The sequence below is a fragment of the Epinephelus fuscoguttatus genome, linkage group LG7, assembly GCF_011397635.1.
Source record: "Epinephelus fuscoguttatus linkage group LG7, E.fuscoguttatus.final_Chr_v1".
In the NCBI taxonomy this organism is placed as follows: Eukaryota; Metazoa; Chordata; class Actinopteri; order Perciformes; family Serranidae; genus Epinephelus; species Epinephelus fuscoguttatus.
In genome coordinates this window covers 30,737,614-30,859,509 of record NC_064758.1, presented here as the reverse complement: position 1 = coordinate 30,859,509, position 121,896 = coordinate 30,737,614, and the positions used below count along the sequence as shown (strand labels likewise).

The 121,896-nt window shown below is 41.8% G+C and overlaps 3 protein-coding genes across 6 annotated transcripts; 2 read left to right on the top strand and 1 right to left on the bottom strand.

The window, feature by feature from the left end:
- Positions 1–1,338: 1,338 nt before the first annotated feature.
- nup210 (nucleoporin 210) lies at positions 1,339–46,863 on the bottom strand. 2 transcript variants are annotated; one of them, XM_049581198.1, is made up of 40 exons: positions 46,258–46,863; positions 42,581–42,720; positions 39,337–39,468; positions 38,590–38,686; positions 36,778–36,928; positions 36,275–36,407; positions 35,913–36,071; positions 34,798–34,866; positions 34,586–34,692; positions 33,757–33,897; positions 33,482–33,619; positions 31,994–32,149; positions 29,895–30,093; positions 27,051–27,196; positions 25,758–25,976; positions 25,374–25,547; positions 25,052–25,244; positions 24,632–24,738; positions 24,114–24,218; positions 21,862–21,963; positions 21,519–21,647; positions 20,446–20,573; positions 20,224–20,359; positions 20,068–20,130; positions 19,405–19,584; positions 19,238–19,318; positions 17,296–17,427; positions 16,840–16,998; positions 16,370–16,461; positions 16,065–16,239; positions 15,209–15,384; positions 13,548–13,768; positions 12,312–12,448; positions 11,413–11,527; positions 10,186–10,332; positions 9,032–9,282; positions 7,671–7,875; positions 6,675–6,797; positions 4,694–4,771; positions 1,339–2,583 (listed from the first exon to the last, which is right to left on the bottom strand). In XM_049581198.1, exons 1-40 carry the CDS (start codon positions 46,416–46,418, stop codon positions 2,480–2,482), a joined length of 5,661 nt encoding a protein of 1,886 aa, XP_049437155.1. In that variant the 5' UTR covers positions 46,419–46,863; the 3' UTR covers positions 1,339–2,479. The 2 variants fall into 2 exon arrangements, with proteins under 2 accessions (XP_049437155.1, XP_049437156.1); XM_049581199.1 differs by having other exon boundaries at positions 6,675–6,794.
- Positions 46,864–56,754: 9,891 nt separating this feature from the next.
- fbln2 (fibulin 2) lies at positions 56,755–90,527 on the top strand. Of its 2 annotated transcripts, none has more exons than XM_049581281.1 (17): positions 56,755–56,879; positions 59,171–60,616; positions 71,132–71,246; positions 71,743–71,872; positions 73,831–74,032; positions 75,670–75,888; positions 76,632–76,742; positions 77,299–77,400; positions 78,213–78,344; positions 82,111–82,248; positions 83,779–83,919; positions 84,286–84,414; positions 85,044–85,169; positions 85,569–85,685; positions 85,794–85,922; positions 86,315–86,438; positions 88,370–90,527. In XM_049581281.1, exons 2-17 carry the CDS (start codon positions 59,284–59,286, stop codon positions 88,725–88,727), a joined length of 3,606 nt encoding a protein of 1,201 aa, XP_049437238.1. In that variant the 5' UTR covers positions 56,755–56,879; positions 59,171–59,283; the 3' UTR covers positions 88,728–90,527. The 2 variants fall into 2 exon arrangements, with proteins under 2 accessions (XP_049437238.1, XP_049437237.1); XM_049581280.1 differs by having other exon boundaries at positions 75,667–75,888.
- Positions 90,528–104,073: 13,546 nt separating this feature from the next.
- LOC125891549 (protein Daple-like) lies at positions 104,074–110,112 on the top strand. 2 transcript variants are annotated; one of them, XM_049580914.1, is made up of 8 exons: positions 104,074–104,430; positions 104,504–104,566; positions 104,699–104,803; positions 107,042–107,146; positions 107,630–107,734; positions 109,401–109,442; positions 109,546–109,665; positions 109,753–110,112. In XM_049580914.1, the coding sequence occupies exons 1-8, from the start codon at positions 104,118–104,120 to the stop codon at positions 110,034–110,036; spliced, it is 1,137 nt and encodes a 378-aa protein (XP_049436871.1). In that variant the 5' UTR covers positions 104,074–104,117; the 3' UTR covers positions 110,037–110,112. The 2 variants fall into 2 exon arrangements, with proteins under 2 accessions (XP_049436871.1, XP_049436872.1); XM_049580915.1 differs by lacking the exon at positions 107,042–107,146.
- Positions 110,113–121,896: the final 11,784 nt, after the last annotated feature.

Genomic DNA, 121,896 nt, shown 5'->3' with positions numbered 1-121,896 from the left:
GTACACTGTGGTCATAAAGGGATGGACACGGTTAGCAACAATACTCAGGTAGGCTGTGGTGTTTAAACCATGCTCAGTTGGTACTAAGGGGCCCAAAGTGTGCCAAGAAAATATCCCCCACACCATTACACCACCACCAGCAGCCTGAACCGTTGATACAAGGCAGGATGGATCCATGCTTTCATGTTGTTTACACCAAATTCTGACCCTGCCATCTGAATGTGGTAGCAGAAATCCAGACTCATCAGACCAGGCAACATTTTTCCAATCTTCTATTGTCCAGTTTTGGTGAGCCTGTGTGAACTGTAGCCTCAGTTTCCTGTTGTTAGCTGACAGGAGTGGCACCTGGTGTGGTCTTCTGCTGCTGTAGCCCATCTGCTTCAAGGTTGGACGTGTTGTTGGTGCAGAGATGGTCTTCTGCAGACCTTGGTTGTAACGAGTGCTTATTTGAGTTGCTGTTGCCTTTCTATCATCTTGAACCAGTCTGGCCATTCTCCTCTGACCTCTGGCATCAAATGCTCACTGGATATTTTCTCTTTTTGGGACCATCCTCTGTAAACCCTAGAGATGGTTGTGTGTGAAAATCCCAGGAGATAAGCAGTTTCTGAAATACTCAGACCAGCCCGTCTGGCACCAACAACCATGCCACTTTCAAAGTCACTTAAATCACCTTTCTTTCTCATTCTGATGCTCGGTCTGAACTTCAGCAGGTCGTCTTGAGCATGTCTACATGCCTGGATGCATTGAGTTGCTGCCACGTGATTGGCTGATTAGTTATTTGCATTAACGAGCACTTGAACAGGTGTACCTAATTAAGTGGACAGTGAATGTATATGCTCTTGTGCTGCAATCAATGAGTTTGTTAAAAATAATTCCCAGTAAAACGCCGGTACTGAGCAGCTACTTAAGTGTTATTTCACACATACACAACAAAAACGGTGAATAACAATGGACTTACTAAACTGTGAAAACCTCTGACCAAACAAATAAATTAGGACAAGATGGATAATATGTCAACAAAAGACAACAAGGAGGAAAACAAACTGTCTGAAAGAGCAGATAAATGAAACAGCACTGATGCAGAAAATGAATTCATTGGGAAGTTAGAGCAGAAACTCGCAGGTTCAGTCTTGCAAGTGGGTGAGAAGCTGCAGTATTTAGTTCAGACTGGATCTATGTGTGTCTATCTAGTCATTCAGCTATCTGTGTTCATCAGTCAAGATTCTCTGTGTGGGAAGATGCTCGTTACTTGTCTGTTAATGTCGTTTTGCAAACCTCTCAAAGCAAGATAGATTCATTAACGTATCTGATGAATGATTACAAGGCCGACGAGAAACATGAAAAGTACAAACTTTAATTAGAAAAAAGGCAAAAGCATATTCACGCGAGCAAACAAACGTGTCTGAAAGCTGTTCAGATATGACTGTAAGGCCTGACTAACACAAAAACAGCGCTGAAACCATTTGATCGTCACACACTCCTGTTACAGTAAAACTCAATTTCACTAGCTAACATAAATACCATTCTTTGCTTTCATATCTTCAAATAGAAAAATACCTCATTTAAAACAAAGTCACACTCTTGTGTCTGCGAGTCAACAGTGCTACATTAATCTCCTCCCGGAAATGTGGTCGGGGGTAAAAACAAAGTGGAACAGAAACATTACATATTCAGAACTGACACCAGGTCACATTTGATTGCCTCTGCGCTGAAGCAACACCGGGATAAAAACTGAATGATGGTTCACATTCCTCGACTGTTTCACATTAATGAATTACACAGGAGCTGCGTGCATAGTGGCTCAAAAAAAAAAAAAAAAAAAAAACAATTCAGTGATGTTGAATAATGAGGAAGTTAAATGCCCAGAACAGAAATACAGAAATAAGCGAACCTTTCCAGAGTCAGGATTATGCACATTTGAAGGGTTCATCATGGATTTCAGTGGACAGCACTTTCACAAAATGTTTTAGCTGCAACAAAGGGCGTTTTCTGCTCATAAAAATAAACATTTTCAAGTTATTGTTTGCTTTCTGGCATACAAGAATGAGGGTTATCCTGAGTTACTAAATTTCACATGTTAAATGTAAGGAGCACATACGTAATGAGCATACAAACAAAAAGCAGTTTTTATAGCGTTTTTCAAAGGATGTCAGTTAATCACGGAGCGGTTTTGTATAAAAGCCATTTCTATGGAAAACCACACACACACAAAAAAAAGACACACATATATAAATCTCTTTCCACACAAAATGTACACACAAAGAAAAATAGCCCTGTTAGCTCCTAACTGATCTGCTATTCGGAAAAAATTAGGTTTCTTTTAAGCATCTGTACCAACAAGTAAATACAAGTGAAAGAAACCGGGATTCTGCAGTCACATCCCACATCATTTGTACTGAGGGACAGAGGCACATTCAATATGCATTAATGGCCTGTGGCGTTCTGCTTTCGAAGAATAGAGACCAGACAGAGAGCTGTATCAGGACTTGTAGTCTGGAGAATAGAGACGCGACCTGGGGCTGCTGTTTGGGTCCGTCCTCGGTATTGTGCGGTTGAAGGAGTTCACGACTGGAGAGTCTAAACCTGAAAAAAAGAGCCACACAGAGCACCGAGTAAATAAAGACACTATTGCTCCTTGGTGACTTGTAAAGCCACAAGGTTTGGGCACTTTGTGTGCATGACAATAAAGACTCAAATCAAATAGACCAGACACTTTGTGGAGAGAAATAAACAAGAAATATATGGAAATCAGTTGCTGGTTGTTAAAGGTAAACTATTAAGGCTTTTCCAAACACACATAAAAATTGATTCACTTAAGTATGGCAATTTTTAAACACTTTTTTATGCCTGAATCAATATGATTCAAATGCTGAGGTGGAAACAAGTTGCTCCTTTTACTCTTGCAGTTTAAGAGTAACATGACGTCAACAAAGCCAAAGCGTGAAAGCAGTAAACAGCGCACAGTCCAAGGACAGACCTTCAGCTGCTTGACTAGCAACTGGAATTCATCCAGCCCAGTGCAAACTCCCCACCAGATCAGCAAACTGTCTCTTGCTGTAGTAACACAGATTAGATCCAGCCTGCTGTGAACTCTGGCTGAGTTTGAGTTGATACAGCCGCTACTGACGGTCCACCGCCAGAGCTTCTGTCCGCTCTCCTCCTGGCAAAGGGTATTCTAGTGGCGGGGAGTGAGTTGGAGAGACCGTGGGGTGCACAAGCTCGCTTATTCATCTTATTTGTGGTTTGTATGTGTTGCCAGCCTCCTTATTCTAACCTTACCGTGTGATCAATCTACTGCTTATCTATTTATTTTGGTTATGTGACAGTAGTTAGTTGCTAGTTCCTAAAATGTTGAGGCAGAGGGTACTTGCTGTAGCTCTGGTTGAGGGTGAGAGGTTGTCAGTGAATAGTTTGTTGGGCACAGGGAAACAGAGATCTGTGTGGGTACATGAGACCCTGGATCACAGGGAGTACCACCAGTTGGTCCAGGAGCTTCGCCTCAATGATGGCCGTTTCCAGGCATATTTTAGGATGACTAGGGTGCAGTTTGACAACCTGCTGTCTATTGTTGGGCTGTGTAGCTCTGGGTATCAAGCGACCACTACCACCAGTATCTCCTCCATTGTTTACCAACTGTAAACTTATTGTTGTGACCACCACAGAAGGCCCGCCTCTCAAATGATCCGATTGGACAATGGGGAAAAAAGATGGCGACAAACCAGATGATGTGGGGTGTTTTTCTGCTTTGAGTTGAAGTTTTTTCAGCTTGAGTTCAGAGCACTCTGGCAAAAACGCCAGGCTCCCAGAGCGCAGAAACGTGAGGCACGTAGCACGTAAAAACCACGAGCAACAGAGACTCTGCCCTCTGCCTGTATTTTTTTGTTTTCTTATTTTGCTATGTTCGGGACGTTTCTGGGCACAGTGTGCAGGTGACGTTGGGATTTTATAAAGAGGTAGCGACCAGATACGAGGCAAGCAACAAGTATCCAAGAGGAAACTACAAAAATTGTGGACACAGTGCTTAAAAAAAACATGCAAAAATCGAGAGGTGAAACACCAAGCTGACAAAGACTCAGGTTGGTTTTCACTTTCACTGGTAATACTGTTGAGAAACAGTGGCTCACATTTCCTGCACAGTGCACCTTTAAGGTTGACAAATACAGCAGAATTTAAAAAGGAAATAAGGAAATACCTCTTGGTTTAAAAGTCACACACGAACAGCCTAATTTGTATTAGAAGCATGTATAGATCTCTCTCAAACATACTGTAGCAGCCAGAGCACAGGCCATAAATTGTGATATCAAACACCGCCTGCGGCAGAGTCGTTCACAATAAATTGGAGACTTGGGGACTGACACAATGCTTTTTTTGCTCGGTTTTACATCCAGATGAGCTTTAATTTACGACGGGTGAGTTGGCATTTCATCAAAAAATCTATTGTGACTGCCAGAAAATTGTCCTGGATGCTGTCAGACACCTCTTCTATCTTTTCTAATTAATTCTCAGTGGAGCTTTACAGCCTCGTGGCGTCACACTGTGTTAGGGGTTGTACAAACTTCTCTTTACTGCTTTAAGAGCAAAGCGAGATGGAGCTCAAGTTCTGACATGTAGCTGTATATCCCTTTGAATATATGCCTAAGTCTTTATTTACTTAATAGCTGTGGTACAAAGTGTCACAGTGGCGGTGTCCTACCTGAGATGGGTGGCGGTGTCCTCTGGATGAAAGCATGGTGATAAGCTTGTTCCCTTGGGCTGAACACAGTGTGGAGGACTGCAGGGGATAAAAACACATTTAAAAACATCACCACAGTGTTTGAAGAGCTCAGTATCAAAAAACCCTCTTGGGAATCACACAATTTCTTCACAACTTCAGGTGCTTGAAATCGTGACCGCCGTTGACGAACACAGATTTGCCGTGTTGTGACAATACTTCAGTTTTGAAGGTTACATTGCTTTTGTTACAGTATGAAAGACGAGCTGACCCTGCGGTGTCCTGCAATGTTGGAGGCGTTCGTTTTCAAATGTTTCACAAGCCATTATTACAACAAGAGTGAAATGCATTAAAAGTATAAATCATAACTGACAAAATTAAAACCCCCACAGCCTCTAACACTCAACTCACATGAACCTGATTCCATTACACAAAGAATTACGAGATGAAACTGAAAACCATTAATGTGAAACTAAATATTTAACCTCAGTATCACATTAAATAATCCAGGAGTTTAAACACTGTATTAGTATCATGGTACCTCCAACTAGATCAGTTTTACACAGGCTACAGATCACAGTGTAAAAGTGAACCACCACATCACTGCTGATCGCCACAGAACACAATGAATATAAAGGGAAACTTTGCTGATATTGAACCAGCTGTGTGGCATCACAGTGTGTGCAGATTGACGGTGTTTGGCTTCACCCCAGTGCTGCTGCCAGCACCTGGATCTCTGCCACCGGAGGGGCAGGGATCTCCAGGGGACACAATGCCATGCCACACAGCTGGTTGAATATCAGCAAAGTTTCCCTGCTTCCCTTCACTGGTTCCTGTACAGCAGGGTCGGTCTTTATTTCACTGTTATAATCATTAAAAAGCAAAAGCAGCATGTGTATACATTCAGTAGGCTATATCTTCAGTAGCTAGCTAGCTAACCCTACACTTGTCAGGGATTGATTTTGGTTCTGGAACAGGGAAGAAACAAATATCTTTTTCCAACCTCTCCAGGTAACGAGTATCATTAATACACGATGTGCCCCAGGCACAACATTTAGCTCCAAATCCACAAAACCAGTCTGAAAATGAAGGAAATCTGAATCAGTGGAGCACAGACCCTGGTTTGAGCCAACCCAATGCATTGTTGTGATTGGCCAGTCTGCGTCTGGGGGCGGGACTCAGCAACGGTTCAATTGCCAAAGGACTGTAGCTAGGTATGGTGCAAAGCAATTAACACCAAACCCAGACAACTTCATCTCTCCCCAAAAGGGAAATAAACTAATCACTGCTACCTGTACTCATATTACTTTCTTTTAGCATATTGAATAACAAAAATTATAATTGTTCCCCCAATATGTTTGTTCTCCTTTATAAATAAGAACCAAAATAAGTTGAGGAAGTTACAATAATTAATTTTCACAGCATTTGTACAACCTTGTTTATTCAGTGTCCATGGAAATCACTAACGCAGCCATAAAGGTTTGGTTTCCTCACACAGTAAAGAGAGTCTGTTTACTTTTCTAATAACTGCTCATCAACCATGTTCAGACAAGTTTAATATTTGGTTATCTGTGATGCTGTGTATAAATATAATTCAAAGATACTGCCGCCTTTTCTGGCACACTAATTTGGTCGTGCAGTAGATGTCTGGATTTGGTAGGAATGTGTGTTCATTTGCACACCATGCTTCCTGCCTTGCTTTTAATGACATCAAACATGTTCTGGTCCCCACTCTCTGACAGAGTGGTAAATATTTTGGCAGCACTGGCTCCCTGCTCCAAAAACACACACTTGTATGATCAATGTATTTTTAGAAATTCTGAATATCATATTCCAAAAAACAGAACAAGGGCAACAGGTGGGAAACACAAATATTTAACCATACTCTTTTTTCTACTTATTCAGATCTAGAAATCAATCAAATTCCAAAAACAGCTTTTCCTACAGACATGAGGTGACCCACCGATGATGACGATGGCGGTACCAGCCAGCAGAGCGAACAGAGTGAAGAACATCATCTGGTAGCAGTTGATGAAGCTGTGCAGGGAGTGGCCCCCCTCGATGTTAACAACTGGAGGAGCAGCTGCTGAGAGAGAGTGGAGGACGAGATAACAGGCTGTCAAAACCTCTTCAAAGTGCTGAGGACATACGACGACACTCTAACAAATATTAGCCGTGGCACTGAGGGATAATGATGCTCGTAACAGTGGCAGTGAAATTTGAAATCAGCGTTAAATTATGGTCTCTGAAAATCTGCCTTGTCTGTGTGCTAATGTCGTACAGATGACGGAAAAATGATTGAACAATACACAGAGATTTCCTTGTTAAATAAACTAAACAGACAAAAATGGCTACATTATGAGGCCATGACAACATACAGGTTCGCTTTTTATATCTCATGACTACTCTTAGGATTAAAACTCTCAGTGTATCAGCACAACAGCCCCTGATTGGTACGCCAGCAGGGATGTTCCTCAAATGCCCAGTGCATTCCTGTTGTCCTCAGTAAATTGGGCTACTGTTGTTATCTCTACTAACCCGAGATAAGGAAAAGCTATGAGCAACGCTGACAGTCATGACAACAAACCATAAGGCAAGTAATGTGAGGCAGAATTTAGAATTTGACACCATAAATGGAAAAATTGTGGACAAAGGCCCAGAGAGGATGTTGTGCTGATGGTGTAAAATGCATCTGCCTTACAGTAACGTAAGCCTGTCACTCAGCGAGGCAGTGGGGGCACCGGGAATTAATGGAGCATTGTTAATTTGACAAAGTATTTTAGGATTAGGCTACATGGATTGCATGGAAATTAATTAGAGGGGGATTATGTGTTGGTTCAGATTTGCTCAAACTTTGATTTTTCTTTTAAAAAGGTGACAGCCCTAATACCTTTCCTCTGACCTTAAACAACATATGCTTAGAAATCACCTTGTCATTTACACTGAGAAGATATCTGACCTTGCTTGGCAGCGTTGGAATCAGCCACGTGAATCAAAGTGACTGGGATGACAATACCACGGCTGCTGGAGGTGCTGCTTATGGAAATGGAAGCGGAGCCTGCTGCCTGTGGGTCCACAGCGCTGACGGTGTACTTTGAGAAACTGGGGAAGCCGTGGTGTACTTCAGTCTCTCGGACAGCGATGTTGGGGGAAGTGGACACTACCTAAAGGTGTGGAAAAGTGTTATATACATACAGTATACTTTGATCTTAAAGCTGGGGTAGGCTTAAATCTGGAAAAGTAAAAAAAAAAAAAAGGGTAGAATTTGAGAAGACACCCTCCTCCTGCAGCTCTCCCCTTGCTGTCCCAAGCCGCTTCCAACAGACAACCACAGGCATATGCAAGCACTTCCTACAGTAACCCCCTGTTTTCCATATATTGATTTATTTACTCTTATTTCATTTTGCAGATGGCCACAGTGCAAATGCTCAGCCCCCGGTTGCTGTGCTCTTTCTCTCTATGTTTATCAGACCACAAATGGACAAGACCTAGCAAGCTAACCACCCCACGGTCCCTCCGCCTTGCTGTCCACCGCTGTGGACTGCTTTGCTAGGAGGAGAGCAGGCAGCAGCTCCAGAGATGATCCTTGGTGGTAGCAGCTTCAATCCAGCCATGGCCGGCAGCAGTGCTGGGTCTAACTGTGTAACGGAAGCATCAGAGTTTGCTGATCCAATGCAGAGAAAGGGTTGAGGTTTGCGTTGGCCGGATTCTGGTTGCTGAAGGGGGGTTAGTTTCTGGAGCTGCTGCCTGCTCTTCTCCCAATGAGGTGGTCTGTGACGGCAGGGAGTGTTGCAGATGTTCGCAACAAACCCAGAGCCTTTAGCTAAAGTTAGCAGAAAGCGAAACTATTAGCAACATTTTTTCGCCGCTATTGAATTTATTTTTCTAAATGGAATTTATTATCAAACTCTTTTCAGATTGTCTTTTTGATAAGCCTTGTGTTGTGGCTGCTTTGCAGCGTAGGCAGTTGTTGCCAATGCTGGAGAAGCAACTTTCTCTGCATCTGCATTTATAGAACAGCCATAAAGAATGGCTTCTTTCTGAAATGACCTGTGATTGGCCAAAGTCTACCGCGGCAAGCTGGATTCTCTAGAGCCTCAAATAGAGCCAGAGGAGGAGCAGAAGTCTAGAGTTCTCTCAGACCTCTTGCATTACAATATGCTATAAGATTATTATGTGAATTTTGACCAGTGATGCCAAAAATAAAACTGCCTACCTCAGCTTAAAAGGAAGTTAATTTTAACAAGGGTCATGCTAAACTGTAAAAAATGATCTGCTATATTTATTAGAGGTTCTACTAGAGGCAGTGTTTTGGCTGACCTCCATGTTGGACAGGGCAGCCGTGGGACCGTAGACGGTGAGTTCAGCTGATGGATGCAGGTTTGAGAGCAGCAGCTCAGTCTGGTCAGAGTAGAGGCCGGGCTCTATTGGCAGCCTGGCGCTGACTTGCTCCCCAGAGAAGGCACTGCCCTCCAGGCCTGCCCTCACCAGCAGGTTGGTCATGGACATGCTGAGCACACGAGTCTGCTGGTCAGTCGCTGGCTGCAAGGTTATGGAACATGTGTAGGAGCCTGGGGCAAGAATTCACAAGAGGGAGAAGTGATGGCTCGAGATAAATTATTGATGTGTGCATTTGGGACAAAAAAAAAAAAAAAAAGGATCTCACAGCGTCAGTGTGGTCTCAGAGAGGTGAAAGATACATAAAAGCAATATATATTCCCACTCAGCTCTAATGTCCGAATTTGTCAGGGTCATTTTGCAATCACATGCTCCCATTAGGACCTCAGTGGGATTCGGCTGAGTGGTTACAACCTTGTACACACACACACACACACACACACACACACAGTGGATCCCCTCAGACAGAGGCCAACAACTGGTGTGAAGTCCCAAACCCCAAACACAATTAGACCAGTGCTTCTAAGCAACAGGGAGTCTCCTTAGTTCAATACATCACCTGGACACCTTTTATAGTCCCTGCTAAACTCATTCCATGGATATTGATTATGCCCTTGTAAAAAGTGTTTCCCCACCAGTCGTGTACAGCATACGCATAAACAGTGTGCCCAGGTTGGGTTTAACAGTAACACTATTTTGGAAAACTGAACGCTTCTAAAAAGGTAGAAGATGATGTGAATGTCAGAACAGTCTATTTCAGCACGGAGAGTTAAGAGATGCTAAAAGGTGGTTTTAACTAATCTGTGATGTGCATGTAAAAGAAAGAAAACAAAATCAAAACTAGAGGATTTAATCCCGCTAAGACGCCCAAATCGACTCATGTTAGTCATCTAAAACAAGGTTACATCAGTGCTGCAGGAGTAAATAAGGCCTAATGCACTGCATCTGAATAAAATAAAATGATTCAGTACTGTCAGATGCTGTGAAAATGCTCACAGCCTATACACAGATATAAAAGACTCGCTGCTCCTTTGACCATGGCTGTGATCTCTGGTGTGAATTCAGATCAGCCTTACCAGTGCTGGAGTCAAAGCTGGTGTGCGTTTTGAAGACATCATTAGCGGGGAAGTCAATAGCATCACTGGTGAAGCTGAGATGGCAGCTGACAGAGGTTTCTGGCTGCAGCTGAGAAATCGCTTTGGTCTGGGCAGAGGAGCAGGTTCCTGCAGAGCAGAGCAGAGCAGAGCAGAGCAGAGCACACTGGCATCAGATACAACACCTCTGTGCTTCATTACACACTTTGTTACTAGGTCAAATATATATATATTTATATATATATATATATGAATATTAATGGCTCTCATTTATTTGTAAGTATTTTAGGTAAGGGCTGTTAGAAATGAGAGCAGAGAATTTTGGGTAATACGCTTACTCACTTTGTGTTTGAGAGTTACATAAAAAGATTGATACCACTCTCATTTAAATATGAAGCTACAGCCAGCAGTCGGTTAGCTTAGCTTAGCACAAAGACTGGGAACAGGTGGAAACAGCTAGCCTAGCTCTGTTTGAGGGCAACATAATCCTCTAAAGCTCACGAATAAATACATGAGATTTTGTTTGTTTAATCCATCCATGAGCAAACAACAATTCGCTGCTTCATGAGGGAATGTGTCAGACTATTTATCCGCTCTGTGCAGTTGCCAGGCAACCAGCGCACACTCTAAAATTGCAGGTCAGCACATATCCATCCTTATAACAGTGAATTGTTGATTGTCACTTGGGTTTTTGTACAGATTCAACAAACGAGACAAAACATTTTAAAAGGTAGGGAAGTGAAAGTAAACCCAAAAGAGATTCTCTCTCATTTTGGAACAAGTTTTGTCCGCTTGCCGATTAACCTCGCTTTTTCTGCGCTGTGTCCGCAATTATCAGAGCTCTTTTGTGGATACGTGCTGCTACTACCTGGCCACTACCTGTGCAAAAAGCCCGACCTCACCTAGGATTACTTTTGTATGAGTCTATACATTTTTAGGGAAAATCCTGCATAGTCCACCCTCAGAAATTAGGCTTTAGAGGTGCTGGAAGGTGAGAGCCAGGCTAGCTGGTTCCCTCTTTTATTCCCCAGTCTTTGTGCAGTGTGCTAAGCTAAGTGAACAGGCTGCTAGCTGTAGCTTCGTATTTACCATACCTTACTAAGAGCGGTATCAATCCTCTGATTTAACTTTTGGCAAGAAAGCCAGTTAAGTGTATTTGATGAACTATTCTTTTCACAAATGCTGACTACAATGGAATCACTTCAGTACCAATCAGGTTGGTTCCTCTCTCTCTGGTGGTGAGTATGACCTTTGACTCCTTGCCAATCCTGACAGGTGTAGCCTGCGCCATAGCAGCTGTCCTTGTAGCTGCTTCGACTACAACCTAAAGAACCAAACAGAGAAAGAAAACAGCCAATAAATCCTTCAAACAGATCCAGGTGTGTGCTTGGAATAATCACATTATAATTTACATCCACAGCTAATTGTTTACATCAATCAGACCTGACAGTGCAACAAAACTAATTTAAACACAGCTGAGTGTTTAATGTAATATCACTGCTACCTCTATTAACGCCTCTTCTCACACTGAAAAAAAAACTTCATCACTTCATTCAGTTTGTTGCGTTCGATTGCGTGTGAGCACCTTTCTGTTGAAGATAAAATACCTGGCAACAAATCACACCAGTTCTTGTTCTGCTAATAGAAAATATTCATATAAGATAGCGTGGTTACATTCAGCTCACGAGCAGGGAGGAGCATGACTGGATGAAGTATGGTGACACACTGAGAGAGAGCCAATTAATCCTGTCCACACTCCATCATGTATGAGAATCTCAACAGCGGTAATGTCAAGCACACACATTAAGCAGAAACAATGTGTTGCTGAAAGGTAATGATGGATATACTATACATCTGCTGTGCCTTTTATGCTCATTATGATATATTGCTGAAGGACTGATACAGTATGATGCACTGCTGGACAGGAACAGAATCTCTGGAGAATAAAGATGTCGAGAGTAGAAATAAAAAAACGGAGAGGTGTGCTGTTTGCATAATTATCGCATAACCTGATAGCTCATTCCTCACAGTCATGACTAAAAGGGACGCGCAGTCTGTCAGTGAAGCATTGCAGCTTAGATAGTCGCCAACGCCTTCAGATAACATACCTCTCTGTATGTTTTCAAAACACCGGGTATCTCATAGTACACAGTCACTGTCCCGGAGTCTCTGGCCACTGCTGCACCACTTTTAGGGTCCACCTGAAGAACGCCATTAGCTGAAGAGCTCCAAGTGCCATGAACACCTGCAGAGAAAAGACGATAATGTCCAGTTCTTAAAAAATACACACACTATGTTAAAACAAACTTAAGGATCTCCTCTGCCAAAAGTTAAAATGTAAATGGACTTAAGATAAATAGCGACTTCATTCTTAAAGAGCATTCAGTAAAATGCAGTATCAGAAATATTCTAATTCCACTTAGTCACAGAGAACAAATGAAATAAATTTTAACAGCATAATGGTGGTGGAGGAGCACAAAAGCAGATAATACATTACGAGGCTGTCATCATTGGAGTGCCAAATCTTTACTATCAACTTAAAAGGAGCTGTACATGACATTAAGAGCATATCTATGATTCATGAGTCTGGGGCGGGATACTCTGCACGTGGTTCCCAACACGGACGGAACTGTGTGTTCACAACAGCAACAGTGCTGGAAGAGCTAACATTGTCACCAAATGGGACCAAGATGGTGACCCGTTTGGAAACTCTTATACTCCAAAAACAGATCATGAAATGTGTTTCCGAAAACATTTTAAGCAAGAAATAAGCCATGTAGTGTAGTTGCTTTATCATTTCAGATCAACAACGATTAATTAAAACGTGTTTCTGGAGGTCCCTGAGGCTGTGAGTCATGCCGGACACCCCTGATTTGCATTAAGTTGCCGAGGTTCAGCTTCATGCAAATGAGAAACAGACCTACCGTCTCTCAAAACACAACACAAGTGCACGCCATGGCCTCTTACGAGCATGGAAATGATGGATCCTGTGAACTTGTAATGTACCTCAAGTGCAGTGCAGAGTGGCGGCGATGAGCTAGCCAGTGGGATAAACACAAAGGGACTCACATGCACTGACATGCATTTGCAGCCTGCACAATACCACAACAATCCAAAAAGAAGCTCAGAATACAACACACAGAAGGAGCAAGACTTCATTCTCTGCTCAGGACGCCATTACTCCGCCATATCTTTACATAGCAAGTGGTGGTTTGCTGCTGTATCAATGCTCTGAATTTTGCACACAGCTCCTTTAAATCTCTTTCATCTGTTCAAAATCATTATTTTCCGACCACTAACATACATTCAAAACAGTCTGCTGCTTTAACGTGTACATGTCTCACCATCTGGGCTGGTGAGCTGGGCAGCGAAGCAGACCACATCCCCCACCACCAGTCTGTGGGCCTCATCGGGGTGGATGGCGTGCTCGACAGGTAGTGGAACGTAGTCCGCCACGCCCATGTTTTCACTGTCCCACACTGCAAGAAGAGTGAGGCCTACGTTGATCGTCCGCACTGTCAGAGTGTGGTTACCGGGCCCGATCCCTACCTGCACCAGGTCGTCTCTGCAGGACAGAACAGAGGTACGGGTTGAATTACATTTGTGTAACTAATCAACTTATCAATAATAAGTTAATTTCAGACACAGGGAAGAGACTACTTGTTATATTTTAAAAATACATGAAACTCACATAAAAAATGACACAAAATGTATTAAAAAATGTATCTTTTAGTAACACAACATACTGAACATCAACACAATAGCACAAAAAACCTGCTAGTATTCCCTGCTTCACCTATTTTCATTTATGGGAGAAGCAGGTGAATCCATCCTCCAACTCAGCTCAGCGTGGAAGTGTTGTCACTTGAGAACTCGGTAAGCTGGGTAAAATTGGGTCAATACTATTAGATATGCTTAAAACACAAGCTATTGAGAACAGTTCTTACCAGCAAAGAATACTTTAGTTTAGCTGAGTGTTTTCTTTCCTTCCCGCTACAATAGTTCTGCTCTATCTATATATTTTCCTCTGAATAAATTTCTTGTTTTGTTTTATTTATCTGTTGTGAACAAACTTCAGATAGCTGTAACATCTGATTGGCTCCTCGGAGACTCAAAAGGATCTAATCACAGGCCAGCCCCTTTTAGTCCCAAGACTACCCGCACTTTACTACTCTGATTTTCTACTTTTCCCCTAAAATTGCCCGTCAGCACCTGGAGAACGAGGTAATAGAATCAATTTATTGTGCAGACAGATGAGGGAGTCCCTCATCGCGAGGGCAGCAATGCTCCTCCCTGCCCGACACGCCTCCCATTAATTTAGCTCACTCACTGAGGTGGAAACAACTCCATCAGAAATGAGGTTGAAGGGACAGCCCAGTAAATTAATGTTGTGAACTCGTGGCGCAGCCTGCCGCTAAACCCTGCCATGACCTCGACTACTCTGGTTGTTCTCTGCAGATATGATCGCACGCAGGCTGAACCAAAGACCAACAGCACGGTGCATCACAGCAAAGACTAGATAAAGATTGTCAGCGCTGGATATATCTTGTGCGAATCGATATCATAAAGACACAACATGTCAAATATGTACAAAAAAAAAAAAAAATCAATATTGTGTCAAGAATCCTTGTTTTTCATTTTAACACTGGCTTAACAATGATGGACAAACACATGCCTGATAAAATGAATTCACCGTTCAGCCGGTAAAGGGTGACTGGTGGGATTTCTCTGGCAGATTTTGAATTGTGAGGAGACATTAGGTCACACGAGGCTGTGCCAGGTTGAATGAACTGATCACTCAAACAGAGACTTTGGTACTCTCTCTGTATGTACATAGCCAAGAACTTTAGGGCAACAAGCAAACTACAAAACATAACCTCCTCCCTCCTCTGCTTGTCAGAGGAGGGAGGAGGTTAAGTCACCCCTTAACTCACAATGTTTATGAATCATGTAAGTAAATGACAGCAACATGGTGAGAAGTGTTAAAGACTGTGTGTTAGCAGACCTGTTTGTGGAAAACGTAAGCTGGGAGTTGGAGCTGTGGAGGGCCTCTCCGGTGCTGGCGTGAAAGTGCACAGTGAAGGTGAGCACTATACCCAGGGGGAAGGCTTTCAGGCCATCTTTGGTGTGTGTGTAGAGCACTGGAGTGGTGCTGAAGCGTACATAGGACACAGGGACAACCTGAGGAATGAAAGGAAGAATGAGTGCCGCGCTCATTAACTGCAGGGACAATGTCAGCTGTCATTTCAAGGGTCAATACTGCTGTTAATGATCACAGAGCGTCCACACACCTCAGCCCAATGAGGATGAGCCTGTAGCTGATGTAACAATATGTGGCTCTGAATGACTGACGACGGAGATGCCACACAAAGATCTATGATATCAGAATATGCCTTGTGTTTTCTTGTTAAGGTAGAATGAATGGGAAAACAGGGCTTTAATGTTCAGCCATTACTGAGGTTTGTTGTTTGTTCTTATAAATAAAAAATGGACAATTGATTTGGGGGTAAAATGCAAACAGAAAATAGAAAAGCAGAATTTTTCTTATAGCCTGTATGCTAGGTTAGTGCCTGAACGAACACTTTTCAAACACCTACACTTCGAAAGGCTCAATTTCCAGCCCTGCAGTGCACTCTGTCATATTTCCTAATAAACTGCCATATCGTAATTTAGTGTTCAACCCATTTTAATTAAACTGGGCAATTTGGATGTGAAACATTAAGTTTCAGCAGACTGACAAGCACGTCTTACATAATAACGGCAGGTAAGAGGTCACTGAAAACAGATTTCGGATAATAACCAGAGGATGTTGCTTTTAAAACCGCAAATGTGAAACACTTTTCATGCAGTGGCTGACTGACCTTCAAAGCGAGGATGAGAGTTTGATTGACACCAAAGGTCTCTTGCGAGGTGATCAGCAGAGAGGAGATGCCAGTAAGAGAGCCAGAGGAGAGAGAGCCCTTATCATCCACTTGAGCGATAACAACCTGGTCAGGGCAATCCAGCATCCGGTAAGACAGTGCACCTACACCATCCCTGTTAGAGAAACACAATCGCATCAGGCTATGTGCACGTTTACATCGTTTTGGAATGATAGCCGGTAGAGAAATCCACACATCCGTCTATACACTAGACAAAAACTACTGTGCAACCACTCGTAACTCACCTGCTAGTTTGGAGTTTGAGGGCTGAGTTGGGAGCCATCAGTAACTCCCCGGCCTCCACTTCGGGATTAAGCATGTGTAGCTTGTCATAGACCTTGATCAAAGCAAATTGTTGAGACTCCAATTATTAGAGGGCTTTAATCATTCTTTGATGTTTCGGGACAAGTGACATGTCATAGTTTAATGCAGTTTGAAGCTGGATGCATTCAGCTCAAACTAATCTGCCTTCTTATCACTTTGCAAAGTTAACAACTGCAGATATTCCGAAGCTCAGCAACTTCAGTGCTCTGCTGCCTCTAATGCCAGCTTTCTCTATTATGAAGAAGCAGCAGGGGTACATGGTTATGATAAGCAAAGTAGTCCATAAAAGAGGTCTTTATAAAATATCTGCATTTACAGTATCTTTAATTCTGGTGCTCAGGACACACAGATACAATGTTTACAGTGCTTTTTTTAGGCCACAGAGCTGTACCTGGATCTGGATCTCATCCCTGAGCTCCTGCAGATCCCCCACCAGCTGCCCGGCCTTGGGGTCTGTAACTCTGAGCACCACCTTCAGCCCTGTCCGCCCTCTTGTCTTCCCAGTCACCCTCATGCCGAAGTTGTGCTCTGACTGAAGCTCCACGTTAGCCTGAAAGAGACAGGCGCCATTAAGAGAATGGCAAAAATAGCAGCAGCAAATCAAATAAAAAGGCAACAGTGATGAGGAAAGCGGGGACAAGACAGAGCCTGACAAGGAAGCGGAGACGAGGCAGATGCTGCTTTTGAGTTCTAATCATACTGTAATGCAGGGACAGCACATCTTAAGTCAATCTGATAAAAGGATCGAAGAGACAACAGGAGCCAAAAATAGGAACAGTTCAGTGGCTGAAACTGCATGTGACATCAAATGCAAGAGAGAAAATACTGCAGGTGCAGTGCAGGATACCTCGGTGTGTCTCGACTGGACATCCAGGATGTCTCTCTTGGTGGTGGACCACATGAAGGTGAGGCCAGGTACAGCGTTACCAAAGGAGAAGGGTGTTTGACTGTTGGTCAGACCCATCACATATACAGGCATCTAGAAAAGGCAAGATGAATGAAGGCAATCAGTGAGTACAATATTGCTTAATATTGCCGACACCAATAACATACTCCATATGATACCTATGTGTAGGTCAGGCATGCTTAAAAAAAATACATTGTGCTTGACTGTACCACACCACAGACTGTATGGGTTGTAGCTGCTGGAGTGTGAGCTCTGCATCGGGGACTGTTAGTGAGAGTCTATCCGGCCACACACACAGCGACAGGGCCACCATTAGCATCCAATGACAAAAATAACTTGACGGTTATTAAGGGATTCAAAGTGAGTCCAGCTGTTTTGGTGTTGGTGTGAGTTTTTTGGGACCTTTAACCTTTCACTGCTGCTATTGTAGCTCGTGCTAACTGTGGAGACGTTGAACTGATTGTCCGATGGGAGAACAGTGGCTCCGGATACAGCAGTAACAGAAAGTTTGCTGATTCAGGGTGGTCTGGGATCAGACCCCAGAAGCAAAACGGACTGAATGCAGGTATCGTTTGATGGGAGACACTATGATTTTACTTGCTAGTGGTATATTTTGGTCGATACCTTAAATGTACAAAATGTAATTTTCTGCCGCTATGGTATCTCTTAATCAAATCACTTAGCAGTTGTTTTTTTCTACCAGGAGCCAAATTATCTGCAGAGGTTTCTTCCCCTCCAAAACAAAAGGACTCAGTGATTTAAGCCAATAAAACACTGAATAAAGCAGTATCACAGTAAGTTCTTTGATGGTTTTCTGCATGGAGGAGCTGGAGCTGAGCTGCCGCTAACATTTGCTCAGCTTATTTCCCTGATAACTTATGATTCTGACATTCAACACTGAAATCCTTCATCCAGTCAAAATATATAAAAACAACCAAGTATCGTAAAAATGTGGCTTTAAACTGGATAAAAAGCAAATTTATGATCACTTCTGGCAGACCCCACCATCCTGATACATGCACAAATGGATATGACACCACTGACAGGAGATAGCAACCAAATGACACGGGCTGTGTCCTTGATGAAAATTACAGATTTCTCTGGTCTTGAATATCTTTGAAATTTGACATTATAAGTACATAATTTAATATAATATATAACATTGATTTGTCATTTTTAGATATTTTAATGTGGAAAAGCTATATATATATACATATATATATATATATATATATATATATATATATATATATATACATACATATATATATATATATATATATATATATATATATATATACATATGTATATATACATACATATATATATATATATATATATATATATACATACATATATATATATATATATATATATATATACATAGATACATACATACATATACATACATACATACATATATATATATATATATATATATATATATACACATACATATATATATATATATATATATATATATATATATATATATATACATATATATATATATATATATATATGTATATATATATATATATATATATATATATATATATATATATATATATATATATATATATATATATATATATATATATATATATATATACATATATATACATATATATACATATACATATATATATATATATATATATATATATATATATACATATATATATATATATATATATATATATATATATACATATATACATATATATATATATATATATTATATTTTTGAAGGCATCCAGCACCAATACCCTGCCCTACACAAAGAGCACTGAATTAACTGTCTTGCTGCAGCGCTACTGTGTGCAGTAATACTTAGATTTGGGGTAATTTTATATTGTAGTTTTTATCTGAATAATCCTACCTGTGTTTTTGTCTTCATTCTTGTGATAGGTGCTCTGATTCGAATGGCTGTCAACTGCACAACCTCTACTTCCACTTGATCCTGTACACAGAAGAGAAAACACTTTTCATTAGAAAAATCTAAATCAGCGATACACCATTCCACATCATCTCTCTCTATATATTTACCTGAGACACAACAACTAGCTTCCCGGTCTCGGCATCAACAGCTTGGACCAGTCCTGTCACGGTGACATTCCCAATGGTAACACCCCTGACATGGCCCATGCCATTAACAGCAGCTATTTCCTCATTGGAAATAGAGAAAAGGATATTGGACTGAGGCTGAGGGCCACCCTCTGATGTGATCTATGAATGACAGCAGAAATGAAAAGGGGACGGGGAGTTTGGAAGAGACAAACAGGAAAAGAGAGAAAAAGTGAACATGAGTGATCTTGACAGCACTGACAGTTCAGTCGATAGCTTTCATCAATCTAAAGTCTGTTAATAATTTGCTGAAAGACATTACCCTATGCGTATTAAGTAGATTAGAAAAATTGATATCCAACACAAATAATGTGCAGTGCATGTGTATTACTGAGTTTAATGTTCGGTAATTAGGAGGCCTCTTGGATAGATCGTAAATGCCTTCTAATTAAAGCACAAGTTGAGGCAAATGAAAGGCGAGCTGGATGTTTAAACCAAGAGCAATTAGGCTAACGTCATCTTCCAGAGGAGTCCTGGCAGAAGGCTCTTTTGGAAGATAAACTGAGGACCAGATGAACTCGGCTGGCAAGACAAACTGAGGCCAGCTGTTTCCAGACAAAGCTCAAGCGTCAGTGTTATACATACCTGCATCATTGCGCCAATTAGCAGAGTCATTTTCCTTGGGATGAGTTTGAACGGTGGAAATACCTGGAGGTGGAAAAAACAAAGTTACAACATGTGCAACACATATGCAGGAGTCAACATTTGAGCTTACATTTTAGAAAACACACAAAGTTATACCTCAATTTGCTGAGGAGCTGATGCAATTTTTCTCCCATTTTTATCCACTACAACAGCTGATAGAGTTGTCTGACCAATAGAAGAACCTTTCACCAGGAAAACAGCTGTATCATACTCCGTGGACTCCGGTACTGGTCTGCAAAAAAAGACAGTTGGGATTTTACATGAAGTCTTGCAAATTCCTGCATCCTCGACCTGAACAACTGGTTTCACGTGACTTACTTCAGAGAGACGATCGAAGAAGCTGCTTTAAGTTTAAGATTCATGAAACGGAAATAGCTGGCTGGGAAAGGCTTCTTATTATCATCCAGGACTCTGACATAAGCTTTCACAGATTTGCCGATCTCCACCTTTAATACAGATGAAAGACATCAATCATGGGGGAAGTTATCATTGTGGTTCACAGGTGGGGCAGAACCAATGATGTTAATTCAAGACAGGCAGACTTTAACGAATGTTGCGGTGGGAAGTGCAAGACGAAGATGACATTATTTAGTGCTTTGGAAGTTGTTGACGCATTTCAGGAATGTGTGGTATAACAGGGATCATCAAGTCAAGCTGTGTCTTGACCCTCCATAATGAGGGCTTCTGGGCAGGGTTCGACATTAACCACTGCCTGATGGCCTGTAGCCACAAAAAGCTACTCTCTGGCCACCAAGTATCCCCTCCACCAAGTTTTATCAGGTCTCTCGAGAGTACCTGTCTTAATAAAAGTAAGGGGAAAAAAAAAAAATCCTGATACTTCAGACCTTCTCCAACACATTATCACAGTTTGACAAGCATCCCTATTCATTTAAGATTTCAATTCAAAGAGTGAATGGTGCTCGACACCAGTGTTTTGGTTTAAGGAATGACTGTGTTAACTGGTGACTTTCAGTCTAATTCATAGTGGTTGCTCTCAGTGATGGCAGCTGGAACACAACATTCTCATTAAAGCTTCTGGTTTTACTTAAATTAATTTCTAAATACATACCCATCTGTTTATTTTCTATGCCAACCTATTATGTAAGTTACTAAGAGCAACCACTGATGCATTTGGCTGAAAGTCACAAGTTAACACATTTTTTTTTCCAGATCTAATAGTGTTTCAATTAAATAATTATACATTGTTTTTCCGTGTATGTCAGACTTTCGTTCATTGAAGTGTCATGGTTAAGTAAGGCTGTGTTAAGTTGAGGATTTTGACATGTGGGCCACCAAAATTGTTCTTTGGCCACCAAATAAAGGGCTTGGTGGCCTGTGGGGGCAGCACTTAAATATATTAGCATCTATTCCTGATGGGGCTGGAAGCTCACCTTGTCAACAACTCTCACATAAACCTCCAGAATGTCAGAGATGTGCACTGTGGCCTTGGCGGGTGCGGGAAAGGCCAGACAAAGGTCATGGACCATCACCTTCACCTCCCCTGGGTGAACAGGAGAAACCTGGACAAACAAAGCAAATCAAAGTGACAGCTGACTGTCAGAATTCCATTTCCATTCAATTGACCCATTTTTGAGTAGCGGTGTACTTTAATCCATAATCCAGGCTGGATTACCTGGATTATGGATTTCCTGGAAATCCACAGTGCGTTGTTCAATACCACAATTGTGTATCCCTCTGAACTAATCCCCTCATAGTCCAGATGTTCCCTCTTACCTGAGCTGTTCCTTGGGCCTCCTGGAACACCACGTCTGCTATCCCTCCAACACTGGTGTTGACAAAAAAGTGCCCTGAACCTTCTTGCAGGGCAAGGTTTGCCTGCAAAACAAAACACAATTGATGCCTTGTGTGACAGAGCTGAAAATGATTATATGACCAACATGATTACATATTACAGAGCAATCCAAAAAAAGTTCACTGTAATTTTTTTTGCTGACAGCCAGCTGGCCTTTCATGTGACACCAAAAAGGACCTCTGACCACACTCACTCTCTATAATCCTCTTACACAGGTCACTAGCTGTAATTTAACCCCTACACCTGCCAAACACTGCTCCTATAGCACACAGGATTAGGAGGGAGAGGCCCGCTGAGAGAAGGTGGATACAAGACTCAACTGTGCCCACAGCATTGATTATTAACATTTGAATTCATTCAGTTGTTACCAGTGCGATGCAATTAATTTCCGTTTCTTGTTCTGTATGGTGAAAAGGCGAAATAATAACCTTTGTTTCGGCAATGCTATGGACCGAACTTGCCTTGCAGCTCCAGGTATGATGTACACAGTTTGACATGCTCTGTGATGCAGTCTAAACAGTTGATAGAGATCTGGCATAGTTTTAATAATAAATAGCCCTAATAGCTTGAAACAAATAAATAAAATGGGTTCGACACAATAAGCTCATAAACTAACACTTAGATGCATCCAAATCTGAATATTATAGTTCTCCCTGGGGTCTACCTGAGCTCTGGCAACCTGCCCTCATATAGGAGAGGTAAAACAGAGAAACATGGGAAAAGAGGGGAGTAGCCACAGGCAAGGCTTCATATTGGATACTAAATTAAATTATATAATAATAAACCCATTTATTAAACCCAAAGCACAAAGAGGTTAATAAACTGATTATCTAAGAGGGAAAAACAGATACAAATGTCTCCATATTCTGAACAAAAACCAAGCAGCAATCTTTGACGCTGAAAAACGAAGCCAATGTGGAAGTGCCTCAAATGGCCTCTTGAGGCTGGCTCCAAAGGTGAGTCAATCCAATAGACTGTACAAATAATGGACATAGCTTCTGTGATGTCACCCAGTGGTTTGTGGACTCTTGTTTTGAAGTCTCAAGTTCGATATTTCAGCCACTGCTGTCCTGTTTTTTTTGGAGCCAGAAGTGACCATATTTGGGCAAGAAGCTGGCGGAGGATATGACTAAGAAGCCAAGGACGCTATCAGCAGACAGCCTGTCACCCAGAGCGGCCCGCACTAAAATATGCATAACTTCGGTAAATGGACTTGCACTTATATAGCTGCTTGTTTGTCTTTCGACTACTAAAAGCACTTTTACACTATGGAGTCACATTCACCCATTCACACACTGGTGGCCGAGGCTATCGTACAAGGTGCTACCTGCTACTTAGTTTAAATACACAGCCATTGGGAGCAATCTGAGGTTCAGTCTCTTGCCCGGGGATACTTGAATTAGTGGGTGAATTAGATAAACATTCCCTCCCCGTACAGTTGTCATGAACGTTGACATTAGCTATAGAGAACTGTCATTTTAACACGGGGGGTCTTGAAGTTGCCGCCTGGTCAGTCCCCATAGATCTCCATGTCAAATTGTCTGTGTGTGGTCCTTTTGAGTGACAGATGGGTGCCGTCCATTGACAAGTTGCTACCACAGGGACAACATTTGTTAGGTAACGTAGCCATGATGTACCCCCAGATTTACAGAGTACAGGCAGTAGCCATAGCTGTCACTATTTTAATGTGTTTTCAGTCGACAAATGTTAACTGTAACATCTTGGTTGCCTAGAAAAGTCTTGTTCAGCATGTGTTTGTACTAAAAGACCTTTAAAGGATTTACATGTTCAGTTTCTTCTGGTAAGCACATTTTGTTTGTGTGGTTTTCAGCCTGTTTTTTGCTCGCGAAAATTAGCATTAGTATTATCACAATTAACCATAACTGTAAATGCACTATGCTAACTAAGCTAGCAGCTAGCATGAGGGTTAGCCTGTCATCCACATATGGTCACTTTGGGCTCCAAGAATCCAAAATGGCTACAGCCAAAATGCCAAAGTCAAGGCTTCAACACAAATAGGTAACATCACAGTGGCTACTTCCATTATTTTATACAGTCTATGAGTAAAAGAAGCCATGAAAAGTGAGTGTGTCTGTCAGGTAACCCTTGTGTGGACAGAGAGATAAGCCAGTGATGTATGTGAGGCCACATCACTGATAGATCAGTCCCTTACCCGCACATCTGGATGGTTGTATATGGTAACTGTGTCAGGGGAAACCTTCACATCTTCAACCAACAGGAGCTCCAGAGTGGCTGACACAGGGGTCAAAGGGTCATACTGTCCAGAAGAAAAGAAAGAATCAGAAAAGAATTAGTGTAATGATTACATTTTAAGTATTACAATGCAAAACAGGGTGTATACATGAAAAAAGGAAGTGAGTTGGAGCTGGAGCGGATCAAAGGAACAAGAGAAAAAGACTGTTTGTCAAATGTAAGTTGCAAGTTTAATGGAAAACAGATTCAATAAAACACTGTAACCTGCACACCGAATGCAAACAACAAATTTATTTAAACAGACATTTCCATTACAGTCGGATCTTCATTCAGTCAAAAACTTCAGCTGACATTGATCTGAAGTGTTTGCAGATAAACAGAACATTATACAGCTATTTTGAATAACTTTCAGCTGCTTCTGCTTTTTAAAGGAAGTGAACAACTTTTATGACATATCTTAGCAGCTGAGTGACTTACTGGACTGGGAACGTTGGCTGCTGCAAGATGTAAAACCTGATAACCCAGAGCTGTCACTGTGATGGCAGCGATGCCCGTCTGATGATGGACAAGGACTGTCTGTCGTCCTGCCATAGATAACAACAGAAACAAAACAGTCATTTAACAAACAACAATCCAAACTATTTGTCATCACTAATCTACAGAAACAGACCGCAAAAACACAACAAAAAAAGTGTATTCCCAGTAATAGGTGAATGGATAATTCCCTGTCTGCCTCCACAGTCTCAGAATTAAATCCTCCCTCCTTCCTTTGCCTCATTACTTTCCAAATGTCTAAACAAAAGAGTTAAGTTAAGCCGACAACCCACCCTTTTCTAAAAGACACAACAAAATACAAACCAACTAGAAAAGGTTTAAGGCAAAGCACAATGCTTTTACCGTGAAGTTTCATCTGTTTGTTGCCATCCTCGAACAGCTGCAGCTCCATGGGCATAGTGGGTTCAATACTGGCCAGCGACACCATGGTCGACTCCCACATGATGCTCAGAGAGCTGAAGTTGTCAAACTTTCTCCCTTGTTGATCGAACGCAGCCAGGTCCAAAATGGGATTACGGTAATTTGAAACAGGCACCTAGAAATGGTAGTGTTGATCAATTCAAAAACATCAATAATCTTATAATGCGCCTATATTTTTTTCAGTAGTAATTTCAGCTCATTAAAAAAAACCTTGTCGACCTTTGTGAAGCGACTTCATACACACCACTTGTTTATTCTGCTGCAGCAGCGGGCAGGTCAGGTCCAGCTGTGGGCTGGTATACACTGGGACCAGGGTGAGGCGAGATGGGGGGGCACACACAAACTTGACCACTGCCGGCTCCACAGCGGGAAAAGGATTGGTCACACTAGCCTTGTTTCCCACCATCACCTCCAGCACCTAGAAAACAACATACTGGCAGCTCAGTTGGAAGCTGATGACAAAATACCACAGTTGTGTTTCTGCTATTGGGAGCCAACACATCAATGAGGACAATCTTGTATACAGAGGGGTAACATGAATAACTATAAGACTTTACTCTCAAGATACAAAAAAAAGCTATGAAATCCAACCACACAATAGAAACACAATAGTTTCAGCAGATCCCACCTGCTCTCCCAGGGCCTTGCAGGTCGCTCTGACCCAGTGCTGGTTATAGTTGTGAGATGAGGGACTGGTCAGGGTAAGGCTCACACCGGCCTCATCCTCAGCGCTCAAGTTGCAGAAGAACTTTGAGGGTTCCAAAACCCAAGGCCGTGGCCCGCCCTCGAACAGCATGTCTTTCGATGATCCCAGAGTGACCACGGCCACAGACACAGGGTCGATCGCCTGCCAAACAACATTATTTTATTATGAAACATACAAACTGTGACAGTGTGTTTGTCTATTTATCTGTCACGTAAATTGTGGCATGAACACAATCACACACTTAACGTCCAAGGCAAAAACTGTGGTCACCAAAGGGTGGGGAGATTTTTGTGGACTGACTGACCCACAGAGCCGCTGGTTGCAGTGACAAAAAAAAAACCCATTAAAGCAGGTATTTGTTTATATCAGCTTGGCCATTGGAGTGTTAAGAGGAACTTAGCTGGGGAAATGTTGCTGAAATACAGTGTTTCAAAGCCAAGACACAAAATTGGGTCAACCTTTAGCTGCCAGGGCAAAACAAGTGAAGAAACATCACAAAAAATGTCTGCAATATTTTGAAGAATACAACTCAATCCCACGATAAAAAAACATGACCTCGAAAGCGGTGCATCAAACACCATGTTACTGTACTGATAACTGAAATGTGATATACAAGAAAACCACAGCTATCACTGGTTCACAACCGAGGAGATGCTTCATGATAGGGGATCTGGTCACCTCATCATAATACGTGTCATACTGTTAAATTAAACACTCTTCCACAACAGTTAGAGTCATTTCGTTGCTGTGCAGTGCTGGAGCTCAGGCGGAGAAAACAAATCAGTGTAGCAAGTGTATAATGCATAATTAAAATGCACAGCGAAAAAACCCAGGAGGAGAAAATTTTAACACTCGCTGATCATTGCATTTCTGCCTTGATTGTGAGGAAGGACTGTGTGTCTGGATGTGCGTCTGCTGGCATGAGTGAGTGTGTTTCCTTCGAAGACAAAAGCTAATTGGTGCTCTGAGGTGAGTTGAAAGAATAAAAGCAAATCACAACAAAGACTTCAGGTAAAGTTCAAGATAATTACACCCTGCAGATGCCTCATAGCATTCAAAAAGAGAGAGTGTGAAGTATACTATTAAATAAACAACTGAAATCAACCCATGAGGAAATGGATTCTGGGGGCCTTGAGAAATATCCATAAAAAGGGCGAAATGATACATCTTGACATTCATGATGAGGTCTTGGAAGGACAAAACCTTTGGACTCACTCTGAGAGGAAGATAGGCAGCGATGGTGATCTTGGCACTGAGGTGGACGTTGCCGTGAGTGTAGCTCACAGTAAGTATGGTGTACCCAGGAGCAAGGGCCTTGGCTCGCACCCCGCTGCAGTGGTGCTGGCCTGGAGCCAACCTCCCTGGATCAGGACAATGGGGGTTGGAGGAAGCCAAAGAGGAAGAGAGAATGCAATATGACAATGTACAAATAACTACAATTGTTCACCCAGGTGTAGTCATTTATCTTCCTATCGTAAACCACACTGGAGTACAAAGAGGTCTTGTTATTTGTCCTGGCCCACTCCTCTGATTAATAAAACAAGATTTCAAAATGAAAAACTGTAAATCTTGCTAACAGAGGAACTTTCACAGAGATAAACGTTGCCATGACAATCTGAACGACATAAAAAATTTAAAATGCTTCAGAGAGACTTAAAGAGGATTGTGCCTATAGTGTTTGTCTGGGTTTGTTTGGTATTTGGGTGACTAATATGAATTTGTCTCTACTGAAAAACATATTTTTGTATTCATTCTTTCTATAATTCTGCCTTACATAATGTGAAACTGCAGCTGCAGGTGTGAACAGATTAAAAAGTTTACTGCACTAGTGCTTTCATGGGAAATTGTACAGACAGGAATAACGACAGCAGTAATTTAAGTTTTTATTACAGTTATTACTGCAACAACCACAACGAATACAAAGGTGGCTCTCCTACACGACACACTGGACCGAAAACAGCAGCTCTGATTCCCTGCCCAACCCCGACTGGGTCCGACCCACTGGGTTTAGGGCCGGGCTGAGCTGAAATGTCTCAATATTCCCCAAGGCTTGAATCAAGTTGGGTTTTTGCCAATGTAGTGTTTTTTTTTCTTTCTTTTTTAAAGGAAACTGGCAGTTCTTGTGACAGGAGTTGCAATGGACTGAAACAAGAGGGGAAAAGAGAGAAGTTGGAACAGCTGAGAGAGAGAGGGAGAGTGATGGAAAAAAGCACTATAGTGGAGAACAAGGGGAAAGAGAGTGCAAGCGAGAGAGGGATGGAAAACAAGAGAAAGAGAGAGAGAGAGGGACTGCAAGGTGAAAAATGATAAAATGATATCTGCGCTGCCTCGCCTCGGACTGCTGGTATACTAGCAGATGCACTGAGGGGTACAGCCTGCTCTGGCGAATTGGCCGTGCACAATGACAGGCTATTAAAGTAATAGAAGGAAGAGATGAAGGAGCAGTAGGGCTGGGCGATATGGAATAAAATTCATATCCCGGTATTTTCAGGCTGACTGATGATACACGATACATATCTCGGCATTTTCTACAAAATGAGCTGCATGTTCAGTTGCAAGTCAGAGCCACATTTGAGATGTCACACACACTTTCATAAAAACAGACTGATCTAAATAACACTCAAAAACAGTAGTAGGCCTAAATCTATTGTAGGTTGAAATGTTTACATATCTTTGTGGGGGGAGTTAAAAAGTAATTTTCCATGGCCTTTCAAATGAGTCTAGTGCTGGCAAATGATTTAAATATTTTTTATTTATTTAGGCTATTAATCTTATTTATATACATAGCATCAACAGAGAGGCCGAGGGAAGTCTAGTCTGTGATCTATAGATTTTGTTTGTGTTGTCACTGCAGTTTTTAAAACAGATCTGTCGCCTTCATCCAGGCGCTGTCTCCACGTCACACAATAGACTACAGCTACCAACAAGAGCGGCGACGCACTGTGATCCACCTCACACACCAACTAGCAGCGCTGGACTGCATGTGTGCTGTGGTAATTTCATTAATTTCATAGGCTACTTTAGCGTAGCACGTGCAGCATATAGACCGATGTCACACTGTAGACTAATTAACAGACAGATTAAACAGAGGAGCAGCTCTGTGTCTCTCTTAGTGTTGCTGGAGAACTTGCGAGTGAATGAGTGAGAGTATGAGGGAGGAGAGATGCACACTGGCATGCGTTGTGTAAACCGATATAAACGGTGTTGTCTAAATTTATATCTTGCCTCAAACTATATCCATATATAATACATAGTCGTTGCCCAGCCCTAGGGCTGCAACAATTACTGTAAAAGTACCCCAAAATACTCTTACTGCAGCTTCTTACGTTCAAATATTGGCAGCTTTACACACTCTCCTGTAACAGTGAACTAAATCCCTTTGGCGTGAGTATGAAACAAGACATTAGATGACACAATTTTGGGGTTTGGGCGAGGCAGGCCGACATTTTTCAACATTTTAACACATTTTTCGATGAAATGATTAGTCAACTAATCGAAGAAATAATCGACAGGTTACTCGACAATGAAAATAATCGTTAGTGGCAGCCCTACCCAGCCCTAAGGAGTTGTGGTGTGAGCAAACACATCCATCCTTGCTTGAACAAATAAATAAACATACAGTATAGAGTCATGTAGGATCTGGGCCCAAACCAAAGATTTAGCCATACATCAGTAAGTAGACTACACATTGTCATAAAAAGGAGGTGAGCAACATAATAACCCTTCCTATTTAAGCACCAAACGCATGCATATCCACTCCGGCATTGTTACATAAACACAACCACAATACACTTTCATGCCTGCCTCTGGTTCAGCCAGCCACTCACCAGGGAACAGTCGTGATCACTCATAACTTATACTGATTAACGCTAAACAGAGTGATCAATGACTGAGTCCCATGAATGAGTATCCACTGGTTAGTGAGTTTACCTGAATGTCATTCTTCAGTGGGAGGTAATGAGTGGATTCAGCCACAATATGTGATGACAGTAGATTGGAAGTTCTTTTTTGAAAATTTGTTGCACTACAATATGACCCAGTCAGATCACCAGGACTTACCGTCTAGTAGCTGGAAGACGCCGTGGTTCTCCTCCTCAACCTGCAGGTCAAAGTGGGAGCAGTCACTCAACATGACCCGCTCTTTCTCCACCTCCTCCAGGAGGCCAAAAATCCGGAGGGGCAGATCCAGAACCAGGCCCACCCTGGCCTCTACTGGGCAAGGAGCGAAGTCCATGGCGACAGGCTCGACAACATACACCTGAGAGACATCAGGATTAAAAAGGTATAAAGGAGTGTTCGACTGAGTGCTGAGAATGAAAGCACAACTGGGAGATTCAAGCTGTGAGACTGCCATGTACTTCTACAGCTGCACAATTACGTTGGATAATTACATGTCACAATTTTATGTCTCTGTGATTAATAACAATGTACTTCAGAAATAACTTATTATCTGTTGTGTTTTCAATTCGCTGGAATGACCTCTTCAAAATACTTCCATTAAAAATGACAAATCACAGTGTTTAATAAAAATTAAAGATGGACGAAGCGGAGCAATCATCTTTGGGAAAAAAAAAGAAGACACACACACACAAAAAAAAAGGCAGTGACAATTAAAGTGAAATATAATCTACAAGTCCAAAGAGTTGTGTGCAGAGTTGTGCAAGCTCTCCCAAATGTTTACACTGATACTGTTTAAGTAACCAAAAAAAAAAAAAAAAAAGTGAACATCTTTTGCTTTGAAACACGTGGAAAACCAAATCATGCCACACACGTAGGTGCATTTTGTGAAGTATCTGCATTCAAAGTGACTCTGAGTTGAATATAAAGTATCTACTTGGTAGCAAAAATGATGAGGAGCACTTTTTGAGTGTCCCCAGTGCTCGTTGGTGGCAGGTGCACAAGACCTTTGCAGGGTTTTTAACAGGGCAAGTCAAATTCAAGGACTGTGAAGCATCTTTTCAAGCACTTATTTTTACTTTGAAACTGTTTTCTTCACAACCATCTGCTGCAAGACAACTGTGCAAATTCTAAAATTAACTTATTATCAATTAACTGGTTGTTATTATTATTATTATTATTATTATTGAGGCATGTGATTGGAAAATAGCCATAGCATAGAGCACAGCAGCTGAATTACAGCTTGTGCTAATGGCTGATGCTGCTCTGGTGTGAAACATCCTGGCACCGAAAATATTCTGGCATTTCCCAACCCATTGGCACTCTGAGCTCATTGAGTTCTGTTCTCTCCTCTCAATTACATTCAAGTACTTTTTTCAAGGACCAGGTCAAAAATGTCTGACTTTCAAGATATATTTTCAGGATCCAGTACATAATTTCTGAGCACTGAATTCAAGCACCTTTTATGAACCTTGAATAAACCTTTCTTTTAAAAGCCAGTTTCAATAAACCCTGAAAATTTGTCTTCAATCAAAGATGAAGCATGTCAAGAAAAAAAGTGTGGTTTGATACAACATGAGTCTCTCACAAAAGTCATCACATTTTGATTAAACACTGCTGGTTGCTGACTGGTGCATGGGAGTAGGTGACACCATCTTTTTTCCGACTGAGACCTGCCCGCATTAAACTGGCAACAAGAGACAAATATTTCATATGAAATGGCAAAAACTGTCTCTGCAGAAAATTGTGTGCTCATGTGAGACCCTGCTGCTCATAGAAAGAAGCTGATTTAGGAAATAGGTTTTCATGGCTTTTGAAATGAAGGTCCACCACACCTGATAAAAGCTTAAGTTGCAACAATATGCGAGTCAATAGCATATATAGTTTTAGCAGAAATTAATAAGCCAAAGTCTTAATCTCCTTAAATCCCTCAGACCTATTTCCGTAGTAATCACTTTGAGGGTTTGAATGTCTACGCTTCAAGTGTAATCTTAATTAATTATTAGTGGATTGTGTAAATGAGGAGTGAATACATGACATTACCTCCTGTTACTGTGACAAACACTTCCCTCAAAGGAGGGGGATAACTGTATATAACGGTGCGAAAGTGCAACTGAATAAGTTTGCTTCCTGAAAATTAGAGAATCACCATAAACTGATGAAATTAGTAATGAAAGTGATCAGGATTATTTGTGCCATGACACATTAATATTTAACAGGTGTGTCGTTTCACACTGTGACAGTTTCCCAGGGCCACTTACCTTCATCTGGCCAAAGTGAAGTTGGTTGCGTAAATCATGGGCATAAACTACGCTGACGCCAATGTCACTGACTGTTGTCATCACTCCTTTCACAGTCACTGTGGCCACAGCTGTGTTGGAGGAAGACCAGCTGAAATTTCCACTCCCTCCTGTCGCCTGTCACAAGAACCAGGAAATAGGAGTCATCGCATGCACCAGAGTGACATCTCTCAGTGGGACAATGACAAGAATCACATTCATTTAGAGTTTTATGGCAGGGTATGAATAAGAATAATAAAGGAGTCATTAGCAGGGGCGGAGCCAGGTGGTGTAGACATCTGGGGCTCAGCTCAAACCTGGGATAACAGAATACCTAAAAATCTATACATCATTTGGGGAAATCATGATAGTTGCCAAGGAAAAAAAAAAATCACCCTGGAGAGCCTACATCCAATTTTGCATCTAACTGTCCTCCAACTGTCTTCATCATTCTTCATTAAACCATAACACAACAAATGTGGAGGATGACTTATTTTTCCCTCCTGCCACCTAAAAACAAGCAACTGTCTGAAGTTACTATTTTTAAATGACATTATGCACCTTCCCCACTGGGAAAAATCATCCACTTGCTTCTGGCTTATGTATTTTATGGGTAAGGTTACAATCGGCATTAACTCTCGGGACAAATTACTCTGCAGTAGACACTGTCTCCAGCTTCAATCGGTGGTAATGTAAATACAATGCCCAAGGGAACATGCTAATTTTAACCCCTTTGCCAGTAAGATGCAACGACAGGCCTCCACAAAATGGCCTCCGTCCAAGCAGCACCCCAACATTATTCAAAACAGGAGTTTGAAAGAGACACTGAATAAGTAACATAAAAGTAAAAAGTATCACCTGTGACATTTTCACTAGCCTCCATGCACTTTCTATTGTTTGTTTACTAACCTTGTTTTGTGATGTTGTACATGACACAGCAAACCCACAAAAGCATACTCTTCTACTACAGAGCTGTTTACACACCACTGGTCTACTGGCAAAGGAAAAGAAGTCTATTGCCTATTTATAGTGGGTTTTTCTGCTTTTGAAAAGGTGCAATTTTGGTGAAAAAAAGGGCCTAAAAATAACTATATTTGTCATACTATACTAAGTTCACAATATGAACATCTAGCTAAAAAATCTGCTACATTAGAATCCATGCCATATTAATCTGGGCTGCTCTAATTGCAAACCATGATCCCCAACAATGCAAAGTAAATATGATACATTAGGCCAACAAGAAATAAAGTAGGGTAAAAAACATAGGAATAATTATTATCTGAAAGCTGAAGGTATTTCAAAAACCTAAAAGATTCAGGGCTTTTGAGAAAACATTCATGGCTGGAGCCCCAGAAGCTATCAGCCCTCTCCACCTCTGGTCACATAAGTTGTCATTTGCTCGCCACTTCCGCCCAACAAAGGATTAAAAGCCAATCAACGTTTCAATGTATTCTGAAAGGGAATAATTACCTTTATTGTGTACTGATAAGCTCCAACCTTGGGCTGCCATGGAAATGTCAGAATACTGGGAGTAAGAACGATGGGGTTATAGATTTCTACATCCTGTTCATTGTGGACAGGGTTGGCGAGTGCGTGGATCCTTCCAGCCTGAAACAGAACAGAGGCCACAGGAAGTGATCAAGCTCACTCTACTGAAGTGGAACAAAGGCACGAGAGGTAAATGCAATAATGATGCGACAGCTGAAATACAGAGTGAAAAGGGTCAAAGTTGCAATTAAACTCACTTCATCCACAACAGCTCTCAGGGTGGCGTCGATGAGAGTTAGGCCCTCTTTGAGCGCTTTGACGCGATGATATGATCCATTCACAGAAGACTCCAGGAGTTCAAAGTACTCCGCGGGGAAACCAGTTTCAATACGGACATTCTGCAAAATCAAAATCAACCACACACAGATTTTTAAATTACTGCCTTTGTATGACTCTAGATGGAAGCCTGGCTTCAAACTTTTACAGACTCGGAGGTTATTTTTTAAAGTGTGTCAAGATTTTGATTTGTTCCTACTTCAACAGTGACAGTTCTCTCATCACTGGTTTGATGTATTGGCTAATAAAAACTCATAGCTCAGGAAAGGAAGGCTCAGAGTGCACTAAATCACTCTTCTCTAATGTCTCTCAGATGTGTTTCAGGCTGCATCTGATTAAAGATGACCAAATCTTTTTTTTATTTTTTTTGTTAAACAGGAACTGAAAAAAATCCGATTAAAATATTTGGAATGCATGTCTGTTAGCTGACCAATGCCATGAATGGAAACAAGCTAGAAAAACAGTTTGGCTTATGTAACAGTAGTTGTGTTTTGTCAATTTACTAATGATGAAATGTGAAATATTGGTCACCGCCTTGAAGTCATCTTTTCAAGTGATAGATTAGGGCTGGGCGTTATGTAGAAAGTCAAACATCATGATATTTTTGACCTAATTTCCTTTGTATCGTTATTGCAGGGCTGACTAATTGTGCTTTCAGCAAGTATTTACACAATTAAATTTTGGATAAATATCATCAGTAATGTGGATATAAAGTGTGAACAGTCTGTCATACTCATAAGGCATACTTACATCAGAGAGGTAAATTTTGTTGCCGGATTTATCAAAGACTTCAATGAGGATATCATAAACTTTGCCTGTTTCGAGTACCCAGCTGTCTCCTGGGTGAATTTTAAAACCTAAACAAATTGCAGAGAACAAACAAGGTTAGTCACATCTTTTTAAAAAAATTAAGACTGAAATAATTCTCATTATGCTTTTAATAATAAGAACAAGGAACAGACCTAGGTAACCTGGTTCAACCACATACAGAGTGCTGTTGGGTAGGCGAGACACTCCTTGCATTCGAAGGCCTAAAGGAGATGCTACTAAGGAAAAGTTAACCCAGGCACCAGCCAATTAATCACCATAGCAACCCAAGCCCAGGCAGGCTCCAGAAATCCCCGTGTCAAACAGCAGACACTCACTCCCTCTCTCACTGTGAAAGGATTACTAGTTTGGGCTCGTATATCTAGTTTAACCGCGTCAGTAATAAGTATTACGCATCTGTTTCAGACCACACGCCCACACACGCAACCTGGCGTTGTGGCAGATAGATGGATAAGACGGTGAACAATTACTGCAGCTCAATTATTGGTAGAGGACAAAAAATATATATTAAAATATTACGAGCAGCCATTATCCATACTAGCATAACATACTATTGTGACAAATGTTCAAAGTGCGGAGAGATGACTCTTGCTAAAGCTATGGGTTGATAAACTCTGGCAATACTGGGGAAAATAGATTGTTTGTATTTTGATGCATCGATAACTGTTTTAATACTGAATCGTAGCCCTCTGAATCATGATCAAACTGAATTGTGAGGTGCCTAGAGATTTGAGAGAGACAGGTCTGCTCAGCTGATTCATATACGGCATCAAACTGACATGATGCTGATGTACATGAGAACTGATGTAAAATGGAGGCTGAACCATTACCAGAAATTACCACCTGAAAAGCATTTTAATAGGCTACTCTGACAAAATTAAAACTGGAGGCTGCAAACAAACTAGTAGATGGGTCTGAGAGCACTGCCGCTGCCGCCTAATCCTGCCCACTTTTCAGATGAGGCGCCGTTCATGTCGAACAAACCTCTTGACAGCACTAAACTTGCTTGGTTTTTGCCAAATGCACAATAGTAAGCCTGGTAGTACTACTCCTCTGCTCACAGATAAACAAGATTCAGAGTAAAAACACCTCCATTACTACAGTTAACACAAATTCCCAGACTATATATTATCAGCTGATGTTATATAGTCTGGTAATTTAGCAGCTGAAGTTATCAAGGTAAAGCCCATGACATTAAACCAATATAACAACCACTACAGAGTGCAAACACAACTTGTCAGAAGGATACTCTTATGATCCAGCACCACGTTGATGTGTCCCAGTTGAATTGCTGTAACTGTGGAGGTGCTTTGATCCAGGCTGGCCACAGCAACATCTGGGTTTCCATTAGTGCCAATCACGCTGTTTTGCAGGTGCAGTTCATACTGATCACAAGGCATGGAGAGCTCTGGACAAACACATCCACAAACACAAATCAGCTTATGAGCTGGCATTTCTCTACTGCACAGATTTGAAACTGTGGGGAAAAAAAATGGCACAGCTGCTCCACTCATCTGGTCACAGCAAGAGGCATCAATGACTCAACCACATTTTTAATTCAGACTTTAGGAGTGAAATTGATGCTTGAACGTTACAAGCTATGAGTCAGACCTGTGATCGTGCCCTGTCTTATCTTCAGGACTCTGTATCGGATGGAAGTTCCCACCAGCAAGTAGACATCGTGTGCGGGGCTCAGCAGGATGTTCTCTAAAATCAGCAGTCTTACCTCTGCGGCGCCCACATCCTGTAGCACAGAAACCATAGTTACAGAACAAAACAGCTCCGGTTTCCCGCCTTAAAAAACCAGAACAATCTGGCTGCAGCCTTCAAAAAAAAAAAATGTATGGGCAGAAATTCAACTCAAATTTCACCACTGCTGTGACATCACAGATAAGCTACAAAGGATGCATTACAAGCATCCAATCTTTTGCTATTTTTAGATGTCACACAGAGAGCACAACTAGAAATTACTGTACTCCTCTGGTTTCATTTTTTTCTTTTGAAATAAACCAGAAAAACCTTCTCCGTGACTGTAACAATAAAGTGGATTATTTCAACTTTGTGCTGCTGTCAACAGCCAAATAACATGTCTCTCGCACCACTTAACAGCTTACCTTATACAATGGCTCTTGTATTTTGGCTTTCAATTTAGCATGTCCTGTTTTCAGTCCTGATACCAAAATAATATCCCCCTGTTTCCCAACACGCTCCATGTCAGATATGTATCCAGGGGGTGTGTATGTGGACTCTGAGAATTTAAGTACCCTTGAGGGGAGAAAAGAGACAGATTAGAGAATCATATCAGAGACTCAACTCAGTTTCGCTCTTTGAATCTGACCTCAAGAATTATTCAATTTCAGTGGAAGAGGAACCAAGAAGTAAAAAAAGGAACATCACGCTACAAAACAGCAGATCACTATATCAAAGCTTTTCTGGCTTTATGGTTAAGTTGGCATAGTGGTGGAGGTTGGTACAGGGTTCCCACACATTTTCATGGACAAATTTTCAAAACGTGGGGCGTCGGTAGCGTAGTGGATAGTGCCGGCATCCCACGTACAGAGGCGAAGCAACCATTTGCTGTGTGTCACCCAGAATAAAGTTTCCATGACCATTTACTACAGTGTGCTTAACTCCAAATGTTAATTATATTATCATAGGTGGTCCATAGACGAGTACAGCGCCAACAGTGGTGGAGTGACAGCTGACAGTTTAATTGGCCCATTGGTTAATTTGTCAGAAAGAAAGTATAATGCTCTACTTTCAGAGCAGTGACAACAAAACCAAGGTGTGCACTGCACTCCGAGCAACAACTTAACACTCTAGAAATTTTGGGATTCATGAGCATACATGTTAAATCACACTCAATCCATTAACATGACATCGGAGAAAACTGATTTATTGTGTTAGTCCGACTAAAACCAGACTTTTAAAACACATGTTAACATGTTAGTGCGACTGAAATCAAATTTCTCAAACTCAAACTAACACACACAGATAATGTGATTGGGAAGAGTCGGGTTACTCCTGCATGTATACAGTCAGTTGAACCCAAACTGACCTAGGTACCTTGTGCATGCTCTACAGTTCCAACCCCAGGCTTCGACCTGGAGGTCGGATAGCATTAAATGCATAACAGAGGAAGAAGCTGGTAAAAACATGGCGAAATCTACATCCAGAGCCGTGTATTTTTGGACAGATGAAATGTACAGAGCTGTAAAGTTGTGCACCATGGCACCAGTTTGCTGCTAGATAATCGTAGCAAACTTCTTTGTCAATGGTTTGGTCTGTGACATAATAGATCAGCCAGAAAAAGGTCCAATATCAACAAGTTGAAAGGGGGCATATCGCCACCTATTGTAGCGGAGTCGGACATACTTGGGTCAATAAATCGATTCCGCTCCCTTGCTTGTATACAATAGTCCACCTAAATGCCCTCGTCGAGCTATGACCGTAGCTCGACTTACATGTGCACATAAACGTCTTGACTGTCACAAAATTATTTGTCTTTCCCCAGTCGTCCCACGTTATCCAAACATATTTCTAGCTATCTTGTGGGAGAGGTGGAAGATGGAGATGAGAAAATGAAGAAACATGCGTGATGGTAAACAAAACGTCACACAACAACGCATGTCAGAGCTATGTTATATCAACAGCTAAAGAAAACAAATATTCTATTATGTTACATGAAAGGTTATCCAAGGAAGATTACTGTTACAATTTATTTCATTATACACACCATTTTATGACTTTTACAAAACTATCAAGAACTTTACTATTCTGGGACTTTTTCAGGCCTGGAAATGTTTTCAATGACAGTGGGAACCCTGTTGGTAATTCTGTCCACTTTGGGTTTGCTATCAGATTTTCCAAAAGGAGCCAGAGTGCTCAGTGAAGTTTCAGCACAGTATAAACACAGGGGAGCTTACCGTAATGAATTGTAAGAGTCAGAGAATCCATTCACATCTACATCTTTCACTAAGGTCCAGTCAAACACTAGACCTGCAAGGGTGCTGAAGGTGTTTCCTGCAACACAGAAAACAAGAGTCAGGCCTGCTACTTCTTTAGCTCACAAACTGCTAATCTAAACACACAGGTATGTGAGATTTGATGAAGAACAGAGATTATTTGCATAAACCTCTCAACTTGTCTTATAAGGCTAAAGACACTACAGTATATTGAATGGATAATGGATGCCGAGCACGATTGTCTGAGAGCTCCTGGCAGTCAAATTAGCTAAAACAAAACCGATGGGCATTTCATTACGGGATACTTGCCGTCCTTTTGCAATCTGCTCCATCTGAGGAATCTAAAATGCACTTCTAGGCCAAAGCAAACAAAAACAAAACAGCGGGCCCTGGAGCCATCATCAGAAAGAATCAGGCTGTAGCTACAGCTCATTAAACTAAGTGTGTCTGCCTTAAATGGAACCAGTCGCACAGAACAAACACAGCCACCTCACAGTAGCAGCCTGAGAGGAAAGAAAATGCTGCCTAGAGCTGAGCTCGGTCATTACTCTGAGAAGCCTTTAGAGCAGCAAATAAACAATACGGCATGGACTTGTTACGATAGGAATATGGAGTAATATTACAAGTATTGATATAAATTACTCTTAATACTCTTAAAGGGATATCAATAACACCAGCAGCATCCTGTCATGAGTCAGTGTATGTCACCTTCAGAGTCCAGTGCATGGATTTTGAGTGCCAGTGGTGAGTCCTCGAGATGTAGCTCTCTAGTGGTCGACACGATTTGGATCTCACTGATGATGTCAACAATGGCGTCACAGCGCAGTACCTGTCCTGTAACTGGAAATGGCAGAGGGGACAAAATATCACATACACAGAACATGCTTTACAAATGTTGTCACGATACTGGAATTTCTAACTTTAAAAACAAAGCCTTGAAAACTATCTATAATTGATACCATTTTCAATACTGCAGGAAAAAAAATTAGAAGTAATTAAATATATCGAGGCTAAATCATAACAGCAGCAACTTTTCTTTTCTTGGTTAGAAGCAGATAACAGCAGGATGACTGTAGGAAACAATATACTAAGTGAGAGTGGGAAAGCACAGCTGGCACTGGTGTATCAATACTGCAGAAAATGAGTAGTGAAACCTTTTATAAATATTCAAAATCAATATGCATCATCAAATTAATACGTTTGACAACATTACACTGCACAGTACTCCAATAATGCACTTTCCCCAAACCAGGAAATGCTCAGAAATAAATAGCTTGGTGTTTTAAAGGAACTGCAACCTTAAAAAGTCAGAGCATGAATTATTGTTGAGGCACAAAGCAAAGAAATCTACTTCCTGGCTACAGCAATTGAGAGTGTTAGCTCCAAAGCATCCTCTACTTCACACACAATTCTCTATGGTTATCAAGTCAAGTCAAATGTTGTGGCTTCTCTAGTCTGCCAAGTGGACTGTAGCACGAGCGATAGACTATATCTGATTATGTTTTGCGAAACCTGCAACAGGAGCAGCGAGTTAGGCCACATTCAAAGTCAGCGATTGTGTCTTGAACACATTGTCTGTCTTTGTTTCTGTGTTTCGTTGTTTTATAAAAGAGACATTTGAGATGCATGTGGAAAGGCCAATGTGTCTGATTTTCCCGATTCCAAAGCAAATGCTCAAAGCTGCCAGTCACCCATGAGTGGCCAGCAATGCCACAGGCAATGGATGACATACACCATTACACAATTGCAAAGGAGGAAGTAAAAAACAGTGTTGTGCAACAGAATGACCATGAGATTGGCTACTCTGAAGGAAACACAGAACACACAGATATAATGTGTACTATTATGTTCATGTTATACCTTAGATACTGTACTTATGCCTCGTTTCATGGCTTTACCAACAATTTGCTTACAGAAATCCTTAATCATGTTTTCTTAGTTATTCTTTATTGTAGTATCCTGAAATAAATCTGTGTAAAACCAGAGAGGTGACGAAGACATTTGAATATTGAGCAGGCTCGGCTTATGTTAGGGCTGCTAAGCGTGCTTCCTCGTTCTGTAACGGCAGGATATTATAAAAAGTGTGTATTATATATGTGTATATTCTGAATTCTTCATGTTATAGAACAGAAAAAAGTGACCTTAAAACAGTTTAGTGAATCTAACAGCACATAGAAAACATGAATAACAGCCCCTGGAACGTGAACATGTACTACACACACTATAAAGTATAACAAATTGTGGCAGTGACAGTTCACTCAGCCCATAAAAATATGATAAAGAATCTTTTATTGACACTGATCAACACATGCTTTTGACTCCTGATGCTCTGCTTTTGCACCATCCACATCAAAGTGGAAAATGTGTATTTTTCAAAGAGAAAATCCACTGAGTGCCACACTGAGGCTGATTTGAAAACCAAGCCAGCACAGGCATCTTGCATCTATCAAGAACAGCTGAGCTGCTTGAGAAGCGGCCCTTATCTTATCCATGTGACGTGTGGAGATGGGGATTGATAAGGTTTATTGATATCAATGTCGTTAACGATTTTGTTTATCAGTCCAGTTCTTTATTGATTCCCTCAATGAGTCATGATTAATTTTCTGTGTGGGGGAGAAAAAGTAGGTCTTCACAGGTGTTCAGCATCAACGCAGCTGTTTTATTATTTATGGGTCTGAACACAGTGTGGAGGCAGAGAAGAAACAAAAGGTATGCATATGACTCAGGTGTTTAACTGCTACCAGATCTCAACTGGAAGGTCAAAAATCTGCTGAGCCTGCCTGCGTGGCGCTCATGTTATAACATATGATATCTACCTCGGTAACAGATGTGCTGCTCCATAAGGAAGCAGAAGCTTGTGTGTTGCTTTTGTTTCCAGCCTTACTTAAAATAATAAAGTTACGGACATACAAGCAGCATGTTGTCATCTTTTTTCTTGAAATGAGGCCACGTCTTAGTCAACTCTTTACACTCAGTTCCAATCTCCAGTCTGACACTGCATCCACTCATACCGATTTCTGAGGAGGAGGGGGATTTGATCTTCTCTAACCAATCTAGAAACGAACATATCCGCCTGAATCTAACATCATTGTAGGTCCACACTGATACGTAGCCATGGCAACATACTTGTTTTGCTGGGGTTTAAGAGTGGGGTGGAGCCAAGTAAAACAAACTACAATGTCAGGCGATATTGAGCAGACCCGACGATTTAGAACAGCTTCAATAACAGTGTCTATCTTGACTACAGCACTCGCCACTGTTGTTATTACTCCTGACTGGTTCCAACACACCACTTGACAGCAGGTTGACAATGCCAGCGACGGGGATTCCAATGTCTGTCCAAACTTTATACATGGTGTCATTACAAATTTGAGTTTTACCACAGTAGTTTTCAAATTAGTGAGAGAGCTGTTCATGTTAACTAATATTTCTTAGACTATAAGAATGGCATGTATGAAATCTGAAAATGGATGTACTTCCTCTTTAACTTTACAAGTTCATTACATAAACAGCCTCCAAGAGCAAACAATATTTGGACAGCATGTGCTCCTGAACGCACAAAAAACTGAACTAGAAAATAATTTCTCAGGACAAAATCATTTCCAGGGTTTAACTGTCTCTCAGTTTCTGAGTATTTTTCACTGTTGAGAAAAAAACTATAATATTCTAGCTTTTCCTATTTATTCCCCCACTTAGGAACCGTGTGTATGCATGTCTGTAAACATTTCTGTCGTCCTCTAAGCAACAGTTTGTAAGTCAGCAAAGCACACCTCTATAATCCCATAGCTGTTTCTCAACTGACCCATATTTCATTTCAAAGGAATTCAGAAAATGTACAACTGGACAAAATACGCACAAATTCATTTCCTAGCTCACACATAGGAACAATTTTTCACTTAGCTCTGTGTGGTTCCTAATAGTTGATTTATTATTGTAGCAACCGTGTATTTACCAACATCTTCAGCCAGAATTATGCTGGTCAGTCTAGAGGGCTGGGTGGAGAGAGCCTGGAGAACAGCTTTCCGGGAGCAGCCTCTGCTGCTCTCTTCATCCACACCCTGGATGCTTGCCACCTCTGGTCTGGTGGAAGACCTGGAAGAATTATGACCAGACAAAAAAACAGGTCATGTACTAAAGTGGAGCAGCAGCCCTTTCGTTCTTCTAGATTTGTCACAATAACAATGTCGACCTTATGTTCATAATAAATAGACTTTAAGGTCCAGTGTGTAGGATTTAGAGGCATCTAGTCGTGAGGTTGCAGAACTTTAAGGCCCTGACAAATCAAGCCGACTGTCAGCTGTTGGTTGCATTGTTGCCATCAATGAGCATCTGTCACCCAAGTCACCTCATGTGCCCTTGTCGGCTTTTTTTCAGCTGATTCAGCATGTTGAATCAGCGACAGAGGAGCCCATCTGTGAATTAAATCACTCCGATTGGCAGTTCAAGCTCAGTGCACAAGATCCGAAATGGAGGTGAGGAAAGTACAAACGGCTTAAGTCAAGAGGCAGTGAGACTAAAACAAACTTGTTGCATAAGGTAAGATTATTTTTCTTTAGCCATTAAGCTTATTAGCAAAAACGCTTCATGATAGTTTGCGTTATCGTTGGTACATATGCTCTGTTCTTTCAACATTGGATTGTGTTATTAATGGGCTAACTGGCTAATTAGCATGTCGACAGTGTTCTGGTTTCCCTTTTTGAATGACACATACAGACTATCTCCATCTGCTGATGTGGAGAGATATTTCATCTCACGCACTGGGAGAATGTACATGCTGGTCAGTCTTTGCAGTGTTTTCATATACAACTTTTTGGCTGGGACACGGGTGACATGAGGCAACACAATAGCTGGCATTTATTGCCACTAGTTCTTAAACTCAGTGTGGTGTGTTAAGCATCTAGGAGAACTACAGAAGCAAATGCGAAAACACAAATGGCCCGATCTAGAGCCAGTGTCTGATTTGTCCATCCTGGGCTACTGTACAAAAACATGGTGGACTCAGTGGAAGAGGACCCGCTCTGTATGTAGATATAAACACTCTTTCCAAGGTAACAAAACTACAATTCTTATTTTCAGGTGATTATGAACCATTGAAAACAAAGTCATGAATATTTTATACCATTTCTATCAGTAGATGCCCCTAAATCCTTCACACCTGAGGCCGTATTCACAAAGATTGGGAGAATACTCTCAGAGAGCTCCTAACTTAGCCCAATTTTTTTTTAGTGAGTAATTTAGGAAAGTTTTCAGAGGGACAGACACTTTTATCTTAGTGAGAAGGTGTGGTTGACCCCGTTGCTAGGTATGATGGATTCTTTTAACAGATGTGATTGGGGGGCGGCACGGTGGTGTGGTGGTTAGCACTCTCGCCTCACAGCAAGAGGGTTGCCGGTTCGATCCCGGGCGTGGGAGCCCTTCTGTGTGGAGTTTGCATGTTCTCCCCGTGTCAGCATGGGTTCTCTCCGGGCACTCCGGCTTCCTCCCACAGTCCAAAGACATGCAGACTGGGGACTAGGTTAATTGGTGACTCTAAATTGTCCATAGGTGTGAATGTGAGTGTGAATGGTTGTTTGTCTCTATGTGTCAGCCCTGTGATAGTTTGGCGATCTGTCCAGGGTGTACCCTGCCTCTCGCCCGATGTCAGCTGGGATAGGCTCCAGCCCCCCCGCGACCCTCAAGAGGATGAAGCGGTTAGAAGAAGATGACGATGTGATTGGTTGTCAGTGCCATACCCTTTAGTGAGCCTGCAAGGTGTGGACACCCAGTGGAAATGAAATGAACAGACAGTGAAAGTGTTGTCATTAGTGCTGCACGATTTGATAAAAATGTGCGATTGCGATTATGGTGGACAATATTGCGATTGCGATTACAATATAATTACAATAAAATATAATAAATAAATGGTATCATGAGTCTTTTTGCTTGATTCAGTGTTTCCCCTACATTACATTAGGGGGGCACCGACCTGACATAGTTATTGTTATGGACAGACAGTGTGTCAATGACCATCAACAGACTGAGCACAGTCAAACACGCTGCTCACACAGAAGCGCAGCACATCTGCAGATGAAAATGAGCCTGTATAGCTAAATTTGGCACATTTATGTGACTTAAGTGATCATATTAATTAATGTGCACTGCTCCCTCTTAAATAAAATAAACATAAACATAAACCGTACACACAGCGGAGCGAGCCTGTGTTGCGTTCAGGCATTGTCATGTAAATGACAAATTCCAGCGCCATAGCACAACACAGCAGCATGTCAAGTGGGCCGAACCCGAGCAAAGTTGCTCAATTTTTCATTTGTTATGGAGTCCATGATTTCTCTGTAACACTTACAAATGTTTGTGTAACTGTGCTTGGATGTTGTTTTATGAGGCTCTGGTGGCTTTCAGTTGTCTCTTTGTCATTAACGTTACACGGCTCGGCTTTCTCTCGCATGCACTCTTCCTACTTTTCCCTGTGCTGTGCTGTCTCAAGTGTTGATATAGACTGGTTATGTTGCCACGGGACATAGCGACTTTAACTTTTAAACTTTTACACAGTACGTCTTTCAGGTACGGCGACGTTGGACAGAAAGACGTGCTGTGTAAAAGTTTAAAAGTTAAAGTCGCCATGTCCCGTCTCAAGTGCTGATATAGATTGGTCGTGTAATAGATGTTGCGTTTTTTTCACCACCAACTCAGCCTGTTCATGGTCAAGCTCATACTCTTCTTCAGCGTTTGTGTTGGTCACTGCTGCACGCCGGCTGCACGCACCAGGATAGCTTGTGGGCGTGATGTCAACAAATTCCACACACTGCAGGAGAAGCAGTCACGTTCACAGGCACACACGTTAACATTTATTTAGCCTACATTAAATCGCAAATCGCAGCCTTTTATGCGGTTATGTAATCGCAGAGCCTGACATCGCGATTGCAATTAGATTAATCGTGCAGCACTAGTTGTCATTGTTTAGTGTGATCACTCTGCTGATGGAAGGTTGAGACAGACCCAAGTCATCACTGCTGCATTTTTCCAGTTTTCCAAGTATCTTAGTGTTGTAATCATTTTATTTCTGGTGTCATAGCGTAAGTTGGGAAAAGTGATCCCTAATGACATCAACCACACATATTATCCATGCCCAAGCTATTCTGTAGCATTTCATTTGCTCACTCATTCTGCGTTAGGAGAATATTTCTACAAATTTTGTGTTTCCAACATTTTCTCCTCTGATTAAGAAACTCTTAAGCCTCTTAAAAGTCCCCCTCCTGCTCCGTACAGTTTCTCGCCTTAGGAGGTCTTTTAAGTAGTGTATGACTTATCTAAGGACCTAGTCTTAACTTTAAGGGGAAAAGAATTTAGTCACTAGGAGCAACTCTTAGGAAGCTTTGTGAACATGGCCCCTGACCTTTAAGGTGACATTTTCATACATGGGGTGGAGTTGTGTCCTTACTGTAACCTTGGATGGATTCAAAGGTGAATAACGTACAGGAAAATCTTAATCTCAATCGTCTTTAGCTGTCTCAGGGCCCCCCACACATTCCCAGTACACTTGGCCATGTGGCCTCGCATGCCCCAGGCAACATGACACTGCTCCACACAGCATGCCCTCAGCTCCCCTTCACCTCACGCAGCCAGACTACTCACCATCTGTAGCAGCCTTCAGTAGTTTCCAACGTGAAGTTAATTCTCGTACTTCTAGCGAGCGGTAGCAACACTTTGGGGATATTCAGTTTCGAGGAACCGTTAACTCTTATAACGGTTAATAATGCTAGCAATACAAACACTGATAACTTAAACGAAATCATTTCCGTTTCATGAGCGTGCGCACATTTACTGGCAGCGATCCCAACGGTCGAATGAATGAACGCTGAGTTTCTGTACTAGCTTAACTTCCTCCGTCCCATTAAGTTTAGCTATTTGTGCGGTAGTTTAGGAGCTGTGGCTCTGAGGCAGACGTTCAGGTGGGCTAACATCGCTACTGAAAGCTATTTCAAACACGTTATCTTCCTGCTCAGTTTCAGTTTGACTCAGTAGTTAACAGACAGCAGACACATGATGTTAACAGTTACAATGTCCCCGAGCCCTCTAACTCAGCTCCTTCGCTTCGTATATCCTCGGAGATTCTTTAAAACACGAAGCGACTACTAATTCCAAAGCCCCGGTTCAATATTAATATATACAGCTAGCTTACAATAGCATTATGTATTTTAGTACAAATACCCGCCATTAGCAATAATTGGACTTCCCCAGTGTGCATGCCGGGAGTGGGTATACGTCACAGACAGGGTGGTCAACAGCGAGGATGACGCGCTTTCTTAAAGGTACAGTTTGTTTTTCTCAGTCTTCCATTTCAATTGAATTAGGCCGTTATTTAATTGGATTGGTTTTAATTTTAATCAAATTACATCAATCTATGCTGCAAGCAAGCCTGGATTACCCTAGAGAGGGGGAAAAGTGGACTCCAGACCTTTAGGGGAAAGCCCCTTGATCCTTGTGTGCTTGGTTGGTTTTAATTTACTTAACTGCACATTTGTTTTAGAAATAGCCCTATGCATCACTATACTACAAAATCAACAGGAACCTGCACTATAAGTGTATAAATGCTGGTTAAAAGCAAACCAGAGCTGTTGTTACTTTTAGCTGAATGCACTCAAACCTTTGAGGGGTATTAGTGTAATTAGTGTGTTGGTGTATTGTGGTATGTGTACATTAGTATATGTACTGTTGTGCTGTAGTATGTTGTAGTGTGTGGATTGAGGTCTATGTATTTTATTGTGCCTTCAATGTTTATAGCATATTGTGCTTGTATGATGTTTTAAACTGTATATTTTAACAACATTTTAGGTCTACATGTAAAAGCCCAACTAGGAATAAGAGTTGAAAATTAGCAACAGCTATAAACATCAGTCCCATACTCTGTATTGGAACTATGTTATATTGCATTGTCCCTGTCAAATAAAATGAAATTTTAAATAAATAAGCCATCTTGTTGAAAATTCTGATTAATAACTAGTAATATTCTCATTTTTTCATCAATATTTTATCAGACTTTTTTTTTGTCTAACATAAACAGTCTCACCAAGTGTTAGCACATCAAATATATGTAAATACACAAGAGGAAAAAACATAATAACTAAATAAAATAATTTTAAAAAAATACATAAATAACAAAACATTAGTAACTCCTTAAAAAAATCTATATTCCCACATAAATATGCACCACAATCTGCTCTGATGTACAAGCAGCTAATTAGCTTTCAGGCACTCAAAAAGTGTGCAAAAGAGCATCATGCACATGGCGTGTGATTTACTTCAAGACACATATTTTAATTTTTGGTGGTGGTCAATGGTGCACTTTTATTTACATCAAGATGACAGCATGTGCACAAATTGTGATTGTGGTTGCCATCTCATTTCAATTTCAATTCAATAAGCTTTATTGGCGTGACATTTCATATGTGTTGCCGAAGCACAATTACAATTTCAGACAGTGAATGACATTAACTGTAGTGGAATATAATAAGCATTTAAATGATTAAAGAACCAAATAACGAGTGAATATAAATAGAATACAAAATCATAGACATACAGATTAAAGAAAAAAAAACTCATTAATTGGAGGAGTAAATAAAAAGGCAGAGTGTGATCTGTGAGGAGATGAGCTATATGTTTCCTTGCTATCAACTTTTTATTGTTGTTCATATGACAAGCAACAATCACAATAACACACAACAATCCCCCTCACCCCCCACCCCTAGCGCCAACCAGTCCAATTTGCTGGCCTAAGTAGATCAACTGACAAAGAAAAGTAAATTGATTAAGAGGGAGATGGACTATATGTTGCTGTCTTGCTTGTCTCTCAGGCTGTGACATGAATACATTTGATTTTTGGAAAGAACTTTGTCCTGATTCCTTCATATGTGCATCATTGTAGCGGGAAATGTTGCCCTGTCTCCACCTGTCTCTGAGGACAGAGCTGACACGGCCTGTCTTGTCTGGGCAGTCAGGTCTGCCTGTGTCTGCCAGTCTCTATGGCCAGGCTGTGATCACTGAGTCTGTACATAGTGTCTTTCTCAGTGCCTGATTAGTCACGACAGACATATAGTTTGCCATCATGTATTGTCTGTTCAGAGCAGGGGTCAGCAACCTCTACTATATTTGGCCAAAAAGGAAAAAAAATCTGTTTGGAGCTGCAAAACCTATTTGAGCCTTATAATAAAGGCAAAATAGCCCGTTTTAAGTTGAATTTAGCCTGTCAGCATTACTAATAGATCTAAATGAGCATTCATTAATATGATTTAGTACAAGATGGTTTTCTGCAGTGTGCTATTTATATGATTATTTGCTACTTTAACTTTGCAGCATTGCCAGTGAAAGCAAACTAATCTGTCCACACACTATTAAATTCTCTATTTTCCCTTAAGACTTTTCCCTTTTTGCATTTTGAATCCACAGCTAGCCTAGCTAGGACGACTCAAAATTACTGCAGCCATTGTTAGTGATGGTTTAAGAGGAAAAGGCGCCAGGCCGGATGTGTGACGCACATTTTAGTTGATGAAATGTTTTTTTAAAGCGGTGTACAGGCTACACATTGTCACAGTTAAAGAATGTAAGAATCACTTTAGGCCTACAACAATAAATAAAAATGTTAAAATAATAAAATAGTGGTTATTCATTTCCAAATAATTTTCTGTCAAAGCCACAAGGAGCCATTGGAGAGGGTCTAAAAAGCTGCAGGTTGCTGCCCCCTGGTTTACAGCCAAATAGCACTGAAGTTTGTTTTGAGTTTTTGGGCTAGATGACCAATAGTTTATTTAGTTTTCTTTTTCTTTAGCGAGAATTTGGTTGGCTGGATTGTGTGAGGATTGTTCTGAGGCCTTGTGCTGTTAGAGGAAGTGAGCCTGAGGACCAGCCGTCTATACTATAATTTGATTTTGTTGGTCTGTTCTGGGGTTTCTTCATTTTTTCTGGTTAAAGGTTTTTTGTTTGTTTGTTTAATTTGGGTTGGTTTTTTTTTTTAATCTGTTTTGTTTTTGCAGCTGTGGAGTTCCTTATTCGCTGCAGGGTCAGAGGACAGAGGCTGTTGTATGTTGTAAAGCACTCTGAGGCAAATTGTGATTTGTGATATTGGGCTGTGTAAATCAATAAACTTGAATAAAACTGAAATTGAATCGACAAGCATTGTCAAGCAGCATTTGAATTCCCCTTTGGCACACCAAGTTTATCAACTTTGAATGTCACTGTTGAAGCAATACAACTGAGATACCAGGTTATATTGTAGGTACACATATACAATCTAATGCAGCCAAAAAGCCCTTAAATTTATCCACGTATCTCAAGCTTATGTGCAGTTTTTATTGACACAGTGTCAGAAAGATGTGCATTAATCTCTTGTGTATATTTGAAGTCTCTCAGATACTGTATGTCATGGTGATGGACAAAACTTTACACACCATAATGCAATCTAATATGTAACCATCATTAAAGACGGCCATAGAAATGACTGGGAAAAAAAGTCTGTTTTTGTTTGTTCACAAAGAAATGATTCATTGCTTCATCACATAACTTTGTATATTCTTGCTCTAGTGATAACTCTGAGTGTTTGGCTACTCCTTGACACTCATTAAATAGATTTACCTGTCTGTGGACTCTGGCCATGTAAGATAAATGAAAGCCATTAAAGCACAAATCAAACATTACCTTGCCCTTCCACACACACAAAAAAATATCTGCTCTTCACGGTTATTAAATATGAAGTGGAGGGTATTTAGACGATGGCCGACTCTAGTAACTGACTAATTTGCGTACAGCACAACTGGTTTTGTATTGTTTTACATTGACAAAGCAGACCATCACATACGTCTGTCTGCCTGCCAATCATTCCTCCATTGCATCTTTTTGCTGTCTGAGTCTTCAGCATGCAGTCAAGAACATGCAGTGTACAACTTTTCACCCCTAGGTGTCACTGACAGCTACATGGATATTATTCTGACCCATAGGCATGGATGACAGCAGTGACTGGTGGGGAAAAGTTTATTATACAGGATATAGGTAAAGAAGGGAATGCAATATTTAACAACGAAAAAGACTATGGCCAAAAAAAGGCAACATGTTTGACTGCATAATACTGTGTAAGATTAAGAGCCAAAATCTCAGACCATCTAATATCTGATCTCCCCTTGGTTTGTTTGTGTATGAGATCATTTTCTGGCTTTAAAATCAGTCCTGAGATAGAACATGAATTGTTAACAGAATGTTAATTATACATTCTGAGTTCAACTGGCTGCATTATTTCTGATCCAACCCTCTCATCTGCTTTGAAGTTATTATGGCAATGCCCCTCCTGGTCTGTGCCTCTCGTTTTCTCGACACAGAGAGATGCACAGCTTGATTAGTGAATACACTGTGGTTTTGAAGTGTTTTACATAATGCAGCACTGTGCCAAAGGTGACATATTGTTTGAGTCAGAATGCATTAGCAGTGAAAGCCCATCACTGGCTGGTGCTGTGTTCCAATAGGCTGGTTTTAATGACAACCATACAGTTGCAACTGCAGCACTCTCCACCTATGATATACAGTATATCCACACTCCAAAGGTAACGTGATCTAAAGTGACAGCTGCTCCAACTTGGTTTGACTTTTTCAAGCTATTTTGGGTTGTAATACAATGACATATCTTTCTTCAGCACAATGATGGCAGTTGAGAATGAAACCTGAGAAGACAAGCACAACTTTAATTTATTTTTGGCAAAGCTGCTCCATGTGGGCTTCAGTCCTACTTTTAGTTTCATCTTTGTACCCTATCCACGGGCAGTGCACGTACAATTGATGGCAGGAGTGAATGATGTAATGTCTGAGAACATGGAAAACAATACCTGAATGTCACGCTCTGTGTCTGTCGCACTTCACATGGACGCCCATGTCTAGACAACACAAAGTGCAGGACCAGACTGAACTCACTGACAGGGAAAAGTTCTTGTAATGTGGAGTTCTTTTCTGGGCCTTGTATCTTGGATAGATCTTTACATGATTTTCTCGATCCAAATCTGGCAGACTTAGAGCTCAGCAGCCATGAGCTATGGCCAATGAATAAACAGGAAGTTCTCCAAGAGTTGGAAATTTAGTGAGTTTAATTGTCATAACCTTTAACAGTTGCTGATTGCAGTACTTATAATCAACTCTTGTTCTTAAAGGGCCAGTTCACCCCAAAATCAAATATACATACTTTCCCTCTTACCTCTTATTCATCAGTCTAGATTGTGCTGATGTGAGTTGCTGATTGTTGGAGATATTGGCGGTAGAGATGTCTGCCTTCTCTCCAATATAATGGAACTAGATGGCACTTGACTTGTGGTGCTGCGCGCAAACAATACGTTTGAAAAACAGCAATGTCTCTTTTCAGAAATCATGACCTGGTTACTGAAGATAATCCACAGACCTTGTTGTGAGCAGTTTCATGTAGGAACTATTTCTTTCTACAGAATCACACCCACCAACTGTATTACTGCGCAGAAGAAAGTGTGCATCTACTCATGGACGAGAAGCTTGTGCTCATGATAACGCAAGATATAAACACTAATAGCGTCCTCCTCGCAAATTTGTAAATCCTAGGATAGTAATGAATGGCCTGTCTTACCCTGCCTCTGACTGGCTTACCCTGACATTGTTACCCTAACCTTAACCAATGCTACCCCTCTCGCCTAAACCTAACCAATCCAACCAATGAAGGCAACCAGTAGTAGCCAATCATAGGGAGCATAAGGCGAGTTATTCCTTTGCTATCCTAGGATTTGCAAATTTGCGCCCTCATCTGCTGAGCTGTAATGTTAGCTAGCTCAGTGGTGCTAGGTGAGCTAGCAGTAGATGCACTCTTCCTTCTGCATAGTGATATGGTTGGTGGGTGTAGTTTGGTAAAAGGAAAGTAGTTCCTACATGAAACTCCTCACAACAAAGTTTGTGGATTATCTTGAGTAACCAGGTCATGATTTCTGTAAAGAGACATTGCTGCTGAGTTTTTCTAATGTGTTTTTTGGCACTTTGAGCACCACAAGCCGAGTGCCATCTAGTTTCATTATATGTGGGAGAAGGCAGACATATGTATGGAGAATATCTCTGACACTCTGCAACTCACACCAAAACAGTCTAGATTGATAAATAGCACTACAGGAAAGAATGCGTATTTTTGATTTTGGGGTGAACTGTCCCTTTAATGCTTGACCTTTCAGTTCCAAATTATTAAAAATCCACTCGCTCTTATACTGGGCAATGGTGCTGCATTACATACCACTCCTGAACACATCAAAGCCCTTCACCTCTGCTATAACACTGAAGTCCATGCAGCGACACCCATATGTTGCACATAAAATATTTTCCTATGTCACAAATGGCTGCAGCTGCTGTAAAATTCCATCTAGTGTCTGCTCATCTGGCATGCATCAGCAGTCACATCCTTCCTGGTGTGAAGTCGGGAACTTTTCTTGGCCACCATGCTTGGCTTGGTCCAAACAAGTGGGTGCAGGAGGCCATGGCACTTACTTAAACTGTTACTCAATGGCAGTGCTCTCAGCTGGTGGCTCAGCTTTTACCAGAAATGTAATAGGCTTTGGACGGGTCACTGCTTCAAATAGTTTTGCAAGTACACAGCTTAAGGGTCCCCCTAGGTGTGAGGCTCAGTAAAAAACTGCTGTAGGTAGGCATAATAAAAGGTGTTACTATCCAGTGGAATCAGCCTTTCCCTCGGGGAGCTGTATGTTCCAAGAAATGTAAAAAAGGACAGGGAGGTGGGACTAGCTGTCGCACAATTCTGTGTGTGATAAGACTACAGATGTCCAGAGGGGCTTGAATCCAAAGTCTGCTGAACTTCTTATATATGAAAGAAAATAATGAAAGAAAAAAAAATTCCTTAAATATCAACCTTTCCCTTGAGAAGTAATACACCTTTTCACTTTCAGATTAGCTTGGCGTGGAAAGTCAAACAGTTACACTCTACAGAGCTGTGCTTTTAAGGGTCAGGTCGCTTTACACAGCCTTAACTACATGCTGTAAATTCCCTTGCCATTTCCATGGTGTAGGCATTATTAGGTGGATAGAGCTGAGTGGATCTGCATTTGCAGCTCTATGCATTCATGAGCATGGACAATGAAGGTGTTATCTTGCCAAAATGCTTCCATGTGCCTCTCATTTAATGCATACGAACTTCTCTTTATTTACAACTGAAAGAGATTTCTCATTTGAATTCACCTCAGGTAAAATTATATTAATAATAGCCCTCTTGATACTAGTTTCAAGCATTAGACTACCTTTTAGCCATATTATTGATAGCACGCTGCATTAAAATTAAAATGTATTAAATATTACAATGCAGAAATGAAGCAGAACTAAACATTTTGCTGTTTCACAGCAGAGCCAAAAGCTGCTGTGGGCTATACTGTGGGGCTGCAACCCTACAGCAGACACGCCGTTTAACTAGACCCTGGAAAGTCTTTACAAGCCACAGGTGGGGAGTCACTTTCGGCACATTACATTTGGGTCCTAATTTCCCGTCTTGTAGCCCCCCGCGGAGCCACTGTGCCGTGTCTTTGCTGGTTTGCTTTAAAGACTTCCTCTCCTCACTTCATCTGATAGACCCGCAGCAGTGTGTTGAAAGAGAACACATCTGTGTACACAAGTACAAAAAAAAACAAAGAGAATTTGCATGTATTGGTCATTACCCACATATGCCAAAACACTATTATTAGGAGATTAAGAATAATCATCTGGCACTTTGTTTGGATTCATGCATAATTCCTGCTTAATTCTGTTATGGGATGACGTGTAAGGATGATTCCATACTCAAGCTCTTGCAAAATTACTTATGGCATGAGCAGATAATGGACCAAGCCATGCAATATATCAATTTAGACCACCCCACACACTGCCTCTCAGGCCTAACAAAGGTCACAACAAACACTTTGAGGCTCTGCCCACCTGTTTAAACAAGAGGAGAAGATCAGGACAATGCATCACACAATGGACAGATAGTGTTAACGCCTCCTGCATTATGAGGCCCGAGCAGACAGTGATGTCATCACCACTGGCATCGCTTTTAATAAAACCCTGAGGAATATTAAGGCTATGCTATCATCAAAGGAACTGAGGCAAGAATGACTTCACTCTGTTCGGAGAACAAATAATAAACACAGTGTATTAAACTTTAAACTTTAATTCAATATACCGAGTGTGAAGCAGAGAAAGTGCCCATTAGGTCCATTATTACAAGGCAGGGTTGCAGACACCGGGCTTGGGCAATTAGTAGTGGCATAAGTCACCATTCAAACATGCATGAATGAGAAATTACAACAGTGTGGGGTGCAATTACCTCTCCCAAATCAGTGCGTGTCAGATGACATTATCTCGCAGGCTGAGAGCCATTACTGAGCTGAGGCTTTCTGGCCCCAGAGGAGTGAGGAGGGGTCAACTACTGTGGGGGGAACAGGTCATTTGGTCCCCTCCTGTGACATGAGGACATCTCTCTGGAGCCTGGAAGGCCTCACGTGTTCAAGGCATGCAGCGTTAAGGGAGTCATTTCTGTTTGACCACTACTCTTTCATCACAGAGATGATTTATTTTCATGCAGACTGTTGAAAGTATTCAATTCAGAACTAAAGGCACCATTTGTAGCTGTTGAAACGGCACAGGGGATAATTTACTTCTGAAGTGGTAATTGGGAAAACAGTACAGTGTGTTGCGACACTCATGTCGCTGCAGGTGGTCATGGGTAATGCGTGTTATGTAATCTGCCAGTAAAATCTGATGATGCTTTTACTTGGCTGCCATTCTGAGGGTCAGCAGCTTATCGGCGCAGCCTGGTTGTGTTTTAGACTTCACAGCAGGGCAGGGCTGCACAGAGGAGTGACAACAGCCCCCCTGGGCATCAGCCAGCTCCAAGGCCACTCGGCTCATGTCTATGTTATTAATGATCATATGAGTTGTGAGTTGAACTTGCGTTCATTGGACCTGCGTCACACATGTGTCTCCTGTAGGCATATAAACAGCTTGGCCACCAGGCACAGGTCAAACTGAACCAGGAAAATCAATATAGTGTTGCTGTTGTTACTATGGACTTATGCAAGTCACATTATTAGATGTAAATGTGCTCAGAGGATAACTGTCACTGAGGATTTACAGAATTATAATGTACAATATATTCCTTTGACCCCACACACAACTGCTCACAAGTTGCAATAATGCAAAATGGAATCATTTTTAAGCAGGACTGCAAATTAGATGAGAGATTGGAAAAGGCATTCATGAGCATCTGGGGGGCCTTCATGGCGTGTGACTGGTGCAGCTGTGCAAGCATTTGATTATAATGAATAGAGAAAACTAATAATGGGGCCACTGACTCATCTCTGTCATTGATTAGTCAAGGGAGACCCCTGAAACAAAGTGATCAATGGCCCCAGTGCCCCGGCTGCCTGTCTGATCAGTCTATTCATCTACTGAGGCAGCTGTTGTCTATATTTATTCTCACTAGTGACTCAATTATCCTGAAGATCAAACTAAGAGAAAAAAAGGAGAGATGCTGAAAAGATAAAATTCTCTGTGGTCTGCTGAGGACAGACCAGTATATCAGATTCCACTAATTACAGTCATAATAGAATAATCTACCCAAAATGCTCTGCTGACAAAGATCGCAGACATCATGTGATGTCTAATGGTGCCTGACTGTATGAGCTTGATTTATTAATTTGGCTTGTTGGCATCACTGCAAGTAAAAAGGACATCAGTCAATAATGTGGCAACTAATTGGAGGCTGTGTTGCTGTAACTATAGTGAGGTTAAACAGTGAACATGCACAAATGTACAAATACAAACTATTTAAAAGGGACACTGATTTTTTTTTTATATTGTTAGAAGATTATATGACCAGAGGCACCCTTATCTCCCCGGTGTGATCATTATATTCATCTGCACAGTATCCTCATTAACGTTTGGCTCATCACAGTCATGTTTAAGCAGAATCCTGACAACACATTTTTCCACCGACGTCACTCCATTTCCTTATAAAGCAATTTCTCGTATCCTTGGTGATTATAATGCAGAAAGGGGAAGAGAAATCATTTCGAAAGTCTTGGAGGTGATTCTATGAAAGTTCGACACGCCCTCCCCCCCTCAGAAAAAAAAGAAGGGAGCGAGGGCGCTCCCAGCCTCCCAAGTCGGAGTCAGGACACAAACTTAACGCACAAGTTTCCTTTAGGAGCACAGCAGCGCTGCACAGACGCAAGGTAGGCAACATGATTTTCGTGGATAGAAACAATCAGTGTCAATGCAGGACATGATATTTGGAGCATTTTGGTTTCCACTGGAGAACATGTGAGCATAGAGGGAGAAATATTTAGGCTACAGCCTCTCTGTGATCAATACCGTCCTGTTTTAAAGAGTTGAGAGGTGATTTCTTGTTGCCTGCTGCTCCTGGTTTTATCATGGCACGACGCTTGGAATAAAGCTTTAATTGTGTTATGCTTTATTTAATGCGTGCCTTTACGACTGTGAAGTCCAAATTTTGGAGTCGGCTCTGAGTCTTGTTCAAAACGCTGCAACAGTTAAGAGCGTTGATCACAAATGCTGCTCAATGTGACAGCGAGTGTGTGCTTTTAAATACTTCTACGCAAAGTTGTCCGTCTCTCATTCACCTGTCATTGAAATGTTAAGTTATTGACGTTCGCTCGTGAGTTCGGGAATCAAAAGATTCCTGGGGAAAGTGTTTGCGCGTGCGTACGTGCGTGTCCGAGCGGTTTACAGCGAGCATAAAGGATAAAGGTCAGTTTTGGGGCTACTACTGGGATGACAAGATACACATTCACTGTTTGAAATGCTTTGTGGGACATTCCCCGCACTGATAGCTGAACAAACAACCCCAGACCACTTTTCACTCACAGGAAACAGCTCTTTATGGTCTTTGAAGTTACAGCTAGATGGGTTTTATTCTCCATCCATCAGATTTCCTCATCATCAAGTGGCCCCTATACCCCCCTTTCACTCTCTGGATTTAGAGTTTGGTGCTTTTAGGGCTGCGTTCAGCACACCATGGCAGAGGGCCATATGTGAAATGATTTTGTACCCACAGCACACAAAGACATCATTGAGTGAACAGAGCTGCAGAGCAGTTTGTGTTGTTCTGTGGTTTTGCCTGAGTTATGAAGGAAGACACAGCAACAGATGTTTATTCTGATGACCCTGAGATCATTGTGAAGGCTTCTAGCTTTTGTTTTTCATTATCTTCATATATATGCACTGCATTTTTTTGCTCAGCACATAGGCAGGAATTGGATTGCACAGTCAGGCAGATGCACTTGAAATAACCAGATTCGTGCATGTCTTTGTATTTTCTCAAAAGATCGGGGGTTGCAGGTCGTGCCTAAGTACTTGTGTGTTGCAGCAGGAGCTCAATACTTCCAAGGACACAAGTAGAGGCTGTTTCTGTTGGAGAAAAGTAATCTGTAAACACCTTCTATGCTTTGCTTTGTGTAGCTGCTCCTCCTCTTTTGGTGGAAATCTATTCCAAGGACATGTAGTTTGGGAAAAATGTGATAACAAAATAGGCTGTGGAAACTAAGAGCTCTGCTGAAAATTGGTTCGAAACATTTCAGCAGGAAATGTCTGGAGACAAGTTTGTCATGCAGACGCGATTTGGAGTTAATCTCTAATTCTGAACCAGACTTTTGTCACATAAGTCTCTTGCAACTGGCACAAAAGCAAGCGGCGTGGAATAACAGGAAAAGCAAAATAGAAAACACCTGGTTTTCAGTGTGCTCACTTATTTGAAGTCACATCGCTTGCTCAGAGGATCAAGCCTGTGACATTGTGACTTAGTGCTGCCACTCTGTCTCTGTACTGTATGAATGAAGAAAAGCCCCAGAAATCTCATCAAATCCATTCATCTTTACTTCATATGACTGTATTCATTACAGTATATCATATTTTCTTATGACAGCTCTTCTGCTGGTTTGTGCAGTATCAGCTCTGTGTTATCCCTGAAAGAGTTCATGTTCCACCAGCTATTATAGCCAGAAAAATGAACAATGGACTCAAATGACTGTACAGTATTTGCATAACATCCCCACCACATTCCGGGGAAGCAAAACATTTTATGAGAATACACTGACATATGCTGCAAATAGATAACTCAGACAAGCAGTTCTCAACGCAGTTAGCACACTGTTTTTGCAAGACAGACTATAACATTGTCATAGAAAGGAGGTTTGTTATTTCAGTTGCCGATTTTGTTGAGTTATTTTCATACATATTTCCCTCAGTCAATCTTACCTTTGGCCAAATTTCCACATTCAATCAAATATAAACCACAGCTTTCATCCCCTGTGGTGCCAAAAAGAGTAGGCATGGAAAAAATGTATATTTGGCAGGAGGCCAAATTAAAGCAGACAGGTTATTAAGTGAAAACATGTGTTTTTGATACTAGCCGTGAAAACAAACCAAAAATAATGGGATACTGATTGTTATCGAGCTGAATGCCAGACTACTTGAACATGTCATTAACCACTGTTTACTCTCACAGGCTAAAGGACACAAGAGTCTTTCTCATCTGGGATAAGATCTAGCCTGAAGAGACGCTTTTTCTTTGAAGAACTGACTTACAATTTTATTTTTTTGTACTTTTTTAAATGCAAAATGAACATTCAGAGAGCAACGTTGTTTTTAAGTTGGATGTTTCTGTGCATGGACATGTGTCTAAGCCAGAAAGACTGCACAGGCGTGGACTGTCCTGATCTGCAGAGCTGCATTGAGTCAGTTTTAAAGAAGGGCGCCTGCTGTCCCACCTGTGTACAAAAGGGCTGCACCTGTGAGGGTTACCAGTACTACGACTGCGTCCAAGCAGGCTTCCAGAAAGGGAAAGTCCCAGAGAGGGAATCTTACTTTGTGGATTTCGGAAGCACTGAATGCTCCTGTCCCGAGGGAGGTGGCAAAATAAGCTGTCATTTTATTCCATGCCCCGAGATTTCCCCCAACTGCATTGATAGTTCACAACCTGCAGACGGTTGTCCAATATGCAGACGAATTGGCTGTACCCATGGCACCAAGAAGTACGAGGCGGGGCACTCGTTTCAGATGGACCGGTGTCAGGTTTGCCACTGTCCAAATGATGGTGGAAAGTTAATGTGTTCACCTATCCCAGGCTGTGACCTTCGCAGTTCCAACAATCCCATGTGGGTTACCACCACTGAGAACAACAGCCCTTTGAGAGACATTAGCAGCCGTCCTGACAGCCGACAAACAAGTCCTGTGGAACCATTTTCCAAGCTGGCACTGGGGAACACTCTACCACTGTATAAGCCGGACCCACCCAGTTTTGGCACAGGGGATTATGACTACACACTGGCAGGGCCGACGTCTTCCACTATCCAAGATCTGGCCCAACCACTGGAATCTACTACAGTACCACCAGTTTACCCAGAGTCAAGCTCCACTTCCTTCGGCTCCCATGATGACAGGAGACATGAGCTGAGGGAGACACAAAAAAGCTCTGATTCAGTGAGCAGTGAGGCTGAGGTCACACAGAACACGGATCCAACCACCACAGGGCTTCAGAGCGAAACATCAACATCGTTGACGACAACCACACAAGGAGTGACCACAGAGAACCAGCTGCAACAGGAAGTTAGTGAAAGGACCATTAGACATAACAATGACAGACACAGAGTGGCACAAGACACTTTAAAAGACACCGCCCGTGCAAACGAGGAAGACAGGCGCTCTGACCGTCACAAACATAGTCAAGGCACTCGCACAGGGAGTCATGGTGGCCCCCATTCTGCTGGCCGAAAGGAGCAGGAAAAGGTGTCTGCAGAGTATAGGCAGCCGCTTGGTAAAGAGGAGCAGGTCTCACATCCCACAACAGAGTTCAGTCCCACCAGCAGAACTCCAATCAGGATGAGGGAGGATGGACAGCAAAGACAATCCCAAACCCTCAACAACTACCAGGATGCGAGGGGAGACTCTGAAGGTACGTTAGCATATTTTAAAGTAATCTTTTATGCTCAACAGTATCTTTACTTTTCCTGAAAGGTGATTGAAAGCAGTTGAATTGAAGAAACCAGAAACTTTTTTTCACGTCATCCAATGCCCACATCAAAACACATCACAGTCTGATGATTTATAGCCTAGTAATGACAATGTTAAGCCACTCTATCTCAAAAGACATCTTCCTTTTCCTTCTCTCACATCCTGTCTTTTGAAGAGGAATTCACAATCGCTCTTTTGGAGCTGGCGGCGGTCCAGGAAAAACAATTGTTCATGGAAAGTCTGTTTTCCCTGGATAGCATTTATCTACCTTACTCAGGAGAGAAAAGCACTATACTTAGCATATGCTCATTTTCATGCATTCACGTTGAGAGAATACTATATTTATTTCTCTAGAGGTTTGTAAGTAGCGAGTAATACTCAGCCTGGCACCATATTACATGGTTATGTTTCTAATATATCTAATAAATCCCCTAAGAGCTGCTGGAATTGCAATTTCTCTACCTACTTTGCTCTGCTGAGAGCTCCAGGGTTTGTGCATCCTGCCTGTGTCCTTCATGTGATTATCAGCATGTTCTCAAACGCATCAGCCCCCCTTCAGGGCATATAGGTCAATCTACTGCAGGCAGCAGGAGGGAAAGTAGATGATGAAGTGATTACAAGGATGTCTAAAAGATGGATTCAATTGCTCTGGAAATATGAGAAAAATATCATTTTTTGGAAATATGATGTTAGGTTACATTGATACAATAGATTTAAAACATTTGCTCTGTAATCTTAATCTCATACAACACCATTTAATAATCAAAATTTGAATTGCTTTATCTTTAAAAGAGCTGAATGCGACATTCAAAACATTGATATAGCAGCAAAACACGATTTGTTACTTAAAGATATAGTGGAGTAATGGCTGCCAGAGCAGATAATGAAGCCAAGCTCTCACGTTGTGGTAGCTGCGACAGCCGTGTGTGCATGTTGGCATGTGAGTCCCTGTGACTGTGTCCCTGCACTGCCCTTATACCATAGATGTATTAAGAGACCTGGATAGGGCATTGAAGATGGACTCCTGTTCATTCAAAGCTGCTCAGTGGCACATGAAGCCAAAAAAGCCCTATTTGTGCAGTTTGAAATTACACAGATCTTTCACATAATGGGCCCCATTGAGCAGGCGCACTAGAGACATACAGCAGCTGATCACAGCCGGGTGCATCTGAGTGGCTAATTTCCATTAGCCAAAAGGTTAACTTCTGGTTTAGCAATTCACTAACTTGAATGAGGATGAAATGATTTATCTTGTGGCTCTTCTGGACTTTCGAAATGTTTTCCGACTGAATTAATCAAATCATGATAGTGAAATAAGTCATTTTGCAGGGGGCTGTGAATCTCACTGTCCACTGACCTACAGACATCTCTTTCCCAGTGTAACTCTATGAGAAAAGGTCTTTTTGGGCCCCATGGCATCACGTGATGGACCCGGAGGATGTAGTTCCACTTTTGACCACTATGTAAAATTGGCTTCAAAGCCCTGTGCACTTCCTGGAGGCCTGGCTCACATGGTCACTGATATCTGGACCCAGTTTTTTATTTTCTAGGATGGCGAAGGGATGGCTGATTGGCTAGTACCTATGCCTTTATTGGCTGGGTTGGTTAGCTTAAGGCAGGAGTGAGATTGGTTAGGGTAAGAATATCAGGAACAAGGCAGAACTGTGGCAGAACAAGGCAGAGTACAGTGGGTCATGCCTTCACCATCCTAGGAGAAAAAAATGTGCTATTTGAGTGGCGTTGTCATGTGAACGTAGCATCCACCCTACTCTGCCTTATTCTGCCTCTGATTAGCTTACTCTGACATTCTTACCCTAACCCGAACCAGCCTCACTCTTCTTGCCTAAACCTAGTCAACATAATAAATGGAAGCAACAAGTCCTAGCCACTCAGAGGGAGAGTAGGGCGAGTCATGTTTTGGCCATCCTGAAAAAAGGCCTCTGGTTTCCTAATTAAGCTGTATGAAAATAATGGACATAGCTGCTGCGGTCGACCATTGGTTTGTGGAACGTTTTGAAGCCTTAAGTGTGGCATTTCTGCCGTCACCATCTTGGTTTTTTGGAACCAGAGGTGACTTATAATTGACCAAGAGGCTGGCGCTGTGGAGGAGCGAGGGGTGGATCTGCCTGAGAACCTTAGGTCACTATCTGCAGACAGCTTGTTACTCAAAGCAGCCCGCCCTTACTTATGCATAACTTTAAGCTTTAATGAAATGTAAACAAGTGAGTTATATAAAATGTCACCCTCTGTACAGTTGTCATGAACACAGAAATTAGCTACAGAGACCAAAACCATTTTTGTACCAGGCTGTAAACATGTTTATTTATGCTGTAGAACTGAGCATTTTAACATGGGAGTCTATGAGAAGTGACTCACATTTGGAGCCAGCTTCAAGTGGCCATTAGAGGAACTACAGTTTTTGGCACTTCCGTGTTCATTTTTCAGCCTGGAGGTTGCCACTTGGTTTCAGCCCAGTTACCAATATTAGCTTTGTCAGCACTTCTGCCATTGTTCATAGTGTTTAATACATTAACACCATTAGCTGTTAGGTGTCTGCTCAGCCACTTCCATGTTGAGAACTGCCCCAGACTCTGAAGGTCTACAGCTCCTTTAATTAATCAGATTTTATGCAGTTCCATATGTGTTAACGATTAATAAACTTCCAGCCAAGGAAAACCTAATTACATCATAATTCCCTGTACTTTACGGCTTTATGGCACAGAGTAGTCTCACTATATTATTAGATGTCCCTATGAAGTAAGTGAACTAAATTATTAAGTAGTGAAATTTAAAAGCCATGCCACTTCATCCCCACTCCAGTGACTGAAGCACTGGGGAAATTGGTTCAGGATTCTGAGAACTCTGTCATATTATTGGTGTTTTGTCCAGCAAACTGCAGTCTGGAGGTGTGCAGTTAACCTACTTTACAACACTATGATTTTTGTTGAGACCTGCCAGGGCTTTTCTTTCCATCAGCACCTGGCCTCCATAGGTATGTATAGTATATGCCGAGTGCATCTGTGAGGTGCTTCTTTGGGAGTGAACTCCAGATGTATACTTGTCAAGTTCTTTAACCAGCATAAAGTTGGGGAGTATAGGTTAGAAGTTGTTGTTAAAGAGGACTACAGACTCGGGTCAAGTCTGGGTAAAATGTGAAACTGTGTGTGAAGCTTCTGTGAGCCAATAAAGAAACTCTTTTATTTGTTCAGGGGAAAAAACAGATATTTGCTTTGACAGATTTTCCACAACGTCCTTAAGTGCATTAGGATGAAGGCCAGCATTTCAATTGTGAATTATAGCTTCACGGAAGAGAGTTTGACTTGAAAGTCAAACTCGGGATGTGTTTTCCTCCTGGGATCAGAAGCTCAAACTGGTCTGGCTACTCGATTGAATGACGCTGTGAAGGTTCACTGGTGAAGGTTATTGGACTAAGGGAAGATTTCCAGAGTGGTGACATGTTAAAACACAGACAGGGAAAAAAAACAGCTGATAAGAGCCATGACTAATCTCTGTTATCAATGTCATTAGCAGAAGATGCCAAAGTTATTTGGAGAGGAAAAGACATGAATAACAAATAACACAACCATTTTTCTTGAAACATAAATGGGCTGCCTTTGCAGAGGAACACAGCCCAAGATAAATGTTTTTTTTTTCTTCAAGTCAATAACTCCAGCTCATTTGCCCTCTCTCTTTCCAAGCAGACGCAGTCTGTGCTCAGAAGGGGGATGGGATTTGTTCAGGCTTTCTGATGCTGGGCTGGACCTGGTATAGGATTTCTTGGGGGGGTTGTACCTGTGAGCGGCATAATACCCATGTGATGAATGAGACCACTGTTGTGGCTTGATTGCCAGACGCTACTCACCGCTCCCTCATGAGCCGGTGTGATTACCCGTCTCCCGTGAGGCTGCTGGTTTCCCAATCTTCCCAGTAATCACCTCATCTGAAGCACACCTCCACACATTCTGCTCTCAGTAACTTCCCACTTTACCAAGCACAGACCATAATATTGAACTAAACTAGAAAAAATGTTAGACATGGATAAACTGATGAAACCGAAGCACAAAAATCATCTGAGGTGAAATGGAATAACCGAAGAAGTGCTTGTTTTCTATCAGCAGCACTGTCACAACATGCTGCATATGGGAGTGGGTTGAGCAGATGTGTAATTTTCCTTAGGATGAAAAAGAGGGCGAATTCCACAGCTGGTCATGTGAGAGTTCATTCCTACTGTACCACTACTGTGGAGATCAGTCTGAAGAGGATAGCTCACTCCGCTTAATCTAGGGTGCCTTCCAGGTCATTTCCAGGAATTTTGGCGAATCTCCCTTCCACAACATGTCCTTACTGAAAAACTGCCTGATCCACATGTCACCCGTGCTTATAAATAACAAAAACATCTGCTCCAAATGCAGAAAACCCACTCATAAAAGAGACCCGCTGTCTAAGTAGAGAGTGATTGGTGATAAATTGTAACACAAAAACACATCTGCCTCTTTCTGTCATTAACATGCAAAGTGCAGCTGTATACACATGTTTTTAGACTTACAATACAAGCAGTCAAGTTTTCTCTGGAAAAAGTCTTTTTGGGCCCCATGACATCACGTGATGGACCTGGAGGGTGTAGTTCCACTTTTGACCACTATGCGAAATTGGCTTCATAGCCCTGTGCACTTCCTTTGGGCTGGGCTCATACAGCCACTGATACTGGGAGCCGATTTTTTTATTTCCTAGGTTGGTGAAGGTATGGCCTGTCCTACTCTTCCTCTGATTGGTTAGTACCTGTGCCTCTGTTGGTTGGGTTGGTTAGCTCTAGGCATGAGGAGTGAGATTAGTTAGGGTTAGGGTAAGAATATCAGGATAAGCCATTCTGAGGCAGAACAAGGCAGAGTAGAGTGGGTCATGCCTTCACCATCCTTAATCTTGATCTTCCCTGAAGCTACAAATAATTTTTCTTGAGCCTCCCTGAGTAACTATCCCACCACCATGAATAACCATATTTTTCTCACAGTCACACCAAATGTAGGTACTATTGGAGCCAATGTAGTTAAAGAGTACAGTGGGTCGTGCCTTCACCATCCTAGGTGAAAACTTGCTATTGGAATGGCATTGTCGTGTGAACATAGCACCCACCGTACTCTTTCTCTGATTGGCTTACTGTGACATTCTTACCCTAACCCTAACCAGTCTCACTCCTCTTGCCTAAACCTAACCAACCCAGCCAATGAAGGCAATGAGTACTAGCCAATCAGAAGTAGAGTATGGTCGGTCAGGGCTTTGTCATTCTAAGAAACAAATTGGCCCTTGGTTCCCCCCATAGACAATATGCAAACAGTGGACATAGCTGCTGTGGTCACCCATTGGTTTGTGGACCATTCTGAAACCTTGAGTGTGGCATTTCTGCCGTCACCATCTTGGCTTTTTTGGACCCAGAAGTGACCATAATTGAGCCAGAGGCTGGTGCTGTTGAGGAGTGAGGGATGGATGTGACTGAGAACCTGAGGACACTATCCCTTAAAGCTGGCATGCCCTTAATTATGTGTAACTTTAAGCCTTAATAAAATGTAAATAAGTGAGTTCAAGAAATGTCACTCCTTGTATAGTTGTCATGAACACAGAAATTAGCCCAAGCGACTAAAACCATTTCTTGTACCACACTGTAAACATGTTTATTTCTGCTGTAAAGTTAAGCATGTTAACATGAGGGTCTAAAGGAAGTGACTCAAATATCCTCCCCAAGGCCAACACAGAAGTCCCTAATGATAGTAAAATAATTATAAAATATTAATTATAAAATTATTTGACAAGCCTCCCCTATTGTTCACCACATCCTCCACCTTCATTAATAAAGAACAGTCTCTAATGGGACTTGTGAAAATCAGCCAATTAGGTAATAATATTCCTCAGGCTTATTTTTGTCCATCAGGTCCAAAATCAGGATTTGGATGGATATCCTCTCTGGCAAGGAAAGAGCAGATTTCCTGTGTTCTGCTGTGTGAACACACCTTGGAATATATAAGGCATAATAAGGCAATGGGAAACAGGTTCACATTACAGGACTGTGGAGAGTATTTGGTCAGAGGCGTGCGGTCGAATACACTTAGCCAATTGAATATGCAAAAAGAATCTCTAAAGCTGATGTTGCCTAGCAAGGACTTTACAAAACATGCAGGCTTTGGTGTGTCAAGGACATGTGTGGCATCTTTGGGAAACACAAGCTTTAAGTCGCAGTAATTCAATGCACCATTAGCAATAAATCCAAAGCAGTGTGCATGTTTCATTCAGGTTATCTAACCACAAGGAGGTGTAATTGGATTGGAGGTTACTGTGTAGAACCATCAAAGACTGAGGCAAGCCCTCAGGGCTCGCATCAACTAACCTTAACCCCGATTAAGACTACAAAAAGATGGATCACATGGATGCTGGCTCACAGTCTCGGGGAGATTAAGACATAAGTTGTCAATAATTGAATCCTGAATTGGCCGTTTTGGAAATGAAGTCATAGTGACAGCAGGAGATCCCTCCCTGTTATGTCACATCCAGCTGTTTTTGGACAGTGATTATGTGTTTCAAAAGACACGATATGTCTGCAAGTACTCATGCTGAAGGTGAGAAGTGTGTCACTCCCTCCTGAGCTCAACAGGGGCCTGTAAGCTCACTTACATACACACACGCAAACACGGACATGCTTTTAAGCTTTCAGCATCAATCATCTGACATGTACAATGAGAACATGAGTTTGTGTGTCATGGACCTCTGGCATGTGCTGCTGTTGACATTGCTGGCCATGTTCTCTGCAGCCCACCTGTATTGTAAATCACTGCCAAGTCCACAAAGGGAAAGACATATGAGCCTTGATTAGTGGCGGCGCACTGCCGTATGACGCCTCCAGACGTGTTGAGAGTTGCCCTTTTTGGTTGTTATTCTAGCTCCATATTTTCAAAGGGTGTGATGTCACCGGTTTTGGATTTGGACAGCGGCAGGCATCTTGTGTTAATGCTAGTCTAATAGAAAGAGATAATGACAGGCCTGGAACAGGGAGATGCTCCTCAGCCACCTTTCAAGTGTGTATTTTAGATCTCCATTGTGAAAACGCGATAAATCAACTTCGCGAATTATTGCACAGCTGAATGGAACAAGTTGCGATACAGTCTTAATTAGAAGGTCTGTCAAAGAGGCAGGAAGAGACCTGGTTAGGCTTGGGTAGAGCTCGGCTGAAATAGTTCGTCATTGTTTTCAGCCCCAGTAGTTATTTTGGTGAAACAAAGTCTCCCTCCAAAGTCATTTCATCCCCTAAATCCTGTGTAAACATGAACTGTATGTATTTTAACTCTGTATACATTCCACATTCTGGATGGACACATGGAGCAAATTTGTGCAATGCTCATGATGGGTGAACAGATTCCTCCTGGAGAAAATGAAAAGGAGGCAAAAGAAGGAGGATGAACAATTATGCCCTCTGTCTTTTAATGTACATTCAGACATGTTCAAAGGGACTTGTTTAACTGCTGGCACAGATACTGTAGCTATGTATCAAAGAGCCATTGTGCCTTTCAAGGTTTCGGATTTTCAACTTTCTAAACCTTTAAATTATGCACAGTGCAGCGGCCACTTGCTCTATTCGGAATAGTTGCTTTGGTCTTATTATGGATAGGTAAGGCAAGGAGAGGTTTTTCAACAAAAATAAAGCGGATGTCGAAGTAGAAATGCGAGAATGACCTTGGGCTCTCTCAGATGTCTGTGCCGAGCTTCATGCTATTTAGAATTGCAATAAGGTTTTTGCTTGGTCTCTCCTCTGTGTGACCTACACCCTCATTTAAGGTTTATGTTGGAGCAGATCATGGTATGAGAGACCAATTAAAGCCTTTAGAAGACTGTTCACATCCATTTTAGCCACGATAGTGTGGCTCTAGGGATGGCGATGTCAGTCTGTCCGTGCCTGTCGATCAGTCGGCCCACCACTTTTATCTAGACTGAAATATCTCAGTAAATATATGGTGGATTTCCATTAAATTTTGAACAGATGTTCGTGATTTCCTACTGACCTTGGTGATCCCCTGACCTTCTCTCATGTGCTACCAGAAGGTTTTCATTTGTTGTTTTGGTGAACTGTCTTGACAAATACTGGATGGACCTGAGGTGCCACTTGTTGCTATGCAACAAGTAGTTTTCGTTTCGTTGCCATCCCTAAACTGACAAATGCTCTCCTAGCAGCCTCCTAGTATTGTAATAAATGGAAGCCGTTGAAAGTGAAAGTATTGAGAGTACCTTGAACAACATTGATCTCTTGCAATCATCACACCACTTCTTTACATACAGCAAACGAACAAAAATATACTACGAACGACAGCAGCACTCAGGGAGCCCGATTGAGCCTAGGAAACTGTTGCCTTTAAAAATTGGTTGGAGTTGTGCAAAGTTTGCGTCGTGTTTAGTTAGAAAGAAGTGTGATACCTAGACATGCTGTAAATGAGCGAAACATCAGATTGTTTCAGTTCGTCCCAATGAAGATGTGCTAACCTGCTTCGTGCATCAGGGAGCAGGCGAAGCAACTTGTCTTTTGCTTAAAAAGCTGCTCGCCCAAGTTGGTTCAAAGTATGGGCATGATGGGACAATCATCATGCCAATCAGTCAAAGTGTTTTTAGCCCTGAATATCACCTCCTCCAAGCTGGATGTGTTGCGAACAAGCAAGTAAGCAACCAACAGATTGTTTCAGTGTTTCCCAGTGAAGATGTCCCAACTTGCTCCGTGCATCAGTGAACAGGCTAAGCAATGTGTTGCTTGTTTAAAAATAACGCTCACCCTTGCTCTATTTTGGCAAAGCTTTGCACACCTTCAAAGCTATTTTCAGAGCAACAGCAAGCCTTTGCTCAGGACTCGACAGGCTCCCTGAATGTCGTTGTCACTCGTCAACACTTTATTGCGCTCCGTCCGTTTGCTCACTCGCTGTATGTCAGGAAACAGTATCAAAATGTCAAAATGTTTAATTTGTCCAATGCTTTGGTTTATGACTAAATACATGGAAAACTAATATGGTCTTTTGAGAAAGCAGTGGTCAAAATTGAACATCAAACATACTAGGACCATCTTGCAATAGGATTACACCGGCTGCGGGGCGACGGTGCCTCAGCCCATAGGAACTTGGGTTGGGAATCGAAGGGTCACCCATTCAAGTCTCTGTTCTGACCAAATATGGAGTGTGGATTGCTAGCTGGAGAGGTTCCAGTTTGCCTCCTGGGCACTATTAAGGTACCCTTGAATAAGGCACCGAACCCCCAACTCCTTAGGGCGCCTGTCCATTGGCAGTCCCCTCACTCTGACACCTCTCCATTTATTGCATATAGGTATAGGTCCTGTTTGTGCATGTGTGTGTATTTCAGGCCTGTGTGTATATGACAATAGAGTGAAAAATTGGATTTCCCCTGAAGGATTAATAAAGTATATCTTCTTCTTCTTCTTCTTCTTATACAGTGGGGGGCCAGGGGTGTTGAGTGGAGCAGGCAAGGGCCCCTCTAACCCTCGACTTTCAGACTAAACCCATTTTCAAACTTGGCATTTATTTTAATCCTAGCAACACATCTGTTAAGTTTTGTGATTGCATCTTGTGGCGACGTCATCGCGTTGAAAAAATCGGTCCACAGACCGACAGGCAGATATAAACACCTGGCAAAGTACTCACAACAGCGTCTGTGTTAGTTCCCACCACAGTAGGTGCCACCAGCACCACATTTTGCCATGATGACTCACACAAACACAGATTCACAAAGTGAGAACAATACCAGCCGTTATGACATTGTCGCAGCTGGTAAACACTCAGTGCTCTGCAAAAAAATTGTGTTTGGTGAATATCCAGAGAAGAAGTATTTTCTGCTGTATGATGTGACTGTTAAGACATGCATGTCATGAGTGTTCAGCAGCGCAGGAGCCCACAAATCAAAGCTGGAATGTGCTGCCCTGTTATTGAAGGAACACGTATACATTTTTTCCTATAAACCGGGAAATGTGTTTTTGCTCTTTCTCTTCCTTGACCCAGTTTGTAATGAAGTGCTAATGTGTTAGTCTTTCACTCTGCTCCAGCTCTGATTAGCCAGGATGTAACAGAAAAGGACAATTTTACTCTGAAGGTAATTTTATAGAGTTTTGGGTTACATACTTCTCTCTGCCAATGAAAGTAAGAGTGGAGTCGAGGAGTCTGAAAAGAAAAACACAGATTGTACTTGCTATTCTCAGTGTGTAGTCTACACTCTAAGTCTATTCCTGAGACAAGTGTTCCACCAAAGATGAAATCCTGTAACTAGGTTTTACAGCATCTCACTAATGGGATTGTATGATGGTAAATGTTAACCATCCTCTTCCAGCTGAATTCACATTGTGACCGTTATTTTATGTGCTTCCTCTGAAACACTGGCTGCACTGAGTGGGATAAATCTGGAACTGGGTGTTTGTGTTTCATTATAGTGTCTGCCAAGGAGCTGGTGAAGACCTGCTGCGAGACAGGGGAGAAATGGGCTTCAACTAATGGTCACTGCAACAACATGGAGCCTCCCACAAAAGATAGACACTCCATCTGCTGGTAAGGCCATTATTAAACTCCCACTCACATCATTTAGCTTAATTCTTATAATTAAATACATCACACTGTAAATCATCTTAAATTGTCTTCTGTGGAAAGGTAGCTGACTGTTTAGCCACTTCATTTGACTCAGCAACAAAGAGTGAACATGACGATGGATTAATGAAGTGACATTATTAAAATGTGCAAAAGATATAATGGCAGAGTCATAATGTGATGTTATGGGTGTTTTCTTGAAAGATCAATCACATTTAAGTTCATTTTTCTTTGCAAACACTTGATGGTCCTTGGACCTTTGACTGGTTGTAAATTATTAAGTTTTCAATTTCGATTTCTTCCCTCTAATTAAATTTACAGAAACTTGAAAACACAGTTCAGTCAGCTCTGTAGCTGCACTTGTGGGAAACACAGCCAACCCACTCATTGTTGCTGTAGGGCCGCAGTTGCAGTCCAAACACTCAAACATTCGTTTCTCCTTTGTGCTTTTCTCTGCCAGGACTGCCCAACAACAGTGCTGCCGTGGCTCCCTGAGAGAAAGTCGGTGTTTGGCTGGAATGACTGCAGCCAGAGCAGGAAATACGTGTCAAGAGGATGCCAGCGATAAATGTGGGATCGATTCCTACAAGGCAAGTATCTGTGACCAGATAGCCCCGTAAAGGGCAAACACAGTTCACTGGGTTCACAGTCAGACTTAATGACATTGTAAATTTCAAATTAGGCCTAATACAGTCTGAATTAGCAATTGATGAACGCATTAGCCCCAGTAGAATTGAAAACACGTGTAGTCTGTTGCCAGTGAGAGTGTCTCTGCAGTGTTGGAGTAACTTTATTCTCCATATCTCCTCCGAGCATTACTGCTGTGGTGCCAGTTCCCTGTTATTCAATTTCCTTATTTAATTTACACAAAATGATTTAGGGCTAATTACAAGCGAATATTCCCACAGTCCTAAAGCTTTGCTGCCTTCAAAGCAGACCTCAGCAATCGGAAATGTCAGATGTCAATTGTTTGGCCTCTCTGAAATTGTGAAGCATGGACTGATAATTGATGTGGTAAAACAGTAGCAATGGTAGACACGAGGCTATTGAGGCAGTCAGTGAGGGTCAAGTCACGGTGACTGTGAAACTCCATCATGTTTGCCCCGATTCCCAAAGCCACTTATTTGCCATTTGACCCGCGTGTTGAAGGATAGGCTACTTACTCACCTGCTCAGAGGCCCTTGAGCAGCATGGGGCTGTTATTGACTCTATACTGCAGGACGGCTGTTAGATATTGGCTTTCACCACCTTCCTGTAGGACCCCTGTAGATTTAATAATATTATGCCATCTACAAGCACAGTACATCACAGCGGTCATTACTTCTCTTTTATGTTTCGCAATGCCTCTGTGCACTCTAAGTGGTGATCTTGCTGGGAGCTACAGGGAGAAAGACTGTGAGCAAAGGCAGTTGCCCCCAAATTCATCTTTGTAACTATCAAAGTTAACTTAAGCAAGATTAAGAGTCCACAGCCACGCTAGACATGGATTTGTGCTTTGAGCTAAATGCTAACGTCAGCATGCTAACATCCTCACTATGACACTGTTGGCGTGCTGATGTTTAGTGCGTAATGTTTACCACATTCACCATGGTAGTTTAGCATGTTAGCATGTTCACCTTTGTAAATATGCAGCTGATAATGATGGCAATGTCATTGTAGGTATTTGGTCAAAAACTAAAGTACTGAACAGATTAAAAATTTGAGCTGATGATGACGCTAAAGGAAAAGGGCTGAAAAATGAAGCCAATGCTGAAGTGCCAAAAATTGACATTCCTTGAATGGCAACTGGCTCCAAAAACAAGTCAATTCCCACAGACCCCCCCATGTTAAAGTGCTCAACTTCACAGCAGAAAAACATGTTTACAGCAAGCTGAATTTTTATATAACTCAACCGTTTTTTAAGGCTTGAAGTTACTGATAATCAAGGCTGCGTGCTAGGTGTCACCTCAGCTAATTAATGTAGCTCAATCACCCTCACTCCTCCCAAGCTCCATCCTCTCGTGCAAATATGGCCACCTTGAGTCACATCTGGCTCCAACAATCCAAGATGGTGATGGCAAAAACCCAAGGCTTCAAAATGGGAGTCCACAAACCAATGGGTGAACTCACAATAGCTATGTCTATTATTTTATACAGTCTATGGTCATGGGATGACTACAGTGCAAATGTGACGGGAATGCATTCAGTAATGGTTGGGTAATTTCACTTGAAACCACAAAAGAAAAAATATTCTGATAATAAAGTGTAATCAAACCAAATTAGAAGCCTCATGGTGGCACTAGAGGAAACATATGGGAGTCAGTAATCCTCTGCGAACCACTGTGTCAGCACTAAAATGGCAATCCATGTGATAGTTATCAAGATATTTCAGTCTTGATCAAAGTAGCAGACCAACAGACTGGTATAGCCATCCTCAAAGCCATGCCGCTAGTGTGGCTATAAACAAACCTGGCATACATGGACCACTGACTGTAAACGTACAGCAGCTGCTCTACAGAGCTCCATGATCCATGACTACATGTGTAAAGTCTGACTGTGTGACCTGCAGGAGTGCTGCGACTGCTGCTCTCTGGGGCTGCGTTTCCGCCGTGAGGTGCATCGCTGCGAAGCCCACCTGCACCTGGGCTTCCACTGCAGACACATCTTTCTAAAATGCTGCGAGGGGGAGCAGAGCAGGACGGGGAATCAAGACGGCTGGCAGAGAGTCAGAGAGAGGCCCGCTCTGGACTCCAGTCCACCGCCAAAAAAAGGTACTGTCAACAATTATTTGCACGTACAAACACACACACACTCCAGAATGTGAATGCACTGTGTTCTCCGTGCCAAGAAAGGAGATGCCATTGGGCGGGGGCATGTAATACACACCAGTGTGCGGCCAGGGAAAAGCACTGATTTAAACCCAAGACAATACATTTTTGTTAAAAGAAAGCATTGCAGTAAGATTCCACAACCTTGCTGAAAGATGTCACGCCTCATTGGCCTACCAGAACAAAGTATAGCAGCCTAGTTCACCCCTGTGCTGTAATTTTAAGAGATCTATAGTGTCTGCCCGCCGGCCCACCTGCATTAAATCCTTTTTCAGTGAAGCACTGTGTTGTTGGTAGTATTCTTGTATTGATTTGCTTTGGCTACTACAAGGTGAAAAACCTGTTTGAAGAGTGACCTGCCTTGTGGTCACGGGTGATCGGGTGCTTTTCATTAGGATGTTTTTCTCTTTTATGGTTCATTACTTTTTATTACCACCACATAACAAACATTTTGTTCATCTTATTGAGGATTTGAAGCTGCTGTATAGAAAACATCAGAAATACAGCGAGACCCCCCCAAACTACAATACACTAATCCATGTAAAACCAAGATGGCAGCCATCTCTGCAAAGTCAGTCTGCAGCCGATCTTGACACAAAAGTGGACAAGGTGCAAAGCCTGATCACATATTGTGGTTGATTTATAATGTTTGTAGTTTGATATGGCAACAAACTTGACCAGTTTTTCCCAAGACACTGTTAATTAGAATGTACTTGTTTGAAGACATTGGGTTTTTATCATCAGCTCATTGAAGGACACTGGGACTTTGTCTTCGTCTAGACTATTGTCTCGTTTGAAGACTTTGGGACTTCATTGTCGTCTCATTTGAGGATTTTGGGACTTTATTATTGTTGACAGTGTTTAGCTTTCTATACTTATCAGGTCCAACTTATCCCAAATAGCTAGGAGAAATCAAAACTGCATACCAAACAAAAGTTCGGGTCTCAGGAGGATATCCAACATAATCATGAGCCAGTAATTCACATATAATTCACATATTTGGAAACACTGCAATCATGTGACCAATGTGCTGACAGGAGTAATGAATCAAAATGGAAGCCCTCCAGTAAAGAGGCAGGTTGGGGTGGTAGAAAGGTTACGAAACATAAAACTTCCCTCAGGACGTTCCCCAGGGGACTGCGGTTTGGGACTGTGTGAACTGTTTCTTTACCTAAACGTAACCGCAGTTCCTTAATGGCTTAAACCTGACATCTGTAACTTTATGTTAAGTATGTAATGTCATTCATGTATCCGAATGTCAACTGTGGGATATCATATCATAACCGTTGCATGAGGATAGGATAGACACCTATGGATCTAAGCAGAAGGATTGCAAGCTCCTTTAAGATATGAATAATGTGCTAATGTGGCAGTGATTGGTGCTGTGTATTTATCCCTGCAGAAATAACCGTTATAATAAAAACTACGAAAAGAAATCCTCCCCATTGTTGTGGCCATCATGTCTTTGCTGTAATTATTATCATTGAGGTGTTCTCCTTTAGGGAACGCTATAAAACCATGTTAAACTGTTTAATGCAGTGATTTATTTCATACAGAGTAACAATCGCTCTCTCCAGCAGTATCCGACAGCCCATACCCAAAAGAGGCCTTCTCCATTGCCGATGAGCGGGGTGGGGAGAATGCAGCGGAGGGTCCCGTTGAGGTGGAGGACATGGATGAGTGCCTGATATATGAGGGCAACATCTGTCACCACAGATGTGTCAACACGCCGGGCTCTTACCGGTGCGAGTGCTTCCCGGGATACGTGCTGCAAGAGGACGCTTTCACATGTGTGCAAGGTAAAGCCAAGACCGCTAATCTTTTTTTGTCACACAGTGCTGGCAGACATTTTAAGTGATGCCAGTACACAGGAAAGCGGTGCCATTTGCTCTTTGAAAATATGATTCACAGTCCGCGTTCCTGTCAGGAAGACCCCATTTGTCGTAATTTGTCTAACATTTGCAGTGTATTATTTTCCTGGTCTCTTTGAGTTCCTTCCTGTCTGCAAGCCCTGATACTGCCTAATAATAGTGATTTTAATCGCACACTAACATCCCTTTCCTGGACTGACAGCAATGCTCAACTAATCTGCAAAAAAGCTTTTCAGCTGAAGAAGAAAGAGGCATTTTCACTATTTGAAAAACACTCTTTGCACAAGCTGAGGGTTCGCTCAGATGTACAGTTAAGAAGTGTTTTCAGGTAAAGTTGTCTGCAAGGTTCCAGACTTTAATCAACACTGGCTTTCGCCAACACAAACCTGTCTCAACAGGATACTAATGCCAGAGCTCTCAGCAAATTACAGTGAGGGATGAGGCTCACTAATAAAACCAAATGTTTGTCTTCAGGCAATGTTTTTTCCTGTCTCACCTTCACCGCATTTACAACTTTCATCTGTAGCTGCTATCCTCATATCGTCAGATGAAGACGCAGGAATTGCACAAAGCTTAAGCCTCTAACTAAGGCAGCAGTAGATTGAGAGGTGGAATCCTTGATTACAGTGTAATTCATCACCCCTGTGATGGGATTATTCATGTTTCTGCAGAGACGGTGGACGAGGAGAACAGACTGAAGGAGGATGACAGAGCAGCAGCGGAGCCCACTTCACCGCTTCCGCCCCCCACCCAGCCCACTGTCCCACTCAACCCCTGTGAAGGTTAGAAACACACAGCTTAATGAGAGGAGAGGGAGCTGCAGGCGTGACAGCCCACGAGCAGCACTTTCATTCATCCTTACATCTTAATGGGAAACTGGAGCAGGCATCTTGATGCAGTCGAATATGTTTAGAGGAGAAGCCGGCGCCGGGTGCTATAGATTGACATGTTATTATGTCAAGCTCACCCTTTCCGTGAAATGTAATTGTGCCGCAAATGTCAAACACAAGCAGTGAGATGGTATCAAAGGTTAGTTTGTTTTCAGCATGGAGTTCTCCATATCATAATCTGCACAGGGTCACTTTTTGTTTGTCATGTTTGGTTGCCATGACACCAGGGTGGAGGTCTACCACACTGCAGGCCAAAAGTAGGAAATACAATATGACCAGGTCAGGGATCAACCTGGAAAAAGGAAATGAGCAAACGGCAATACAGTCAATAATGTTCTGTCTCCCACCCAGAGACACAAAGCTCTCCTCTGTTTCACCCTAAATGTTGTTGCGTGTAGTGGCAGTGCAGCATGTTTCATTTGACCTCACTGTACGGTATTATTTTCAGGAAACGGCCCATGTGAGCAACACTGCACCTCAGTGGGCGGAAGGCCACAATGCTCCTGTTTCCCAGGATTCTCCCTTACATCTGATGGACGCTCCTGCGAGGGTAAGGAACCAAAACTTGGTTATAATGCTGAAAACATTTTCTCACCTCACAGCAGGGGTAGCATGTGGAAATTTTGTGCAATCATAGAGGTGAAAAATGGCTCGCAATTTCAGCCCTCATTTCAGTCGTCTGTCTCAGCCAGAGGGGTTCCAGCCGAGGAGAGTTTCTTGGCACGACTGTCCGCCGCTGATTTGTCTTTTTTCTCTAATCAGCGCCTCTAGATGTGCAGAGGAGATACAGCCCTAATCCCCTTCACTCTCCACAACACACTGTGATGCAGAAAAATAAAATATATAAATGGGAGACGTTTCTTTTCATCTTGTTCCTGAACTGAGTCTCCATACCAGAGGGATCATCCCAGCAATCCATGCATTATCACGACGTATCTCACCTCAACTGCATCCCATATGTACTCTTTATTTCCACTCAGAATGGTGGCTGACTGTGTTTTATTACAATACTGATCAGCTCTATGTGTCTAAGCTGTCTCCCTGCGGATATATCTTTAAGTTAAGCCATAACCTGTCTCCTGCGTGACAGCCACAAACTGTGGCAGTGACACACAGAGTACTTCAGTGTGGTGACAAATTTCTCATTGTGTGGAGGTTATACCCAGTGGCCTTGCCCCTAATCTTTCTCCCAGAGGAGGGTCCGACCTGTCTCTTTAATCCGCTTCTAACTGCAGACTGCTACACACAGACCACAGCTCCGTATTTTTGTACATCTCCGTCTTCTACTGTGCACTTTTCATTATTTATTCTCTTTCTTCACACCGGCACTTTTGTCTGTTATTCATTTTTTTAAACACCCAGACATAAATGAGTGTTTGTCCGTGAGGGCCTGCCAGTTGAATGAGCGCTGCGTGAATACTGCAGGGAGTTACATCTGTCAGAGACCGATCACATGTCCCCCAGGATACCAGATCAACAATGGCATTTGCAAAGGTACTGTACGCCTTTTCAGCATCAAAGTGTTCACGTCCATCATAACACTGTGAATATGTTGTAAATACCAGCAGGAGAGCATTTGTATTACTGCATGTTCACAATGTAAGGAAAGCACATTGTTCAGGCAAACAATCACTTTTCACCACCCCTGAGAGTAAGAATCGAAAATGAGATTTTTTTTTAATTCTTCCCATCTACTGATTATGCAATTTCACATGTGAGCACACAGACAAGAGGGAGTAATATGAAACGTTACTCCAGAGGGCGATTTCCATAGTATTTTCATGGTGTTAATTCTCAAGATGAAGAGCTGCTTGACTTGTCTTCGTGGGTGGCGCTCAACTTTGAGATGCAATAGTAAACCTCCCAATACGTCTCATTATTTCCATGCGCCATAAATTGAGCCTGTGCAGAGGTCTCATTCATAAAGCAGCAGCAGCAGCAGTGTTCAGGAAGAGGGACCCCTAAGATGAGTCTTAGATGTGCTGGAAGTGCTGTTTGCCGCTGCAGATGGCTTTCATCGGGCTCAAGGAGACTCAGCTAATCTGCAGCTCCTTGTGAACTTAAAGAATATTTAATCAGGCAAAATGAGCATTTAACTAGAATGTATGTTTAAGGGTAAGGCTCCAAACAGCTGCCACTTCAGGGAGTGGGAAAAAATGTCTTTGTGCTGCGCTACCTATTCCCTATTCTTGGCTTACTGAGACACTGTAATGAAACTTCTCTTGCCCCCTGAAGCAAAATCACTGCACAGGGAGAAACTGAATTGTGTCCCTCTCCCTTCTCTGAACAGAATGACGCAGCTAAGACCAAGAATTAATTGTGCGATCCTCCATTAATATTCACTGTCCTCCTAACTCAGCCAAAAAATCCCACCCTTTCTTTTCGGTGTCAAAGGAGATGTCATACACATATTACCCAAATCAGTGCAACTTCCTCTTTCTGTTATAGCAGTGTCTTATTTCAGATCTTGGCACATAATCATCAAATTTAAACTTTTCCCCCATCAAATAGGAATTGCTAGTAGCTAAGGGGGCGCACACAACTGACTCAGTAGTTCATGGTAACATTACACTTCCTGTTTACATTATCTAAAACATAGTGAGGGGATAAGGGCCAAAACTTATAAACGTAAGTTATGAATCTACGAAAAAAGGCCTTTTTATATTTTACACAATCAGTAGATTTTTGACAGCGCTAAGGCAGAGAATGACCTGTCCTCATGGTTGTTATATCCCTGTTATATAATAATGATATACTAATATTCTAATCCGTGCAGTCATATTTCATTTCATAAATATCATTAAAAAAAACCTTTAGAAAGAGGCACACATGACCAAGCACCTACAGTCACACCAGTGGCTCTTTGACGCTGCACTTAAAGGAGCTCTATGTAATACTTATAGCATTAACCTTTTGAAATCTGGAGTGACATAACTTTTCTTATGCAGCTTTCAGATGCCTTTCGTAAGTATTTAAGCCTTTGAAGCTTGAAGTAAATCAGTGCAGTTTCTTTTAAAAACGTGGGGAAAAAGGCAATGAGCAACTTACCAAGAAATGTCCCACAAATTGCAAATGCTTAATAGATTTAGAAAATTATTTTGAAAAGGCTGGGGGAAAAAAGAAAAAAACCTTTATACTAATTTTCTTGTTTTTAATTTTCTCTTTTTACTAATTTCTTGGGGTCATTTCTTCTTTCAGTGCTCATTGCCTTAGTCCCATGTTTTTTTTTGTTTTTTTTTTTAAGAAAGCAAGCCAGTTTGCTCAGGTTTTAAAGGGTTAATTTAGCAGCAAACATTTGCTATGTAAATATATAGTGGATTAATGGCATCTTGAGCAGAGATGGAGGTGACGCTACCTCTGTGTGTTGTAAACCAAGAGACACTGTTTGTTGTTGTGATAGACGGTCCAACAGCATGTGCATGTTAGTGGATGTGACTCTCTTGTGTGCATCCCAGTGGTTAGTTGATCACCAACCTTATGCAGTGAGTTGCCACTTGGGATGGCAGCAGCATGGAAGCATAGCACCCACCCTCCAGTACACCCCCAGTTAACATTGTTAGATCTATTGTCACTGACATTGTTAGCACTGTTTGCGGTGTTTGCACCTTTAGCGGCTAGCCACCGGCCCAGCTGCCTTCATGTAGAGAGCTATGTGAGCCTCTGTATCATTGAGACACTCTGAATATCATATAGAGCTCCTTTAGGTTGACGCCAGCATGACGACATCACAATCACACTGCCATGCTGCTGATATTTAGCAGGTATAATGTTCACCATCTTTTTACTTTGTTAGCATGCAAACGCTTGGTAATCAGCACTAAACACAGCTGTGGTTGATGGGAATGTCATTAGTCTTGCAGGTGTTTAGTCATTAGCTGAAAATATTAGACAAATTAAACATTTGACTCAATGAAGGCACGAGATGAAAGGTCAGAGGATCCCCAAAGTTATTACAGTTCGTCTTGGGGGGGAGATGAATGTCATGGCAGTCACTCAAAATCACATCTCAGGTGGTGGAGGTGCGAGAGGAAAATTTAGAGGATCACCAAAGCTACAAAGTCATAAATCCCTGCAATTTGATAGCAGTCCATCCAATAACTGTTTGCGTATTTTAATCTGGATCGACGTGTTAGATCAACAGAGCAGCATTGCCCTGCACAGAGCCTAGCTAAAAACCCAGACCATTTAAAATTACAAAAAAGTCTTTTGTATTCATAAAATGTATCCTTGCACATGCATGGTATCTTGATGGCGCTTCAGCCAGACATATTCTGGATAAAACAATATATCACACACCCTGCTAATGCATGCACTGACTGTGCCATGAGCCTGTAAATAAAGGGAGCAGAAACAGTGGAAAAACACAGCCAAGGGTTAAATTTTCAGGAGGTCATGGCCAATCTCTCACACATTTATCCTGCTTCCTGGCTTTTCTCTCTCTCTGTCTCCGTCGGTGTCGGACTCACTCAGCTCCTGCCGACTCTGCCAGGCTTGTGACAGCAGCAAGATGCTCAATCACGATCTGCTGTTTAGAGACCTACCCTATATCAGCAGGGCTGCTCGCCAGAGCTGTTTGAGGCCTCTGTACAGCAATTACGGGGGTAAAATCATGCAGGCCTGCTTGAAAATATAAGACACTCATGCATTATGCACACACACACACACACACACACACACACACACACACACACACATGCACCACATTTTGTGTTCCTTTGAGATTTTGATTTCCCCCCAGCTTTGGTTCATACTACAGCAGCAGATGTGGAAGGCTGATTGACAGGAGGTGAATCCCTCAGTAGACAGGTGTTAGTGGACTCTGGGGAGGAATATTCTGCAGTGCTCATTCACACTCTGCACATGAGGGCTACTGCATGTGACTCCTGCTGCTTTCACTCATTAGATAAATCCATCTTACCGAAATAATAACTGTCATTGAGGCCATTTTGGTTATAACAAGAGTAATTAGCATAGATAAGAATTCTGAGTTGTAATACAATTATTTTGCTCTTGATTAACTTGTAGGGTATTGACAGGGAGAGCTTTATGATAGATGTATACCTGCGCAGTCTGCCATTTAACCACAGTGCCATCCAGTGGCGAAATGTGGTATTACATGCATGTATCACAGCATGCACTGTAGTTAACACGTTGTGGATTATTAGACTGAGACTAATAACATTTGATTTGTGCTTATTTGCAATTAATCATGTGTTCAGTCCTCGTTCATTCATTCTCATTTATTGATCTCCATCCTCAGACATCAATGAGTGTGTGCAGGGGACCCATAACTGTGGGCTCGGCTTTGAGTGTGTGAACACAGAGGGCTCGTTCAGGTGCAACCCCAGACCTCAATGTCCTGTGGGCTATAACCGGGACGCACAGGGCATGTGTGTAGGTAAGAGAAATCACTTCCTTACTGTGATGGTTACGTAATTGCTTTTCCAATTACAGCGAGGTCTGCAAAAGTCTTGGGCAAACGATTTAGGGCATGTATGCAGGTTTTCATTCAGTTACTCTTTTTTTTCCCTCATTTAATTGTGCTTATGGAGGAAATAAACTGATGAAGTGTTTTTTGGTGTCATTGAATATGGATTAAATTGTATATAACAAGCCAACAAGGCCTTGTTTTCAGTGGGCGGCTAGATGGAGTCACAGAAAATTTGACTGGCACACCAAAAAAACAAAAGTTACAACTGAATTCTATCTGAATTTCAGGAATTTGATTGTGCTGTTGAAGCATATAGGCTAGTAAAAGCTGTATCAGTATGAGAGTTAAGGAAACTGATACTGATGTGCTTTGTTTTTTTGCATTTTACAGTTGCATAGACCTACAGGATATCGGCACATTTTGAGTCCCACAACAGTCCTGCTTTAATGTGTGATGTACCCATACATGTTACGCAATTCATTGTTCTCCAAATAGGCTGTTGTCCTTTTCCTTAATTTTAAGGACTACATTGATTGTCAGGAACATAACATTTACTGGGAACAAGCCCTCTCTAATTTAGCTGAGACTCGAGAGTACCAATAGAACCCATTTTCATTCCTTGAGGTGAGAGTTCAAGGGACCTATTTGAAAACGGCCATGCCAGTTGTTCCTTTGCCAAAATTTAGCCCAGCTTTGTAACATCATTTAGCCCCTTTCCTGACAAGCTATGCAGACATGGTTGGTACCAATGGATACCTAAGGTTGTCCTGTTCTATGCGATACCACTACCTTTGTGCTAGCATGAAAAATGAGCATACCACAGCCTCTTCAATACCGTAAAGTCAGCCTTGAATTATTTTCACCAGGAGGGCCAGTAGTAAGGGGGCGCCATTGTATAAGGGAGGCCATGACCCCCCTGCCCCCCCTCACTGCTTGTTTTATATAACATTTAGTATTGTTTTTGTTTTTTGAGATTCCAATCTTGTTCCCAAGCACAAGTGATTGAACCAAGTCAAGTATGAAATTTCCCCACAGGTGAATCATAGTCTGCTGTTGCACGCCGTGCAGGTGAATCAGTGAGGCTGCAGTGACAGAGGGGTTAAAAGCCACACAGACAGGAGATCAGACAGGTTGCTGTTAGGGGCTGCGGAGGGGTGGATAAAAGCCAATCCTCTGTCCTCCTCCAGTACAAACTGATGCTGTGGAATTAGCCCCCAGGGGCAGGAACTGGGGCATGTCGAGGCAGCCGACGCCCCTGTGAAAAGGAGTGTAAAAGAAATGCTCCGAGAAATGAGAAAATTGAGAAAATGTCAGACACGCACAACAAAGCTATCCGAGGGAATGCGACTGTGTGATGTGTGTTTGCTTTGATATCACGGTGTGGCTAAAGAGCTGCCCTCTGGTCTCTCGTGCTCTGCCTTTGTGCCTTTGTGTTTTTCTTCTTCTTCTTCTGTCTTTCTTCATCTTCATCTCCCTCCGTCTCTCTTTCTGCAACAGACATTGACGAGTGTGCCGCTTCGCCCCAGCCATGTGGTCTGGCATTTAACTGCGCCAACACTGTGGGATCCTACATGTGCCATAGGAAGATAATTTGCAGCCGTGGCTATCATGCCAGTCCTGATGGCTCCACATGTATTGGTATGATTTGTGGTTTTTACACATGAAGACTGTGTAATCTGATGATTTTATATACAAACCTGAAGACGTTGATGCAATTCAGGCGAGAGAGGCTCCTGGCAAAAACCTCTTGAACAATTTCAGCTGGTTGCAATCTGCATTCCTCACCACTAGATGGCTCTATATCCTACACACTGCTCCTTTAAATTACAAAGAATGATGATATTTTTGAGTGTTTTTTCCATTGCAGTAAAGAATTAATCTTATTCCACACACTAAGGAGACTGTCAAAATACTAACAACAAACATTCCTTCATGGCAGCTGAATGTCATCTTTGTCATTTTATTGATTTCTCCGTCTCTTTACTATTCATGTGTGTCTCGCAGATGTGGACGAGTGTCAGAGCGGTCTGCATCGATGTGGAGAGGGCCAGCTGTGCCACAATCTGCCTGGCTCATATCGTTGTGAATGCCAGACAGGCTATCAGTATGACTCATTCAGAAGAATGTGTGTAGGTATGTTAGACATCATTCACATCACCATGCAGAGGAAGCGCACATGCTGCACATACAGCAGAACAGAAAGAAAGGTGGAGCTTTGTACATTTTGTCTTTTCTCCCTTGTCCCTCAGTTTCATGCTCGTTCTCTTCCCTCCTTCCCTTCCTCTCGCTCTTCATCACTTTCGCACTACTGTACAGCCACCCCTCTTCTTTGTCTGCCTCTTCTGCTGCTCCTGTTTATTATTCTGCGGTGGGAGAGCTGCTGCTGTATGCCAGCCTCTGCTGCTGGCTCCTGCAGTAGCCACTGGGCCGATCATGTCTCCTGCTGCAGAGGACCCTCGTTCTGCCCCTGCCGCCGCTGCTGCTGCTGCTGCTCCCTCTGTTTGTGATTCACTGTGTTGTGACTCTCATAATAATGGACTCTGCTCAAGTGTTTAGACTATCAGCAGGCAGCTGGTCCCCTCACATCACACTCTCGTTGACATGCACTCAAACACGCACAGGCATGCAAACGTATACGCCGTCGTGCAGGGCAACAGACCAGCTCATGCTTGGTTGCATGCGTGCCCTCGCACATATGGGTGCATACACACAAATGCAATACACACTTACAGCGGTGTGATGACACTGCTTCTTCTTCTCAGATGTAAATGAGTGCTGGCGCTACCCAGGCCGCCTGTGTGCCCAGACCTGCGAGAACACCCCAGGCTCCTATGAATGCTCGTGTACAACTGGCTTCCGCTTATCCGGCGATGGAAAGAACTGTGAAGGTGTGTGTGTGTATGATTGTCTGCCTGGGTGTGCGTACATCCATGTGTACATGTCGATGCTTGCGGTTGTATGTTTTTGTGAATCTGCGCGTGAAAATATGCCTGTGTGTGTGTGTGTGTGTTTGTTGGTGTGCCAGGTTTGTGTGTGTGTGTGTGTGCAGATTCCTAGACTGAGCTGATATTAAAGCTGGCCACTGTACAGCAGCATATTGCTGAAGAGGGATGGCAGCGAGGGGTGTTAGTGTTGCACTGTATATCATGCCATGCCTTAAAGCACAAACCAGTAAAAACATAATTGGCTTAATAACAACATGGTGTTTATATGTTAGGATAAAAACACTGAGAATCCTTTGATCAAGTGGATTGTGACAGTAATGAGCTCTAACCTCTAATCTCCAGATATGAATGAGTGTTTGGCCAGCCCATGCAGCCAGGAGTGTGCCAACATCTATGGTTCCTACCAGTGCTACTGCAGACAGGGCTACTACCTCCGGGAGGACGGGCACACCTGCGAAGGTGGGGCACACTCTATTACACATCACAAATACCACATTTATACCAAACATATGCTTGGACAAGTTTACGAATCAATCTCACATGATTTATTTCCTCTCTGCCGTTCAGACATCGACGAGTGCTCCCAGAGCATTGGCCATCTGTGTACCTACAAGTGTGTGAACGTTCCTGGCAGTTACCAGTGTGCTTGTCCTGAGCATGGCTACACCATGTCTCCAAATGGGCGCTCTTGCAGAGGTGAACACCCCTCTATGAAACAAAACCAACTCAATGCATGCACTCGCTGTGCTGCAGCTGCTTCACTGCAAGTGCACCTCATTGAGTTCAGCTTGGAAATAGATTTTAAAACAGCTCTGCACCCGTTTAACTCCACATAGAGTGTATAGTTACGGTTATGCTCAGATAAATATAATTGGTACTTTTACAGTGGCTCAGTAATTACACAGACTGTAAAACTTTATTGGCCTAAAAATCTTGTCGCGCTAATTTGAATTTTTTACCCGAGCAGTTTTTCGTCTCACATGTTTCAGCAATGAGGCCTTTCCTCAAAGTTCAATTACGCTGTGACGAACGCATTTCCTCGACTGCAGGCAGTAAACCAGCCCTTGTGCATTAACTGTGTGTTTTAGATATTGACGAGTGCGCCACAGGGGCCCATAACTGCTCTCTAGCTGAGACCTGCTACAACATCCAAGGAGGGTATCGCTGCCTTTCTCTCGACTGTCCACCAAACTACCGCAAAGGGACAGACACGTAAGTGCTGAAATCGGTTCAAAACCCATTCCGCTGCTCAGTAAGATGCCTCATTGACCTTTCTGTTAGCATTTTGTGATTCATATGAGGCTGGATTATTCTGTAAAGGATAGTTTTTTATTTGAAAGCAAGAAGAGGGAGAGGAGTGAAAGGAAAAGAAAATCAGTAACACTTTCTATAAAGACCACATAGTGCATTATGGGGGCATTCATAGTGAGCTATAAAGCATTTGTAATCCTTTATGACTGCACTCATGAACATGCTTTCTGATGTACTACATTAACAGTCATAAAACATTATAGATGTCACATAACAATGAATTACAAGTTCAGGTAACATATGGCTGACTGTTGGGGCTGATAATATATGACTATCTATACACACTTCCACAGTCAACTGTTGTAGGAACTCACAATATGCTGCAATAGTACATGCACTATCATAAGTTACCATTGTGTTTTTAAGTAAAGTGAAGTATATATTGATGCATCTCTAATAATGCATGCTTCATTATGATGTTTCATTGCTGGTAAAGTGAAGATATTAGACAGTTTAAAAAGAGGCACAAAGAAAGTATCTTTACTGGTACAGAAATGATTAGGAGGGATGTAAAGTGCACTCAGGGTGAGACTGTTGTCTGTATTCTCAATTTGTATCTTTGTATTTGTTTAATACACGGGGTGAAATTGGTTATCAGGTATTAAGAAGTGCAGGTGGTGTGGAGTGTATTTATGTAGTAGTCTGATTAGTGATGGATGAGTATAGTTTGTGGTTGGAGGTAGGGCTAGACAAGCATGTTGCTTCTTCCTGCTCCTTTTCGGACATGAAATGTTCATTTATGTTTCTCATTTTAAGTCTGTCCATAATTTATTCTTTGTCTCTGTTTTTGTGTTTTTTTTCCCTACAATATATTTTATTTGTTTTTTAAATGTTTGAATATATAAAATAATTAAATAAATAAGTATAAAGTGAAGTGTAATGCATTTTCATGCATTTAAAATAATCTATGCTGCTTCATAAGTGGTTGTTATGGAAAATGCCAAAATGCTAACACACCTATACTATATATACAAAGTAAGAAAAAGACTTCATTCAATAGAAGCAATGACACTGGATGTTCTAACAAACCATTAACAACTGTCTGTATGCAGCCAGTGCTCCAAGTGGGTCGGTACTCACCTCTCTGTGTTTTACTCCTCGTTGTATCATGACTTTTTCTTGCCCACCGCCACTTCTCTCAAGCTGCTGGTACTCTTCTCTGCCCTCTCCGTATCTAGTTCTCTGGGTGATTCATAATGGCCCTAAATAAACGCATTACCCAGAGGACACTGGGGGGCACCACATGGGCCACTCAGGGAGCAGTACTTGACGCTCACCTGTTCCCATTCTTGTCTCGTAAATTGCATCCATGTTGGCGGCCAGTCTTTGTCACTTAACATTATTATAATGCTGGCCGTGCTCCAGAGGGGCAAGAGGACGCGGACAGAGCGGGAGTTAAATCCTGTGTCACTAAATGCAAGCTAATGTTCGTGTCACTCCCACCGCCCACCCCCGCTTGATAAACACGCCAACATGTGAACAAGGGGAGTACCAGCACTTATGTTCTTTCACCCCAAGCACTGCATGCAGCCGCTGCAATGTGTGAACCCATTATGAACCCCTTCACACATACACACACACACACACACATTATAAGTCATATCTATACTGTGTGCATTATGTGTGTGTTTTAAGCACAGTCATAATCATTATGAATGCATTATAATTCACTATGAATGCCCCCATGATGCACTGTAAATATGGTCTTCATAGAAAGTGTCTCTGAAAAATATATTCTGAATTATACCAGGACTTTATATGTCTCATGTTGAGCATGCTGAAATGCCTTGGTGCTCTACAAATAAAGTTTTCCTTCTCTGTGTCCCTTGTAGGCGCTGTGAGCGCATCAGCTGTCCCAACTACCTGGACTGTCAAAACTCCCCTCTGAGAATCACCTACTACTACCTCAGCTTCCAGTCCAACATCGTCGTCCCTGCTCAGATCTTCCGCATCGGACCCTCTCCCGCCTACTCGGGAGACAACGTCATCGTGACCATCACGCAGGGAAATGAGGAAAACTACTTCAGCACCCGGAAGCTGAACGCCTACACGGGCGCTGTGTACTTAAATCGACAGGTCGAGGGTCCCAGGGATTTCTCGATCACTGTGGAGATGAAGCTTTGGAGACAGGGGACGTTTACCACTTTCCAGGCCAGGATCTTCGTCTTCATCACGGCCAACTCACTCTAACAGTGAGAGACGTGCTGTGGCCACCATGGACCTTTTCCGATAACACTATTTAACAATGTTATAAAGTATACCACTGTCTGTCATGATTGGTTTGAGTAGTTAATCTCGCTTGTGTCCAGTCCAGTCGAAGTTCATTTTAAAGGGACAGTGCACCCCAAAGTCAAATATACATATCTTTCCTCTTACCTGTGGTGCTGTTTATCAGCCTAGATTGTTTTGGTGTTAGTTGCTGAGTGTTGGAGATATCAGCTGTAGAGATGTCTGTAATGGAACTAGATGGCACTCAGCTTGTGGTGCTCAAAGTGCCAAAAAAATACATTTGAAAAACTCAACAGCAATGTGTCTTTCCAGAAATCATGACTCAGTTACTCAAGATAATCCACAGACCTTGTTGTGAGCAGTTTCCCATAGGGACTACTTTCTTTCTACAGAGCTCACACAACAACCTCTGCTCTGAAAAAAGTGTGCATCTACTCATGGACGAGAGGCTTGTGCTCTTGACAGCCCGAGATATTAACATTAATGGCATCCCACTTAGCTTAGCTGTAATTTTAGCTAGCTCAGTGGTGCTAGATGAGGATGCACACCTCCTTCCATGCAAAAAATAGTCCCTACATGAAATTGCTCACAACAAGGTCTGTGGATTATCTTGAGTATGCGATCATGATTTCTGGAAAGAGACATTGCTGTTGTGGTTTTCAAATGTATTTTTTTGGCACTTTGAGCACCACAAGCCGAGTGCCATCTAGATCCATTATATTTGAGAAAAGGTAGACATGTCTAAGACTCAACAACTCACACCAAATTAATGTATTTTGATAAATAGCACTACAGGTAAGAGGAATATGTATATGTATACTTGATTCCGGGGTGAACTGTCCCTTTAAAGCATTGCTGTAAAAGTAGTGGAGTATTCAAAAAGGCTTTTGAGTCTGTTTTCACCGCGACTGCATGTAATATCAAAATTATCTTTTCTTTTATTACCACTTCTCAGTTGAGTTGTTACTGTATGTCATTAATTTCCACGGTTCAAGAGATCCATGCAAAACACATTCCATATTTTCCAAAACCCATTAAAATCTGAATCCAAACATAATAACACAAACATATTTATTTTACCAGCAGAATGAAACAATTTGCTGATTATCTCGACCAGATGTGAGTAAAGCATTAAAATGATAACTGGCTTCTAGCTTCAGCCCAGCTCTTCTTCTTTTTTGTCATAATGAGAGACTTGTATCCCAGTTTTGTGCTCATATCATCCTGTTATCAGATGGTGATGTGTAGTTTGATCACTCTGTGGTGAAAGCAGAGACAAAGTGTCTTGTAAGAGTTTGCATCTCGGTGTCGCAACTTTTCTTTTACCCCGCGCTGCTGTTTTTGTTTTGTCCTCAAAGTATTTTATATTATATAATTTTGTATCACTCTATATGCTGTATTTTTGTATCCCTGTAATCAGACGCAGTATTGATGGATGTATTATATTTTTATGCTAGATTCATAAATTGCAAAGTATTTTAGTAAAACATTAAAAAACACAAATGTAGTTTGGCGAGGACTGGTTAATTTTGTGCACTGTTAGGAGGGATGTTATTTTTAATTATTGATTTAATTAATTATTATTATTACTATTATTATTAATTTTTATAACTATTACACTAATTATTTTATTGTATTAATTTTAATTAATTAATTAATTATTTGTTTTCTTAATTTGCATTTAAAAAAATATTTGACAGTAATAATGGAGTTATACATCATAAAAAAGAAAGAACAGGAAGAAAAAATAATCAAGAAATATAAAAAATAACAATGAATAATAATAATAATTATTATTATTTAAAAATAAATGTTATTTAAATAAATAAAACTAATTTCAAATAAATAAAATTAAATATAACAATAATAATAATAATTTAAAATAAATATGTAAATTAAATAAATAAAACTAATTTCAAATAAATAAAATTAAATAATAATAATAATAAATAAATAAATAAATAAATATGTCCAGTAAATTAAATAAATAAAAATAATTTAAAATAAATAAAAATAAATATAATAATAAGAAGAATATTATTACTTTATCTGGTTACATAAATATGATTTGATAGGATAAAATTCAACTTCTTACATACATTTTAATCCACAGGGTATAATTTACGGATTACTGATAATTTCAGTCAGAGGACACATTTTACCAATATAAGACATGATGACGTATGCCTTAAATGCACACATACACACACAGGCACACACCAACACATGGGTGTGTGTGTGTACATGTGCATACACATATATTCACACACACATTCTAGTGTATACCCATGTACAAAAACAAAGACATCAGTACATTTAATATCATATTATGTTATCTTAGTTATCACATCACAACAGGAGAGTCACTGGAAATATTGCATGTTTTATAACTCATCTGTTTTTTTAGACTTGATTTCTAATTCTTATAGTTATTTTTTTGCATTTGATGTATTTCATTTGCAAGATACACAGTGAATGACGTTATCATCTTTTAACCAGTTCGTTATCTGTAATTTTCACTTGACAAACGTTGATTGTGCACCGATTCTCGCTTACACACAGTAGTGAACATTATTCCTTGGTGAACTCCATAAAGTATATAATCCACTCTTGTCAGGGCATGTCACACAGTAAATATCCATGCCTATTTACATACCTGTTCACACCTTGCCAGTGAACATACACGTCATCCATCGACACACGCCTGTTTGACGCATGTATGTTTTATGAGGGATAATAAAAGCAATGATCATGTTTGATATCTGAAATAAAATGATTATAGTCTTTTTTATATGTGTGTGTAATGTATTGTAGGCTCAACACAGATAAACTCCAGCTGTAGGTTGTGTCACAGAAAGAGTTACACTCCCACCTACAGGATGAACGCAGTCCTGCACTCTCATGTTTTGGCTTCCTTCCATGGCAACTTACACAACAGAGCAGCCGTAAAGGTGCACCAGTTCCTCATTAAGTGTAAAGACATTTGAGCCAATTAAAGTATAAGAATGTTATAAACAACAGCGTTAGATGACCTTCTTTTTAATAAGCTCTACTTTAAGCTATGAGATAATCTCCTGCCCCCTCTCAGGGTTCAGTGAACCTCCCGGACCTGCTGTAATCATCGGAAAGGGTGTGTGTGTCTCTGTGACAGCTGTATTAATGCACGTTGTACATCCAAACAGAGCTGCTCGCCAGCTTTCTGGTCTCTGAGATGAGTTATACTGCCGAAGGTCATTTCAACAAAAGAGACTGATTTCTGTTGATTTCTGCACTAATTTTAGTCCATCACTCCTCGCTCACTTGAAAATGATAACAGCCGGTTACTCCCAAAAAGAGTCGAGGAAACATTTAATACAGCTTTCTCATTCTTGGAGGCTGAAGACGTTCCTCCTGACATAACTCATAATAAGAGCTACGTGTGTATGACTGACTCAAGCGCTCAAACACACCCAGTGACTGAGATGCCACTCTTGGTATGCACAGTACATAACGAGCCCTGGAGCTGTGATTGATGTCTCTTTCCCCTAATTAGCTTTATCTTCTCTTCAAGATTAGGTGGTGCTGTGTTTCAGGGACAGTGAATCACGCATCCCAGACAGGGGAAGATACACACATCCATTATGGGTTTAGGGACACCGACAGGAAGTTTTGAAATGTCCTAGACAAAGGAAGAGGAGCTGTAGGAGAGTCAGATTCATTCGTCTTCGGTTGCAGGGACTGTGAGGGACGGTCTGGGGAAATCTGGGTTAGGAAAATGAATGGGGAATGCTCTCTCTTCAGTCAGTGCTAAATGATGACATGCCCTTAAGCGAGGCACTCAATCCACATTGCTCCAGTAGATATGCTTTCTTGGCGGAAAACAGAAGACTAAACACACAGAAAATTACCAGGTCAAAGCTGACCAAATTTGAGTCAATAGCATCAATGTAATGAGGGTTAATTTCACCCAGTACCCGTAAGAACCACCAAGAACCATGGGTTGTTCTGACCCAGTGACTATCGTAATCTTTTGAGTGTTCATACCTAGCGACGTGTTTCTGTCTGCGGGAGCCTTGCCAACTGCGTTACGACCTGTGTGTGCACACCTGTCAGCCCTCGCCGTCAGAGCCCCAGATAACGCGGTGACGTCACCAAACTACGTTTTTTAACTTGGAGACAACACATCGTAAAGGCATGGATATTCTTCAGCTCTGCCTCCAGGGCCTGGGTCCAAACACAACACGCTATCTGTGATCCTGCTTGCCGGCTCTTCAGTGTTGCCAGATCATGGGAGAGAAACAAGCAACCAGGGCTATGGAAACAAGGCCAAAAGAAGCGACAGATACATATAGAGAAAGGCGACGTTTAGAAACAAGGCCAAAAGAAGCGACAGATACACATAGAGAAAGGCGACGTTTAGAAACAAGCCCAAAAAACTGCAACCCGTGACTACCAATATTTGTAAGCGACTTTACAAAAAAACAAGCCCAAAGTTGCGGCTAATAAGCAGACCTGGCAACCCTGCAACTTGTCCTCTTCACATTTCTTCCGTCCTCCTGCGTGCTGACGTGGGACGCATCCCGCCTCTCATTAGCTGATGCTCTTTGTCAGTCGTGTCAGACTTCTCCAGTTTTCTAGCATGCCAGATATCCAGTCCCAGTCGCAGACGAGGGGGCAACTTGCTCATACTGTAGGCTTGTTCACACATGAGGACTCGTCGTGGCAGACTATCTGCCGACTCACCTGCGGCCCAAGGTGGCTCTCAAGATCCTCTGCGACGTCAAAATCACGGTGAAAATCATGTAATGTGAGCTGGGCTTAACAATATACAGTTGTGACAATTCTGAGCTTTTGATGCCCAACACTGGGTCCAAAATAACCATAGTTAAATAAAGATTTCAAAAAATAACCCTAAAGGTAACCCAATGTGTGAGTTTTAGGGAGATTAAGTGACATCAGGATCGCAGATTGCAACCAGCTGAAACTTCTCCCAGTTAGAATTCCTTCCTTAATTGTTCAGGAGGTTTTTTACCCAGGGCCAAATTATCCGCAGAGGTCTCTTCCTCTCCAAAACAAATGGACCAGGTGATTAAGACCAATAAAAACACTTAATAAAGCAGTTCATGTTACAAATCTGTGTTACGCTAATGCTGTTTGGCACATTGCAGACAGGTCACTGTCACATTCTCATGTTTCTTGTCTTGTGTTTCCTGTTTTATTTTGAAACTCACGTCTTGTCTCCTTTCAGGTTTCTTCACGTCCTGCTCCCCTGTGTTTCCCGCCTGTTTGATTACCTGCACCTGTCCTAATGTGTCACACCTGTGTGTCCCCTATTTAGACTCTGTGTTTCCCTTTGTCTGTGCCAGTTTGTCTTGTATTTTGAGTCAGCGGTCCAGCCTTTTCTTTGTTACTTCATTACTTTGTTTGCCTTGTGATATTGACCCACTTTTTGGATTTCTGGGTTTTGTCTTTGCCTGTCGTTTTTGGATGCCTTTGCTTGAGTGACTGAGTCTGCATTTGAGTCCCTTGTGGTTCAGTGTGATAGTCACTAGCCCAGCACTTGCTAAAGTGTGCTCACCTCTCTCTTTCTTCTGCTTAAGTGCACTCACCTCAGAAGGTTTTTACTGGGAGCAGTGGTAGCCTCCTCTCCAAAACAAGTGGGCCCAGTGATTTCACCAGTATAAACACTGAATAAAGCAGTTTCACATAAAAAAAAAGAGGTAATTCTAACTACGGTGGGCGACATGAAAAAGTGAGTGCCCTATCCAGAGCCAGTGTTGGTTTGTCCATTCTGGGCTACTGTAGAAGCATGGCAACCTCAACATCACCAGTTCTCTCCTTGTTTCCTGTTGTCTTTCTACTTTGTGTTCCTGGGACAGTTGTCTCCAGAAAGAGCTGAATTTTTAAAAAATATATATATACATGTATATTCATTTTAAAGGTCCCACATTTTAAAATATCATTTTGTCATGTCTTTTCTAAAATGTAAAGTAGGTGTGGGTGCTAAATAAATACTGAGAAGTATCAAAAATGCTCAGTCCACAGAGAAATGCCCACAGGTCGTATTCAGAAACTGTACCTTTAAACGAGCGGTCAGGACTTCCTTCAGGTTGTGATGTCACAACTATTAGATGTTTAAATGATATCAGCTGATGAGAAGTAAATGGTCTGTAAAGGTAGAGAGGGACACTATAGTACCATTAGAGTCATTCCTTTGGCTGCAGTGACAACAAAGAGAGGCTGAGAGTGCACATGTGTAAGACCCAGAAACACTGACCAATCAGAGCAGACTGGGTCGTTTAAAGACACAGATGTTAAAACGGAGTGTTTCAAACATTGGGTGAATACAGGTATGTTCAGACAGACCGTATGAGAAAAATAAGGTGTTTTTTGAACATCAACGCATGTAAATATGTTCTGGTAGAACCCCAAAATACAAATATGAACCTGAAAAAGAGCATAACATGGGACCTTTAAGTGCCACAAAGTCCCATCCACCTCCATTGTATCAGGAGGACAGCAGAGATCTCACAGCCTGACAAAAACCTGGCAAATAAAACTAAAACTGTCTGCATACCTCATGAAGTGAGCAAGAAAATAAACTAACCCTTGAAAGCTAAAAGCACATTGACATACATTCAAAAATAGTCACTAACAGAAGACTGCATGCAGGTGTACTGGATTCTATTGAGTCTGCACTGGAAAGGAAATTGTTATAAATATGATAATGATGATGATGGTGAGATTCATTCTCTTATCATGCCACTTTTGGAGGGAAATGAACAACTGCGATCTACTGTGCAGGTGGAGGTCGGAGCAGAGGAGGGGTGGGGATGGAGTGTGATGAGAGGGGGGAGGAGGAGGAGGGGGGAGGTTGGTGTTACAGACACGCTTGTCTTTGATAGCTCAGGTGGTCATCACCTGAGGGGGAAAAGAGCGTTAATGGGCATTCTCAGCAGCAGACAAGCACAGGCTAGCGCTCCCTCTTTCCCTGGCTGCCATAAACAAGGGGAAGTATGCATCATTAGATTAGGCTGAGGCTAACTACCTGCAGTCAAGCCCACTTCATACAGTAGCTAGCAGTGTGCGGAGTGCACCGACTCAACCTCCGGCCTCCCACTGCTCCGTATGATTGGCTGGGTCAGATGTGGGCCTTGAGGCACAGCAGTGCGATTGGTCAATTTGTGGAGCACATCAGATAGTTATTATTGTAGATTATGTCATGTGTCAACATTTCTATTATACGCAATTATATTGACAACAGGGTGTGATGATTGATCATTGACAGAATGCCTTAATTACATTGGGAGACAATAGCGATGCCTAAGAGAGCTCACTTTGTGAAAAGACCAACAGTTTACTAAAAGGTTAAATGACTCTGCAGCAAATATGATTTATGGGTGGGTCACATTTATTTGGCCTGGAGACTGGGCATGAAAAGACACAGAGCGAGCACTGAGAAAATATCAGTTAAACCTCACAATAAATTGCAGAGCAAGATATCATGTTTGTCTTTGCCTCCGTGGAAAACAAGAGCAAAAAAAAGGGAGACAAAGAGTTGAGAAATGCAGAAGGAAAGACAGCAAGAGAGGAATTTGCCTGAGAGGTGAATGAAGGAAGGTATGTGAGGTTGCCTGTCACTTTGAGGCGCCTGATAGCTCTGCCTTGGTGTCATCTTATCACATTTCAACAGATATTGCACCACATTTCTAATATCCCACATTTTAGAATAGAATTGATGAAATTGCACACATATTAAAAAAAACCCAAAACAACGAAGCCCTTAAAACTGACATTTTGCCTCCAGGCTACCTGAGAGACGGCCAGGAGAAAGAGATCCATGTTAGAGATTCATCCCTGAGGGCAGAGACAGAGGAAAGCAAGGCTCATCCCTGCAGGAGAGGATTGACCTGAGGGGAGGCTCATCTCCACGGCTCCATGGGTGGGAAGATTTACTGGAGTCTTAATCACAGGTCGACACCTTGGAAACAGGTTCTCTGACCAATGGGAGTGGAGCCGCAGATGATGCGCTGCCTTGTTAACTGCCATTTTGACAGAATGTAATGCCAGAAATCTTTGGCATGTGTGACTTTTGACACCACAAACCATGTTTTTCACTCTCTGGATGTACTGTATTGACTCACTCAAAATTAGGGTTACATTTACAGGACTGTATTCTATGACAGTATGAAATGTGTCACGGTCAGTTGATTAAAATTACTAAAAAAAAGTGGTGTTAGTGGTGTGTGTAGCAATGCTGATAATTTGGTTTTACGTGCAGAATATCATATGTCAGATACCATTTTTTTGTAATTCTGCTGCCAGTACAGTAAACTAGATTTAGTTTGCTTTGCTCAGAGCATTGAATTTTTTTTTTTGTTTGTTTGTTTTTTTGTTGAAGAAATAGTGTTCATGAAAAACTGACAGTGTGTGGATTATCCAGAGTAACACAGATTTTCCTGTTTGTTTGTTTTTTCTTTAAATTAAATGTTTTACATGTAGTAATTCTTTTTCATTCTTAGGTCACACACTGAAAGCTCAGTTGTTTTGGCACTAAATCCACCAAGGTAGACGCTCAGACTGGGATGGTCATGGAAAAGCTTGTTACCAGTCCCAGAGTTAAGATTAGTGTATCTAAAGATTAACATGAATGTGTTAGCTCGACTTAAATGTTTAAATGTTTCAGTGCAACGTCTCAAAATCTGGGTAGATAAAAGCAAAACTACCTCCATGGATAAATCTTAATAGATAGTAAATGTAAGAAATGTGTTGTTAGTTAAGCTAGTGACGTGGCTTTAGCGCTCCAACACTTTGAAATATCTCAACAACTATTAGATTAATTAATGGGATCACAACAGACACAATACAGTGACTCACAAGTGAAAACAAATGTGGGCAACAGGCGTGAAGTGAAGACGCAAATGGCTCCATCCCTACATCCTACCACTCCCTACTTCCTGCTCCCTCACTCGGATCGCGACCATCTCCAACCTCGGTGTTCATTGTGATGTCAGTTACACACCTGTGAAGTTTCATAAGTGCACCCTGCATAGTTGTGATGCTACCATGGTGACAACATCTGACCATAGACAGACATTTGGTGCAGACGTTCATGTCCTACTCAAGTTGATTTGTAATAGCTTTGGTGATTCCTCCACTTTCCAGCGAGAATCACCATCATCAAAATTTTGATTATTAAATACTCTGTATATTAGCATCCCTAAATCTGAATGTCTAGACTAGGCACTTGCAGACTTATGGACTCTGCAGGTGCGTTCCCGGGAAGTCTGGGAGTGCTGAGGGCTGTCCAAATCTACAATTCCTCCAGTCCACAAGGGGCCTCAAGTGGACTTTCTGCAGACTTCCAGAGAGTCCACTTGGGGTGCAGACCTCAGCAGACTTCCCTGATTTATTAACCTGCAGTTCATTGCAATACGGATCAACTGCTGAAAAAAAAACAAAAAACGTATGAATGTGTAAAATGATTATTAATAGTTAGGTCTATTAAAATGCTGCTTGAATTGTGTGGGCCAGAAATTATATTCAACCACATAAGGATAAAGAAATATGGAGAAGTATGTGCTGTAGATTGAATAAAAATGCATTTTACTATTGCAGCCTATCAGGCTTCTAATGTCAGTAAATACCCAATTTATTGAGTTACAGCCCCGTCCTTATTTACAGACATTTCTGTTTTGGAAGGCGTGTAGCCTGTTCTGTCACAAAAAAAAGTTTATACATAGGATTTATATCTTGTTTTTACAGCAACAGATGAGTAGGCACTATTCACTGACTTATATGACACATATCTGAATATGACAGCAGCAATAGTTGAACGTTTCCAGGGCAGCGAGTAAAACAGTCTGGAAGGCTGTCTATCAGCCGCTTGCAGTCTCTGCCCTTGCAGACTTTACGTGATGACAGTAAATATGTCACACTACGTACAACTGAAGTCTGTGAGGGCTCAGTCTGCAAGTCCAGAGGGTGGACATTTGGATTCAGCCTAAACATTACCTCCTACAATTTACATCTTAGCACTATCATTGTCGGGGTGACTGTGACACAGGAGGTAGAATGGGCTGTCTACTAATCAGAAGACTAGCAGTTCAATCCCCAACTCCTCCAGTCCCATTCTTGGGCAAGATAATCAATTCCAAATTGTTCCCAGTGTCCCCACACTCAGTGCGTGAGTGCATCTGAATAGTTACTGAGTAGCAGGTGGCACCTTGTATGGTAGCCATGGGTAAGTGTGACTCTGTAGTGTAGAAGCGCTTTGAGTGATTGGAAAACAACAAAGACACTGTGCAAGTCCATCCATTACTATAAGTAACCTTGTTAGCATGCTGATTTAGCTCAGAGCACCGTTGTGCATTACACTCTCACGTATAATTGCCATCCCTCCTGTTTTTCCTGGGAGACTCGTGTTTCATTGCCCTCTCCCAGTTACCTCGCGAGTTCACAGTCTCTTGTTTTTCTTAAAATTGGTGACAAATTTTCACACCATTTCTTACTTTTCATCATCACAACCCATTTCTGGCACTGTATGCACACTGTATGTATCCTGCTCATGAGCACCCCCTCTTGCCTTCCCTCTCCAACCCTCTGGGGCCAGATTAGTCTGGGGCTGTTTAGTGGCCGTTTTGGTAAGCGAGAGAGACAGGATCCGGAATTCGATGAATGCACATTTCCGTCAAAATAAAAGCACCAAGCTAATAAAAATGCATGAAACTTTTTAATTTAAAGAATATAATTTACAAGAAAAGCCCAAGCCATTGAGTTAATTGATTTTCTTGCACCCCTCATCACCCCAAATCGATGGTGCACCAGAATTAAAAGTTGTACTTTGGTGAACACTTTTACTTTAGTGAATTTGGTAAATTCCGGATCCGCTCTCTAGACCGGAACCAGAATCCAGACAAAATTCAGAGTGAATGGAAACCAGGCTCTTTACCGCACATGAAGAGCCTGGTGACGCGAGGCTAGGGCCAGACAGGGGCATTTGTCAGGCACGTAAGAGTCTGTCGCAGCTGCCAGCGGTCACCTTGTTTGTGTGTTAGTCTGACGGTAAGCTCTGACATGGGTTTGAGGGGAATCTGGAGGTTGGTGTAGACCCAACTTGCCCTCCTTAGCCACAGTGGGATGCCCAACTGTCTTCCAGAGACTAGGAGCCTCCCATTCCGTGTCGCTTAGGTATCCAGGACCCTGGGGAGTGCAGGCAAGGGGGCAAACTGCTGTAGGTGCCTGGTGTGGGCCAAGCCTACAGTCTTGCCTCCTTCCCCTCCTCTGGTAGCCTGGAAATCCAGACTCAAATCTAGAAAGATGCTTGAGTCTGGCCCTCACCGATACACCCTTCCTACCAAGTGGCAGCACTAACTGAGGCATATTAAATGCCGCCGCATGCAGTTGGATAGCATGATAGCCAATCAGAGCAAAAACAAGGTGATGTATTCATTGCAGTTAGCCCCATTGGTTTGCCGACCACTGGGGCTAACTGATATATTATGCTTTTGCCGTATCCTGTCGGCGAAACGGCAATAATGTCCTTCCTGGAAGCGAAGGCTTCTAGGGCAGTCTTCTGTTCCTCTCTCAAGGAAAAAGATAAGTGTAGTTGGCTTAGCGTTCCTTCCACAGCTAAACTGAATGGACGTGGTCCTTCGGCAGCTGCCATCTTGGCTGTTTACTTTTCGATTCCTACAGTGCAGCGCTGTCCTCATCATGTTACGCCAGCCCAGAGCCCGCCTCTGTCAGATAGACTGATCAGATTGGTCCGATGGCGATTCAACGGGCTCTGCTTGTCAGGGCCAGATCCCTGTGCAGAGCAAATTCAAATTTGCTAGGGACGGGGCATCTGGATTTCCAGGTTACTCCTCTGGTACTCTGCCAGAGTACCAGAGTCACGGGCCAAAAACTAAAACTATTTAAAAATCACCAGAAAGCAGGAAACAAAGTCTGTGACACTCTCTGGATGCCGCCAGACCTCAACTTAGTTTTCAAAACCCTCCCTTGTTTTAAGGTCTCAGGGTTGGCAAGTTGGTCTGACAAGCCACGAGCATGACTGTAGACTCTTTGTCTTGTTTGTAATTTGGATGAACTCATCAAGAACCAGTTGTTAATTTGCAGATTGGGACCATGGTTGAATTAATGTAGGCTCGTTGACTGACGGGGTAACAATACTGTATTGATAAGAACAGAAAGAAAATAAGCACTGTTGAGTTTATACAGGGCGCCGCTTTAGTTCAAACTGATATTTACCAGATTTCACTAAATCATTGGTGCCATTTTACAATCCTCAACATCTGCACATCATAATTAAATTTTTATTTTGTCTCTTTGATGACGATGTTAATGAGGATGATGATGCATCAGTAGACCCGTGTTTATCTGTAGATCATCTGTAATCCAAACCATTTGTGTGTTTATCTAACCGTACCACCAATCCCCTCAGTTGTGATAAAAAAAAAAAAGAGGGCCTCCCCAATTTAAGCTCTGAAATTTCACAATATTCAGCAAATGAATTTGCAAGATGCAACAGGTACTGCACTGCTTTCATGACTGTCTGCATACCAATGTGACCGCAGTCTAACTATTACTCTCTTTATCTCTGCCCCCTCCGGCACCAGGGTAGAAAACCCTGTGTTCTCTTTCCAGATAAAAACTCTTCTTTAAAACTTCAGTGGGATATTGTACATTTGTTTGTGTTTACCCCTACAGCAAAGTCTGTCATTTATAGAGAGCAACGAGAAAACAGGATTCTAAAGACAATTTTGCCTGTTCTCGAATGATTAGATATGACGCTGCACAGTATGTTTGCTGTTGCACTAAAGACAACACTGTCACTCAGTTGCGTCCTCCTGCCCACCACCTGAGCGCTGGCAGTGTTTTGTTAGAAAGATTGATGCCTGTGTGTTTATCTGGTGTAAATCCTGCTGTATGTGGCAGCGAGCAGCTTCACTCTGACTGACGGCTGCTCAATATTCTTATTCATAAACACAAGCAGCAATCAGCATAAATCATGTCATTCACTGCACTTTATACGCTTCAAGAAATATTTTTTTAACGACAGTTTGATTTGTTGTTATTTCTGTCTAATTGTCTAACTTGTCACTGATGCACACGCTTATGACTCAGAAGCAACACGCCCAGATAATGGTCCTGTTGCAGTGGGAAATTTCCCTAACTCTTCACAATAACTTGCAAGTAGCCTAGGGAACTGTGAGGATGCCTGCTTGCACTCGAGGGGAGATATTTCCAGATCCATTCTGGAAAACATCTTCACTTGACATATAGTCATTTTTCTGGCTGACAGCAAAAACAAAGTGAAAAGCCTCATCATGTTGAACCAGTGTCACTGAGCAGATACGACAAAGAATGAGTCCTGTCTGTCAAATCTGTTTACATCCCTGACACAGAGTGGACAGTGACATCAGACGCTGTTTGGGTGTGCCATTGAAATCAGGTCATGGCAAATAAATTCAAACCTCTGTTCACCCAAATTACAAAAAAATAAATAAATAAAAAGACACGGTGGTGTGGTGGTTAGCACTGTCACCTCACAGCAAGAGGGTTCCTGGTTCAATCCCAGGAGGGGGCCTTTCTGTGCGGAGTTTGCATGTTCACCCCGTGTTAGCGTACTCCAGCTTCCTCCCACAGTCCAAAGACATGCAGGTTAATTGGTGAATGTGAGTGTGAATGGTTGTCTGTCTCTATGTGTCAGCTCTGTGATAGTCTGCCGACCTCACCTCTCGCTTGATGTCAGCTGGGATAGGTTCCAGCTCCCCCCGCAACCCTCAAGAGAATAAGAAAATGGATGAATGGAAGAAATAAACATAAAAAATACCCCCATAGCTGTGGTTCTATTTCGGTGGGATTTTTAGATATCTGTCTTAAGCCCAGAGACTATATCAGTACATGTAGTGCATATACAGTTGCATGCAAAAGTTTGGGCACCCATGGTCAACATTTTGTTTACAGTGAAACTTTGTTTATCGAATTCAAAATTTAGTGTCAATTCACTATATGTGCAGAACATACAGAAGAATCAAAATGCCGTTTCTCTCTCACCTAGTATGATGCCATACAAGGTAATGCGAGTGATTAGAGGTCTTGGGGCTGAAATGAGCTCAACCTATTCTCAAAGTTTAAATGAGTAAGAAGCCCGGCTTGGAGCCAGGCGTGGAATGCGGACCACCTAGTGGGACACTTTTGGTAAGCAAAACTGGCGCTGCGGGACGAGCCACTGAGCAAGTAGAGAATGAACTGATCTCCAAAAGGCATGGTGTTAAAGATGACACATGTCTCCAATATTTTAAACAAGATTACTTTTTAATTTCAATCTTTTACAGTTTTAAAATAACAAAATCTGAAAAGGGCCTGAAACGAAATTTTAATCAGCCAGCATGGTCAGTACTTGGTGCCCTTTTGGCAAGTATCACAGCTTCTAAATGCTTTTTGTCACCAGCTATGAGTCTTCAAGTTCATATTTGGGGGATTTTCACCCATTCTTCCTGCAAAAGGCTTCTAGATCTGAGAGATTCTTGGGCGCACAGATTTTTAGGACTATTAACTGCAAATATAGGCTCTTCTGGTTTGCCCATCGTAAAGCATTTTGTCTGATTTTGTGGGAAATGGGACCTGGGGACAGGCATTGAGAATAACTATTTTAAAAAAGCTAATCTTGACAGTTTTATGTAGGTCAGTGGTTCCCATCTGGTGGGTCCAAAAGTGGGTCGTGTGTCCACTCTGCATGGACCACAGGTGACTTTCAAAAGTGTATGCCTGGCACAGAGCTTTTATTTTGAAGTGCCATTTTCTGTTGTACAGTGATTGACTAGAAGGCAGCTGCTTGACAGAGACAGCAAACTAACTCGTCGACGTGGCCAAACAAGTATGACATGTATTGATATTGTATTGATTGATATGTATTAAACTGTGTGGACCTTCAACTAATGATTACGAAAAATGCTTGACCCCGTGGCTGGACCAGTTGGGAATCACTGATGTAGAAACTCAGGGGTTTTGTAATTCGAGTGAGCACGCTGACATAATGTTTAAAAAGACGCTGCTTTTCTTTAAATAATGTAAAATAATTACAGAAGTAAGAAAAACAAACGGCCAGAATAATAAATTTAGATCGACCTTTGGAAAGGTGGCAGAACTCCACCTCTGAGTCACCGTTACTGCTCTCTCTGTTTGTGTCCTCACCCTCCTTTTATCTCCACCACCTGCCACATAACTCAAAGTTACAGGTGTGTTTTCTCACAGCTTTGGCATATCACTATCCACCTGACGCATCTGACCTTGAATACACCCATAAATGGCCGATCCCGTACACAGCTGAGCCACAGACAGCAGACACATATTTTCCAAACAAAGATGAAGATTTCCTCGGTCCTCTCACTGGTGCTGATACTCTGCTATTTCTGCAGAGCTCGGAGACACAGCGGCGACAGTAATATCTTGCTTCGTGCTCCCGATGTTGAGAGCGGGGAAGAGAGGGCTCAGACACAGAGGGCTGGGATTGAAGCTGAGGAAGGTGAACGAGAGCTGGTGCCTCAGACTGACATCTGGACTGAGCTGAGGGACCTGAGAGACATGGTGGTGGAGCAGAGAGTGGAGCTTAGGCACCTGACGACCAGAGTAACAGCTGCTGAGAGCCTGGTGGAGGCCTTGAGGAGGGAGAATACAGGTACGCTGCAGTAAAGGACACACGTTTTAACAAAGCAGATGTAGCTGAGCTTATATGCGTACTCTTGTTACAGCTTTGGAGGCCAGGATGACCGCTGCTGAGAGGTTGGTGGCGCAACTGCAGACGGAGAATGACGGTAAACACTGTGTTATCCTTTGACATTAAATTGAACAATAACTGATGTGCTTTGCGCTGAATCTCTGGCTTGTGAACCTTCACAATATGTTACATGTTAAGAACATCTTTTCTGTCGCATCTTCACTTTTAGCTCAAGATGCAGAGCTCACAGCCGTTAAGCAGCAGCTCAGCACTCTGCAGCAAAGAGTGACAGTCAGTGAGGGCCGCATGGCAGCGCTGGAGAAAGATCAAGAAGGTAAAGGCTAAGGCTTTATAATTTGTGTGAGGAATTGTGTGGTTTGCAATCTGTAACTTGAGATTTTGGTGGCTGTGCAGAACCTCAAAATACCAATCCAGGTGAATAATTTTTCTGATGTGTTTTGTGCTATGATAAAATCATAACTATTATCAAAAAAATGTATTTACTTAATGTGTTTTTGTGATAGCGTTGTCTGCTTTGTAGTTAAAAAACTTAAAACATGTTTATAACGTGTCTGTGTAGATATTTTTCAAGCAAGTTGTGAACATTTTAGCCATTAGCTATAAGGGGGCACAAGCCAGTATTCTCATTGGGCCGGTCCCAAGCCTGGATAAATGCAGAAGGTTGTGTCAAGAAGGGCATCCGACATAAAATGTGCCAAATCAAACATGCGAATCACAAATATAACTTCCATACCGGATTGGCCGAGGCCTGGGTTAAAGGGGAACTAATGTTTTTTCAACCTGGGCCCTATTTTCCCATCTACTTTTGTCTTGTGATAGGATGTTCAATATTTGACATTTCTCCAGTACGAAGCTAGGGCTGACCTGCCTGCAGCCCGTGAGCGTGCGCTATATTAAATAATAGGGCACTCAGACAGCGTCAAACAACATCAAAATACGTCCACTAAAAGTGCATTTTTTTCCACACAGATAGGCTCAGATTGTTAGTATAATTATCCGACAATATAACGGAAGGGAGAAATGAATGTCTGTGTTTACCTTTAGCTGGATTCGGACATGTTCCTCTGCCTGTTGCTGCTCCCTCTCTCTCCTCGTCCACTCTTCAGTTTCAATGAGCTCTGCATCCGTGTACGTCTGTGTACTCCGTGTTCAAATAAATACAGGCAATCATCAAATTCAAATGGCTCATCCAGATCCAGTTGGTCAAAATTGGGTAAAAATTCAGCCATGACTACTCCAATAAGAGTAACTCCTCACATTTGTCAGCTCACTCCAGCTGTAACTTCCTGCAACAACTCAAATCCCGCGAGACGTGAGATTTCCGAGCCAGGCTTTCACTCTCTGAGTGTTTTGACTTGCCAAAACAAACATGTCCGAATTTTTACCCGATTTTGACCAACTGGATCTGGATGGACCGTATTTATTTGAACATGGAGTACACGGACGTACACGGATGCAGAGCTCATTGAAACTGAAGAACGGACAAGGAGAGAGGGAGCAGTGTTACTTCGGTAGCGCATCATATACTTAAATTGCAACAGGCAGAGGAACATGTCTGAATCCAGCTAAAGGTAAACGCAGACGTTTATTTCTCCTTTCCGTTATGTTGTCAGATAATTATACTAACAATCCGAGCCTATGTGTGTGAAAAAAATGCACTTTTTGTGGACATATTTTGACGTTGTTTGACGCTGTCTGAGTGCCCTATTATTTAATATAGCATGCGCTCACGGGCTGCAGGCAGGTCAGCCCTAGCTTTGTACTGGAGAAATGTCAAATATTGAACATCCTATCACTCATTTAGACAAAAGTAGATGGGAAAATAGGGCCCAGGTTGAAAAAAACATTAGTTCCCCTTTAACAGAGACCGCCATTGGTGCTGTTGACCTACAGGGTGCCGGTGAAAATTGGACTACTGTTAGTTGAAAAAGGAGAGGAGGAAGGTGTGTCCGCAGGCAGAGGATAGGGTTAGATGGAGGCAGATGATTCGCTGTGCCGACCCCTGAAGGGCATAGCCGAAAGAAGAAGAAGCTGTAAGGTAAGGTACTTCATGGCTACAAGAGTCTGGGTTAGTTGTAGGCCTAAGAACATTTGTTACAACCTACCTCATGCACAATTTTACCACTGGGGCTAACACACACACAAACACACACACACACACACACACACACACACACACACACACAAAAAAAAAAACTTTTCAGTATCAAGTTTTTGTCATAATCCTTATTTTATAATGTTACATTTCACCCCAGGCTATGAACCTGGACTATGGGGTGAATGTCACTTTTTGTATCTGAGACCAAATCATGCATTTTCTGTTCATTGTTCTGTTACTATACTTTAATAGCAGACACATGTAACTACTTTGTACCAAATTTTTAATGCACTGGCTTTAGGAGAGCTCCAAAATACAAACAGAAATGTCAAAAGTCCACCCCCGTCTACAAACTAACTGAGGTATTTCTAGATTGAATCTGTGACTTGTAAACCTTCACAATATGTTACAATATAATGGGAAAGATCTTTTCTGTCACATTTTCACTTTTAGCTCAAGATGCAGAGATTGCAGCTAATCAGCAGCAGCTTGGCGCTCTGCAGGAAAGAGTGACAGCCAGTGAAGGCCGCGTGGCAGAGCTGGAGAAAGAGCAAGGAGGTAAAGGTTAAGGCTTTATGATGTGTGTGAGGAACTGTGTGGTTATTAATGTGTAATTTGTGATTTTAGTGGCTGTGCAGAAACCTCAAAATACCAACTGAGGTAAATCATTTTTGTCTGATGTGTTTTGTGTTATAACGTTTTTTTATAACATGTCTATGTAGCTATCTTTCATGCAAGTTGTAGGTGCTAATGTTTTATGCGTTAGCAGTAAGGTAAGCTGCTTTTTTGTATCTGAGACCAAACCATGCATTTTCTGTTTATTGCTCACTTACTACACTTTAATAGCAGACACATGTAACTACTTTGCATCACATTTTGAATGCACTGGCTCAAAGAGAGCTCAAAATACAAACAGACATGTCAAAAGTCTTAACAAGTACCCACTGCTACAAACTAACTGAGGTATTTTTACAGCGAATCTCTGAAACCTTTACAATATCATGATAAATAAAATCTTTTCTGTCACATTTTCACTTTTAGCTCAAGATGCAGAGCTCACAGCCGTTAAGCAGCAACTCGGCGCTCTGCAGCAAAGAGTGACAGCCAGCGAAGGCCGCGTGGCAGCGCTGGAGAGAGAGCAAGAAGGTAAAGGTTAAGGCTTTATAATTTGCGTGACGAATTGTGTGGTTATTAATGTGTAATTCTTGATTTTGGTGGCAGTGTAGAAACCTCTAAATACCAGTCAAAGTGAATACTTTTTGCCTGTGTTTTGGGCTATGACACTGTAGTGGAGACCGGGGATGACTGTAACATGGAATAGTTTTAACACTTTAAGTCTCTCCAGTCAGGAACAAGCTACCTGATTCACTCTGCACATGCTCACTTTAGTCTTTATTCCTTGTGAGGAAGGTTTGAGGTACAAAAGTTTTTTGTTTTTTTTTTACTTAATTTGTTTTTGTGATCAAATTGCCTGGTTTGCAGTTATCAAACCCTAAAACATGTTTATAATGTGTCTATGCTATCTATCTATCTTTCATGCAAGTTGTGAGTGCTCATATTTAAGCTAATGTTTAACCACCCCCGTCTCCCCTGTCTACAAAAACTGAGGTATTTTTGCACTAAATCTCTGCACCGCTCAGCAGAAGCTCAGCACTCTGCAGCTAACACGGACAGTCAGTAGTGCTGGAACTATACTTCACACATCCATGAGGGTTGCGAATATCTGACAGCCAAAACATCACACCATCAGACATGCCCCTTCACGAGGGGTTCTGTTTGGCAGTTTGGTTTTTGCCTTTCTGTGCAGAGAAAATGGAGAACCATGTTGTAACCATGAGTTTTGGGTACACTGCTCCCCACACTGCAACCTCGTCACATGTTGACATTTTATGGACTTTCCACGTCCAGGTACGACGTGTGAGGTACCCCGGATGCGTTGGTCGTTGATGTTCTGGGACACTGTGTCAAGCTGTCATCTTTCAAAATACACTTCTTTTTTCACAGGAAATTCAACATTTACATACAGTCTCTTTCAAACACACTACGTCAGCACAACAACGCAAATTGACGTCTTTTTTCCTTCATCAACAAACACATGTAGTTGGGTTTAGGCAACAAAAACACGTATTTAGGTTTAGGAAAAAAGAACAGGGTTTGGCTTTAGAATCTTACAGGACGTGAACACCACTCTAAGGGGTGAAGGTCGGTGTTTGTTGGACCCAACCACCACCTCTCCCGCCCTCCCCACTTCCACTTCCACTGACTTAACTTTCGTCCTTGTTCCACCGTGTATCCCTGTACACCAATGGGTGCAGTTAAAACATAACGGCAACCGGCTGTGTACCATGCCGACGTTAAAGGACACCTTTTTTTGTTGGTTTCTGACGCTGCAAGTCACTGCCCAAGCGCCAGATTTAGATGACGTCAGAATGAGACCGGGCTCTGGGAGTTTGCTGCTTGGAGAAATCCACATAGACAGTAAAAGATTGAAACATTTCCTCATCAAGATTCAACGTAAGCTCACCTCCATGTGAAAAACATGAAGCTTAACACCCACTCTCTGCACCCCGAGTTAAAACCATTGGCGCTGTCAGTACTGTGACATTGTTAACGCTGTTCCCGCTGTTAGCACTGTTAGCTGCTAGCCGTTAGCTCAGCCACCTCCATGTTGAGAGCCGTGTGCAAACAATCCCAGCTCAAACTCTGAATCATATATATTCTGTAAACATCAGATGCAGATCCTTTAAGGGTTTATGCTTTGTGTGATTCATTGTGTGCAAATGGTCATTAAATAACTGTCTTGTAATTTCAGTACAAAATGCAGCACTGCAGCAACTTGAAAATGCCAGCAAAGGTAAATTATTTTCTGTCTGTGTATTTATTTTGTGCATGTGTGAATACGTGTGTATGTTCAGACAGTAATTCAGAAATGATTGTGTTGTTTAACTGTGCCGCAGTGAGGAAAGTGGCCTTTTCTGCCTCCCTTCGGACATCTGGCGCAGGAAACATCTCAGAAAATCCACTTAGATACAGAAATGTCTTTACCAACACTGGAAACCACTACAACCCAAACACAGGTAGTCTGAATAGGCTTCTTTTATCTGAATCATTTGATTCATTGCTTCACTTCCCTCTGTTGTGATTATTTTCTGTCTGTGTTTTAGGTTACTTCACTGCACCAATAAGAGGAGTGTATTACTTCAGATTTGACGGCCATTCATCACATTCTAATCACATGATGATAATGCATCTCATCAAGAATGGACGACTCATAGTTACCGCAGCTGACCTTCCCCCGTCACCTGCAGATCTGGCGGATAATGCATCCAATGGTGCAGTGTTGCAGTTAGAAGTGGGAGATATTGTTTCGGTAAGCCTTTCTGGGGAGGTTTGGGATGACAACAACAACAGAACAACTTTTAGTGGCTTTCTGCTCTTTCCTTTGTAAGATGTTACAGCTGCCGACATGACAGTAACATGCTGGGCCCGGTTTGTGTCATTTAATCACTGTCTGTAAATTTATTAAAGAGCACTAATAACAACACAAAAATGTTTTGCTTTTTTGTTGATTAAACATGGTCAAAGTTTATAATGAGATAAACGTATGTAAAACAAATCCCTGTGAGCAAAAACCGCAGGCTTCAGACCATTCTGAATACTTTGGCTCTACTCTGACTTGACCTTGGCTACAAGATAACGTCAGATCGTGACAGATTTCTTTATATGGTCATCTGTTTCAGGCACCCTACTGCAAATGTTTACATTACATAGACTACATTGCTAACGTTACATGTAGCTACATACTAACATCAGGGCAACAAGTAATCTTGGTTGCCAATGTTGTACATTTCTGATCATATTACTGCTGGATCATGTCTTTTCTGTACTTTTAGAAAAGGCCTCTATGCTCCATCACAGTTATTTCCCCGGCTGCAATGATGGCGCAGAGATGGCGAGATGCAAGAGACCCGGAAATGCTGACTAAGCAGACTTCTTCGGGAGAGGGTCGTAAAGAGACAGGCTCTTAAACAAAGTGTTTCAGACAGAGGGTGAATATAGGTCTACACATTTTCTAGTAGAAACCCAGTATACAAGTATGAACCCAAAACTGAGCATAATAGGTCCCCTTTAAGGACAGGAGTTTTACTTTCAAGCTCTTGTGAGAGGCTTTTAAGAATCCATCCCAGGGCCAGATTTGTTTACCAGAGGGCCCCAGGGCAAAAATGAACTGTGGGCCCCCACTGACCCCTCTCTGTTTGCATTTATGTTTTGATTAATAATAAGTAAATAAGGAAATGTGCCGTTTACATACAGTCTCTTTAAAAATAAAAGCACTACGTCAGCACAACACAACGAATTGACATTTTCTCACTTCAACAAACGCACGTAGTTGGGTCTAGGCAACAAAAACGTGGTTAAATGTGGTTATAATCGTACGGGACATGAAACAAAGCTCTCCTGGATGAAAGTTAGTGTTTGTTGGACCCATCCACCACCCCTTCCACCCACCCTACTTGGACTTTCGCCACCTTAACCTTCGTTCTTGTCCCACCGCATTTCCCCCTGACGCCGCCTAGTGCCGTTAAACTATAACGGCAACCGGCCACATGTCATACCCACGTTAAAGGACAGCTTTTTTTGTCAGTGTCTGACGCTGCAAGACACTGAAGCACCAGATTTCGACGAGTTCGGAGTGAGGTGAGATGACGGCAACATTCCTGCCTTGAACAGGCAGTGTAAAAGGGGCTACAATCAAAACCATACTAGGCCTCTGTACAGATCTACAGTGCATGAGTACATGTATATGAAAGGATGGATGCTACTGTAGAGGTAACTAACCTGCACCTCATTAGTGAGAATGAGGTCAAGCTTTTTCAGACAAAGCCTTCGAACAAAGGCTCACTTTGGATAAAGGCAGACACATTACGTTATGAAGAAAAGAGGGGGAAAAAACTCAACAAATTCCTGAGATAAAAGTGGAAGAAAATGACATCTCATGAATGTGATCATTGTTTCCTTTCCTTTGGTGTTTCACATCATAAACCTCCCGGAATGCAGCTGCATCAGAGTTTGAGCTTTGACTAAATCCATTCAGACTCTTTGTTGTGCAGTCATTCAGATCGCACAGGTACACACACACACTGACACACAGTCACACACTCACACAACACCACACCTCAGTTATCAGACATCTAGCATGGCTGTGATAACCATGATCAACACACAGCCATGCTAGCTACACCTCCATTCACTGTCAGTGTCTGTGGTGAATTCTTTCTCTCTCTTTCTTCTGCTGCCCTCTACTTTCCCTGTTATTTCCCACAATGCACAGAGGCGACTATCAGCTACAATTGATCTACAAGCTATCAGATGCCCTCATGGTAAAAATTTTCACACCCTTGCCGGCAGATATATAACAGCGACACTGTGAAAACACACCGCAGGCAACATTATTCCACATCTACCACTGTGTCGGCTGTTAAGACTCCTTCTGCTTTCAGAAAGAAAAATGGAGGCTGGTATCAAGCAAGGAGCGCTCAAAGGAATAATTCAGCTGTGTTTATGGAAAGAGCCTGGAGTGCATTGGAGACGCGGCGTCTCCTTTGAATCTGATGAGGAGTTTAGATCAGACCTGCAGCTACAGTATGGCTAAGGAGCGCTGTTAGTCTGATCAAACAGCTGCCAATATGAAAAGGACTGCCATATCCTCTCAGCAGCCGGGGGCTGTGTGAAATGAATACAGCTTCTCTGGTTTCCCTCTCACAGGCACCTCTTGGGTTGGAAACATTTTTTCATAATTACATTTAATTCTATGTTGTGTCCCCACAGTGCCACTATTAAGGTTAAGGCTATAAGCTGGAGAAGCCTTTCAACGTTTGTCATCAGGGCTTTTGCTCATTTAGAGGTAGCATCATTGATCCGACTCTAAGAACACAAGAAAACACAAACCTGTTATTTTCAATATTTCCAATTATTCCCATGAATGCGGCGTGTCTTAATTGACTCTGTGTGTGATGTCGTGAGGCCCCCCCTTTGTTTTGGCAGTAGCTGATGAATCAGATGGCTTGGGAAATGGATCTCAGCTATGAGTCTTTAATGAGAGAGGGTATTCCCAATTTGAAAACCATAGTCATTGTTTCATTAAGGTAGTCTTTCATTAGTTTTTTTTTCTCCTCCCTGGGAAGCTTAAGGTGCGAAGGCTCATTGAAGCCGCGACAGTGCCGGGAAGGCTGCGTGCCTCGTCTGTCTCACTTAAAGATTTTCTGAGGGGTTCTAATGAACTGTGAATGTTTTGGTTAAAGCTGAGTTCACCACAAAGTGCTGTGTGAAGTATCTCTGATATCTAAGGGTGGAGGTTTTGTCTCCACAGTGGAGTCTCCCCCAGGGAATTTTGAGCATCAAACATTTAACGTCCTGCATTCTGGTGATTCTTTATCCACCAATTTGCGCCTTTTCTGCATCAGTTTATGGTGGAAATGTCTTTAATGTTAATGTACATATTGAGGGGCACGTGTCCCCTGCGTCCACCTCTGAAATCTACACCTATGAAGATATCAAACTGTGGGCATCTTCTTTATGGGTCAGGATTTTGCTGGTCACACCGAAAGGAAATCACTCCGAAAAACAGCCAGCAGCAGGCGTGTTAGAGAAGTTGGTGAAAGTGTACAGACACTCTCATGCCTCCACTTGCATGCATGTGTTCTCACACACACACACACACACACACACACACACGCTCTCTCACACACAGAGCAAGAGAATGACAGTAGTTCTTTTGACTTTAAAATTAAAGGACAGATTCATTATAGGATTATAAAGTCAGCGCTGGGAAAAATAGAATCGGCATTTTGTGAGATTAGTTTCAAATCTTCGCAGAGAATAACTAATTATGGGGTAATTTTTGACAGTAGCATTACAGCAGTCGCAAAGTAAATGCTAAAAATCAAGCATATTGTCCTCTTAACCTAATTTTCTGCTATATTTAGGGATATGAGATAAAGTAGGCAAAAAGTAAATAAGGACAATCTGATTACAGTAGCTTCATTTTGCTCAGCCCTGCCCTTTTATTTGCACATCTCGGGCATTACTGTTTGTTAATCATTTGTTTAGGACACCATAAAAACATAAATTCATTCTTGTAGGAGAACTTGGAAGTGTGCCATTAAAGCAGTTCATGATACAGTTGTATGCATGTGGGAGCCCCCAGTAGGTGCCATTAGTCTTCTTTTCTGTACTCCAAAAACATGTTTGGTGCAGGCTAAGGCCCCAAGGCGAGCTGAGAGTAAATGTGCATTCCTTTCTGCCTGATTTAAAAGAGAAGTCTCATCTTTTTTTATGCACTTAGTTGATCAGAGATGAGCAGGAGGCATTCCTTCATCAAAATCATGACTATAAAGAAATAGACGTCATGCGACCTTTCTGAATGTGCCTTAAATGCTGATTTCTTGAAGTTTCAGAAGTTCAAAAAAAAGTGAGAGGAGTCTAAGCGTCAAGAGATGGAAGATAAGAGCTGATTTTAGATGTAGTTTAAGACACAGCCCAGTCTACGAGATTTCTTTGGCAGCAAATAAAGCTGTGTTTTCTATCTCACACATGACGTTATTGCATGTAGCAGAACATCGTGCGGTAATACAAAAGATCCTGGCACCAAATGTACATATCTTCCCGCCGCTGCCCCGTTTGAACTGTGTTAAAGCCAGGGTGCAAGCAACAAACACACAAAGAACCACACACACATGCCGAGACTCATGCACAAGCACAGGTATGCACACAGAGGGCAGCTCTGAGCCAACAATTCAGTGAGAAAGAAAGCCCTGCACCGAGGCCAGAGCCTGCAGATGCATATCTACTCAGAACCCTGAAAACACCTGATTGTTCTCTGATTCAAATCCTGAACACTGTAGTTGACCAGACAACAGATGGGCTGCACAGGCAAGGACACACAGGAATGTTTTTACTTGCTTAAGCTTTGAGTCATATTCAAATCCCATGAAATAAGCTGCATTATTAGTTAGTTTTATGATGGTTTTCTTTGCACATGAAGGACAATATCAAGGTTCAGCTACATGAAAGGCTGTTGTTAATCACTATACATATTATAGTTTTTGATAGTATAAGTTTGTGCAGTTGTTTTGGGTTACAGTAGAGCCTTAAAATAGAGCCAGTTTTACTGATGTGAGATGCCTGAAACAGTCGGGCTCAGCCGGTATCATCCAGTTTCAGACCTGCTGTTGTGGACCTGCAGTTGTGCTCAAACCCTGGTCACTGTAGATAAGGAAATTAAAAGCAGCAGCACTTCTACACAAGCAGAAGCACCAATGTCCATAATCTCCAGGTAAGGAGAGGAACAGCTTCTGTAATTTTGAGGACAGTGTTTTTCTGAACTGATTAGACATTTTCTTCAGGATTCTGAGAAAAGTTTTCATGCAAAAAAAATAAATCTGCTCTTGTTTTCTGAATTAATGAAGTAATGATCTTGTAAATTCTCATTTTTCTGAATTAACGGTTAATTATTATCTTGTTAATTCACGAGAACAGACACCACCTAATAAGATTATTATTTTGGTAATTTGTCTTAATTAACGAAATTATTACCTCGTTAATTCAGAAAAACAAGTTGAATTTTTTTTCCATGAAAGCCCTAAAAATTGTGACATAATGATCTCATTAATTAAAAATTGAGTTTATTTGTCCAAATTAAAAGTTAAGTGACGGAATTAAGTGGCGAAAATAAATTCCTGCTGTAATGCTCATTTCCTGCAGGTGGTGCAAATTATAATAACAATTGAAGGAAGAGTGCAACATTTTGGGAATGGTGCATATTTGCTTTCTTGCTGTGGGTTACATTATTGTTATTGATATTTAGCAGTTACTATAGTCACTATGATGCTACGTGTACAAACGGGTGTTTTTGGATTGGAGGGGTCACGCCCCTTCCCAGCCTTGGACACTTCATGGTTGTGCCACTAGGCGGCTTTCACTTGTGGGCTCTCTGCTTCCTGATTTCAAACCAGACCAACATGGCAGCTTGTTCGGAAATTTTTTCTTATAAAAAATTGTTCATTGAAATGTGTTTCTGAAAACATCTGAGATGAGGCTTAAGGTATGCAGTTGCTGAGTCTGTCTCAATTTTAGATCAACAATGGTTAGGTAAAGACTTTTGGGGGGGGATTGTCACAGTGTGGCGACTTGCACCGGACCAAACCGATGAATGGGAAGCATGGAAATGAAGGATCACTGGACTCGTAGCATGAGGTTGCTTGGCAAAACGTGGGGACTGGCTCCAGGGAGTGACTGCGTCCGCCAAGAAATAGTCCTGTCCATAGACCCTCTTTTAAGCAAAGTGTTGGTTTTACCCTTTTGCATGTTTGTTGTACGAAATATTATATAATGAGTTAATTAGGGAACTTAAGAAGTGTCGTTAGGCGGTTTTGTTGTTACCTTTGGTGCCAGGCTCACTGTTTGCCCTATTTTCAGTTTTTGTGCTAAGCTAGGCTAACCAGCTGCTGACTGTAGCTCCATATTCATCATACAGACATTAAAGTGTTATCAATCTTCTCATCTAACTCTCTCAATCTTCTCATCTAACTCTCGTCAAGAAGGAGAATAAGCCTGTCTCCCAAAATGTGAATGTCTTCCTTTAATGTCTTTGCGTTTGGATGGGGACAGAGTAGAGAATCAGCAGCCTGCTGGATGTGAATGAGCATCTTTGTGAGTTTGTGAATAAGTTACAACCCACTTCTGTGAGGTGCTTTGCAACCCCCCCCCCCCCAAAAAAGAAAGACTAAAATAAATAAATGAATACAAGCGATTACGTAGTCTTATTTACTTTGGCGTGGTGCTTATCTACCTTGATGACATTTCTTTCATGAAACAGCAGTTGGGTGGCCTGTAAAGGTTTCTGAGAGTCAAAACCTGGGTGTACAACTGTGACTATCTACTGTTTGTCAATCTCAGTCAGGCTTTGAAGTTGATGTTCAGGAAACATTGTGTTTATTATCTTATGTTAGTCCCTGACATTCAAATCAAGTGACCTTGTTGTGTTTGAGGTAGATTTATGACAGGCATAGATCTTTCACTACCCTCAATGGATTTATGTCATCCCTGACACAAGGAGTTGTGTTTGGTCTGGATGAAAAAAAAAATGCTCGTGCCTAATCTGGTGACTAAATTGTCTTCCAGGTGCAATGACAAAAACTCATGCCTGTGCACTTTCTTCCTGTTCTATTGACATTTAACAACGTGGCCTTTTCCCTTTTTGCACGGCAGTCTATTCAGCCAGTTTCGAGCTTCCTCCTTACTTGAGTATTTTTACCTGCAGGGCTGTGTTTTCAGTGTTTTCGCTCTACTCTGCCTCATTGACTCTAATATGGGCTTCCTGAATGGGTTATCTTCAGACTTGTTCTCACAGGAGCTGATGACTCAAAATGATTTCAAAGATGCATGATGAGAATGCAGATCTTTGTGGTCTGAAACAACTGGATTTGTTGTGATTTATCCTACAGACCTTAATCAAAACTTCAAAGACAGTTAAATGTAGCAAACATGGAACACAGAAGCCTACAGAAAACGGCGAGGCAGCTGTGTTTCTCTCTTCTGTGCTTTGTGCAGATTAGATGCCCCGGGGTCCTGAGGCAAGTGTTCGCCAGTCCACACCCAGTCACGTTCCCTCCACATCAGATCAGTTATGCAAACAACAAAAGCCTCTGACGACAACTGGATTATTATGGAAAATGAAATGAGTGACTCCAGAGCAAAATGGCAAAGGCTCTGAAATTTACACTGTCAAAAATATATTGGTATAAGTTAATAAATGATTGTTTTTAGTCAAGCTAACAGGGGCTTTAGATGCTGTTTTGTCAGTTGCCACCAATTTGGTCCAGACTGAAATATTTAAACAACAATTTGATGGATTTCCATGAGATTTTGTGCATAAATGAAAGGTCCCCAGTTGGTAAAGCTCTCTAATTTTGGTCAACCCCTGAACGTCCCTGTGGCACCACCATGGGGTCGACATTTGCAGTGAAATGTTGGATGGACTGCCATGAAATGGTGTCCCAACACAATGAGCTGTGATCCCTTTGGTGATCATGGATGTAATAAGAAACCTGGATACAGCACTGAAAACAGGACCCAGTTCAGTCCTATGAAAATTGCTCAGTGGTGCATGGAGCCAAAAAGGCTCAATTTTTGTGGTCTGAAAGTACCCGGATCTTCCACACTGTGGGGCCCATAGTGCAAGCACATTAGACACTTACAGCTGTCGAGCCATAACTGCCAAGTGCCACCAGCCGAGTGATTGAGAGGGGGTTGTGACGCTTATAAAAATTTATCCACTGATTTACAGATGTGTCATTCCCAGTGTAAGCCTATGGGGAAAAGTATTTTTGGGCCCAAAGGCATCATGTCACAGACCTCGGAAATTGCAGTACCACTGTTTGGCCACTACAAAAATTGGCTTCAAAGCCTGGCACACCTTCTGGGGGCCTGTTAATTATCCCTTGACTTTTCATTTTGCGCCATCATCAGGTCAAAAATGTAATTTATCCAACACTCTGACCAACTACCTTTGCCATTCCCATCAGCATCAGCTGTACTTTGTGTTGAGTGTTAAAGGGGATGTATTAAGCTATTTCCTTATTCCTTACGTCATTAATATCATCTTACAGCATTTGATGTTTGTTTTAAACATGCCCAGAGTTTCAAATAATGAAGTAAACATATGTCAAAGTAATCCCTGTGAGCAAACACCTCAGGCAGACAAATTTCTTTATATAGTCTTCTGCTCCAGGTACGATACTGAACGTGTTTACATTACATACACTGCTACATATGGCTACATGCTAACATCAGGGAAACATGTAATCTTGGTTGCCAGTATTAAATTCTCCCCAATTTTTGATTTTATTCCCACTGGATCACATGCGGTTGTGTTTAAAAGCTTTAATTGTGATTTCAAACGAGAGAGAGTGACACTATACACAGTCATTTCCCAGCTGCAAGTACACTGCTGCATGTAGCTACATGCTAATGTTAGGAAAACATATAATCTTACTTGCTGATGTTGCTGGTTAATTTCTCCGTATCTTTGAATCATATTCCTGATGAAACATGTCTGATTGTGTTGAGAAGCTTTTCTTTCACAGTTAAAAAATTATGGCTAGTCATTCATCAGCTGCAATGACGCTGCACAGATGCTGAGATGCAGACAATCCAGGAACACTGACCAACTGGAGCAGACTGGGGTTTTTCAGGAGAGGGGCTTAGAGAGACAGGCAATAAAATGGTGCGTGCCAGACAGAGGGTTAATGCAGGTGTTCCAGCACAGACAGATGAGGAAAAGCATGTAAACAGGTTCTAATAGAAACCCAATATGCAAGTATGAACCTGAAAATGAGCATAATAGGTCCTCTAATAGCAAACGTTAGCATGCTAATAGATTAAACTCAGATGGTGAACTTTGTGAATATTTTACCCACTAAACATTAATGTGTTAACACTGTCACTGAGAGCACGTTTACAGGGTGACCTTAGGATTTAGTTTAAAGTTCTGCTATGCTGAAGTCGGCCTACAGACACAATTGCAAGCATGCCTGTCAGCTCTAAGTCTTGTTCGCAGTATCCTTCACATAAACATGCCTTGTTTTGTGTCCCTAACTGCACTAATTAATCTGCAATAATCTATCTGTAGTCAAAAACATTGGAGGTGTGGCTTCATACCTGACATCTCATCAGCTGGTGCAAGGCATTCCTCACAAACTGCTCGGCTCTCACAGCCAACCAGCTACGGAATGCATGCTGTCTACTCTAAGTGGATTTGAGTGAGGGTAATAAATTTTCGGTGGGTGAGCAATGGGCAGAGTTGTATAATGATGAAGAGTTGAGGCTTGCCTTGGAAGAAACAATGTCACCCAAGTAATGAGCTGGCTTCAAGTGTTTGTTATTTCAAAAGGCATTTTTCCTCTTCAGGGTGCAATCGTCATACAGTTGTGGACTGTGCTGTGGCATGTTGTACTCAAAGGAAAACGTGGCGAGGGATTTGTTATTGGCATTCCCAAAAATACAGTCAGTCTATCAAAAAACACGCCCAGAATCCAAAAATAGTACAGCTGGATATGAAGTGGGAACATAATGTTATTTGAGAGATTAGCGTCACATATCTTAGCAATGTATCCTTATGCAACGGCTTGTACGATATCTAACAAATAAGTGCCCCATGAATGACATCACATACTTAATGTAAAGTCACGTAGGTTGGTGCTAGGCAATTAAAGTTACATAGGTTACATTTTGTGAAAGGGATAGTAGTTGGACATTTTAAAGTTACATGTTAGGGTTAAGGCAAGACAAGTTACACAGTTTAGGTTTAGAAAAGAAACATTGTTGGGCCTTGTAAACTTATGTAGGTTAGGTTTATGCACGTAAAGGTAGGTAGGTTATGTTTCTGCAAGTAAAGTTGTTTAGGTTAGGTTTAGGCAAGGAAGGTTACGTTTAGGAAAAGAAACATGGTCGGGCGACATGACGTTTTGTAAGTTAGGTTCCTACAAATTAAGTTACATGTTGGGTTTAGGCAAGTAAAGTTTCGAAGGTTAGGTTTAGGAAAAGAAACATGGTTCGGCATCATGAACTTATGTAGGTTAGGTTTAGGCAAGGAAGGTTACATAGATTAGGTTTAAGATAAGAAACACGGTTGGGCGTCATGACGTTATGGAGGTTGGGTTCATGCAAGTAAAGTTATGAATGTTAAGTTTAGGCTAGTAAAGTTATGAAGGTTAGTTTTAGGGAAAGAAACATGATTGGGCATCATGACATTATGTAGGTAAGGTTCATGCAAATAAATGTACATGTTAGGTTTAGGTAAGTAAAGTTATGAGAATTAGGTTTAGGAAAGGAAACATCGTTGGGCATCATGAAGTTCTGTAGGTTAGGTTCATGCAAGTTAAGCTACATGTTAGGTTTAGGCAAATGAAGCTCGGTGAACCTAATCTAATCGCCAAAGACTTTCCACATTTTAATTCTTATGTGCATGTTAATAAATATTCTTTTCTATTATAAAAAACTAGTTTCTCCTGATTGAAGTAACGTTACAAAGGGTAGGTTTATGCAAAGAATGTTTACATAGATTAGGTTTAGGAAAACAAACATTGTGGGACATGATGGAGTTTATGTAGGTTAGGCCTAGGCAAGTAAAGTTGCATGTTAGGTTTGAGGTTAGTAAAGTTACATAAGCCCCTTTTATACTGCCAGATTTTCTGCGAATGTTGGGCCATTTTGCCGGCGAGCTGCGAGCGTTTAGACACACAGAGCTGGATTGGAGAGTTGATCTGAGGTGCCCAAATTTCTGCCTCGTAGGGTAGTCTTATTGGCGGAACCCTTTTAGTTTAAAAAGACCGAGGCAGCCTTCCCCAATGGGTGGAGCTGTTGAAGACTTGTGGGAGGAGCTGTTGATGACGCCGCATGCGCGACCCACTGGTGGTGGATAAACAGGAAACAGCTGATAGCAGGAATTAACCAGTAGGTAGTAGCAGAGATATTGGATAAAGGAGATACCCCACCGTAGGCTTATCCAATGTAAAGAAAACGGTTACTCTTCCTGTCTCCTAAGTGGGCGTGGTTAGCTCTCCCTCCAATCAGAGCCTGTTCCCCCTCCCTTTGTCTTTTATACTGCCAATGCTGAAAGAAGACTAATTGGGCATTTCTGCAAATTTGCACAATTCCTATCTAAAAGGGGCTATAGATTCGATTAAGAGAAGGAAACATGGTTGAATGTGATGAAGTTATGTAGGTTAGGTTTAGGCAAATAAAGTTACATGGGTTAGGTGTGGGAAAAGAACCATGGTGACAATGTACCTTAAACTGGCTAAAAGTTCACCTGGTTTTACACAGGATCCAATCCCTGGTCTCCTGGGGGAAAGTCCTGGGTTGTTTGACTCATTCACTGTCCAAACGTGCCACCCTAGATGTACTTCAGGTCTTTATACTACTTCATTCTTTAGTCCCATCATCGCAGAATGTTATTGCATCCTTCCTCATTTTTTGGGTTGTATACAAATTCCTGGCTCATGATTATGTTGGTTATATACAAATAGTGGTGCATTACTTTTTGTAGGTATATATATGAACATTGAGTGAGAACAGCCTGATCTAAGCACCAATATTTACTGATTTTGGGTCTTGCATAAATACCTCACCTCTCCTGGATAAATTCAATAGTTCCAGTGGCTTATGTTCACATTCCTCCAAAAATTATAAATAATAATGCATTTAGCCCTGTGATCACTATAAACTATCAAAATAGAGGAGTCCAG

Excerpts from the sequence above, each read along its gene's own strand:
- nup210 (XM_049581198.1), bottom strand. The coding sequence starts at position 46,418 with ATGATTTCGTTTAAGTTATCAGTGTTTGTATTGCTAGCATTATTAACC. Across the intron at positions 11,528-12,311 it reads TTTTGAAAACATACAGAGAG|GTTGTAGTCGAAGCAGCTAC; the intron begins GTATGTTATCTG and ends TTGGTTCTTTAG. Across the intron at positions 10,333-11,412 it reads GAGAGGAACCAACCTGATTG|GAACCTGCTCCTCTGCCCAG; the intron begins GTACTGAAGTGA and ends TCTGCTCTGCAG.
- fbln2 (XM_049581280.1), top strand. The coding sequence starts at position 59,284 with ATGAACATTCAGAGAGCAACGTTGTTTTTAAGTTGGATGTTTCTGTGC. Across the intron at positions 75,889-76,631 it reads CGCTTTCACATGTGTGCAAG|AGACGGTGGACGAGGAGAAC; the intron begins GTAAAGCCAAGA and ends ATGTTTCTGCAG. Across the intron at positions 85,923-86,314 it reads AAATGGGCGCTCTTGCAGAG|ATATTGACGAGTGCGCCACA; the intron begins GTGAACACCCCT and ends TGTGTGTTTTAG.
- LOC125891549 (XM_049580914.1), top strand. The coding sequence starts at position 104,118 with ATGAAGATTTCCTCGGTCCTCTCACTGGTGCTGATACTCTGCTATTTC. Across the intron at positions 104,431-104,503 it reads CTTGAGGAGGGAGAATACAG|CTTTGGAGGCCAGGATGACC; the intron begins GTACGCTGCAGT and ends CTCTTGTTACAG. Across the intron at positions 104,567-104,698 it reads ACTGCAGACGGAGAATGACG|CTCAAGATGCAGAGCTCACA; the intron begins GTAAACACTGTG and ends CTTCACTTTTAG.